At 32.6% G+C, this 140678-nt stretch overlaps 14 protein-coding genes and 3 pseudogenes across 31 annotated transcripts; 9 read left to right on the top strand and 8 right to left on the bottom strand.

The window, feature by feature from the left end:
- Window positions 1-7387: 7387 nt before the first annotated feature.
- Window positions 7388-12331, bottom strand: LOC111314560 (uncharacterized). The gene is made up of 2 exons (XM_022916033.2): window positions 9149-12331; window positions 7388-7940 (listed from the first exon to the last, which is right to left on the bottom strand). The coding sequence occupies exons 1-2, from the start codon at window positions 11811-11813 to the stop codon at window positions 7516-7518; spliced, it is 3090 nt and encodes a 1029-aa protein (XP_022771768.2). The 5' UTR covers window positions 11814-12331; the 3' UTR covers window positions 7388-7515.
- A 14461-nt stretch (window positions 12332-26792) lies between these two features.
- On the bottom strand, window positions 26793-33953 carry LOC111314540 (uncharacterized). 2 transcript variants are annotated; one of them, XM_022915996.2, is made up of 14 exons: window positions 33576-33953; window positions 33388-33467; window positions 33194-33288; window positions 32778-32938; window positions 32112-32263; window positions 31524-31642; window positions 30977-31140; window positions 30716-30790; window positions 29654-29725; window positions 29087-29224; window positions 28588-28743; window positions 27963-28015; window positions 27442-27620; window positions 26793-27282 (listed from the first exon to the last, which is right to left on the bottom strand). In XM_022915996.2, the coding sequence occupies exons 1-14, from the start codon at window positions 33649-33651 to the stop codon at window positions 27222-27224; spliced, it is 1581 nt and encodes a 526-aa protein (XP_022771731.2). In that variant the 5' UTR covers window positions 33652-33953; the 3' UTR covers window positions 26793-27221. The 2 variants fall into 2 exon arrangements, with proteins under 2 accessions (XP_022771731.2, XP_022771747.2); XM_022916012.2 differs by lacking the exon at window positions 28588-28743 and having other exon boundaries at window positions 33576-33928.
- Window positions 33954-34248: 295 nt separating this feature from the next.
- LOC111303922 (large ribosomal subunit protein eL15-like) lies at window positions 34249-36386 on the bottom strand (annotated as a pseudogene). Its single transcript, XR_016345357.1, has 4 exons — window positions 36248-36386; window positions 35773-35952; window positions 34924-35121; window positions 34249-34694 (listed from the first exon to the last, which is right to left on the bottom strand). The product of XR_016345357.1 is annotated as a large ribosomal subunit protein eL15-like (transcript).
- Window positions 36387-39930: 3544 nt separating this feature from the next.
- Window positions 39931-43896, top strand: LOC111318142 (uncharacterized). Its single transcript, XM_022920815.2, has 4 exons — window positions 39931-40572; window positions 42049-42292; window positions 42627-42720; window positions 43377-43896. The coding sequence occupies exons 1-4, from the start codon at window positions 40181-40183 to the stop codon at window positions 43664-43666; spliced, it is 1020 nt and encodes a 339-aa protein (XP_022776550.2). The 5' UTR covers window positions 39931-40180; the 3' UTR covers window positions 43667-43896.
- Window positions 43897-45226: 1330 nt separating this feature from the next.
- On the bottom strand, window positions 45227-51117 carry LOC111314513 (splicing factor-like protein 1 pseudogene; annotated as a pseudogene). Of its 8 annotated transcripts, XR_016345354.1 has the most exons (4): window positions 48575-51117; window positions 45930-47682; window positions 45659-45816; window positions 45227-45570 (listed from the first exon to the last, which is right to left on the bottom strand). The product of XR_016345354.1 is annotated as a splicing factor-like protein 1 pseudogene, transcript variant X6 (transcript). The 8 variants fall into 8 exon arrangements; XR_002693197.2 differs by having other exon boundaries at window positions 45659-47682; XR_002693198.2 differs by having other exon boundaries at window positions 45227-45816.
- Window positions 51118-51867: 750 nt separating this feature from the next.
- Window positions 51868-52882, bottom strand: LOC111318135 (PLAT domain-containing protein 3-like). The gene is made up of 2 exons (XM_022920805.2): window positions 52602-52882; window positions 51868-52498 (listed from the first exon to the last, which is right to left on the bottom strand). The coding sequence occupies exons 1-2, from the start codon at window positions 52668-52670 to the stop codon at window positions 52025-52027; spliced, it is 543 nt and encodes a 180-aa protein (XP_022776540.2). The 5' UTR covers window positions 52671-52882; the 3' UTR covers window positions 51868-52024.
- Window positions 52883-59121: 6239 nt separating this feature from the next.
- BIOF (biotin F) lies at window positions 59122-64347 on the top strand. The gene is made up of 11 exons (XM_022915931.2): window positions 59122-59551; window positions 59769-59911; window positions 60007-60114; window positions 60460-60698; window positions 60799-60840; window positions 61214-61301; window positions 61649-61782; window positions 62616-62704; window positions 63107-63257; window positions 63356-63424; window positions 63995-64347. The coding sequence occupies exons 1-11, from the start codon at window positions 59302-59304 to the stop codon at window positions 64119-64121; spliced, it is 1440 nt and encodes a 479-aa protein (XP_022771666.2). The 5' UTR covers window positions 59122-59301; the 3' UTR covers window positions 64122-64347.
- Window positions 64348-64863: 516 nt separating this feature from the next.
- On the bottom strand, window positions 64864-68571 carry LOC111303907 (protein DYAD-like). Its single transcript, XM_089765243.1, has 8 exons — window positions 68515-68571; window positions 67922-68030; window positions 67708-67808; window positions 66885-67570; window positions 66398-66781; window positions 66167-66281; window positions 66004-66087; window positions 64864-65895 (listed from the first exon to the last, which is right to left on the bottom strand). Exons 1-8 carry the CDS (start codon window positions 68569-68571, stop codon window positions 65131-65133), a joined length of 2301 nt encoding a protein of 766 aa, XP_089621369.1. The 3' UTR covers window positions 64864-65130.
- Window positions 68572-72040: 3469 nt separating this feature from the next.
- On the top strand, window positions 72041-75425 carry LOC111314493 (hexose carrier protein HEX6-like). Its single transcript, XM_022915921.2, has 3 exons — window positions 72041-72282; window positions 73632-73954; window positions 74051-75425. The coding sequence occupies exons 1-3, from the start codon at window positions 72153-72155 to the stop codon at window positions 75122-75124; spliced, it is 1527 nt and encodes a 508-aa protein (XP_022771656.1). The 5' UTR covers window positions 72041-72152; the 3' UTR covers window positions 75125-75425.
- A 606-nt stretch (window positions 75426-76031) lies between these two features.
- Window positions 76032-78048, top strand: LOC111314488 (hexose carrier protein HEX6-like). Its single transcript, XM_022915910.2, has 3 exons — window positions 76032-76216; window positions 76466-76788; window positions 76897-78048. Exons 1-3 carry the CDS (start codon window positions 76087-76089, stop codon window positions 77971-77973), a joined length of 1530 nt encoding a protein of 509 aa, XP_022771645.2. The 5' UTR covers window positions 76032-76086; the 3' UTR covers window positions 77974-78048.
- A 2155-nt stretch (window positions 78049-80203) lies between these two features.
- LOC111314466 (putative Rho GTPase-activating protein At5g61530) lies at window positions 80204-88951 on the top strand. The gene is made up of 10 exons (XM_089766149.1): window positions 80204-80357; window positions 80466-80571; window positions 80681-80943; window positions 81719-81781; window positions 81893-81911; window positions 82518-82616; window positions 82723-82800; window positions 82888-83132; window positions 87918-88080; window positions 88506-88951. Exons 2-10 carry the CDS (start codon window positions 80511-80513, stop codon window positions 88649-88651), a joined length of 1137 nt encoding a protein of 378 aa, XP_089622275.1. The 5' UTR covers window positions 80204-80357; window positions 80466-80510; the 3' UTR covers window positions 88652-88951.
- A 212-nt stretch (window positions 88952-89163) lies between these two features.
- LOC111314473 (N-terminal nucleophile aminohydrolases (Ntn hydrolases) superfamily protein) lies at window positions 89164-92325 on the top strand. Of its 4 annotated transcripts, none has more exons than XM_022915896.2 (7): window positions 89164-89310; window positions 89492-89666; window positions 90117-90181; window positions 90291-90683; window positions 90776-90834; window positions 91390-91494; window positions 91899-92325. In XM_022915896.2, the coding sequence occupies exons 3-7, from the start codon at window positions 90173-90175 to the stop codon at window positions 92116-92118; spliced, it is 786 nt and encodes a 261-aa protein (XP_022771631.2). In that variant the 5' UTR covers window positions 89164-89310; window positions 89492-89666; window positions 90117-90172; the 3' UTR covers window positions 92119-92325. The 4 variants fall into 4 exon arrangements, with proteins under 4 accessions (XP_022771631.2, XP_022771622.2, XP_022771614.2 ...); XM_022915887.2 differs by having other exon boundaries at window positions 90280-90683; XM_022915879.2 differs by having other exon boundaries at window positions 89218-89356.
- Window positions 92326-101451: 9126 nt separating this feature from the next.
- On the top strand, window positions 101452-103760 carry LOC111318121 (derlin-1.1-like). Of its 2 annotated transcripts, none has more exons than XM_022920787.2 (7): window positions 101452-101606; window positions 101753-101888; window positions 101966-102039; window positions 102257-102350; window positions 102522-102650; window positions 102960-103120; window positions 103310-103760. In XM_022920787.2, exons 1-7 carry the CDS (start codon window positions 101590-101592, stop codon window positions 103545-103547), a joined length of 849 nt encoding a protein of 282 aa, XP_022776522.2. In that variant the 5' UTR covers window positions 101452-101589; the 3' UTR covers window positions 103548-103760. The 2 variants fall into 2 exon arrangements, with proteins under 2 accessions (XP_022776522.2, XP_089622274.1); XM_089766148.1 differs by having other exon boundaries at window positions 101495-101606; window positions 101737-101888.
- A 3983-nt stretch (window positions 103761-107743) lies between these two features.
- On the top strand, window positions 107744-114285 carry LOC111314435 (U-box domain-containing protein 35). Of its 3 annotated transcripts, none has more exons than XM_022915816.2 (10): window positions 107744-107870; window positions 108580-108821; window positions 109102-109181; window positions 109262-109383; window positions 109806-110005; window positions 110707-111077; window positions 111606-111707; window positions 112249-112677; window positions 112959-113711; window positions 113921-114285. In XM_022915816.2, the coding sequence occupies exons 2-10, from the start codon at window positions 108617-108619 to the stop codon at window positions 114101-114103; spliced, it is 2445 nt and encodes an 814-aa protein (XP_022771551.1). In that variant the 5' UTR covers window positions 107744-107870; window positions 108580-108616; the 3' UTR covers window positions 114104-114285. The 3 variants fall into 3 exon arrangements, with proteins under 3 accessions (XP_022771551.1, XP_022771544.1, XP_022771559.1); XM_022915809.2 differs by having other exon boundaries at window positions 109060-109181; XM_022915824.2 differs by lacking the exon at window positions 111606-111707 and having other exon boundaries at window positions 109060-109181.
- A 1897-nt stretch (window positions 114286-116182) lies between these two features.
- On the top strand, window positions 116183-119799 carry LOC111314457 (lipid droplet phospholipase 1). 2 transcript variants are annotated; one of them, XM_022915846.2, is made up of 10 exons: window positions 116183-116539; window positions 116925-116992; window positions 117327-117397; window positions 117504-117746; window positions 118097-118260; window positions 118376-118431; window positions 118534-118586; window positions 118680-118803; window positions 119157-119254; window positions 119413-119799. In XM_022915846.2, exons 1-10 carry the CDS (start codon window positions 116403-116405, stop codon window positions 119482-119484), a joined length of 1086 nt encoding a protein of 361 aa, XP_022771581.2. In that variant the 5' UTR covers window positions 116183-116402; the 3' UTR covers window positions 119485-119799. The 2 variants fall into 2 exon arrangements, with proteins under 2 accessions (XP_022771581.2, XP_022771590.2); XM_022915855.2 differs by lacking the exon at window positions 116925-116992 and having other exon boundaries at window positions 116313-116539.
- Window positions 119800-123553: 3754 nt separating this feature from the next.
- LOC111318112 (ethylene-responsive transcription factor ERF107 pseudogene) lies at window positions 123554-125233 on the bottom strand (annotated as a pseudogene).
- A 217-nt stretch (window positions 125234-125450) lies between these two features.
- Window positions 125451-127135, bottom strand: LOC111318106 (ethylene-responsive transcription factor ERF105-like). Its single transcript, XM_022920761.2, has one exon. It carries the CDS (start codon window positions 126560-126562, stop codon window positions 125741-125743), a length of 822 nt encoding a protein of 273 aa, XP_022776496.1. The 5' UTR covers window positions 126563-127135; the 3' UTR covers window positions 125451-125740.
- Window positions 127136-140678: the final 13543 nt, after the last annotated feature.

Raw genomic sequence — 140678 nt, 5'->3', positions numbered from 1 at the left:
TCTTAACCATCATATCATCACAATGAAATAAATGTATAACAAAAATATTTCATTTTTCTTTCATTATTATTAGCCACTAAGCATTTCATTTATTTATGTTTTGATTTCTTTTCTTTGATGCAAAAAACAAAAAATTAAGGGGATGCTTGCATTGGCAATTTGGCACTCTCAGAATTTAATTTAAAAGCTGTGAAGTAGGTGAGAAATAGATTGAAGATATATAAAGTCGTACTCCTTTTAAGAAAATTTATGGAAGTCATTGTATAGTCTGCAATGTCCTTTAATTTTGATTCATTTCAAGCTCAGACTCATGCATGTTTCTTACATAATTTAATTTCTTTAAAAAAAAATTATAGATATCCTTTGTCTTTAATTTTACTCATTTTAACCAAACATCTCATGAATTTCACATGTAAAATATTGGGTTAATTAGTTGGTGCATGTTTGATGTTTAAAAAGCTGGATCATTTGAATTCTTTATCTCCGAATATCAAGAAAATTTTTTTTTGTCTAATTGAGATTTTATGTATGTAAAATGTAATTATTTAGATTCGAAAATTGAAACATGTCTAATAAACTACTATTATATGTCTTTTTTCAAATGTTTAATATCTTTCTTTAGTAATTAAGAATAAAAGCTTCAATGTGATAATTATTACCTACTTAAATTAGTTTCTTAGTATAAGTGTTGCAGTTGCGATAGTACAAAATTGAGAAGAAAAATTAATGTGTTGTGGCAACACATTCATCAAAACTTTTATGTTTGATTAGTTTTTTGGAGTCAGAGTTGAGTTGAACCATATATGTCATTCTTTTGTTTTGTTTTTCTTCATGTTTAAATCCATAAGCCAAAGGGGACCAGTTAAATCTTCAAATTGAGATGTCATGTTCTAGTGTCTAAAGAATAAATAAATATGCAATTTTCGATCTCTTATACTCTATTTGATCAATTTGTTTTGATTAATTGGAATGGTGTTCTATTTGATTATTTTTCTGAATATTACTAATTTCAAGTCCAATATGTGGTAGAAGTTATGGAATGTCTGTAGCCTAGAAAAAAACCTTACCTTATTGATCCCTAGATTGTGGTTCCCGACAAGAGCAAGCGGCCAACGTTTGGGCATTTTTTTCCTTTGCTAATATTGATATATCAAGTTGGATTTTAGTATTGAAAAGTAAGTGATTTAGAAACCCTTCAATCTAATAAATTTCATTTAAATCGAAGAAATGACGTCGAGCATAGCAACACTTTCTTTCAATTTCAAAAATTTTCATAATCCTTGAATAAGAGAAAAAAAACCTCATAATTTCTCTATAATTAATTCAATATTAACTTACTTATTAATTAATTTTTTATTTTTTTTTGTTTTTAAATAGAAGTATGGCTCATTTAGTAGGTGTTACTTTCAATCTAACAATCAAGTTGAAATATTGATAAAGCCATCCTTTTTTTTTTTTGTAGAAATACTTTATTAAGGCAGATGACGAAAATGATGATGAAATAAACGAGGAGAATTTAAGTGAAGATGATCCTACTATTGAGAAAAGGTTAGTTAATTTTAGTATCATGTCCATTGTCTTGATCGAATTATTTATGAATTTGTTAATATATATATATTTTTTTTTGCTTTTAGAGGAAAATATTGGGTTTTGAAGGTTATGTGGGAAGCTAGTATATTTGAATATACTATGCATAAACAAATTAATTTTGAATTCATAGATTTAAGCATCAGTAATGGCAATAATGGCGTAACAAAGCAACAATGGTTTGTTAGGGTTGGTGCTGCAAGATCTTAGAGGGCTAAGGAATTTGTAGATAAATAGTCTTTAAGAACGATGATCTCAATAATCCTTACTTAACAATTTATTTCCTGCTTCAAGTTAGTTATAAGTTGCATTTTCATGATTAAAATAAGTTCGCAGGCCCACAACATAATGCGGGCCTGCGGGCTAACTTTTCTAAAGATCAAGTATTAAAAGATAATTAACTCAAGAAATAACCCAAAAATTCCACGGTTTCATTTGATGTTCCAAAAGGCTAAGAGCAAGTTACCTTCACACAAATAAAGCAAATTCTTTAGATTCAAAATGATACACGCGTATCAACTATCAAATTTTAAACACTTATCAATTGTGATCTAGATATATAAAAAATGAACATTTTTATTTCATTTTAGCGTTGAAAGCTTAAAAAGAAAAAGATAAAAACCCACAAATATTAACCACTTTATTTTTTATAAGTAATATTCTTTTAGGAAAATTTATAAAGAACAAATGTTTTGTTAATTGGTTGAATCCAATTATAAAAAAGATTTTTCTAGGTGTTTCTTAAATTTAGGAATTAGTAGTATAACCTTTTGTTTTAATTTTAGTGAGATAAGTGAATAGCAGACTAGTAATATCCATTTTTCCTTTTTTTTTTTTTTCATGTTCAAACTTTTACGCATCTCATTCTCATTATAAAATTAGTATTTAAAAAATATTTATAAATTGGATAAATTGGAAATATATATATATATATATACACACATATTTAGAGATAATTTTTTTTATAAATTTGGCAAGATCGCTATGTTTCTGGACCTGCCGCTTTTGTTCCCATCTGCAAACGAATGCTTGTTTACCTACTATATTTTAAGTTCCCTCACTTACTCACTCTCTTCCCCAAATATAATATATATAAATATATATCAGCCTCTCTTCGGCCCTGTGCTTGTTAGAGTTTCTTTCATTCTCGTCCTTCTTTCGGTGACCAGGGCTGCTGCTGCCATGGAGGAAAAACACAGAATATGTAAGATCTGCAACAGAAGGTTCGCCAATGGCAAAGCTATGGGTGGGCACATGAGATCTCACTTTGCTAAACTTCCGATTCCTCCTAAACTCACCCGCCCGTCCTCTTCTTCAACCCCACCACCAACCAACAATATTATTAAATCCTCACCTTCTTCTTCTGTACTTTTCAGTGAGATTAATCACATGCAGCAACCTTATGGATCTGTCAATGAACTTTCTAGCGAGACTCAGTTTTCCATTAGAAGATCCAAACGACTTTGTAACAGCTCACCATCTGACTCGGTAAGTTCGGTTATCCTCCCAATCCATGATGAAATTATATGTAGTGAAGATGCTGCCAAATGTCTTTTAGTGCTTTCCCGGGATAAATGGCCTCTAAAAGAAGTGCAAAAGGCTGAATTCTTAGATGATGGTGGTTGGGATATGGATTTGGATGATGACGAAGATAATCCTCGTACAAAGTATAAGTGCAAGACATGTGATAAAAGTTTTAAATCTCCTCAAGCTTTGGGTGGGCATAAAGCTAGTCATAAAAACAATAGAGCTTTTACCGTTGAAGAAAGGAAGGAAGATAAAGGAAAAGAGAGTGGTGGTGATTATCAGATTCATCAACAAAGAATATTTGAATGCCCATTTTGTGACAAGGTGTTTCAGTCGGGTCAAGCACTTGGTGGGCACAAAAAGGTTCATTTTTCTTACTTATCTGTCGCTCATAGTAAGATGTCCAAGACATCGTCGTCTACTGTTCAGTTGTTCGATCTTAATTTACCAGCTTCTGAAGATGATGATGATGATGATCATGATGTAGTTATTCTGGTTGAGAATTCGATGGCGTCCGCCGATGGAGAAATGTGAACTCTTCCAATGAAGTTCTGAAGCATACATGGTAAAAAAAAAGGTGAAGGTATGAAATACTACTATTGTTCGTGAACAGTTGAGAAAGTGAACTTTCTCATGATTTTTTAATATACTAATGATGTTTGGGTACTTCTTTTAGATCAGTTTGGGAAACTGACACAATGGTTTTTTTTTAATCTTTTTTAGACACAGTGGTTAATTTATTTGAAGAATTAAGTCTCTCTTAGGTAACTTTTTATTTATCTCTTATTTTTTCTGTTCGTATATGGTTGCATAACATTCCTGAATTTGTTATGTTATTATTAGGTTAAACTACTTCATTCTAGTAAGAAAAATAAAAAGTTTATTTGAAATGAATTGTATTACTTTCAAATTAACTGTAATTTGATGTGACCGTTGTTTTTGTTGAAGATCTGAGTTGTCTTTGTTTCTATGGGAGCTTTTATAGTACAATCATGAATTTTCTTGCTGCACTTGTTTTGTTCCGTGAACAGCACTGCAGCTGTTTTAGCTAACAGCTTTCTCTAGTTTTTCTCCTTAAAAAATTAGAAAGAGAGAGAGAATTCCTTTTGGATACTCAAGATTAGCTTATATCAGTCATAGCTGCCTCTGCAAATAGGTGTTTGTTACAGTTGAAGTCAATATATTTCCTTACTTTCTTGGGTCAGTTTATCTTTATGCAGGATTTGGTTCCGTGTAAAGTGAAAGCACAGTTTAGTAAATAAAATTTACCACCATCAAATTAGGTAATGCCATGTCATAAATAATTGGCAGAAACAAATTACGTAGTGAACAATGGGTGAGATAGGGAGCTAGTTTGAGGGGTTAGATCCTAGGTTTTGAACCCTCATCGGTCATATTATCTTGTTGTGTATCAGAATGAAACGACGAGATGGCTCCAAAGTCCAAACCCAAATATCCATCTGAATTGCCAATTCCTAGCTAGCTAGGTACGTTTGGCAATGACTGCCTAGTCCGATTTTGTCTTCAGAACTCACAAAAACCTGCCAATATTGGTCGAGGCTGGTTCGAGATTTTAAGTCTAGTTAGTAGTTGAAAATTGTCAATTTCTTCGGACAAAAAATTTTAAGATCTCGAATTTTGAGTGGATGTATATATATTTTTATGTGAATTAAAAATTGGATTCAAGCCTTTTTGGTTTTAGCTTAATTCATCTTCTGCTATGGATAATTCTTGTTGCTTAATGACAAGGTTCGAGTCTTATTTTGGGAATCAATATTCCAATTGTATTTGTTGATTTTACAATAAAAGAGAGCATGAAATAGCAAGATTATAAAATTTAGTGCTATTAAATTATGTATGTGCATAAATCTTTTTGCTTAAATGTAAAGTGACTTTGAAAATGGAATGAATTCTCATTGGCTACCTTAATTTTGAAGGTCAAACCAAAATTTTTTACATTATCATGAAAAAAGAAACATCTAACCATTTTCATATGGTTAGGTTGGTTTGAATATTCCCAAATCCCAATAGTTCAAGTAATACGCACCATGCATGCATCGTCCACCGCTTCACCAAAACGTTGGTTTCAAATTTGTTAGAATCTGAAAAGTCAAAAGCCTTTAGCATTAAAAGAGTATTGGATATTAAGGTTGATAAAATCAAACTTTTCATAATATTGTTGATTTTAAGAGTTAATGACAATCTTGTCTCTAAATTAAAAAAAAAAAAAACGAAAATATGTTATTTTTCTTTTTTACCTTCAAATCTCACATTAAATGACTGTAGGATTTCTTACCAAACTTTTCTAGAAATGCAGGTTTCTTCTTTCATTCCCTCTTTAATCAGACCTTAATGGTTGAATATAAGCGTATGTAGAAAAGTTTAACTCCTTTTTAATCCCCTAGAGAATTTTATTAAAGACATGCTCATCAAAATTTATGAATATTCCTGGGGATGCCATTGAAGATAAATCCAAAATTTTTAAGTAAAAAACCCATGATGTTCACTAGATATTAAATTTTTATTTTGCAATGAAAGGCCAAAATGGTGTCAATATTCTTATGAAATTGCTCAATGAATAAAGAGCATTAAACACCAACTAGAGAATGCATATGGCCAGATTTGGGTTCTTCATAATTACTATTCTTCATCATGCGTTTAACTTTAATTTATTGGCAACCCTTATTCATTCCTCATCTAAATCAAAGAAATTGATTAATTTCATTAATTTCATTAATTTCATAGAAGACTAGACAAAAGACAACAAGCACGTTTGATAAAACATTGTTTCTGTATCTTTTCTCAAAATGACAACAAGGGTATATTATCATTTTTTTAGCCAGAATTATGTCGTTAGGATATTAATTAAACCCTTTTTTTGGTCGGTTACAGTCCTCAAAAATCTTAATGAATTGGTGTTCATTTTTTTAGATGCTGAAAACAATTCCTCAGTCTTCAATAAAATTTGAATTGTATAATGCTAATAATTTTACCACTTGGCACAGGCAGATGTGGAGTCTATATATCTACGAAGCCATATCAGCAACCATTACAATCATGGAAGTCATAGAAGCGACAATTACTGAGGGTTTGGTGTTGCAGGAACTGAATAATGGCATCACGTTGGGTCCTACATTAGTGCTGAGCTAAATTAGACTCTATGGACCAATTTGATAGTAAGAAATTGGACTATATGGATGTTTTTTCTAGTCTAATGTTAAGAAAATAAATTAAAGCCCAATTTCAGATTTCAGACTTGCTTAATGTTTACATTCAAAATGGGCCTACGGACATTTGCAAACTTTCCCAATCAGGTGTCTGAGCATAGTCTACGTGAAATCTCGTCCAAGCAAAACTTATTAAGCACCTATCCTATAATTAATCGGTTGTAAATATTTAATTTAAAATTAATTGATTGTAAGTAGATATGTTCAAGTTAAATATAAGATTAATAAATCTTTATTATGTATAAGTAAAAATGAAAGAAATTTTTTACGTGATAAATTTAAAATAGTAAAAAAAAATTTAATTCTGATATCATATTAAATATTTAATTTAAAATTAATTAACAATAAATAAAAAAATTTAATTTGAATATAAAATTATAAAAAATTAATATTTATTAGATATAAAATAATGCCACACTAACAAAAATGACAAGTTTTAGTAGAAGAAAATCGAAAAGCAAAGAGATATAGAGGCATAGTTGTTTCAAAATGCAGCGCAGGACATTTTCTGTTTTGCATTCTTAGCTGATATCTACGAAACTTAAGCATGTGGGACATGAAGAGATTTTCCCCTCCTTTTTCTGCATGACGGGTTATTTAGATTCTAAAATTTTGATTTGGATTGTTAAGTGTAGCCAAATTTGATTGGGGAAATATATCCAAAGTTTTTGAAAAGCAAGCAACTTCTATTACGGGCCTTGACATAGGAAGCCCGCGCCACAAAACATGGTCTTTCAGTCTTTCTCAAAAGGAAAAGTTCAAAGCCGATGCAATTTGTTTGGTACCATGGAAAACAACAAATAATCATAAAAATTTATGTTTTTTCTGTTATGTTAGCAATGGGATGAACAGGAGACATCAACCTTGCTTTATCAATTTTACCTTGGTTTTTTCACTTCAGGTGATGTCATTTCACACTCTGGTCCAAAAACTTGTCTTTTGAATCCATTTTATGGGTCCTTTGGTTTGTGGTAAACATCATTAAACTCTTCAAATACAAGTTGCAATATCAATGTGATAATAATTCAAATGTAACATCAGAGAAATTAGAGCAAGAACACTTGATAATTCCATTGAAAGAAAAAAAGGAAAATCACTTCTCCTATACCAATCCCCCCACAATTTAAAAAATAACAAAAGAAAATAAAAAGAAACCCTTAAAATTAGTCATATATTAACATTCCACTGTAGCCTTTTGTGCTATAGCATTGTCAGTACCATCACCACCGACACGAACGACGTTGCCACCATTAACTGCACTCTCCGGTAGTTTCCTCTTGGGCTTGGCTTCTTGCAGCATCAGCACAACATCCCTCATCGACGGCCGATCCGCCGGGTTGCGGCTGGTGCATAACAAAGCAATTCTAAGCATTTGCATCATTTCTTCCCTCACTGATGCACATGATGCCCCGGCATTTTTATCCAAAATGTCAACAATTCCGTATTTACTCTTAATTTTAGACCTTACCCAATCCACAATGCTGTTCCCATCACCAAATTCCGAATCTACTGATCTTTTTCCGCTTAAAATCTCCATTAACACCACCCCAAAGCTATAGATATCACTCTTTTCATCAACTTGTAAAGTATAAGCATATTCTGCAAAAACCAAACATACAGCGTTAATGTGCGTACTGCTAAGCCAGAAAAATCCAAACCAACTCTAAAGTCAAACATGTAATGCCATGGATCAAAGACTTTGACAAAGTTCTCTCTGGGACCTATTATTACATTATATATCTTACAAGGATTTAAAGGCAGAGAAAAACGGTTTGAAAAAAAAAAGGAAAAAGGGAAACTGAAGAAAAAGCAAAGAGTATTCACGCGCAATAGTGCAGCATCAGCCATGCAACAGTTACAAAAACCGCGCGGTGCCAAAAGATGCAAAACCGAAAAAAACTTTGGTTTGGGTTGGTTGCGGTGCGAATAGAAATGTCCATTAATTTAAGCATGTCTTAAATTGAAAACAAGCAATCATTGTCGTTTCCAGGACAAGTCTAAAGCTTTTTTTTTTTCTTGCTCTTGAATTGCACAAGGAAGCGGTCTCAAGTGTTACATGATAAAGAAAGCAAATCAGAGATAGAAAAGTGAGATTAATACTATACTTTTGGACGGAAAAAATAATAGTAGTACCAAGTACTAAGCCACCATCCAATATGACAAGTGTGTCAATGTCAACTTTAATTCTAGTCTTATAACTAATGAAATCACTAAACAATAGGTTGTCAAATCATCAAGAGGTCAATGATAAAATCATAATCTTTTACACTCTTTTTTGATTAATTTTTTAAATAATAATAATAATATATATATTATTTTGTAATTCAATCATTATATTAAAATATTTATTATCAAACAAATTAAACATATTTGATTTTAATTATCTATATGCAAAATATTAAATTTTGATTATAAGATTGATGATCAAAATAATACATGACTGTTTAAATTAAATTAAGTTTATTGTCAATTAGCTAAAATTAAAGTTGACTATTTAATGACATTGATTGGATGGATTCATTTTATGATAAATTATAAGATTATAATAAATAAAATTGTAGATGAAATAAAAAAAAAAAAGGAGAAAACTAATAGATTCACCAGCCTAACTGAAAAGTGGTCATTGTCCTAAATGAATCTACCTTATCATATGTTTTTAATGCACACAAAAACAAAAGTTTATCAAACTAACAAACAAAAATTATATATCCCAATAAGGGATTAATAATCTTGCTATCGTGTACCAAGCATTACGCGCATGATAGCAAGATTCCAGAGTCCCAAACTAAAAAGAACCAAAAACGCACCTGGAGCAATGTAGCCATAGGACCCAGCAATTACCGACATGGACTCGTCACTCTGGATCAACTTCGCCACCCCAAAATCTGCCACTCTGGCCTCCATCTCACCGTCCAATAAAATATTACTGGGCTTGAGATCACGGTGGACGATCACTGGATCACAGTCATGGTGAAGGTAACAAATGCCTTGAGCCACTCCGAGAGCAATTTTGTACCTCGTCACCCAATCAGCCACCAAATTCTCCTCCTTGGTCTTGCCATGCAACAAGTCATCTAAGTTCCCGTTCGGCATGTACTCGTAGAGCAGCATCGTGCACTCCCTGTTGCTGCAACACCCTAACAATCTCACTATGTTACGGTGCCTGACGTTTCCCAACACGTCCACCTCCGCCAACACCCCTCTCCTCCGTCTGATGTTCTCTTTATGCTTACCCCACAGCTTCTTCACCGCTATGACCTCACCACCTGGCATCTCAGCTTTGTACACTGTCCCCGTGGACCCCATCCCTATGATCTTATCCGTCATCGACAGGCACTCTAGCACATCATCAGCCGTGAAATTCAACCGCTGGAAGGCGGTCAATTTCCACGGTCCTATCTCGCGATCATCATTAAACCTACGGCTGTAATTCGCGTGGAAGCAACGGGTCCCAGCCACGAGAACAAACAAACCAATACCAAAAGCAGCTGCCATAATCCAAATGATAGCTCCAGCCGTTTTCTTAGGCTGCTGCTGCTTGTTACTATCTTCCACGCCACCTGTAGCCAACGCCTCGGCCGGGCACGGTTTAGCTAAAATTCTGCCGCAAAGTCCGTCGTTGCCATAAAATGAGGAAGGATGTAAATTAGGAAATATGGGACCCGACGATGGGATTGGCCCGGTTAGCAAATTGTAGGAAACATTGAAATTCTCCAAAGTGCTACAATATTGGAAGTTTGAAGGGATAGTTCCAGTGAGCAAATTATGAGAAAGATCAACGGCAGTTATTGAAGGAAGCTTTGATATTTCCGTTGGAATTATTCCAGTAAGCAAATTGCGGCTTAAATTCAAAGACAAGAGCTTTTCACAATTATCAATGTCCCATGGAATGCTTCCGTTTAGAAAATTACCTTGGAGTTCGATTTTGTACAGGTTCTTACAGCTGACAAAATCTGGGATTTTGCCTGTGAGTTTGGATGAACTGGCTGAGAAAATTTGCAAGCTTGGTGCACTCCATATGTTGCTTGGCAATGCGACATTGAAGGAGTTCTCGGAGATGTTAAGGAACTGTAACGTTTGTGCGTAGCCAAGATCCTGAGGAATCTCGCCTGTGAAGTTGTTCCTACTCAGGTCAACAAATGTTAAGTTTGTTAGATGTCCGAAGCCGAATGGGATGGTACCATTGAGAAGATTGTTTTGGATTCGGAATCTTGAAAGGGATTTGCAGTTCACAAGGCTTCCTGGAAGCTCATGAGTGAACATGTTGTTAAAAAGGATGAGTTTGAAAAGCCTGTTTCCATAGCAAAGATTTGGAGGGATTGGACCAGTAAGAGAGTTTGATGAGACATCAAGAGACAGTAACTTCCCATTTGAACCTAGTTTCTGTGGGAGAATGCCGCTAAGGTTGTTGTCCCAGAGAAGTAAAGTGTTGAGATTTGGTAACTCACCGATGCCTTCCGGGATTGTACCAGAAAGGTTGTTGCCAATTAAGCTTAACCAGGTTAGCTCTGTTGAAGAAGCTAAACCTTCTGGGATTGTGCCGCTGAGTTGGTTATCGGATAAATCAAGAACCTTGAGAGCTTCCAACTTTGTGTAACTTACGGGGATTTCACCTGTAAAGCTGTTCTTGAAAAAGTACAAAGCTTCTAGCTTGGTCAAATTTCCGAGTTCTTCCGGAAGTGGACCTGAAAGAGTACAATTTGAGATGTCCAAGTACTTGAGATTGGATAATAGTGCAAATTCTACTGGTACTGTGCCTGAGAAAGCGTTGTAGCCAATTTCTATGCGCTCAAGCTGGGTCAAGAATCCGAGTTGAGGTGGTAAAGTGCCTTCCAGTGCATTTCCAGCCAAGTCAAGCAACTTTAATCTGGTAAAGCTTCCATAACCAACTGGTATTTCACCTTCAAAGTAGCTGCCCCCAAGATTGAGCTGCTCCAAGAACCGTAAGTGTATAAACTCTGGCGGTAATGGGCCCCTGAAATCGTTGCTGTATGCATTGAAGATCTTCAAAAACTTAAGCTTTGAAACCCCAGGTGGGAATGTTGAATTGAAGGAGTTGTGGCTTATATCAAGAGTTCTAAGCTGATTCAGTTCAAAAATGGCTGGTTGGAGAGGCCCATCGAAGTAATTTGCGCTCAAATTCAAGTTGACTAAGCTTGTTAAATATCTAATTTCCGGTGGAATAATCCCAAAGAGATTGCGACCAGAGAGATCAAGAGATGTGACTTGAGCTGTTTTAGGATTGCACTTGATACCTGACCATGCACACCAAACCGGGTCTTCAAAATTAGGCTTGGAAGACGTTGGAGTAGGGTCCCAATCTTTGAAAGTGGAGAGAGGGTCTTTGAGGGAGGATTTAATGGAGAGAAGAGAGATCAGAGGGAGAGGAGGTGAAGAAGCAGAGAAGACAAAGAGAGATGATTTTAGTAGATAGAAGGAGAACGTGAGAAAGAGAAGAAAAGGAGGTTTCATGGTTATTGGGAAAGTGGGGAATTTGGTTGAGAGAGACTTGGTCTTTACAGAGGTAAATTTAAGGGAAGGGAGGTTTTGACGGAGAGAAATGCTTTTCGAGAGTGCTGGATGCAGGTGTTTTCATCATTATCATTATTTTTCTTCAGTGGATTGTTGTTTTCTTGGTGGGTAAGGAGAAAGAAATGAGAAAGAAGCTATTACAAACTTCTAATAATACTCTTGTGCCCTTCGACTGCTACTGCTCTTTATGTGCAACAACTTCAATCTCTTCCTTTTTTCCTTTTTTTTTTTTTTTTCTCACCTCTCAGTACTTTTGGTTTTCTTGGGATTTCATTTTACTTTTCTTTAATTTGTTACCACTTTCATCATTCCTTGTTTTATTTATCTTTGGCTAACAATTTCATACTAATTTACCTTAACAGTAACAATGTATATCACAGGATCCGAGAAAGTCCTTTTTGGGACCAAAATCTGGAAGCCTGCTGAGTTTGCAGTAGAATTTTCACAATTTTTGGAATGATAATTTTCTAAATAATGATAAACAAATCTGAAACTATATAAATATTAAAATATATCAGTGAATTTAAGGGCGGTGCTTTTCCGTGTTTGCAAAAGTGAATATACTCGATACATATGATTAAACGTGTTGCCAACGGCATAACTCTTCTTTTACTATACTATCATATGATTACCTATGATTTTGTTTGTATTTTGAATCATATACTTTAACAACCATAAGCCTAATTATTTCTTCTTAGCTTCCAAGTAAAAGAACAAACGAATTCCAAGCAATCATCAACATTTCTCCAAAAAAATAAATTTCATTATAACATTTTCATCTAACTATATATTCACTCCTGAAATTAAACGTATAATACATGATTTATCCTACTAGAATGATAGAGGAGTAATTCATTAATCAGAGTGAATTAATAATTTTTTTACACGTGATATTAGGTTTCAAAATGACAGATATCATGGTAACCTACTTTTTCTACAAAATTTGTCCCAAAATTAGTGATATTATGAGAAAAAAAAAAACATGATCCATTCTTAAAAAAGGACAAAAAAGATTGATCCAACAATCAAATTCTGTGAAAACATAAATTGGCACAGATCTGAAACATGGAAGGAACACTATCAATGGATTGTCATGATTCGTCCCTGTCTGTCATACTATGCTGCCTTTTTCCATGGAATATCAAGCTACTCTGAAATTGGGTGTTTGGCGCGGGGCTGTTTGAAAACCGATGTTTGCACAAAGTCTAAATTGTCATCGTCCTTCAATTTATTCTATTCTTTTCAAGTACTTGGCATGGGACAGGCAGGGCATGCAGGGCTGCTATTCAAATCATTGATTAAAATAAATTCTCCAATCGAAATTCTGCTCATTAATGTTAATGTGCATAGGATGGGATATATTGCTTTGCTTTTTATTTTTATTATTTTTTTTAATATTCTGAGTTTGACTTGGTTAAGCTTTTCCATGATGGCCATCTACTTTGTATCATTAATGTTGGTAAAGCATTCCTTCAGATAAGGAACACGATCATGGATCATTCCCTCTATATTTTATTATTCAGTTTAATTAGGATTTTTGCAAGACTCTATCAAACATCTTTTTCTTCAATATCGATGCAAAATATTTACTATTAGTACATTGTAAAAAGGGAACCAGTCCATCAACATATCTAGGCTAGCTTAATTAGTATTGTACTTTAATTATACATGATGATTAGGTGAGCATTGTGGGAAAATAAAGATATTATGTATGATATGATTTGGGATTAACTTTCAAAAAAAAAAAATACTCATTGTTTAGTTTTCTTTTTGGCTAATGAACAAAAGTAAATTTCAAATTTCAAAAATAATTAATGTTTTGTTTTATGGTTAACAAATTTTTTTTTTATCACATCATCGTATTGGTTTGAGACTAAACTCGAATATCTTTTTATTAATATAGTAGTAAGGTGTTTTAATTAAAATAATGAAGGCAAGCTCATTTGTTTGAATTAAAAGTTACTGCTAAATTTGTGTTAGCAAAATTGAAAATTTGGCCAGTATTTGGTCAACTGAAACGATATATAATGCAAAACAAAGCAAACATAAACAGAGAGAAAAAAGTTTAAGGAAACATGATATAGATGTTGCAACTCAGCAAAAACGAGAGCCACAGTTCCACAGTTTCGAGAACTACAAGCAAAAGCATAAAGCTTTCGTCATCCAACAACAAAACCAGCATCGATCTTCTAATTTCCCAACAGAATGTTGAGTACAAAATTTAATAATATATATGAAATTAAAATGCCAAATTTTAAATGAGAAAAAGAAACCCCAGACAACAAAACAAAGAGAAGAAATATTATAAAAGGAATTAAAAAAAGATAGAGAAGCAAAAGACAAAGTTAAAGTGTGGATTTATATTCGTGAGTGCATAAATTTTATATATTGTAAGTGAATAGAATGATATTATCTATTTAATGAAGTAAATAAGATGATATTATTTTATTTATGAGTATATTTTTTAAAAAATATTAATTTTTATATATTTATTTTAAAAATTAATATTTATTTATTAATAAAATAATATTATTTAATTTTATAATAGTATATAAAATTTATACATAATCAATATATCGTACATAAACTCTTAAAATATATAGAGTAGTGGAAGAAATGTACGTAGGAGTAGTGGCCTTTTTCAAAGGACTTTTTGGGAATTAAGAATTTATGGTTTTCTCTTCTTTCCATTGCGTATGCCTTCTCCCCCAGTTGCTTTGCCTTTTTTCTTTTTTTTTTTAGTATTTGAGGATAGATGTGTAAATAATATATTAATATTCGTAAATTATTTAGATTCGATTTAAATAAAATTAAAATTCAGTTCGATTATTATCGAATCGAGTATTAGCTCGAATAGCTTGACTCATCGATCAAATCTAGTTCGAGTATTTTTATACCTTACTTGAGTAGCTGCAAGCCTAATCGAACTTTTATATTTAAATATATTTTTATTATTTTAATTAATAAAATATCTCGAATTCGAGTTCGAGCTCAAACACAAATAATTGAACTTTATCGAGTATACGAATCGAACTTATTTTTATATATTAATCGAGTTTAATCGAGCGAGCTAGAGTAATTAGATTTTGATCACGAATCGAGCTCAAGCTAGAAAAATAAAACTCGACCGAGTTCGAGCCGTGAGTTGGGAGTCGAACTCGAACTCGAGCTTCTCACTATATCAACTCGATTCGGCTCGATTACACCCCTACTTAAGGCAAAAAAAAAAGTAGTCAAATGGCAAGTCAAAAGTACAAAAATACCCATTAGAAGACTGTGCAACAACACAAGCACACAAATACATTATTTAAACATTTGAAGAAAAAAAAAAAGGAAAACATTAGGGAACAAATTAAAGGTATACAAAAAAAAAAGCTACATTAGGCTGATGATTGCTGATGGGCACAACACTGCACCAAAGGGGTCTCTTCTCAGTTCTCAGCTTCTCTCTTTTGATTTTGTTTTAACAAACTGCAGAGCTGAGGCCTGAGACAGACCGATAGAGCAGCCAATGCAGTGGCCAGGCCAGGGAATGGTGGGTGGGGTCCGAAATTCTTTTCCACTTTGTCTCCCTCAAACCATTCACTTTCAAAAGGAAGGCTATGGATGGATGACATTGTTATTATCTGGTGAGGGGGTGCCACGTGCCTGTTATGTGCGGAGGTGGGAGGGGAAGGGTTGGCGTGAGGGGCATGAGCATGACCCTACCGGCAAAGGGTGCAATATTTTTGTGGCATGCATGATGAATGATGGTTGATGATTGATGATGAGGATTGTCATGCCTTGCCTTGCCTGCCTTCACGCAAACGCGTGATGTTTGTCGTCTCAATTTCCGCCCTAGCTAACGGTTTCTCAAAATCCCATCTACTCTTCAGGCCTTAACAGTCTCTACCTCTGCCTTTTTCTCGACGGTTTTCTCCCTTTTTTCTTTTGTACTAAAGAAAATCATACTCTCTGCTTCCTTTTTTTTTTTGAACATTCATTTATAGGCCTTGGGACTCACATGAAGACTATTAGTGGAATGCTGCAACCTTTCCCAAGCAGCACTGGTGCTGTGTTAACATGCAGATTGGATTCTAGCCACTTATCTAACATTCATACCATTGTTGGTTGTTCTTTTCAATTTTCAGATTTCCATATCTAATTTGTTACATCATAATAGGTCCTTCACTCATAACCCAACTTTGTTGGATATTAAAATACTATATATATTATATAGCTCATCAAACGATCAACTATGGGTTTGTGTTGCATAAATATTTATATTTAAAATTGATTATTTGATGGTGTTATAGCTAATTTAAGTAGTAATAGTTCCACCTTTTAAGTTTTAACTAAGATGAGGAAGCTGCCATGGAATAGAACAAGTTGAACATCAGCTAGCTAGCTAGCTCCTAATGTTTGAACAAGTTGGACATCTCTAATTTCGGCAGAAGGATGTGATGGTGCTCCTATCTGACAAAGCTCCCGATCTTTGCTCAAGGTTGGGACAATTTTGGATAATTCGTTGTCCTTTCCCGTTTTCTATTTTATTTACAACTTTGTGCATAGAGTTGGGATAACCTACATTTGCAGCTGATTGGCACATGTGAAACTTTGAAAGCTCTCCAATAAAATTTAAAGAAAAAAAATCTAAAAAAGAATTCCATACACAACGGAGAACTGTTGAAGTAGAACAACACATTCAGCACTCGCAACTTCTTATTAACTAGACACCTTATGGCTTTTGCCAACTATATTTGTCTGCCCAATAATGTGCTAAATTGTTCCTCATTTGGATGATAAAACTTGGTGCCTATGTCCCATTTTCATCAAAAGTTTTGACAATGAAATGCGCTTCCGATCCTCAAAATCAAGCAAATTTCATATTTTCTGTGATTCTGTGAACCGTTTGTGAGTGTGGAAATGCAAATGGGGTCACATTAACTCGAATAATGCATTGGATGAACTTGTTTTGTTATCTTCATTCTTTTTTAGCTATACACCGAAAATGATTTGTAATAGTTCAATTATTCGAGCTTTTGACAGCCTTATCTTTCCTTTCGTCCCTTTCAACAATATTGGCTGGCATTACAGCAAAGTTGTGTTGATTCCTTATAATCGAACATTTATGTTTTGGCAAAGAAAAAAAGAGGTAACATTAAGTTTAGAGCCAATTGAGGAGAGGAGGTCAATCTATATATTATCGAATATCCATCGGTTGCTTATTAGGTAAGAACACAGCAATGTCAAATCTGCAAAGTTTGATTTTTTTTCGTTCATATATATCTAGAAGTTAAGAGGTTTTCTTTAAAAAGAATCGGTTTTGATTTTGACATGTAAGTCATTTTTATTTTTAAGACAAGTTCATGCAACAAAACCTTATATATGTATAATTCATGTCAAAAGTAATATGTGGTCTAATCTAGATGAAATAAATGGTGATGCACGTCGCATAAAATGCATACGTATATAAAATCTTAACTGAAGTGTTTCACTATACATGTAAATATAATTAAAACATGCGTGAATCAAAACAAGGAGACAGACTTTGATTTTATAAAAACGTGAAACTAATTGAAATATTAATTGTAGTTTTACGTCAGAAAAAAAAAATTGAATCTCTATGTACAAGTAAATAAATTACTCTATTGAATCTATGTCTTAATTTAATTGATTTATATAACAATTTAAAAACATAATATCTAATAAATTTAGGATTCAAATTGCAGCATCTTCAATCATTTCTTTTATACTTGAATTATGATTTTTTGTACAAAAAAAACCTACTCTATCTCCTTAAATTTAATTTTTATTTGTTGGGGCTGAAGCAATAAACACAACAATACAGAAATAATATATCGCAATAAACTTATAGTAATAAACAACAATCAATAATTAAAAACGTAAAAAAAATAAAGCACACTAAGATTTACGTTAAAAACTCTCCAGTGTAGAAGAAAAAAATCACGGACCACCAGAAAAATCTTCACTATCAAATATTGGATATACAAAGTTCTTCTCTAGCTAAAACTAGAGCTAATCAACAACTAAAGAGATAATTGGAGAAATCTTACTAAATAGGTGACTCAACAAATACACATTGGATTTGTTCATAAAAAGTTTTAAATTCGATTTTCACCATTTAGAATATAAAACTCTGAATCATAAACCTATTGAAAAAGTTTCAGTTTAATCAAACTATGAATCAATTTTTGTTTAACCAACTCTTGCTTCTCTTTTTTCTCTCTACTTTTCTTGGCTTTTCTTTTTTCTCTTTTTGGTTTTACGACACCACCTTAGAACAACCCCACCTTTTTTTATTAAGTAGTTAGAGCTCCATGTAAAAAGAAATACTAAGGCCCATGGCCTTTGATTGGTCTAAAATCAATTACATAAGGCTTGACTCCATTTTCTTAACAATCTCCCCCTTCAGCCCCATTAAGAGGAGATTCATCACCATAGCAATTTCATTTGAAACTTACCTTGGTCAAGGAACTCATTCCGGTCAAGTTACTGCAGAACTCAAGTGTCTCCCTGGAAAGTATGTTAGTCAACATATAAGTTACATTCTCATTAGTATGAACTTTCTTCAATAGCATCTGTTGTTTCTCAATCATTGAACGTAACCAGTAATATCTAACATCAATGCGCTTTGTCTACATAGCAATATTGCTCAAATCTAAAGTGTTTCCCTGGGAAGTATGTTAGTCAACATATAAGTTACATTCTCATTAGTATGAACTTTCTTCAATAGCATCTGTTGTTTCTCAATCATTGAACGTAACCAGTGATATCTAACATCAATGCGCTTTGTCTACATAGCAATCTTGCTCAAATCTAAAGTACTCTAGCTATCAAAAAATACCACATAGTCTTTCTGATTCAACCTCAATTTAAGAAGAAAACATTTCATGCAAAGCATTTCTTTACCTGCTTCGATTGCTATAATATATTCAGCCTCTGTAGTTGACAAAGTAATACACTTTTGTAACTTAGACTACCAAGACACAACTCACTCTATAAAAGTGAACAAATACCCTGAAGTAAATTTTCTACCATTAAGATCATCTGTCATCTCAACATTAGTAAACTATTTTAGAACTGGTTGTGAAACTCCATAACTCAAGCATATTTTTGAGGTGCTCTTCAAATATCTAAAAATTTATTTCACTGCTTTTCAGTGAACCTTTTCTGGATTAAAAAAAAATTTGCTCACTACATCAACTATATGAGCATGTCAGGCCATGTATAAACTATAAGATATATTAAAAAACTGACTACTATTTTTTCTTAGACACAGAACAAGATTTCTTACTAAGATAAAAATAGTTAACAAGTGGACTGCTAACTGATTTAGCATGTTGAATATTGAATCTACTAAGTACCTATTCAACATACTTTTCCTATGACAATTATAGCTTTCTAGCTCTCTTATCCTGGATAATGTCCATACCGAGAATCTACTTTGTTGGACCTAAATCTTTCATGTCAAATGACTTAAATAATTGTTCTTTTAACTTACAAACCATACCAGCATCTTGTCCTACAATCAATATATCATCAACATATAATAAGAGAATAATGAAGTTACCATTAGAAAAATTTTTTATGTATACACAAGGATCTACTGTCGTCTTTTATAGCTGTGACTCACCATAAAAGAATTAAACTTCTTATACCATTGTCAAAGAGCTTGTTTCAAGCCATACAAGCTTTTCTTCAATTTGCAAACTAAGTGCTCTTTCTTTTCACTTCAAAACCCTCATGCTGATTCATATAAATATCTTCCTACAAGTCATCATGCAAGAATGTAGTTTTAACATCAAGTTGTTTAAGCTCAAAATTTAAACTAACTGTTAATCTCAGTACTACTCGAATGGAACTCATCTTCATAACTGGAGTAAAGATTTCATCAAAATCGATGCCTGATTTCTGAAAAAAATCTTTTACCACCAATTGAGCTTTATACCTCACTAGTTTGTCACCATCTTTTTTTAACTTGAACACCAATTTATTTTTTAATGGCCTCTTTTCTTTCGAAAGTTTAACAAGATCATAAGTACTATTTTTTCACAATGACTCTATCTCTTCTTTCATTACTTTTAATTAGTGCTCTCTATCTGGAGTAACCTGCATATCTTGAAAGCTTTTTGGCTCCCCCTCACTAGTAACTAAAATAAAATATGAACTTAGATACTTGGTAGATGGTCTACGCTCTCTAGTAGATCTCTTAGGCTGAGACTCTACACCACCTAATGCCGAAGATAGCTTCCCCTGCTCAACATTCTCTGGTGAAGAAGATTGCTCATCCTGCTCAAAACTGATTACATATGGCTCATCACTAACTATAGCTGACTCATTCATATCCTCAAGTTCTGCTTCTTGCTCATTTTCACCATCTGTGGCTATTTTTTATGAAATCTCTATTGGTGTTAAAATATCACATTCAATAGTAACTTATGTAGTCTTCTCATTTTTTTCAAGGTTTACTATAATTTTTTTTCATGAAAAATTACATCTCTGTTTCTGACTATCTTTCTTTTCACTAGATCCAATACCCTATAACCAAATTTCTCATCATCATATCCTACAAATATACACTATATGATTTTACTATCAAGCTTTGACCTCTGTTCTTTCGGTACATACATGAATGCTTTACACCCGAAAATTTTTAAGTGAGAGTATGAGGCATCTTTTCCTGTCCACACTTTTTCTGAAATGTTAAAGCCCAAAGGAACTGATGGTGATTTGTTAAGCAAATAACAAGCTGTGTTAACTGATTTACTTTAGAATGACTTTGGTAATTTTGCCATCCTCAACATACATCTGACTTTTTTCATAATGGTGTGGTTTACCCTTTCAGTTACACCATTATGCTATAGTGTTCTAGGTTCTGTCATCTCATACTTGATCCTATACTTTGAACAATATTTTTAAAAATATTTGAATGTGTATTCTCCATCATTATCAATCTGAATACACTTCAATGACAATCCTGTCATCTTTTCCACTATGGTATAAAATTTTTGAAAATATTACAATACCTGACTTTTATTTTTCAACATATAAATCCAAATCTTATGTGAAATATCATCAATAAAAGTAACAAAATATCTGCTACCACCTAATGCCTCAACCTCAATGGGACTACATACGTTAAAATAAATCAATTCCAATATATTTTCTTTTTTTTGAGAACTCTTACGAAAAAAACCCTTACGATGTTTATCAAACAAACAATAATCACATGAATCGAGAGATATACCTTTAGTCAAGGGAATGAGAGACCGCCTTATCAAAACCTATAATCTTTTCTCACTCATGTGTGCCAGCCTCTTATGCCATAAGTTTGCTGAAACATCATCCTCGATGGCATTTACTTGATTGCCATTCAATTGTATCAATGTCTTATATATTGTGTAGCATAGTTTTCTCATTGTAACTATCATAGATCTTTTGAGAAGCTTTCATTGTCTATTCTTTTGTCAACTCTCATATCCCTCCTTATTAAGGATATTAATAACAAGCAAGTTCATTCTCATATCTGGAATGTGTCTGACATCCCTCAAAGTCAATATGCAGCTTGTACTAATTTGTATAGTGATATCACTAATCTCAACAATCTACGACACACTCTTATTTTTCATCTTGGTGTAACCAAAGTCTCTTACTTTATAAGTTATAAATAACTTTCTCTTATAAACACAATGATATGCCGCTCCTGTGTTAACTATCCGTTCAATGCTGGGATTAGCAACATAATTATAATTATCATGTGTATAAATCAAAGTAACCGAATCACTATCTAAATTCACTACTGCAATATTGTCATCATCTAAACTTTTATCTTTCTTATCTTTTTGCTCTTTCTTCAAGATTTTACAAAGTCATTTTATATGACCTACCTTATCACAATGGAAACACTTCACTTTATCTCTGGACTTGGATCTATGTTTAGACTTACTATAGCCTTTTGAGTTCTGACTTATGTCGATATTTTTATCCTTGTTCTCTGTGACTAGAGCTTGATTCTCAGAGTCTACATCTTTTTACCTTGCTTCTTCATCAAGCATACTATTCTTTACTATCTTCAATGTCACCTTGTAATCAGAAACTGGATTAAAAACAGTCACAACTAGAGTATTTCAACTGTTTGACAATGAGCTCAAAAGAAATAACGCCTTCATTTCATCATTTATCTTAATATCTATAGTAATCATCCAATTAAATATATTTTAAAAATCACTCAAGTGTTCTGTAATCGATCGTCCATCCTTGTACTGTAAAATTACAAGTTTTTTAACAAACATAACTTTATTCATACCTATTTTTCTCTCATACAATGCTGTCAATTTTTTCAAATAATGTGAGCATTTGCCTTCTGCACTACATGATAAAAATGCTGATATCAACTTATTTTTTAATTGTAGCCAGTGTCTTTCTGTCTAACTTCTTTCAGCTTTCATATTTGTTGGTTTGTCGAATCACCCAATACTAGCTTATACAAATCTTTACTGTATAAATGATCTTTCATCATAGGCTTCTAAATTGAATAATTTGATGCTGTTAATTTTATCATGAAACCTGTAGCATCCTCTATGATCTCAAACAGAATTTACTTCTGTCTTGGGTACTTCTGTATCGTTGTTTCAAAATAACACTTGCTCTGATACCATTTGTTGGGCCTGAAACAATAAACACAATAATACAAAAGTAATATATCGCAATAAACCTATAGCAATACACAATAATCAATAATAAAAAAATAAAAAAATAAAGCACACCAAGATTTACGTGAAAAATCCTCCAGTGTAGAGAAAAAAAACTACGGACCACCAAAAAAATTGTTACTATCAAATAATGGATATACAAAGTTCTTCTCTAATTAAAACTAGAGCTAATCAACAACTAGAGAGACAATTGGAGAAATCTCATCAAATAGATGACTCAACAAATACACTTTAGATTTGTTCCTAGAGAGCTTCAAACCTAATTTTCACTGTCTAAAATGTAGAACTCTGAATAATAAATCTGCTGATAAAGTTTTAGTTCAAACAAATCACAAATTAACTTCCGTTTAACCAACTCTTCTTTTTATTTTTTCTCTCTACTTTTTCTAGCTTTTATTCATTCTTTTTTTGGTTTTGCGACACCACATTTAAATAACCCCACATTTTTTTATTAAGTAACTAGGGTTCCGTGTAAAAAAAAATGACCAAAGCCCATGGCCTTTGATTGATTCAAAATCAATTATACGGGGCTGTACCCATTTTTCTAACACTATTTTCGTTGCATGCATGGAAATAGTGTAACACTTTCCTCAATATAATTAACGATAGTAAGTGATTAGTTTTGGGTTATAGATAGTAGTAGTGAGCGTCGTTTCGCATAGCAGTGAGTTGAAAGGCAAGCTAGAGTAGTGACCCACAGCCACAAGCAAGTAAAGGGTCTTGATCAACACATACAATAACAAGTAAGAAGGGACTTTTTTTGTGTTCGATGGGTTGAAGATAAATAGACAGATAGATACATTACATAAAAAATCTGGGTACCTATTAAAGTACTAATTAATCCATCAATCTTCCAACCAAAAAACTCTTGCAATCACCGTCGCCTGGTCACTTGAAGCTTGCCCTATTGCCTCCTTAATTTGTTTTATCAACTATGTTAAGATTTTCTTTTTTTTTTTTTTTTCTTTTTTTTTTTTTACCATGGCTATATAGTGGTTGCAGCTGTTTGCTTTGAAGTCACGCAAGAGGGCAATAATATATTCAAGATTTCACTTGGTTGAAAGGTATTTATCTCCTTGCACATAGAAAGATATAGAAACAGTCTAAACGCTTAAGGAAAAATTAATGAAGCACTGATGATGGCCAATTTGGTAGATAGATAAACTAATCAAGGCCTTAAGGCAAAGGACAAAGACTGAGCAGAGAGATCCAAAGTGCTGTAATGAAAAGGAAAAAAGGGGGTAAGAGCCAAGAGGGTTCCACAAGAGAATGATGAAAAATTGAACATACTCGAGAATAAAACTTTGGGTGAGCGAAAAAGGTGAAAAAGGCCCACTAATTCTTCTTTTTTTTTTTTTGCAAAAAACGCAGTGGCTTTGACAATCTTGCTTGGATTGGATGATAGGTCCTTTATTTTCCATATCCAACATTATAACAATATTTCTCATATCCCTAAGTGGAGAACAAAATTATGAGGGTTTGAAGGTTTGTGAAACTTGGCATGTGAGACCTCTCTAAGTCAAGACTTTACTTAATTAGACTTAGCTGAAACGTTTTTCCTCACTCTCCATTAAGAGAGACTGTTACACCTGCTTCTCATATGCTATTTCGGATTTGGTCAAGTATTAGTGGTAGTGTCACGGATTATGCCAACTAGTAAAGTATTATCCACTTTAATTTCATTGGATTTTATAGTTTTATTTTTTAAAAAATGTCTCATAAATTAAAAATAATGTAAATACTTATATCTTAAAATCAACTCTAATATATAATTGATAAAAAATTTAAGATTCCTCTTTAAAACTATGACAAGTAGCCTCCAAAACTATTGGAATTAATGTCAATAACCGTGCAATTCTCACTTGCTTTGTAGGCGTTTAGGGAAAGGCATTCGGCTATCTACAGTCTGTATCAGATAGATTGACCAAATTCAACGTCTCTGATTTCTTAGTGCAATGAAAATGAATTAATTGTTCCACTTGGGAAGGGATCTTATGGTTTCAATTGCATTAGCAAATGGTGCTGCCAGTGCCTCCATATATACACCATAAATTCTGCCGATCATCAGTAGGTCAATTGGTCACTGAACCCTCAAATTTCTCAGGAGGGTCAATATTTTTTCTAATGCACTTTAGTTTCTTTTTATTCATCATCTTTTGACAATTTATGAAAGAAATGAATAAGCCCTCGAAAATTCCTTCATTGTGTCCTTGATATCTTTATATAGATTGAAGAAAACAAAATTTTACACTGGCAAAAGGGCCAAAATTTTGTTGTGTACCGTGAAAACACACAAAATTAACCAAACTTTTAATTAGAAAGCTAATTAAAGAAGATAATTGAAAGCCATGTGATCCCAAAAATATTTCAATAATCACGCGTTTGAAAGCTTTTTTAATAGTGGGTGGGATATCTTTGAGACCAAAGAGATTTAGCAAAGAGGATATTAAAAGGGGGAGAGGTCCCATATATTATCATTACATGTCATGTTCTCTCATTTAATTGGTTTCTGTTTAAAAAAAAAACAATGATGCTTAATATGAAGATAAGTGTGAGATAAAGAGGGCACTGCCACTTATTTTGAAAGGAATAATAATAATAAAAAAATTGTTTAAGGTTAACTAAAGGGATATTGAATTTTTGGGAAACTTGACTCCAATTACTACATATTTTTGTAAGAAAAAAAAATTAAAACGCCCTCTTCAAAGATTTAATTTTCAAATTCTTCTCCCTTATCTATCCCAAAAACCGATCTCCCTCTTCAAAGATATGATCTACCTGAGATGTATATATAGAAATATTATATAAACATATGATCTATACTAATATATTTGAGTTTTGTTTCTATATACCCTGCCAATTTTAGCACCTATGATCAAGACAAAGGCCATCTACTATTTGTCACATCCAAGATACCACATGGGTATGGCATAATGTTGCATTTTTTTTTTCTTTATCCACCCAGATTCACTCCTGAATTTTAATTTTGGTTAATGTCTTACTAAATGTTTTTGCTAATAAAGTGAAGGAGATGTAAACATCAATCTCCTTGATTTATAACAAAGAAAATTCATCTAAATTTTGACAAAATCGAATTTCGTGTCAAGTTACTTGCACTCACTCACTTACTCAGAAGCTCTTTTAGGTCTATATTAATATCCTCTTTGTTTTCAAAATAATGAATTTATTTTGTTTTAAAAATTGGACTTTAGCACTTTGTTTTGTGGTTGAGGCAGTGCTGAAGCAAAGGGACTTTTAGCATGAAATCCACTAGGAATCCAACCTCCTAAGCAAAACTCAAAGCCTTCATCATTTTGTTTTAGAAAATGGAATTATTAGAAAGGAAAGGCCAGCTACTTGGGTTGAATTTGTTAGTTGGATACTTGTCTATACTCTAAAATCCTAGTCTACTTCTTAATCATCAGTTTGCATTTGCTCTCACTTTTTCTTACATTCTTTTGTTTGTTTTGGCTCAAGCTTTCAAAGCTTATAATTGCAATTTACAAGGTGCTGCTATAGTTGGTCTCTAAAGAGTGAGATTGGAGGACAGCCGATGAAATGCACCCGTGGGTGTCCTATGAATCACCACTTTCTTCTTTGTGGCCCTATTCCTTACCAGTCACTCAACAGCTTCTTGATTTGTTTTTCATTTGTCTTAATTTCCTAGAGTTTGAATATCATGACAAGTAAAGAGAATTCGTCTTTTAAAAACAAAAAAATTATGTAAAATATGACATATGCATTGTAGAAGCCTTTGAATCAAGACATCAGAACAAACTAGTGAATTATCATATCAAAGTTAATTTTGCTTAGGGCACTGGGGCATTGGCTCGTGCCATGATAATGGTTATTATGGTTGTTCAAACGTTTATCACCTTTTCCCATTAGTATCATAATCATATATTTTAGCTGTATATTTTGTATCATTTGATGTATAAGGGTAGAAAAATGGTTATTGATGTGTAAGCCATAACAATTAATAGACTTATTAACAGAAATGAATCTTATTTTTTATAAAAGCTTCGGTGATTCCCTAGAAGAGGGTAGAGAAAACTGCAGTAAAAGAGAGTGACCACCCTTGAATCTGCAGAAATTTCTAACCAATCATTTTTTTCTTTTCTTCACATGTATTTTACAGTCTTCGTCCTTGCAGCTTTATCGATGTCCATGGATGTTCGGGACATGCAATGACATGAACAGGAAATGTCAGGAAAAATAATGGCTTAAAAGCTTTGGCCATTTCAGGAGTAAGAGACCAATCGACCAAAACGACAACGTGTCAAAAGCCTAGTCTACAATATCCGGGCCCCAAAGAAACTGTAACTGCTACAGATATATATATCATCAACTTTCCCAAAAGGACACAGCTATCCTTAGAGGACATTCAGAACCACAAAATTCTCTTGAAGATCTCATCTATCAGTATATGGTACGATTTCTCTTCAAATAAATCTATTCCATAATGCTACAGAGGAATTCCCTTGCATTCTTCAATTGAATGAATTTAAAACGTCTACCTTATCCCCATCACAACTCATTTAGTAAATGATAAATTAGGGGAATATGATAAGTAAGCTTAAGAGAAACAATCCCACCTTTCAATTTCAAAAGGCATTTATGGCAGTGCTCAATTTCAGTCCAAGTGGTCGCGGAAACGGATAACTTTGTTGATAAAAGGCCTCTCGCGCCGATAACTATTCATGAAGATAGGAATCAAGCATTAATGAATATATTTTCCAACTCAGAATATTATAAATGACAAGAATGTAGGCGTGGATATTGTATAAATCAGTATTATGTTAGTAACAGTTTTAATTAAGTTCAGAAAACTTTGAGCTTAGGAAGATACTTACATGACAAAGGCTGAGATGCAGAACAAAGTGAACCCGATGGAAAAATGAATAAAAAAGGATGGCCAAAACTTTTCACGGTCCAGAAATAATTTTTCAGAAACAAGAGTAGCTACACCGGATAACAACAGAATTGTCCAACCTGAAGGCAAACAGCTGTAAAAGGAAAATGAAGGAGACTCCTGTGGGAAAAGAAGTAAAAGAGATCCAGTAAAAGGTTGAAATTAGTACCAAAAGAAGATAAATGGCTAAAAAAATAATTAAAAAAAAAAAAAACCTTGAATTTTATCAGTTCATTTAGAGAAGCCCTATAATTTTATTACACTCAAATAAACCCTTAACCTTTAATTTGTACCTCAATCAACTTTTTGTTTGAAATAAGGGCTTATTTAGATATAAATAAAAAAATAAAGGTTTATTTTGGTTACATAAAAGTGTAAGGGTTTATTTTAAGAAAAGTGGAATAGTTGAGGGGCCTTTTAGTATTTTAGCCAAAGATAAATTTACACAAAGCAAAGCCATACCTGGAAAAAATGTTTGATGAAAATTGCAGAGTAAATAATCCTCAAAATCATATCTGTTTAATTGTCAAGTAAACAAAAGGTAATGCTTTTAATCCAACACAATTCTTTAGTAGATATGGACATATTTAAAAATCGAGGAGGTTAGCAAGGATGTCTAATAAAAGGCCAGCCAGCAACACATCTAACACAAAAGGCAGGAAATTGAGCATGGAAAAGCTTATATCGGTGATAGCTGAAAAGATAACTACTCAAGATAACCATTTTTTCCCTTGACAGTTATGTCACTGAACTATAACTTTCAAGTAATAATCTCACCCATATGTGTGCCACATGGATATGGAGCTTTCCAAATCTTGAAATGCCACCATGCAGACATTTTTTTGGCAATCTAGAACGGATAGCATGATTGATGGAAGAGCTAAAGGCATACTGAACTCTATATCTTACAGGAAAAGTTAATAAAAATGTGCAACTTCAGCATAAATGCAATCATTCATCTTTTGTGTTGAGCTCAACAGTGGTACTTCCCCAAATTTTGAAATGCTCCTGTGACACCTAATTAATTAATTCACTGAAAGCAAAAGCTCATGACAAGAAATAAATAGCCTCAATATGATAAGGATACTCAAAGAATTTGCAAAAATCAAACCAACAGCACCAGCAGACCGTATCAACAGGACATTCAATGCTACATATATCAATGAAAATACAAGCAATGAATCATTTGAGCGTTTGAGTTGGTTCTCAGTTGCAACCGCATGAAGAAATGCTTCAGAAGTCCCTGATGCAAAATTAAATATAAGAGTAATATCCCACATTAACAACTCAAGCAGCAGCAAGATATATATATATATATATATATCCATAATATAACTGCCAAGCATATAATCTCCATCCAGTAAATCCAGATATGTTGTATAATACAATGTTGATAACAAGAGCAATCCAGATTTCTACCACTTCACCATGATATCACAGCCCCTTTTGCAAATATACCAGGTTTTGAGAAAACGAAAAAAACAAAAGAGAGAGAGAGAATAGTCCAAGTTCAATATGACATTTGAAGATAATGTTTAGGCAGCCAAATCCATAATTAACAAGCATAATAACCCAAATTTACTAACCATTCAAAGCCAAAACAATGATATAGAGACAATAATAACGAAGGGCAGTTGAAGCTTCTCCATCACTCCATTTCTGACCATACAAGAGTCTGATGAGAGAATAGGAGTAACTTGGACCAAATGCCAAAAATATGAGACCTACAAAATAATTAGTAACTTGAGGAAAACATATAAAAAGAGCATTTAAAAGAAAGATCTTCAAGCATGTGATGGTTGCTGAGGGCATCTGAAACTTAAAGGAATGAAGCAGGTTGTGTTTCGACATGAAGTCATATTACTATAAGATAAACAAAATAAAAAATGGCATTGAATAAATTTGTTCACTGTGGTTACTATTTACCAATGTATCTCCTGAAAAGCTAAGCGAGCTTTGACAATCAGCTAACAGAAATAATAATTTCCATTTGCAATGCTATGGTTAAGTCCCAAAATTAATTCCAGAACCAAGAATTTCATTATAATACATATTGTTGACAATGCCAATAAAATCCATCCAAGGCATATCGAAAATTACAAAAAAAAAAAAAGAAAACAAAATGAATTATAAAAGATCAACTAAGAACATACCAATCAGTAAAACAAACTTCAGGGCCTCGGTAAGACATCTTCCTAAGTTCTTGCTTTTATGTGGAGACTGTCCTGTCAAGAGATATTTATCAATATGATACAACTTACGAAGCATCATCTTAATTAAAAAGAATGAATGTTATAAAATCTAGCATTTAGAAGTCTTCATGGATTCTATTAAAAAAAAAAAAAAGGAAGTCTTCATGGAAGCACGAAGTAGCTTGTTTTTTAAAAAAGAGGGTGCAGAGTTGAAATGTGTATAAAACTTTTTCAACATAAAAATTAAACCAATCTAAGATCATCAATTAGTTTAGGCCTTAAAGTGCAAGATGTAGAAATCCATGAAACATGGACAGGAAGGTAGATTAATAGGCCAGGGAAAATTCACACCATAAAATGCTAGATTCATGCCAACACCCATGAAACAACTTCCATCAAATAGTTGGACCAGTAACATAAAAAGTGATTCAAATTTCTAACATGGTATTCATGCACATTATAGAGACCACCAAACCACAGCAAAGAATCTAAGTCATCAACATGCTACATCTGTCATATAAGGTGCCAGCAGAAATTAAATTAATCCAAGCTCCCAAAGACATGCAATCATAGTCATTGTACAAATGATAAACAAATAGAATTTCTCATATTTTACGGACACTATAAGTGATTCTTTCTTTTACTCCTCCTAACATCCACCAGTTCTCTCTTTCTCTCTCTCTTTCCCACCAAAGGAAGCGCTTATTTAATTGAAGTACATCCTAGAGCAATCTGACTTCATTCCCCCCACACGAGTGCAATTGCTTGATGTAAAAAAAAATATGAGCATAATTTTGAGAGTTGGGACAGCATCAACAAAACAACTAGTCAAAAATTAAAGTTAGACAAATATTTGATCTTAAAAAACAAGTTGGAAAAGCTAATTCACTTACTGATGATGAAATAGTAGTTATCCAACAGAATGAAGTATATATTGAAAAGGCAATAATAGACTCTAAAAACAAAAATAATGTGAGACATACACCTCACAGAATGAACTAAGGAAAAAGGAGAGTAATAGACCTGTTTCAGACCTCGCAAAAGTAGCATATGAACTTTCTTCAAAAGGAAGAAACACCAGCCTGACCACCAAGCTCCCTAAATTCAACAAAAGGGATGGTTTAGATTTGCTCTTTAAAGGAAAAACATTTGGAACTAATAACATTTTCTCAATTGTACTAGCTAAAGATAAGATTGATTGCTTGATATCAACTAAAAAGTCTAATGTCGCAAACCTACTGCTAAAACTTTGAAAAGCATACAGAAATTGGACTGACTACTTACCTAGTTTGTCTACGAGTCCATATACAGCTTGGTTATATGGTGTATCCAACCACACAAGTACCATCTTTTCTCCTTCTTGAAGAATCAACTTTTGAAAGGATTGAAGGGTAAACAACATACACATGTTTGAGAGCTGCTTATCAAAATTCATCATATGTCCTAGTCTGCAAAAATTGGACTTTATTTATGGACAATCTGGACAAAAGTATTTAAAAGACAGAGCAAGTAGCTACTAAATAATTAAGAAAATAAATGTGCACTTTAGACGTAAACTGAAAGCAAATTAAAAGAAGCATATCTAGGAGAATCCAATTATTAATTATCTGTAAAGAATCACAGAGACAGGGTTAAGGCTCAACATATGCCATATGAAGAAAACTAAAAGTCAAACATGTCAATGTAGAAAATCGACAAAAATGGATGTGTATACTTATCTACCAATAATTGAAGTCTTCTTTTAGCCACAAACTAAGGGTAAGTAGGACTAAAAAGTCAAGCATGCATATTGCCACAGAGAGAATGAGGTCAAGCATAGAAGCATCCGTACCTGAAAGGGAAAAGATCGGTGAATCTAAATGCACGAAAAAGAAGAAAATAACTCCAATAGCCCAGAAACAAGCAGGCTCCATATGCTGCTTGAGACAATGCAAAGACAATTCCCTTCTCCTGTAAGAATCAGGTTCAAATTTGTTCATGAAAATCTTAGGGGACAAGATCTCACAGCAAAGCCACATAAATCAAAAGAAAACTGACAAAGTTCTATCGGAACCATAAATAAGTTTTAGACGTCTATAAGACAGGCAGAGAAAGATAAAAGTTCTTCTAGATCAACAGCCCAAGGTTCATGCTCAAAGGCCAAATGATCCACCATAAACCTCATAAACACTACACCTCACGCATCACAAGCAGAACCAGCTATACTAGCTGCTAACCATCATTCCCTAAAACACTAACGCTTGGTAAAAATTAGAACATGAGAACACAATAATATATTTCCTCTAAGAAAATTAACTCAACAATCATTGATAAATGTATATGCAACCAGTAAAACAGACACAAAACACACATTGCCAATAGGCAGATTCACAACATGTATATATTCAAACTCAAAACATAATCCATTTAAAAGCTTTACCATGTTAGTGAGGTTCACAATTAGAATGTAAATTGTTAAGCAGCGTGAGAACGTAGCTGCAGTTTCAACCATTAACCGCAGTTTGAGTAGAAACAATGTCTGAGAAAGAATATACAGAGGTTCCGCCCAGAGCTCTAATATACAAGCACAACCTGCCAGGAAAAAAAATAATCTAGTCAATCGGATTATTCTGAAAGGAATATCTCCAACAGTGAAGTACTTGTAAAATGATCACAATTAAGTTGGTCTCAGTCACAGACTCCAGATAAAATTCCTTGGTTAATTTTAAGCATATAATACCCTGACTTTCAGATGGTTTGGTCAATAATATCCAGAAGGCTGCTTATATAGAACAGAAATCTTTTAAATTTTCGAACAAAATCCATGCAATGGGTCTATGTTTAAAGTCACTAGAAGTGGCACCATGAAGTACATTGCAAGAGCCGACATTAACAAGCAGAGGGCTAGTTTTACAGTGTCTATATCTAGACACGCCAAAACCCAAAACTGAAGGCCATCAACCGAATAAACTTGGCAATAAACAAAAACTTCACAAGTAATTAAAACTGAAAATCAAGTAAAAAGGACTGACAAGTTTTTCTCAATAAATAGCAATTTGAAAGACACAAGAATAGTAGAAAGCTTGAAAGCAGTTATAACCAATACCATTAATTAAAATAGCTTGAGCATATGGGTCAGAAAGATGTAATCCTTGCCACCAGAAGACAAAGACACAAGCCACAGTTGTGATAACCACTCCAAGTGGGAAAGTCATCCAGGCTACTTTCAACAATGTTGTAGCATTGTCTTTTGTTGAAGCACCCTCACTGTAGCAAAAGACATGAAACCTGGGTGTAAACAAACGGCTAGAAACATAGAGCTAAAATGTCCTCAACAGAAGTTCACAATGTATCAGAAGGATGGGACCCAAGAGCTTATCTCTTCTCAACCTAATATATTGATGACATATAAAAAATCCAGGTTAAGTTGAACATGATGGAAACGAGCACAAATTACTACAATGAAGCAAATAAACATAGAAAAGAATATGATGCAATCCATGAAAAGGAGATAGAAATCACAATTTAATATCTGCTCGCATGCAGGCTCGCCGGAACCCCTCGCGACTAAGAAACAATACACATGTCACAAACAGATGGAACTGAACTGCATAAACCTAAAGAAGAAGAAAAAGAAGAAGAAGACATCAATCTATAATGAATTGAAAGTGAACTTTAAGAATTAAGAAATGTAGGCAAAGGATAGTTGCGTTTACCGCATAGTCCTCCGCAGTAAGGTGCCTCACTATCCAGGAATTGAATATGAAAGGGATTCCTCTCGACAAGAACTGTGTAGCTATATCTCCCACACGAAATTCAACAAAAATTAAAATAAAAATCGACAGAAGAGACGATTGACAATTACAACTAAAATAGGAGAGAATTAAAGGGAGAACTAACTAACCCAATAAGTATTTGAAAGTGCGAGATAGATTTGTACGGTCACTGTCAGATGAAATTGTAGATGAAGCTTTAGACATTTTGAAAACGATCTTAGGTTTGTCCTCTTTGGGTTTATGGAAAATTCAAGGGAAAAGAAATTGGAATCCTTGAATTTTAATTTTCTTGAGAAAGGAATGGAGGGAAATATTTGGAAAATTTAAGAATAATTATTATCTATAACTTTCTATTGAAAAAGGTAAGGTAAATTCAGGAAGACAACAAGTAACGAGAGAGATGAGATGAGGAGGAGAAGAGAAAGAGATGAACCAGAAAAAAAATACGGTGACCAAGTCGTTTGGGACTTTAAGTTTGGCTAAAAAAAATTTTAAAAAATTACAGTAATTGGAGAAAGAAGAGAAAATGCGTTGCCTAGTGACTGCTGGTTTCACGGCCCGCGGGGGCGCAACCGAGGCCCAGGCACAGTGACCAGGTCCCAGGCCCGTGACAGTAGCCCAAACCCAAATGGTAAAGGCCCAACTAAGCCCATGATACAAAAAAACTAAACAAGAAAATTGCTTGAGAATGATTTTTCTTTCTATTTTGTTTCTCTTTCGAATATGATGAGTTTCATTTTTTTTCTATTTTTTTTTTTAATTTACCTTTTAATTGGCAGCCAAAAGAGGTAAGGCAGAGCATTAGACAAAGTTTAAGGCATTCTTTTCGAGCGATGAAATATCCCTCACATACAGTTTAGCGAGCATATAACTCAACAGCCTCAGCATAGACGATTTAGTGATGTCCAAACGCAATAAAACTGTCAAAATTCTCAAACTTACAACAGAAACCAAGGTAAGATGCTAAGAAAAAACAAAAACACCGAATATGGTCCAGAGGATCAACGGTAGCGGCGAAGAGATGGTGTGTTGTTTCTCTTCCAGTTTGCCCTTCTTGAAGGTCTGGCCTTGTGGTGCAAGTGTCCCTTGCCACGAAGACCCCTGTATTTCTTGCCAGCAGAGGTAAGTCCGCGGAGTTCCCTGTGCTTGTGAACTGGATTGCAGATCCAGTTGATTCTTGGGTCATTGCGGATGGCATTGTGGGCAGTATCAACCAAGATGACCTCAAAATATTTGTATGTTGAATCCTGTAAAGACAACAACTCTGAACGTTAAACATCATGCTAAACTAAGGAGTCCCTCGAACAACATGGGCATCAATTTCCACATGAAAATGGATATAATCTACAATAATGATTGGTGTTCATTCTTACACTATGAGCATAAAATGTTCAGTCACAATAACTCAATCAAATCTTTCTTCAAAAGAATAACAAGAAGTTTAAAAAAAAAAAAGTGCCTGACAGTAGAACTCACCTCATTGATCCAATACGAATTCACAACCCTAAGACCACCAAGCTTCCGACCAGCTCTTTCCTCAGCAACTGATTGCTTGCTGCGCTGGAATTTCAGCTGCGTGACACCCTGGTTTGTGGGTTTCCCATACACAATACCTTTAGGAACTGGTCTCTTTCTTCCACCACGTCTTACACGGACACGATAGACAACATAACCCTATTAAAAAGCCGACTTAGTCACCAGAAATAACATTGAAAGAGAATATATTAACAGGGAGAAGATATCCTTAATGCAGAAACGAAGCAATGTTACAACAGTAAATTATATGAACTATGAAAGTAACCATGCCAACTTACAAATGTAGGGGAAAAGATATTAGAGGACTAATGGCGCATCAGATAATAACATGATTTCCGTAGTTTTATCCATAAGCAGAAAATGCTTAGACAAAGTAAGTGAATAAAAATAAATCAATCAAAATATTGTTCTCACATGCATCAACACTGAATTAGACATTTGATTAAAGTAAAAATATTTAATACTAAGCCAAGAAAAGGCATAATCTAGAACTCTAGTCACTATGCAGTTCTGGTTTTCAAATTGAGATACCAGAAACACAGTGTAAGGCTAATAGCAGGATGAGAGAAATGCTGAAGCAAGGAGTGGATTGAAGTAGCACCATAGTAAACGCTGAAAGTTTATATCAACATTACTGCTATGCAGTTTTCAGAACAAAGGATAATCATAAAACTAAAATATGTTTCATTACAACAAATATAATAAACCAAAACTTACAAGATCAAAAACCTAACCTTATAAAAAAGCAGAGGCAGAAAGCAATATCAAAGAAACAATGGATCAGTTTACCTGCTTGGCTTTGTAACCCAAGCGACGAGCCTTAGCGACGAGCCTTGTCAGGGCGAGTTGGGTGGTTAACTCGAACAATGGAAGGGTGCTGACGGTACTCCCAGCACCTGACCCTCTGCAAGAACCTCATCACATCAGATTGCTTCTTCCTCCATAGCTCTGACACGTACTTGTAAGCCCCTAGTTTCACAAAATCCAAACAAAGACAAAATCATCACAAATCAAAACCCAAAAAAGCCAAAGTTCTATCTATATACGTAAAAGGGCAATCAAATTTAACCCTTTTCATTTTAAAGGGCCTCTTAGATTCAATTAATAAACGACAAGAAATCAAGCCGCGTCAATCTACATAAAGAAATAAATAAACCCCAGATTTAAATCATCTTATCGACTTTAAAAGAGAAAGCAAATGAAGTGCTGATTGGTAGTTAAATCATGATTATCAGACACAAAATGCTAAAGACAAATGGCGTACCCATGGCTGCTGAGCTCTGGCGGTCTCAAGTTTCGCCTAAGGAGCCAAACTTGAGAGCGACACTTTGAACTGGGAGTCTCGTTAGGGTTTTAGAACAACGGACAAGTGGTCTGACCCAAAAAAGTATAGTGAGCCTAAAAATCCCACTTAGGCTTGAAAAATTTTGGCCCCAACCCGTTTTTGCCTTCATATGAAACACACCTTAAAAGAATTATAACGATGACATTTAACCTTATCCCTAACTTGGTTCTAATTAAATTTGATAATTTTGTGTATTTGAATTATATTTATTTTGTATTAAATATAAAAATTTTTATATAATAATTTATGTTAATAAATCAAATAATATATTTTTTTTTATTTTTGTTAAATATAAGTATTTTTTATTAAAAAATTTTAAATCGTATTTTTTTTTGTATGTTATCATTTATCACATTTAAAATTACCAAATTTAGTTCCAGCTTTATGTTAAACTTTCTTAATATATAATATTTAAGACAATTTTAAATTATCTCGAAACTAAGTACTTTTAAGTAATTTTAAAAATCTCATTGAATGTATGATTGTATCAATCAAATTTTAATCTTTGGGATTAAAAATAAACCAATACATTGGAATGAGGACAAACAAAATTATTTAATTAATCAAGGGAACAATGAAGGAAATTAATTAGGTAGGACAAAATCCCCCCCCAAAAAAAAGGCCCGTTTGGGTTTGGCTGGCAGAGATGGAACGTTTTTGTAGATGTAAACAAAAATAAATTAATCACAAATCTACTCCTAATCCCCTACTTATTTTCCCAGTCAATTCATAATTTCATAATGTACAAAGCCTTTTGTCTTCTTTTTAGTATTAGACAAAATTTTACTTCAAAAACTCAAATTTGTGCAAGGAAATGAATAGATGAAGACATAAGAGCAGTTTAGATTAACCTGATTTATTATAATTAATTTTCCTTCTGACGAAGACTATTATTTTATTTAGCAGTAATTGTATTAACTTTTAATGAAATCATTGAAGAAGTAGTCATAATTGATTAAAAAAGTTTTCTAAAGTCCTAATTCATTCACATTATCTTCTTAATTGAGATTTAATAATAGAAAGATGGAGTAAGAATTAAGAGATCGAGATAGGAGTGAAAATGAAAGATTAATTAAGAATATGAGTCTCTTGTCAATTGAGTGGCATATGTGTTCACTATGGATGTTGCGGGTTTAAGATGAGTTAAGCCTTATTAATTGAATATTAGTTCAAATGATATAAATGTTGGTTAGACTCTTAGAGCTTCGAGAGGACTTAGATCTTACTAACTGAGTATTAGTTTATATGATATATATATGTTAATAAAACTCTTTATAATCATAGGTTTAACCTTATATTTGGATTTAGGAAAAGGGAAAGAAAGGGGAAAAAAGAAGAAGAAAGTAATGAAAACAGAAAAACTTTTTATTTATTTGGATAAATTTTTAATTTAAAATAAAGAGATAAAAAATCAATAACCTTTGGTTTTTTTTGTAATATTTTATTTTTTTAATATCCCAATTTGAAGGAAAAACTAAGGAAAAGAAAGTTGAAAAAATTTTATTTTTATAAAAAGATTATTATATCTATATTTTTATTATGACATTAGATTTAATTATATAATTAACTAATATTTCCTATAAAAATAATTTATTTATGAGTATTTTATATAACATCACAGTTTATAAATATTTTATAAATTTTCAAGTCTTAATAACAAAATAAGCCAAATTATTGTTAGAATAAATTAAAAGGATAAATTAAATATAAAATTAAGAATAAATCAATAACTAGCTAACACATATTATCGTATTAAACATACTTAATTTTATTTAAAAAGATTTGTTTATATAAGTTAGGTAATATAAAAATATATTTGTATATTATATATTATTTTATAAAAAAAAGTTATAATTGAAAAAATATTATAATGAATTATTTTATTTTTTTTCATTATTTATCCAAATAATAGTTGTTAGAATTTTTTTTATTTCCTTTCATTTATTAGTTTTAATTATTCAAAAAATATGTACATGTATCCTTTTATTTCTTTTAAAAAACTTTCCTCTCATTTATTTTTTTTATTTATATATATCCATAGAGAATTTAAACTTTGCATATTGAGTATTAACTCAAATAACATGTATACTGATTAAATTAAATTATAAATTCAAAAGAATTTACATGTTTAATATCCTTAATTAAATTAAGTAAATATAGATTGAAAATTAGGAATTGATTAAAAATAAAAAAAATATATGTCTCTTGCAATGAGACCTACGACATCAAAGACAAACGTGAGAGATGAATAAATTATGTGGGTCCTAGAGCAAATAAATAAAACTATGGAGGGGTCACGTGCATCAACTTTTTTAGTTTTTTTTTTTACCTTTGATTATGGCCTAAATTTAGTCCATTTCTTCAACGAGGCCCCCATTGATTCCTTTTGCCAATTGCTCTATTTTGCTTTAACGCAAGAGGAAACACAACACAAGTAACATAAACACTGCAAGGATTACTGAAATTAGCATTATTGAATTATCAATTATTTTTTGAAACAATAACGAAGATCCAATGATTCTCAAAAGTCAATGATATCATAGACAATAAAACTCAAACTAATTTCTCCAATAAAGGAACCATAATAAAATAAAATAAATAAAAAGAAACTACAAGTTTTATATGTATTTTAATTTAAAATTCAATATCTATTTATATTATTTATATTGGGTTTGATTGAATTTTGTGTCACATATTAAATTATACTAATTCAATCGATAAAATTATTAATTAATAAAATAATTTTATTAAAAAAAATTATCAATTTTCATAAATTAAAAAAAAAAAACTCATATTTGCTTCGATTTTTTTTTTCTTATCACATAGTGAGCGTCAAAAGATTTAGTAAATTATTATGTAATTACCTAAACTTAAATGTTAGAAGCTTAGACTGTCATAATTGTCATATGAAACAAAAATAAAATAAAATATTATATTTTATATGCGATTTTTAATATATAAATTTTATACATTATTAATAAATTAAATAGTGTTATTTTATTAATGAATAAATTAAAATATTTAAAAATCTTTAAAATAATGACACAACCTTTTAAAAATAATTTTTTATATTTATCTTTTTTATATTTATTTTTACTTTTTTTCATTATTGAGATGATGATTTTTAATTTATTGATAATATATAAATATTATACATTATGCATAACGTATAAATTCATAAAACAATAACATCTATATGAATGTCAAAAAAATCATCTAATAAAAATTCGAAAATCATTAAACTTATGATATTTTATTATAATTAATTAAAATTTAAATTTACTCTTAAATATTTATTTTTATTCTAATTATGCTCTTAATTTTACGATTAATAATTTTTATCTAACAAAAACTCAATTAGTGAAATTTCATGTTTGAAAGCTTAACTGATGATAATAAAATAATAAAAATTTAGATAATCATTGAATTTTATTCGAAAATTTTTTATCATTTTATCAAAAGGAAAACAATGAGTGAATAAAAATATGGCAGTCACGGGACATTGCCTTGAAGAAAAACAAAGGGGAAAAGTTGAGGGGTCATCCAAAGAAAAAATATGAAAGAAATTGTACGTTCCAATCCAGTATCCACATTTCAAAACTCAAAACCAAAAGAAACTCGCCTCGTAAGCATCAGCCGACGGGCCGTCAAAATTCTAAATCGAAACCAACAGCTACGTACGAAGAAAGAGAAAGAACCAATACGTACGAAGAAAGAGAAAGAAACCAACAAAATTACATCACTAGATTTGATGTTTTAGTACTACTAAATTAAACATAGAAAAGGATAACAACTGACAAACCAATCTCAAAAACTATAACACATTTTATGATGTTTGGTCCCGGCTAAGGCATGGGAGGAGGAGGAGCCAACATGTGGAGAACAGTTAGGAGAGTAGCAGTTGCCAGGGCTGGTGTTACCACTGATAACCCTACAGCTCTCCAGGACCCACTTCCTTCTACTCCTTCTTCGCCAACTTCTACTTCCCACAGGCAAAATAATAGTGATAATTCTCTTTCTATTTCTTCTGGGAGTTCTGCTTTTGGTTCGTGTAACAGTGGCGTTCCAATCAGTGAAAATTCTGGGTTGCCAAGTAACTGGCCTGCCGTTGCTGCTGATGAGTTTGAGTGGGTGTCTTTGGATGGGAGTGCAGAGGATAAGCCACATGGGGTTTTTGATGATTTTGTTTTAGGACCTGTTCCTTCTGTTGGTGAAGTCCAAAATGTTGTCTCTGCTCTTCAAAGGTTAGTTTTTTTTTTTTTTTTCTTTTCTCTTGGTTTATTTTTTAGTAGTTTTTTTTTTTATTTATGGTTTTAATTTATGAATTGAGGGATATGAAGGGAAGATATGTTTTCTTTTTGTTCTTTTGTACTCATGAATTTACTTTACTTCTGTTCCGTTACTGTTGTATATTGGAATGATGAAATCAATTGATCTTCTCTTGTATTGCTCGCTGCTGCCATTTTTGTTTTGATTTGTTCTCTTAGCAGTTAGCAATTAGCATTGCTGCTTGTACCGCATGGTGGTTTTTCCTTAATCTAAAATTTAGAATTTTTAGCATATCTTCTCTGTTTTCACTGTGAGGTTGGTTGTGGTGGCCGTAGTGCCGTCAGGGCATGGTAAATTGGTGTGACCTGGCCTCAGTTTGCCCTAACAAATGAAGTATTTCTTTTTAAAAGATGTCATGACCAAACAAGTTTCAATAGTTTAATAATCAACATGATAGATAGGGACGGTGATGGAGATGGGGAGTCAATAGCATACAAAATCAATTAAGAGAAAAATTGAAGTCTGCGAGCACAAGAATGATTTGAAACCTAAATGTTTTATTTACAGCATGAAAAGAATGTTTGGAAAGCGAAATAAACAAAATAATTTAATTGAACTAAGAAAAGAATGAACTGAATATATGTTGGTTTTTTTTTTTTTTTTTAAATTTAGTTTTGGCTGAGTGAAGCATCTAAAATATGGATGATGATGATGACTATGGCTTTAGCTGAAACAACAATGAGTTCCATAGCAGTTTTGTCGCTATTCTAATGTCCTTACCACTCAGTAGTAATTATTAGTAACTGCAAAATTGATTTCTAAGAAGATGAGATGAAAATTGTGAAATGAACTTAAGATTATTTGACAATTCCAGCTGTTAATTGCTTAAGTGGTAGAATGTGAGAAAAGATGGCTAAAAACTGTAAAATTAGAAAACTTCAAAACAGGAGTGTATGTAATTTATGCTTTTCTCTTCGAGTGGCCTCCTTGAAAAGGAAAATGAAAAAAGAAAAAGGCAAATCTGAGAAGAAATGCTAAATAACAGGGAAAAACGAAGAAAGAAGTCTACTAGATGTGGCAGTGGTCATAGTTGAATGAATATTTAAATCTTAACTGTAGTTCAGAACAAGAACAACCTGCTGCCAATAGGATAATTGTAACTGACAACTACTGTTTGATCATTGCCTTCAGTCACAATTCATGGGGTCTCAATCTAGAAGGATTTCTAAAAGAATTTAAAAGCTCCAATCGGTTATTCAACTGTTTAATTAAGACTTGTTTGGGTAAATTTTTACTTGATAACTTGGGAACTTTATATTGAAGCTTGGTCAGGACATTCCTTTTTTGCTAAAAAGCAGTCAACTTTGTAGATTTTACAATTGTTGAACAAGTTAACTCCTACAAACTCTACTTTGGCAGTCATTGTTGTTAAATGGCTTTTGTAATTTTAGGGTTTTCAATGCAAGCTCGTGTCCTCAGCTTATCAGGGATAAATTCTCTTATAATGCTGGCAAGGATATAGCTTATCAACTTCCAAGCCCAACTGGCTCAATGCACCAGATAAATTCTGCTGGGTCTGAGTTAGATTGGATGGAGCCTTCTCTGCATCTCTGTAACACAGGAGCATTGCAACCTTATGGATCAAACAGAGTTTATGATGCTTTCCATTTATTGCAGACAGAGCCAATGGTTCAGGTCTGTTCTTTACCAACTCTTTAATTGCTGCACATGACCAGTGCGTTGCCTTCTGTATATTAGAGGCTACTGCAGTACTGCTATATTATGCATGTGCAAATCAGTAGATATGGTGCAATATGGGTATTATATCAATAGTATCATCATAAATGGTCAGTAAGTTGGTCCTTGTGTTTTCAAGCTGCAAGGCATAAGATAGCTAAGCAGTTAGAATACTGGTTGTATGTTATTGTTGTCTAAAAGGAAGGTAGCCAAAGATTTGATTATATTGAACTTGGATTTATGTACTTTAAATTATTTCATATATAACAATGAAGTCTTTACTTTTTGGCAGAAAATGGTCATTTCATTGTCTTCTGATGAAGCTGTTTGGAATGCTGTTTTGAACAATGAGGTGGTGAGGGAGCTGAGGGAGTCATACTATGCAGGTAAGTTGGAGTTCTATGAATGTATTTAATTAAACTCATCTGATCACTGGTCAGTGCATGTTAATCTCATATTGATATATCTAGAGTGATTAATTTTGGGAAAACATTAGTGCATGTTTCATTGATCATTTAACAAACTCTTAGTGTTGTATCTTGACGACCGTATCTAGTGAAGTTTTTTGAATCTAGTCTTTGAACTTCCCTTGAGACTGCAGATACTTTGGCTTTTCCCTCTTTATATGTTTGATTATTTACTGTATCTGTATCTGTTATGGGGTATCTCTCAACCTATTGCATCGGCATTTGTCGTATTTGGCCTTTCATCTTGCTTTACGTGCATGCATGTGGGTAAGTGTGTGTGAGTGTGCCAGAGAGATAGTTTTCTATTAGAAGGTAAAAATTTTCCTCATTTGGAAATTGTGCATATATGGATCCACCAATTTGGTGGCCGGTAAAGATTCTTCTGTCTCTAAAGATATGGGGTCAAAGCTGCAGGCAAGCTGCAAAATAAGAAATTTTAGATCCTTTTTGCGGTATGGCTCTTTACCCCTATGTTGATCAATGATTACAAGCTTCCAGAAAATTAAAAAAAAACTCGCTAAAAAATTTATTACCATCTAGTGACATATTTACATGAAATTTCCATGATTATGCAGCTGAGGACAATAATCCACTGAGTTCTGATGAGAGTTCAGGAGAGAATTCTGATGAATCAAGCAAGGCAACGAATATCGTGAAGTGGATTTTTGACAACAGCAAAGCAAAGTTCATGGATATATTTGAGAAAATGACAAAGCTTGTGAATGATTTATTTAAGCTGCCTCTTGATAATGAGACAACAACAGCAGGAACCCCAGATCCATTCGAAGAAAGGCTGAGAACCTCGTTCTTGCTATCTGTTGTAGTCCTGTTGGTTGTGGTTGTGACTCGAGCGCACGCTGCTTGAATATAATTTGACGACATGACAGGTTGTATCTACCAATTTGGTTCTGTTAGCTTAACATGTTGTAAGATAATGGATATTGGAACATCTTTAAGTTTTATGTCGTGCTTGTATAGAAACCAGGGCATTTTATTTTAGGTTATGATTGTTAAGATGTTTGTGTTCAATTCTTCTGAACATGGAAATTTTATAGTCATTACATTGGAGAGGTGAAAACTCTCAATTGCCTGCAATGATTTTTTTTTTCTATAAATATTTCTGTGGACATGAATATTGTGTAAAAAGAAACTCCCTTTTCTTATTTTTGGTCAACAAAAAAACTATCTTTTTATTGTGAGTTCGACAGGGTACCCTGTTGGCATCACCATACAATTCTAGCTGCTTATTTACAAAACATGCTTCAGATATTTCCCTTTTAGGTACAACTCCAACATGCTATAAGGTTTGTTTACATCCTGATCACAGAATTCAGGACAGAACTAACATCAGGAGTGACAACTACCCGTTTACCAAGCTCTCCAACAACACAACACCGTTTCTCTGTTGTTTTTAGGGCTGCAAAATTGGCGGTACCTACCATATAATATTCGTAACTTATAACTTGAATAACCAAACACGACAAAAATGCCTCGGACAAAATCAAATTTAAGCATGCATAACTTGTGGCACAGTGGTACTAACAGAATGTTTTTGTTCAAGAAGAACAAAGGAGAAAACAATAGCCAGTCACTAAAGCTTCGATAAAAATGCTATCATTACCGAATAACTTACAATATCTATTCATGGTTTAAAAAAAAAGGTTTTTTAGTGCACCCCATTTTTTTTTTTTTTTCTGAATGCACCGTAATTTTCAGTTTCAGAGCTAAGTAATGGATATAATAGCTAATTTCTAATATATAAATAGCCAGATAACAACCTTTGGGGAAGTTAGGGAAGTCTCTGAAGAAAAAATTAGTTTCTTGATGCAAACACAAGCATTGCCTTCTACTTATGATGATGGTCTGTGTAGACCACAGAGAAAATAGATTGTTAAGAAGGTTCCAGTCAAGCTAATTTAGCTGTTAAGTCCTTCATTTCTTGTACCAGGACTTGGAACCAAGGATTGAGTGGAGGGATATGGAAAGTTAGGGGTAGGAGGGTCGGACAGAGTGCCCCAACTTATTGATTGTGAAAAAAAAAAGGAGAGACAGAAAAGAGAAAAGGATGGATCAATTAAATTCCATAGCAATTACGTAGTGAACTTAGAAGCCATAGCCACAGATCAAAACTGGACCTCTAGTACAATCCATTGAGATAATGCCCCCGGCAAAATAAAAAAAAATTCTTTTTATCGTCCATTGACTTTTTTCTTTCATCTTTTTAAAGGTGATTGGCTTAACTTTTTCTTTTTGGGTCAATCAGTCCTTTCTTTCACCGTTAGCCGACGTCTAACAGGTTATACCACATTAGTTTATTAGTTTTACATCCGCATTTAGGCACACTGCAAAAGTGGAGTTCAAACACTGGAATAACCAAGGACGAGTGTTCTGATACTCTGTCCACAAAACAAATGAAAAAGATCCATCGTCGAAAGGATGAAATTTCACTGACCTAATAAAAGCAGTGAATCAAATATCACATACAATATGTAACTTAAAACTGTGTAAAAAAAACTATGACCCAATAACAACCACCTAAGCAGTAAAAGATTGTTATGCTTTCTTTGAGCTAAAAAATTCTTTCACACCCCCCACCAAAAGCCCACTACCAAACACGAACCCTCTCCCATTGGTTAAAAGGCTTTCTGTCTCATTCCTCACACACAAAATGGGAGCAAAGCCATTCTATCTAGGACTAGGAGGCTAGTGGCCGATGCACCAAAATGCTTTGATTGGAGTCCACAAAAGCTTGTGACAGCAACACATAACCTTGCAAAACATCTCATTATCTCAGAACATGAGAACCCTGACCAATTGGTACAACATAAGCTCTGATAAGGTTGAAAAAGAAATTTACGATAACAGAAAGGATGAGTCTGCCTCAGCATTTAACCAACCAGGATTACACAATGGGAAATCCATGACAAGGGAAAGCCGCCATGGTTTGGTGGTTTCACCATTAGATAAAAGACTTAGCAATATGCAGATTAATCTTTCTTTAAAAGTATCTCCAGCCTTACAAATGCCAAAAGCAAAACAAACAAGCAAAAAAAGGAAATCAGAGTAAGTGACCAATCGGTTCAGGCACAGAATATAAACACACCAACAGGTGATGTTTCAAAATTCACCTGGAAATGTCTGCTACGGCTTCAATAATTTTTATCATCGACTAGTTCTTCAGAAAAGCAACTAGATCAGACAATAGTTTTAACCTTTTCATAAACATCACATGCCAAAATTCATCCTTAAAAACCAGGCTCCATTCTAAAGTTTTTAGAACAATAATAGAAAGAGAATACGATCAATAAAGCATCACCAATGAAATTTAAATTATTAAAAGCTAGGGAAGGAGATTAGCAATACTCTGCTCCAGTAGTAACAAACTGCAGCAAGAACATATAACTGTTTCATTTTTTTAGGCAATGCATGATTTTAAAAGCAACACTGGCCCTTGGGTTAGGTTGCACCAAACACAGTTTAAACCAAATCCATGCAGCACAATAATTGACAAGATTTGTTATATGAACAATAGTTGCAATGGAGACTATATAAAGTTTGAAAAGAGTTAAAAGTAAAACTCCAAACAAAGAAAAAAAAAAGAAAATGAATTGAATTGAATTCTGCCATCCAATAGTCTAAATAAATGATCTATGATATACTGTTTTTAGTTCTATTGACTCCAAACATGAAACAACCCTGACAAACAAGTGGCTATAAATCAAGAAGAAAGGTTTCTAGTCAAAGTCTAAGTAAACATATTAAGGTTACCTATATAGTGGATCATATAGGGTAACCAACTCTTTAGTTTAATAAAGCTTTATAATCATCATGTCAGTTTTTTAGGAAGGACCAGACTTAGTTATACAGATTCCAAACATCAACTGCTACAACAAAGGTCCTAATAGCTATTGAGAGTGCACAATTTCTAACCTAAGCAGGCAAGTAGAACAATCAAAACCTATTAAGGATGTATTACTAGCTCAAATGATTGCTCTTTTTCTAACCAGCTCTGTTATTCATAATTGAATGAATGCTAGCCATACTTAAATGGCCTAAACCAAAATCCTCTTTAAATTTACAACTATCTAATCCACTTTAGTTGAACCACATATAACCTCGATTGATGAATCAAACACCTCCCATTCATTTCCCATAATAACAGCAACCATGGTAACTATTTTCTCAGTTCAAGACCCAGAAAAACAATATTGAGAACCCAGTGGCTACGGAGACATGTATGGTTTCTTTCACCTGCCAAATCTGAACTTAGAAGATACATCAGTGCAACAAAAAGAAAAGGGGAATCACAAAAAACATTCAAACATACATACGTATATTTATATATAATTGAGAGAACATACCCCAGTGAACTTCGTATTAAGGTAATTAACTTGAACACACGGAAACAAGAAACGGATGCCAGGGAAGCTTCTAGGCAGGGCAACGTGGCAAATTTAATATCCTTACAAATGAAAGGGCATTATAACCAGGAAATAGCATAGTATTCTAGGCTAATTAACAAAACCATTAAAAAATCCCCCAGAGAAGTAAAATGTAGTAACAAAAATTGCCGGGAACCAGTTGTTGAAAAAAGCTTGACAAAAAGGAACCATAGTAAACATTAGCAATCAGACATAAAACCGAAGCCACTATGAATTCATAGAAAATAAAATGAACTCCTGCAGGTGCACTGAAAATTTTAATATTAATAAAATTTGAACAGCTTTTTCGGAATGCAACTTCATGAGCTGAACTTTTATCCAAGTCTCTGCAAATTTCATAACAGTACAGGAACATAAAAGATGTGAGTCCCAAACTTCCAACAAAGTCATGGCAAGAGGTAAGAAATCAGGTTCACAAGAGCTCCAAGAAACATCAGTCCTGTAAAATTATAGAATAATAACAAGGGAAAGAATTAAGAAATGTAAAATTAAAATAACAGCAAACTTGGAAGATAGAGTTGGTAGCATTCATATCAGAAACCCAAAAACATAAGGCATTTTCTCATAGGAAAGCATGTGGATAGCGTGAGGTCCAAGCATCATCAAATCCATCACTGCACTATAAAGTTAAATCATAATCTTAAACATGAAATATATGGTCACATATTTGTAAGATTATATCACATTTTTTAATGGAAAAATGAAGCATTAAAAAAGTAAACACTTGAAACCCTTTCATACTAAGTTAGAAGTTCAACAATTGTAAGTCATTAGAAAAGGACTGGCTAGAACACTTCTTTCCTTCTCAAATATATAAAATGTCATGTGAGATTACCAAGATAAAAAGGTAAAGATGGTAAAAAGCAAAGTTAAATGGTGAAAGATTTAAAGAATCAATCCAGTTGAAACTCCTATCACTAACCCTGATCATGTACTGCCAGAATTCCTTCTTTTAGATCAGTTCCTCTTTAATACAAACAATATAAAACAAAGAAAAGTACTCTCGACCATAACTTCAACTTCTACCCTCTTCAAGTTCTTGAACCTTCATAAGATATATGTGCATTTGTATTCCTTTCACATAAAGAACTAGATTAGAAAAGGCAGTAGGCCTCTAAATTTTTTAATAGTAACCAAAATCTCACAACAGGCAGCAACCAAAAAGATATTGCTGCATGTAAAAATAAGCAGCTGGGGTGTATGGTCATGACCAGAACCATATTGCACTACTAAGGATCTTCAGATGGTTAGGTGGTGGGTTATCAAAAATGAAACCAAAATCAGAAAACAACACATGGCTATAGAAGAAGCAAACAGATTTAACACATTACCTCTCAGCACATAACTATCAATGGAGTATATTTGCATCACTTCATCTCTGCCATGAACTTCTCGTACTCAGCATCTGAACCATAGGTTGTTTTCTCTCCAGAGGAGACTGTGGGAGGCAGAGGAGGATTTGGTGCCCAAGGCACATTACTCGTGCTCTGGGAATGCTCCGTAGAAGTCGTAGGTGCTGAAGGAGGGGGAGGGGGAGGGGGAGGAACTGCATTGTAATAAGAAGAATAACCTAATGAAGATGTTGGATATACAGATTGTGAATTTGGAGGCATTGCAGTCAATGAATTCCCATAAATCTTTGTAGGAATAGATGTGGCAGAAGTGCTGTTTTCAGATTGCACTCCTGGTGGGAAACTTGGTGCCGTTTCACTAGAAGTCACAGGAGGAGGTGGAATACCAGGGGGAACTGTCCGCATTTGTGGGGGATATTGCAAGCCATAAGGAGGCAGAGGCTGACCTGGAACAGGAGGATACATGGTTGATCCAGGAGGAGGAGGAGGAGGAGGAAGGGCATAAGGGGCATAAGGAGGAGGAGGAACTGGAGGTCCCCATGGAACTGGATTCCCTGCATAACTAGCAGTAGCTGCATTGGGAAGAGGACCTCCAGTTGTAAATTGCTGTGATGGATAGGCACCAACCAGTTGGCTAGAGACAGGGTAAGAGGGTGCTGACGCGGGAGGACCAGGAGGCACGGTAGGTTGTGGTGGCTTGCCAGCAACTCTCACAGCAATGGTTCTTCCCTCCAGGCGATAACCATTCATTCCCTTAATAGCATTGTTTGCCATGTCAACATTGGCATACTTCACAAAACCATACCCTTTACTCAGTCCTGAAGTCCGGTCCTTAATTACCTTTGCCATCACAATATCACCGTAAGAAGAAAACAAACTGATCAAACCATCATCATCAAGATTAGGAGGCAAGTATCCAATGTACAAATTAGTATCATCATAGTCCTTGGGGGGCTTAACAGCATTGAAACCTAAGCCAGGGTGTACACTTCCAGCACTTCCACTGTTGCTAGCCCAAGGAGGATTGCTTCCAGAACTGACGGATGAAGAGTTTTGCTTGCTTGCTGATTCAGGGACGGTACCTCCTAACTCAGCCAAGAAATTCTGATATTCATCATCCATTTTCTTCCCTGTTGTTCCCTTCATTGGACAATCTATTGTTGGATGCCCACCATCACCACATATCTTACATAAAACATCACTCTTAAAAGTTGAAGTGCGTGAAGGACACGCATATTGACGGTGCCCTGGCTCACCACACAACCTACAATACTCTTCATCTCTTATCGTTCCATTCAAGGCAGCAAGTTCCCTCAACTGTTGCCTCTTATGCTCATTCAATACTTCATCAACAGGCTGCAAGAGCTTTTCCACCATTGCTGCAGCAGCATCAAGTGATTCTTGTGTTTCAGCCTCAACCAAAACATGCAAGTCCTCATTCTCTGAAGGATCAGGCTTCAAATCCCTCTTCTGCTGCAACCTACCTTCCTTCACTGAACCTTTGCCCCTAATTACAATCTTTGCACCCGTATCCTTCTCCATCCTCTTTTGGGTATTCCCTCTAGGCCCAATAATCAACCCGATAAAATTGTAACCCGGGTACTCTTTCATCGGTATGTAAAGCTTCTTCTGAAGCTTTGGTGGCCTATAGTCTGCTGGCGGCTTAAATGCTGGATTCTTCTTAAGAATCTGAGATATAATTTCTTGACGCTCTTTAGTCAATCTCTCTCTTGCTCGATATTCCCTGGTATTAATCCTAATCCCCATATTATCATATACAGGTTCAGGTGAAGGAGACCTAGCTCCCTCAGGTCTATCATCCAAAGGCAATCCAGATTGCAACATTCTACTAATCTCTAGCAGCCTACTATTCAAAGCTTGAATCTCAGGGTCAAATTGGATTCCTCCAGTGAAATCTTTCATGAAATCAGGGAGCTGAATCACCTGCTTCGGCTCATCATCTGCCCACCGGGACTTCCTCTTCTTGTTCCCACTGCCAGTCTCACCATTCCCGCTCTGGTTGTTGCTCGAATCGGAAGGCGGGTCCCACCGGCTCCTCCTTCGCCTTCGGCTAGTGGTTTCCTCTTCTCCGCCAGAATAATCCTTGTCAGTGGTGCCACTATAAGTGTTAATTAACCCACTTTCCGACAGCAGAGGCTTCTGAATTTCGGGTTTCAATGAAAAATCATTAATAGCATTGGAATCAGTATCGTGATAAACCTGGTTACCGCCGTTGTTGTTGCAGCCATTGTCAGGGTCGCATCCTAGGGTTTTGGAAGGATCGGACTCGAAAGCTTGTGACAGAGGTGGTGGAGGCGGGTAATCGGAGGCTAGGGTTTCCGAAGGAGGAAGAGGGTTTTGGTTGTATAAATTTAGTGTTTGTGCAGAAAATGATTGGGGATCATTAAGGTTTGTTTGGACAGAATCCATTGGGATCCAAACAGAAAGCTTAGGGTTTGAGTTCCAGATAAAGAGAGAGCGGGAGACAAATAAGAGTTCTCGAGACGCTTTCGCGAGAAGGTAAATGCATGGCGGAGTTGGTTGGTATTTATGGTGCGGAAATTAGGCGGTGGCTCGACGTTTCTTATGTTGGATCCATATCTGCATTCTGGATTTCGACCTATCGGAGTCTGAGTGGTTGGTATTTTTGGTGTCGGGTTCAAGCCATGTTCGTCCAATTTTGATTGGTTCCGCTCAAGCCTGATCGTGATTATACCATTGCTTTGGGCCCAATAAATTGTATAAGTTGGGCTGTTTTCTTCATACTTTGCTTTTTACACATAAAGCCCAATGTTTTAGCCTATAACAATATATTTTTTTTTAACTCAATTGGATGGGATCAACGAAACGGAGTGCTAATTCTCATTTTTTATTGAATTAATCGATTAATTTGCTTTCGAAAGTATTTTTATTAGAAAACTTTTTGGAAAAAAATTGACATATTTCACTTTATTTTATTCTAAAAATTTAAATGAAAAGTACTAAAACTTTTATGAGTTATAATAAAATTTTTAAAATATGTGTATCATGGAGTGGTTGCAAAATTTTTGTATAGAATAATAATCCATTGTTTAGTAGTTTCGTATAAAGTAGAAGACCATGGAAGAAAACTATGGTAAAATGAATTAAAAAAAATCAAAATTTACAATAATTGTGTAATTTATTAATTGAATGTTAAATTTTTAATTTTAATTAATGTGATCAAGGTTCAATAAAAAATTTTAATCACCCTAAGTAGAATATATATATATATATATATATATAGGTGTATGTTTACGTTCAAAACTCATTTATCATTTTTTATTTTATTACAAAGCTAATTACACGTCCGTAACAGATGCAAAAACATCAAAATCCCCAAAGATTAAGAAGTTAACCTCTCACTGCCATATTATTAGCAAAGTCTTTGAACCCAAAGATAATCTCAAGTCAAGCAGATCTTTCGGGATTTCCAACAACAAAAGGCCCATTAGTCCCATGCTTGCCAGGCTCATCCAGCATAATGCATCCATCAAGAACAGCCGTCAACTGGAAAGGCGGAGCATCACTGGCCAGCCACCGATCAACATAGAACACGGTCTGGGAACAAGCCTTTTGAGGCCCCGTGGACGTGACCTCAATATAGTCACAGTACCACCCATGGTGCGACCCTGAGCCGTCGGAGGTCAAGTTGAGGCGGCAGATGGGCGAGGCAATGCAGCGGCCCCGCCCGCTGAAGATGTCAAGGTTGCCACGCTCGTAGTAGTCGTGGGAGGGTGACATTAAGCCCCATGACTGGAGATCTGAGACCCAAACTGAGCGGCCCAATGAATCACCCACAGTTACGCTGATCTTTGAGTCTGTCCCTGCTTTGATGATCGAACCCGTCTTCACGTAGAGAGTGTAAACGCAATATTCATCATTCTGCATTGAAAATCAAAGTCCTCATTGCAATAAAAAAAAATGAACATGGAAAGAAACAAATCTATATATGAAAGGGTTATGGAGAATTTTCAAGTATACTTACGCTGGAGTCTCCTGCGGCTACTGAGAAAAGTAGAACAATCAAGGTTACTGAGAGCCGATGGTCTTTCATTTCTTTCCCTGTTGGAGTGGCTGCAAATCTAAGGATGCTGTGATTAAGCACAGGAGCTTGGCTGATATTTATAGATCGGAGTTGAAGAAAATTGATACTAAATTAAAGCATATTTGACGTGGATTTTGCTTTGGTGGGTTTTGAATTTTCATCATAATGTCTAATGGAGGTGAGGACAAAATGATTAAAGAAAATTTCCACTAAGTCATTATGATCAGACATGTGCAAACCTTATCTTCATTGTATATAAAAAGCGGATATGGGGCAATGCCCACCTGTAAAAATGCTATATATGAATGTAAAAGTAAGTTGAATACTTTCAATAGTTTTATTTGGGCCAAATGAAAACGACCCAGAATCATTTTTGATGCATTAATGACAATTCGTCGGCCCAACGGTATCTTCAAACTTGTATTAATTGTTATGTAAATTCAAGAATAATGCATGAATGATTGAACTATGTTCATTCGGGCTTTGGCTTAATCTCTTACAACGGCATAAATAATAAAATAATTCTTAATACTAATATAAACTAATCCTGTTTTTCTTCTATTCAGTTCCAATATATTCAAATGTTGCATCGAACAGCCAATCTCTAGTTAATTATTAAATATACAAAACGAATAAAGAAAAGGAAAACTGACTGTTGACATTAAGTTTGTAAAGCATGGACATAATCTGATTTTTATTATTGCATGTCTAAGATCTCCAAAATTACATCCTTTCTACGGATCGTAGCAAGGAGTAAGAATTCACCTGGAGTGATTGGCTTCACTAACTGCATATTACACTGACAACTGGATGTTGTCTGCATCCATATATACCTGCAGTTAATGGTTTAGGATATTGCAAGTAATTTCTAATATTATAGCTATATATATCTAAGATCTCAGCACCCAAAAACTCGAGGAGTACATTGCTGTAACGCTCTTAATCTCACGGTAGAAAAATGTGTGAATAAAAAATGATATATATGTAAAGAATTAAATCTAAATTTGTGAGACGTTTTTTGTAGGATAAAATCATAAAATTTTCAGATCAAAGCAGCCAATATTTTGCAGATTGTGTGCGGGTCTCTACAAATGATATTAGAGCGGTCATCAATCAAAGGTCGTGAGAGTGACAAAGTACTAACGGTAGGGCTGTAGGAGTCACTAAGTACTACATGATAATCTGATGTGATCTTGATCCTGTGATTGAATTCGACTTGACAGGAACATCAAGCTTTAAAGGTGGAGAGATTGTAACGTCCTCAATCCTACATTCTCAATCGTTGTATGGATAAGGAATGATATATATATTTAAATCCAAACTTGTAAAGTACTTTTTGTGAGATAAAATTGTGAAACCTTCGAGTTAAAACGGATAATACCTCGCAGGTTGAGTGCGAATCTCTATAATTACTGTTTTTTTAAGATTGATCATTAAGATTTCTGTCGGTATATATCATGTCCTTGTCTTACCTTTGGTAATTCTTTCAGTAGCTTTGCTTTTTCTTACTGAATTGTTTTTAATTATGTCAAAAGGCCTGAGTTAGCTGGCAGGAATATGAATCCTGTCTTTTGCAGCTTGTTTAGTGTGGATGGAGACTTTGCACCAATGCTAGAGCTGGCTAAGCTTCGCAAGAAAAATGGATTTTTGCTAGTCATTGATGATGTAAGTCCTATTTTTTTCAGAGATGATAAAAGGCGCTGCCTTTTCATGTCTGCCTTTGAAGACAAAAATTGATTACATACAGATCGGATCGCCAAAATATCAACATTTACCCTAGAAAAATGGAGAAAACGGTGGAGGAGTGGTTAAGAAATTCAACTGTGAAAGAGATGTTGACTTATGCACTGGTGCTCTGAGTAAGGCAGCAGCTAATCTTGGTCGGTTCATAGCATACAGGTAACTTCAGGATATCTTCAAACAAGCCTCCAAAAAAAAAAAGGATTAATCAAAGAATCTGTTCATACTATCCCTGTTAGAATTAGGACTTAGGAGCATATAACACTCTGTTACATCAGTTTGTGATTTTGAATGCCACATGAACAGCAAAAAGTGGAAGCAATTTATTCAATCAAGGGGTCGCGCTTTTATATTTTCAACTACTACGCCGGTACCCTTCACTTTGTTGGGCTAAAAGCCTCCAATCCAATCACACCAGCGGAAGCGAAATCAAACACATAAGAGACAACAATTTAACGTGGTCCGGTCCAACTGACCTACATCCACGGATGAGAAACAATATCTACTAGTTGTAGAGAATTACAAACATACATCAAATCATCAACCTCACTCAACAATCAATACTCATAAGATACTCTCAATCTCCTCTAGTCCTATAGAGTATTCTCAATCCAAACAAACACAAACTCAAACTCTTGTGCACTCTTTCAACATAACCAAACACATACCCATATGTTCCTATACATCATACCTATGTGGATCTTCTCAGTCTCCTCTAATCCACTCACAAACAAACATACACACCCATAAGACGTAGAGCCCCAATATTCCTATGGGATGTCTATCCCACAAAATCTTACAACTCTCTTACATCTTTTTTCTCATACCTAACCCTGTAGAGACTTCACCTATTTATAACCATACAAACTTACCCATTAAGAATCCCTCTCCCTTAGAATTCTTCTCCTGTAAGTCAAACTTGTCTATTAAGAATCCATTTCCCTTTAGAATTCTTCTCTTGCAAGTCAAATTTACCTATTAAGAATCCTCTTTCTCTTAGAATTCTTCTTTTGCAAGTCTTCTTGTCCATCAAGTAATATCTGACAAATCTCAAACAAATCTCTTATGGGATTTGAGTCAATATTCCCAACAATCTCCACCTTGACTCAAATTCCATCAATCATCTGTCTTCATGCTAGACATGCTTGGCTCCACCTGCAATGAAAGTCTTACAATCATCTTCTCTTCTCTTGTGTCTTCACGCTTCATACAAACCAATCCTCAATCTTTAAAACTCGAACTCGAACTCTTCTCTTGAATTGAGCTCCTCTAAGCTTATTTCTTCCCATGTCTTAAACCAAGCTTTTCTCATATCTTAAACTGTCAACTATTCCTATGTCTCGAACTATCGGCTCTTCCCACATCTTGAATCTTCAACTCTTCTCACGTTTCGAACCTTCAGCTCTGATACCACTTGTTGGGGAATACCACAACTCTGATACCATTTGTTGGGTAACACCACAGCTCGATACCATTTGTTGGGGAATACCACAACTCGATACCATTTGTTGGGCTAAAAGCCTCCAATTCAATCACACCAGCGGAAGCGAAATCAAACAATAAATCAAACACATAAGAGACAACAATTTAACGTGATTCGGTCCAACTGACCTACATCCACGGATGAGAAATAAGATCCACTAGTTGTAGAGAATTACAAACATACATCAAATCATCAACCTCACTCAACAATCAATACTCATAAGACACTCTCAATCTCCTCTAGTCCTATAGAGTATTCTCAACCCAAACAAACACAAACCCAAACCCTTGTGCACTCTTTCAACATAACCAAACACATACCCATATGTTCCTATACATCATACCTATGTGGACCTTCTCAGTCTCCTCTAGTCCAATCACAAACAAACATACACACCCATAAGACGTAGAGCCCCAATACTTCTATGGGATGTCTATCCCACAAAACCTTACAACTCTCTTACATCTTTTTTCTCATACCTAACCCTGTAGAGACTTCACCTATTTATAACCATACAAACTTACCCATTAAGAATCCCTCTCCCTTAGAATTCTTCTCCTGTAAGTCAAACTTGTCTATTAAGAATCCATTTCCCTTTAGAATTCTTCTCTTGCAAGTCAAACTTACCTATTAAGAATCCTCTTTATCTTAGAATTCTTCTTTTGCAAGTCTTCTTGTCCATCAAGTAATATCTGACAAATCTCAAACAAATCTCAAACAAATCTCTTATGGAATTTGAGTCAATATTCCCAACACATTTCTGCCTACAAGGTAAAGGGCAGTTTCTTCTTGTTGGCCACTGTTGATCACTGACCTAAATAAGTACTATATATTTTCGATGAATAATGTTGATAGACGGAGCATAATTTGATGTAGGGGTCTTGCATTCATGTTATCAATTGCTTTGCAGCTTCTGTTCTTGTAGCAAGAAAAGAAACATGGCGCAGAAGGGCAACTCAGGATAGGATGCGAGAGTTCCATGCTCTTACTGGAATCCCCATTACAAGTCACATAATATCAATTATTGATGGAACTGAAGAGAAGGCCGTCCAAGCTAGCCGGTTTGTGCTGTCTCTCCCTCTCTGTCTCTGGTTATGTTCCATCACCACACAGCTTCTGACAGTTTCAATTGCCATGGAATAGGTACATATATGGTAAAATGTGGTTTCTACGTGACGCCATTCAGACCTCCAGGAGTCGCTTCTGCTTCATGCGGGTTGTGATTCGCCCTTTCCTTCCTACCCTTACAATGAAATACTTATGCCATGGCATGTTTCATCAGATTTTATTACATCTAGTTGTTTGTCCTATACAAGGCATATATGTTCGAAAAAAAGAGTGCCAATTAAATTTTTTTTTAAGAACAGGAAGCAAATAGGTTGGTTTTGGTTTAATACCAAATTATATATATATATATATATATGTAATTGCATGGTCAATAAGAGTTGACGCAAATGATTAAGATTTAAAATTTAGATGTAAAGTACTTAAATTTAAATTTTTAAATCTTAAGTGATATTTTAAGTTTTAAAATTCTTAAAAGATTCATAAATTTTTTTTTAAGAACAGAAAGCAAATAGGTTGGTTTTGGTTTAATACCAAATTATATATATATATATATATATGTAATTGCATGGTCAATAAGAGTTGACGCAAATGATTAAGATTTAAAATTTAGATGTAAAGTACTTAAATTTAAATTTTTAAATCTTAAGTGATATTTTAAGTTTTAAAATTCTTAAAAGATTCATAAATTTTTTTTTAAGAACAGAAAGCAAATAGGTTGGTTTTGGTTTAATACCAAATTATATATATATATATATATGTAATTGCATGGTCAATAAGAGTTGACGCAAATGATTAAGATTTAAAATTTAGATGTAAAGTACTTAAATTTAAATTTTTAAATCTTAAGTGATATTTTAAGTTTTAAAATTCTTAAAAGATTCATAAATTCTTTTTTAAGTTAAAGTTTTGATTTGATCATCTAAATTTTTTGTCGACCAAAAGAAATATATATGCAGTTTCATCACTAATCTTGTAGGGATTTAACTTCTAACTTGTGTGAACAAGAAATCATTGGTGTTTGAACTAAAATCTCATTTGATATAAGACAAACAAATTAATCAACAATCTCATTGGAAATTAGATATAGCTTATTTAAATATTAAAAATGGTAATGTAAGAGTAATGTGGATGCTTTTCAGAGTTTAATGGACAGTCATGGTGGATAGCTCTTGCTCGTGACTCCAATAGGGGAAATAACAATGATTTTCACATGAATCTTGGCCATGGCAACAACAAGTGTTTTTTGTTTTTTGTTTTTTTCTCTTCCTTTTCTGTTTCTTATGAGCGTAATTTTGGTAATATATAGAATTCTGCTTTCAGTTTTTCTTGTTGACTAATTATTTATATATAGATAACAAATAACAACTTGATGATTGACAACTTGAAGAAAAAGAAAGAAAGAAAAAAAAAAAGATTTTGGTACCATTTTTTTAATAAGAAGGTTTCTCTCCAACAAGTGATAAAACTTTTTTTTTTTTTTGGTTATTCAATCAATAAACAAATTATTTTAGCCAATGAAAATTAATTGAGTTAGTAAGAATTTTCATTTATAATATTTAGATTCAAATTTCATTATCAATATTTTTTTAATAATCAATTTATAAATTTAATATAAATTTTTTTTAAATCTTTGACCTTGAATTAAAGAAGTCTCCCAACCCTAACATTTTTTTTGAAAAGAAAACTATTTTAAAACATTATAATAATTTTATTGAAATATAAAATAAACATTTTTTTTTAAGTTTAAGCCAATTAGAAATTGGCAGTGATGTGGACAATGGTAAGAGAGAAAGACTTTAGAAAATATTATTTAAATGAAATTTGTGAAATTTTTTATTAAAAATAATTAAATAAAATTAAAATTGATAAATTAAAATATCTTTTTATATAGATTAAATATACAAAATATAAAAAATTTTAAATAAATTTTAATATATATTTTTGATAGACATTTATAATAAAAATATTAATAAAATTTTTATTATTGAATGAATATCATAAAATTTAAATTATAAAAAATATTTTTAATAATTTTATTCATATTATTAATTTTTATATTAAATTTTATTAATATATTGATTTAAATTTTTTACTAGAATTTTTATTAAATCAAAAAAAATTTTAGAAAATTTTCTTTATAAATTTGATCTAAGTTCTATTCGTTTTATGATATATTGGGTAGGTGGAGTATTGAAAACGTGATTTCAAATCCAGTAGGTGTTGAAAAAATTTGTCAGTGTTCGTAAGGCTGCTTTTTGCAGTTGCATTTTGCAGTTCCCTACGGCACTACCTCCTTGCACACCAATTTCTACCTCCTCAAAAGCGCATACTGTTTAGTTGGTGTGGAAAATGGAGGCGAGCAGCTTATGGGACAAATGGGTCGAAAAAGCAATTTCAAAGCTCCAATCTTTGAAACTTCTTCGATCTTTAAGACCCCTTTATCTGTCCAACGAACAACAGGAAGTGGCCAGTGTTGGAATTTCCAATGAAAAAGAATACCAGTTGTTCGACGAAATACAACCATGGGATCGTTCCTCTGTCCAAGTCTCTATTCCTGAATCCACTTACCATAGGTGGCTTCTTGAGATTCCCAGTTCTGGTAATTCTTTTTTCTTTTGATTTTTGGTTTCAAAAGAAAACTTGGGTTCTTTTTTTTTTGCTTATATAATTGTGAAAATGGTGAATAATTACTGAATGAATGCAGATGCCAATAACCCCTTTTTTCTTCTTCTTTGATTGGAAAATGACTGGACTTTGCTCCAAAATAGATAAACTTTTGAGGTTTGTTTATTGAATTTTGCTCATTGGGCTGGTAGGAGAGGAGATTGTCCCTAGAGAAGGATTAGCTGATGATAATTTTGGCACCTGCCAACAGCAATTCAAGCGGTTAATTTTGTTCTCTGGAAATGATTATTTGGGCTTGAGTTCACATCCAGCAGTTCGGAAAGCATCTGCTAAGGTTTGCTTCATGATTGACTTATCATATTCCCACATAATTTTCTGCCATATTTGTAGATTAAATATTTTTCTTTCGCTACATTAATTTCATAACAGGCAGCCCAAGATTATGGAATGGGCCCGAGGGGCTCTGCTTTAATCTGCGGATATACTTACCACCATAGATTACTGGAGTCAAGCTTGGCAAGCTTAAAGAAGAAGGAGGTATAGACCTAGGATTAGACTTTTCACCCATAGTTGTTTATATTTAGTTCTTTTTTGCTTTTGTTTAAGTCATTTGTTGGTATGTTCAATTTGTTAAGTGCTTAAACATGTTTGGAGAATAATAATGAATGAAATTGATATTTTTGTCCAATCTGGATTATAAATTCTAAACTAGGTTTTTGAAATCCAAGATCTGTTTTGTGGATTATAGTCAGTGTGATATTCTTGTTCTTTCAATAATTGTTCTTTTGAGCATCAATATTCTATTCTAAACTTTTCAGCAGAAAACTGATGCTTTCCTTTTTTTTTTGTTTTCTTTTTCCTTTTTCACAATTTATGCTTTAGGACTGTCTTCTTTGTCCTACAGGGTTTTCAGCCAATATGGCATTGATGGTAGCACTTGGAAACATTGCATCTCTCCTTGCGGCAGGCAACAAGCCTTTGAAGAACGAAAAAATTGCCATTTTTTCTGATGAACTAAACCATGCATCAATAATTGATGGTATTCATCTTGCTGAAAGACAAAGAACTGTAGAATTCTTTGTATATAAACACTGTGACATGTCCCATCTCAGCACACTGTTGTAGGTTTTTACTTTTCACTTAGATTCTCTGATGATCATTCTCTTTCTGAGACTTTCTCTAGCCATGCTACATAATGGCAACATTTTCAAATTTTGACAGATTGAGTTGCAGAATGAAGAAAAAGGTTGTTGTGACTGATAGGTTAGTCATGTTATTACATTTGCTTGTTACAATGCCATTTCTTTATCCTATAAAAATATAAATAAATAAACAAACTTTCTTCCATGTTTTCATGCTTATTTGGATGTCCAAGAAGATGGACTTTCATGATTGGCACTCTGTATATGCATATAACTGTACCTTGTATGTTTTGCATCTTATCAACCAAGTATGTATTGTTATAGTACGTATTGTTGAATATAATAGTTTTTGGCAAATGTGTTTAGTTATGAAGGAGGTATTATCTACCATATATTGCAACTTACCATTCATGTCTTATGACTGAGTGGCCGAAAACCGATTTCTTTATCTGTTTGTTTAATAGGTATTATTTATTCTTTTTTCTCTTCTACAGCTTGTTTAGCATGGATGGAGACTTTGCACCTATGGTGGAGCTTGTTAAGCTACGCAAGAAGCATAACTTCTTGTTAGTTGTCGATGATGTAAGTTTACGTTGGCAGTTTTAGAACTGCAAGAAGATATTAGATGTCTATTTTATAGATAACCTTGTGTAGGATTTAGTTTAGCCTTCAATCTATTAAAATTTTATACTTTTAAGCTGCTCAATCCACATAATTTGTTCTAGGTAAAAGAAAGATCTAATTTAAGACAACGAACTTAATTTTATTGATGTATTCTGCAGTTATTCTCAGTCATTAGCTAAACAGCCTAGCCTAGACTTTCACTGAGCTTGTTCATGGTATAGAGAAGATAGCTTCTTTCTCTTCACATGATTTATCTCTAGCATATGCCATCAATAACTAAAAAGTGCTGCTCCTATTCTTTTCAGGCACATGGAACATTTGTTTGTGGCAAGAGTGGCGGAGGAGTGGCAGAGGAATTTGATTGTGAAAGAGATGTTGATATTTGCATTGGAACTTTGAGCAAGGCAGCAGGTTGTCAAGGTGGATTCATTGCCTGCAGGTAATTTATTGTTTTATGTAGTTTTCTAACGTGTAGAAAAATAGGAAAAAGGCAATAGAACAGCATCTGAAAAAAGATAATAGACAACAAAACTATTATTGTCACATTTACGCCCCTCCCTTTTTTTTCTGCGCATATGAACTTTAGCCTTTCATTGTTGTATGTAGTTGTAGCACTTATTAACAAAATGTTGTTAAATGAGTTTGTCTTTTTAACTGAGCGTAGCACAGTTATTCCTTATTTTAAAAGCAATAAGAGAACAAAAATATAGATGTTGGATCATTACCTGTGAAGTAGTTACAACTGTGATTTGTTCCAATGGTATGCACTATTTTCAAGTTCTAGCATTTGAAATCCCATGTTAAGGCCCTTGTTGAGTTAAAATAATCTAGACATGCGATGCATCTATAAATTTATCCTGTATGGGTCTGTCCTGTTTATAATCATTTAATATCCCATCTATATGTGTGCAGAACTATAATATGATAAATAGAAGAACATGCTCCTTTAAAAGGAGAATCTTTGTCCATTGAGATTCCTCAATTCTAATGTAAAATTTATATTTTGTTCTTTTTTCTGGGGAAAAATACTTTCAAGTTACACCCTCACGCAATTCAAATTTATATAAAAATGTTCTTCATGTTTCCCCTTAAGATATGTGAGTTCACAATGTGTTTTGACGTCTGTGTTCAGGCTCCTTCACATCTCTCTAATAAATAATAACTCACCAAAAGACCTGTGTAGTGTAGGGAGTATCCTGAATTGAATATTTTGTGTCCTTTTGTGTGAATATATCATATTTAATCATACCAGTCTGACTACCATGTGATCAGCAAAAGGTGGAAGCAACTTATCCAATCAAGGGGTCGTTCTTTCATATTTTCTACTGCGACACCAGTTCCTTTAGCTGCTGCTGCACATGGTAAAGTTCAGCATCATTTCAATGAGACATATGTTCTTTTTTGTTATTGTTTTTTCCTTGGTGCTTGAAAATTCTGAAAAAAACAGACGCATTCTTCTTTGTTCTGTTAATTATTATTACTAATAGGATTTATCTCTGTTGAAGTAATGATCCCTATAGGATGTAGTATAACTACTAGGAATAAAAGGGAGGGAGGATGGGGTGGGGAAGCATGGTTTGCTTATTTGTATGATTGTTGACTGTTGGAGTGATGCTCCTAGAATGTAAGATTAAGTGATAATATAATGTACAGATTAAGTGATCATATAATGTACAATGTCAAAGTGATTCTCTTTTTGTATTATGGGCAGATGTAATTGTAGCTTTTTCCTTTTTGCTAACAACATGAATGCAACTTATCAGCTGCTGTTATTGTGGCAAAAAGAGAGATGTGGCGCAGAAGAGCACTTTGGAACCGGGTGCAGGATTTTCAAGCTCTGACTGGAATCCCTATCTCCAGTCCAATTATATCTCTTATTGTAGGAAGCGAAGACAAAGCCCTGAAAGCTAGCAGGTTTCATCTCTCTTGCCCCCCTCCTTCTCCCTGTGTGGCTGTGAGTGACTAATCATTTCTACAAAAGCTTCTAACTTTTCCATCTTTCATGGGAACAGGCAATTGCTGAAATCTGGTTTCCACGTGACTGCAATCAGACCACCAACAGTGCCCCCTAACTCTTGCAGGTTTGTTGAAATCATTTATTATCGTACATCTTGTTGGTTTTAGTTGTATGGAAACTTTCTTGGTAAAATTGCTGCTAGTCTTGTATTAGTTAGTAGTCTACTTTGGACACTTCTGGTTTAACCTTTTGTGAAGTGGGGGCATCTAGTATAAAATGTCAAACCTTTGGTGGAAATCATTGTGGATGTTCTGAATCAAACCTGGATCATGGAATAGGTTGCTAGTGATTTGATTTGCAATTACTTTCAAATATACTTCACTCCGAAGATAGAAAGCATGGCCTATACACCGTGCCTTTTGTTTTTCTTGTTTCCAATTTGGATGCGCATTCCTATTGTTTTAAATTAATTCTTACATTCTTTAACCTAAATAACCCTTTTGTACATATATCGTTGAACTAAGTGTTAGCAGTAAGGTAGTCTGAAGTTGTTCCTGGAGAAGTGAATATTATTAATCCGCCAATCAATTCTGTCTGACTAATCATGTGCCTACAACATGGAGAATAATAAAATTAATTACCATGTTCATTTCAATGTGGACTCACATGTCTTTTCATTTCTACCTTTGTTTAGGTTGCGAATCGCTCTGAGTGCTGCACACACAACTGATGATTTGAAGAAGCTCACAGCTGCACTCTCCAGTTGCATTAACTTTCAAGATATTAAGAATAATGGCCTCAACATGTATTCCAAGCTGTAGGATCTGATTATTTTGAAGGATGGCAAATGTTTAACATGTGTCTCTATTTAAGAGAACAAATGTGTTATAACGCTTATCGATAAGGCCATTCATCTTCTAGCTAGGTGCACAATCACATTCATGAAGACAAATTGATTGCAAATTACAATTGAATTTGACGGGGAAAGTTTGTTTATATCTTGGCACTGCCATATCTATGTTATGTTCATTATTGAGGTAGTGTCAAGAGATCTATTCTGTAGACTGTGAAGCTTATTACTAAATTACTCCGATTTACTGATTTTTCCCATAATATAATGTTGCCATTATCCCTAAAAGAAAGGAAGAGTAATCCCTAAAAGAAAGGAAGAGTAAGGGTAAATGTCCTTGTCCTTCAAACTCATTCTTACTCTGTCCCTGGCAGCATCGAATTATGGACTGGTGACTTGAAATAACGTATTGTATATATGTCAACAAAGGCAAGAGTAAGGATAAATGTCCTCGTCCTTTAAACTCGCTCTTACTCTCTCCCTGGCAGCATCAAATTATGGACTGGAGACTTGAAATAACGTAGTATATATATTTATATGTATATCAACAAAGGCTGCACATTAATCGCCTGTTATCTCGTACTTGTATCTTTATGCTACATAGATATAAGAGGGGACTAAAATACATGGTACCAAAAAAGATTCACCAACTCTTGGGTACAAGTTGAAACCATAGTTCCCCAAATTCCAGAATATTTTTTTAGGATGAAAAATGAAATTTTATAAAATTTATTTTATATGATAAATTGATATTAGTACTATTCTTCTAGACTCTCCTAGGATTATTGCCCATGGAAGAGTTAGGGGTGCACAGAGCCAACCACGTTCCTGCTCCCACCTTCACGCGATGAGAAGAGAGTGACGAGTGTACCCTTATATGCTGGCGATTGCCCCTGTCCCATTGGCTCATTTCATTCTCTTTCCTTGCGGTTATCATCTGTACAATTCACGAAAGTCAGGGTTGAGATAAACCAAATAAACTAATGAAACGGATGTTTGTTGCGGGAACATACTCGTGGCATGGAAGTAGAGGTTGTCATATGATTTCTTCTCTGGTAGTTGAGTGAACAGGGTGAGGTGTGACTTTGACTTTGAAGGCTACAAAATCCATGGTCGTGGGGGTTTCCAGGAACCTCATTGAGGTTGATGAGAGGAGTTCTGGTGGTGGTAGTAGATGTGTTGGAGGTGATGCTATTGTTTGCATATTGGGCGATGGTGGCCTCCAGAGGCAGAGGAGGAAGGTGTCTGCTAACAGAAGTGGCTGTGAAATTGACAGCAACAGTACTTCGCTTCTCCGCCAGTGGTTTGACTGTGGAAATTGGCTGGGGCCTGTGTTCTTGAGGGCTGGGGACGAGGCGGGGCGCTGTGGTAGTGGAAGAGCAGACACAGGGAGGAGTGGGGATCGCAAATAGGTTATCAATCGGGACAACATCCTGACGGAACAAGCCCATGTTTGGCCAGAGGAAGGTCCCTTGTGGCTTGCATATCCTGAACCCACTCTTCATGCTTTCAATTTTTGCCGCCTTGTCCTCTGTTATCGCCAATGCGTTTCTTCTTTTTCTTGGAAGTGCTGGATTCTTTCCTTCTGCACTACTATCTTTTTCTTCTTTATCTGATATTACCGCTGCAGTTTTGTTACTTTTCTCCGTTTCTTTTGCCTCTCTATCAGCGCCTAATGGCGGTGTTGTTGATCCCATTATTAGTAGTGGAACTTCCACTATAGATTTTAGCTTCCCCATCTCTTCCTGCATGATTCATTCATGTCATGTCATCATCAGATACTGCAAAAAGCTTTTTCAAGTTGCAGCTTATAGACTTCAATTAGGGGGAACTGAGTGACTCCTGATGAATACCTCCAGTCCACATAAAGATTGTGCAATTTCCGCAAGCTTTCCCTCAAGTTTAGCTTTCATATTCATCAAGTTCACGTACTGTTCCTGTGCAACAATCCAAGAAATTTTCTAAGAAAAGAGCATATGTGGTGGCAAACAAAATAAGTCAAGTTTTAACATCTACCTTCAATGAATTTAACATAGTAGTATCAAGAGCCAAGTTTTGGCTTGCAACAGAAAATTTTGGGGTGCTGACAAGAGCTAGATCTTCTTCAGTCTTCCTGGTCTCCGGCATGCCCCTTTTTAGACATTAAAAAATGAAAACAATTCGTATTTCGAATCATATACCACATATAAAGACCAATACCAGCAGAGAATAAGTCACTTCCAAGGGAAAAGAATAAAAGGTCAATACTCTTTCAGTTTGGCTATTTCTTCCCTAAGCTCTTTGAGCTCTCTAGCACAAACAGGATTCTGGATGGGGTTATCACCAAGCTTCCAACCTGGAGGTGGAGTCCAATAAGGATCCTGCACCCCAGCCTCCTTCCTGATGTCCATTAAATCAGCACTCTCCAACCAATACTCCATTGCCCCATCGGCATTATGCCGCCTCATGAATCTTTCTTCTCCTCCAGGAGCCACTTTCCCAGCCATGTGCTTCAGCAAATGATCCAACAAACCAGTGTCCCCAATCAGCTTCCTAGCCTCTACTCTCAATGCTGGCCTGAGCATTGGTTTCCGAAACACTGCTCCCTTCTCCTTCATAATCTTCAACATGTTTTCCGCAGCTAAATTATACCTTTATAACATTCATTAATCAATCTCGGAAACCAGCTTTATAAAAAATTAATACAACAAGCTATACGAAATAAATGAACACTAAATAAATAGCTATAGCTCACCTCTGAAAAGACCATCTTTCAATGGAATTCTTGACTTCTCTTCTCTTACTTGGCTTGTAACGAGTAATTTGTTGGTTCTGCGTTTCATGTTTTAGTTTCTTTGGCATTTGGGTTTTGTAGCTTGCTCCATGGACCTTCCTCTTACAGCTCTTCCTATCTGTCTCCTTGTTCTCTTCATCACTCACCATTATTTCTTTCTCGTCCCCTTCATCATCTTCTTCATCGTCTTCATTTCCTTTCTCTTCCTCTTCCCCGTTTACAGTTCTTGGCAAACTCCGTTCCCGCCTCTCCTCCACCTGGGGACCCAAGAACCGAACTTGCTTACGCCGACCCCACTGGACCATCCCTGTAGACTTCAACTCGGACAAGCACAAGCCTTTCGTAGAGACCGCGTTGACGTATCTGGTAACGGTAGCTGGGCTTAGGCTCGGGTTCTTCCCTCTTTCCTGTTCCTTCGAAGAAACTACTATCCAAAAGTTCCATTGATTCCTTTGCACTGCAATTTCATGTGGTAGGATCCTACGATATAAAACATCTCCAGCAAGCTCCGATCCCATTGCGCAATGTTCATCGAGTGAAGGTAACATCTTTGCCAGTTTCCTATAATTCCTCTCGCTGAAGTGAGCATGGAGAGAATACACGCTTGGATACCTTAATGACACGCTGGACTTAGACTTTTTGTTCACCTGGCAAACAACAACAATACAACCAATCGTTAGAACACCAGTTACTAGTTTACAGGATTGAAAAAGTAAACTGAAAACAAATGCATTTCTTTCTTTTTTATTTTTATTTCATTGGGGGAGGACTTGGTAGTTGGTACCATGATAACTCGAACTAACTTGAGTTGGTCTGGGGCGTTAGTGGGAAGCTTGGAGTGATCAATTTCGTAATAAGAGCCAACTCTAATATGAGCTGTAGCATCTGTACCAAAAAAACAAAACCAAGATCAGGCATGCGAGAGACACTGAAGAAGGGACTATCAAATGTGAATTTGAAGTAAAAAGGAGGGCATAAATGCATATGATTGTGTTTACCAAGGGTAGAATCGGGTGAAGAAGGCAGCAGTAGTTGTCTGCCCAAACAAAGCCTCATTGCGGCGCCCTCGGAGAGCTGTCCTTCTTGCCTTTTCAAGTACATGGTCTCCTGCCATTCAAAACAAGACCCATGTCACAACTTTTTCTCTGAACATCGTAGTGAAAATACGATCTGGGTATTAGTTTTTGTACGTGAGCTTTTTTTTTTTTCATTTTCTGTTCTTTATTTTTTTTTTTTTTGGATAATTCATTTTCTGTTCTTTAGCTACGACATGATAATCTGAATTAAAACCAGAAAAAAAATGGAAAAACAATAGAGGTAAGCTAGTGTAAAAGCGCGCTTTTTGTGCGCGCGTGGGAGACAAAGGATTTGCATGTTCGGGCAAAGTGGAAACGTCCCTTTTGGTACATGACGCGTGCAGTTGGCGGTATGAAGGAGGGTGCGTGAGCATGGGTGGAGCGAAGAGAGAATCAACAAAATCAGAGAATAACAGAAATCGGAGGAGAAAGCGTGCAATGAAATGAGAGAGAGAGAGAGAGAGAGAGAGAGAGAGAGAGAGAGAGAGAGAGAAAGAGAGAGAGAGAGAGCTTACAGTGAGATTTGAAGCAGCTACGGCTCCACCATCAAGTTTATGCCAACTTTTCTCCATTGATTTGCAATGCGTTCAGGTCTACAAATTACAAAAACAAAATAACGTTAACTTGCTTTAACTGCATATATATAAAACATGAACAAAAAAATTGTAAAAAAATTGTTGGATCAAATCAAAATGCTTTGAGAGACATTGAATAATAAAGATGCTTGCATGGGGGAGTGAGTTAGGGTTTCCGAGAAAGACTGAAAATGTAAGAATGTAGTTATATTCTAAATATTGCAAAGAAATTAATATTAGCAAAATTTAGAGATTTAAAACAAAACAAAACAAAAAAAAGCTTGAGAAATACTTAAATGAGACAATTAAGCTTCGACCAATGGACACCGATCAAAGCTCAAAACAAGGAAAGCAAAAAGAAAAAAAAATTGTACTACAAGAGTTAAAATTTGGGATGCATTTTTTTTCTTTCAAGTTCATGATCTGAAGAAAAAAAATGAAAAGATCTATAAATATATATATATATATATATATATATATCAAACAAGAGAGAACGGTGTACAAAAATCTCTAGTTACTAAATTTTCTTTATCATATATTTGTTTTCGCAGGGTTTTCTTGTGAACCAAGCAGCAAAACAAACTAACAAATCAAATTGGAAAAACATATATGAAGATGATGTACCTTGGATATTAGATTATAAAGTCAGGCGAGATGGTTTTTTGGGGTGCTAGTTATTCTGAGCTTGAAAGCTAGTATATGAGATTTGGAAACAATAAAAAAGAGAAACAATTGAAACGATCGAGAGAGGAGAGAAATGAAGAAATGATGAAAGCAGAGAATATATGTAGGAGAGAGTGAGTGAAGGGAATTTTTTCTGTTAGTAGTGGAAGGAAGCGAAGTAGCAAACAATGCGTTAACTCAGCAGCGTTTGAGAATTGAGAGAAAAAAAACTGGTAATTTGACTTTTCTGTTAGTAGTGGCGAAGGAAGCCAAGGTGCAAGCAGTGCATTAATGCAGCGTTTGAGAATTGAGAGAGAAAATGCTTATTTATATTTATATTTATTTATCTTATTGAAATGAAATCTAAAGACAAAGGCTTATATAGATATATTGATAATTAAAAATTATTTTTTTGAGTAAATTAATTATAAATTTGATAATTTTAATATTGGTCTAAATTTGAATTGTTTGAGATTTAAATTCTTTCTAATCAATTTTTGGCCTTGAGTTTATTTTGTCAACCTTACAAATCACTAATTTTAAATATATCAATTTTATTTGTAATTGACGGATAACTTAATTTTTTATTTGAATGAAAATAAAAAAATATATATATATTAAAATTTTATTTGTAATTGACCTTGGCTGGCCCTATTGATGGAGTTTGAGAGCAGAGGATAGGAAGGAGACAAAAAAAAAATGAAACTCTAACCTAATAAATAATAAATTTATATTTTTTAAAATATAAATATATATATATATATAAAGTATGTACAAGGCAACTATTATATTATTCATCTCTAAATTTATATTGGATAGATATTTCAAAATTATATTTATTTTTGTTTCCATTATCAAAATTTGATATTCATATTTGGATAAAAAAAATTAAATTTTTTTGTGAAATGTGAATAAAATTAACATCTTTATCTTAGACAGAGGCTAGAGCTAGAGTAAGATTTAGAAACCAAATATTGCAGTGAATAAGTTCCTACATCTTAATGTAACATGTAAGTTCAAAGTACTCAGGAATGGAGATACTTCTAATTGCACTTTATTGTCGACGAAAAGCCTAGTACTTTACAAGGCTTATAAAGTGGACCAATGGTGATCTTGGGCCCACTGCCTTAGGTTTATCATCCGGAATCTACTAATTTCCATAATGAAAATTGGAGATTTTCTATTCAAAACTCAAAACCATTCGGTGTCACCATTTCAATGTGCTGGATTGTTCACGTTCTCACTCAGGTACTTGGCTCTTTTGATCTTCCTTATTGAAATCAAAAGCCGGAGCACATGTTTATATTTACATTAATTCGCCGTTGAAAAACTCCACCAATCTGATTATTTGCAGTAAGAAACTCAGAGGAAAAGTCAGAAAATGGAAAACGTTTTAATTGTAACGTACTGTTCCAATCAATTGTCCAGTAGGAGAAATGATGTTGATTGATCTTTCACTGCAGAGAAGGCAACCTTTTCAGTAGAAATAAACAAAAGCCCTACAATAGGACCAGCTGTCGTTGACAGATAGCATTGGGAAGCCTTTAGCAGCTCCTCCGGTCCTCTCCTTCCATAACAAATATTTGTTTGAAAACATTGTCCCTTTCGCCTTCTTGAATTATTTTTGCCCCCAAACTCAACTTTCCTTTCACTGTTTCAAACAACTTCGGCCCCATATTCACTGTATCAATCTCAAACATCAGCCCAATCTCAATTATACTTATAGCAGAAAAGCTATTCACTCATATAAAGAAGAGGGTTGGTTACCAACTCACCATGGTCACTGATCCTGGATGCAAAGTTGCTGCTTTTCTTTCTCAACTTTTCGGTATAGCCCGTCTTGTGATCATCTTCTCCAGCTTATCACATGTAGTTCAACCTTTTAGGTTAAGCAGGAAGGAAAGCATTTACAAAAGATCAGTTTTTAGTGCTTACGGGATTTGAAGGAGGAAGAGGCATCTGAAGAGGAGGGACTTTGGGTTAAGCTGAGAGGGTTTAGACAGAAAAAAATGGATCCCACCTGTAAATTTGGGTTGGTTTGATTTAGTTTTGTATTGTTCTTTTTTATACTCATGACCCATTTATTATCATTCCTTTGAGGAGGGTTCAGCCCATTCACCCTAACTCGGAAAGAACAATTGGGCTAGATTTTTTAATCCTCGCTCGAGTTTGAACGTACAAGCCCTCATTTTCATCTTGCAAATGTCGGATTTGGAGGTTTGAAACTTTGAACGATCGTTAAATGAAAAAGAAAAAAAAAACATAAATTGCAGAAAGTATTCACATTTCAATGAAATGAGACAATTTTCAAATCTGGTTTTTTAGTTTTCACTTTTCACTTGATATTCCAAGATTTTAAAAGCAATAAATCCAGGTAAAAAAATTTAGCACCAAGAGCATCATTGGCTTGATCAATGATCATTTCAAAAGGTACAACTGCTTCTGGTTAACACCAAGAACATATATATTCTCTCATATTTACATTTCTTTGATGTAATTGTAACCGTGACTTTTGCAAAGGAGAGTTATAAAAATGAGTGTCATCCAATAATTCAGGGATTCTGCCTGGACAGGACCGAAAGGTTCTCTTTGTCTTGTCCGTTTACCAAGCAAGTTAAGTTTGTCAGTTTGGGCCCGATTTCGTAATATATAGTAGTATTTTTCGTGCAATGACAGTGAAGCACCCATATGACTCCAAAGTTTCAACTGCTAGTTGAATGTTCAAACCCACGTGCTCTTAAGAAAAATACAAATAACAAGTGATTGATGGTACAGTTTTTTCTTTTTCTTTTTCTTCTGTTGAAAGCAACAAATCATTGAGATCTTGAAGTCAAGGAAATACTGCTGTAATCAAATCCTTACATTCCATGCTTGAAACTCTACTCTTCTCTTTCCGAGCATAGCTGTGTTAGGAAATGGCGGTTGCTTTGGCAATAACAGGTGCAGATGGGCAATACAACGGTAGGATGACCTTGTTCGTTGTTCTGTCATGTATGATGGCAGCCATGGGAGGAGTCATCTTTGGCTATGATATTGGAATTTCAGGTTTGTCTCCCAAAAGTTATTTGTATAATATATCTTTCTCCTTTGCGTTGACAATTTATGGCTAAATTATTAATCTAGTTTTGAGCAGAAATCTTTTATATTTCTACCTTTTTCCAATTAATATGGCATCTTACATGCCTATGAAATATGATAATCAGCATGAACATTAAAGTCAGTGTGAAAGCTCTCTATCTACTGTCTGTTGGATGCTTAATTGCAATATTTATTTATCTAAACATTAAATCCCTGTCAGACCATCCTTGGCGAAGCAGCAACATTTTGCAGGAACCAAGCTTGAACTTTAATAGTGTCAACCAATTATTTTGCTATAGAAGTAAAGGCTAAGGGGCTTTGCCAAACTTCCAATTATGAATTTTTTCCTCTATATTGCTTGGATGTAGACTAACCAAGCTGACTTCAAGATGAGAACTGCAAAAGACTTTTCCTTATTTTTGAAAGTCTGAACACTCTAAACCATGGAATCCCAATCACAACCTGTATTCTGCAATTCAGATGCTGAAGAATTCTTTCCCAAATTTCTTTGGATTATGGTCAAGAAAAGAAAAGATGATCACTAGTTTATAACCACTATAATAATGGAACGTAGAAAGGACAGACGTGCTAGTAATCGGAACACCACAACTTTTTAATCTGTTGGAAATCACCATCCAAGCAATAAAAGAATGTCCTGTATAATGATGCTGAAACCATGTTAGTCTTTGCCCTTCCAGCTTCTCTTGCCATTAAGTGAAATGGGTTTTAGCAGTTAACAAACATTCAATGTCCTAATTATGCCAACATATCTGCTTAGTCAGTTCCACAAGATCACAAAGCCCATATGCGTATCTCTCTGTTATCACATGGTGAGCAGATGGTTCTAATCCTACAAGTTAAATCATGTTTATTGTCTATTGACAACAATCAGCAGTTTAAAAATGGGCTTATTTTAAAGGCATCTGAATAATGAAAGAACTAAAAGTGGTGGTCCAATCCTAAAATTTTAAAAGTAGAAGGAAAATAACCAGAAGAGAAAAAGGTTCCTGTAAAAATTTCTATGTCATGAGCATTTCTTTTTGGATAATCAATTTCCAAGATATCTTCAGCCATCCAAATCTAGATTGAAGCCAACAGGAGGAGCCAACTAATATAGCAGACAATTATTTTTTCATGCAGGAGTATAAAAATAAATCCAATTATATTCTGTCTGAACACATGAGAAGTGAACTGATTGTATTAATTTATTGGCTCAATTTGTCCAAACAAGAAGTCAACTACATGCCATAGAACCTTGATGTTTTCTTGTTAGTAGTTCTTCAGAAAGTTCCAATGATCTCATTAACTATGTGAAGGTGGAGTGACATCTATGGAGCCATTCCTCAAGAAGTTCTTCCCGGACGTATACAGAAAGATGAAGGAAGACAGCAAAATCAGCAACTACTGCAAATTTGATAGCCAACTGTTAACCTCATTTACATCTTCGCTATATGTAGCCGGGCTTGTTGCTACTTTCTTCGCCTCATCAGTTACAAAAGCTTTTGGTCGCAAGCCATCAATCCTGGTAGGAGGTGCCGCATTCCTTGCTGGTTCAGCCCTTGGTGGTGCAGCTTTCAATGTCTACATGCTGATATTTGGTCGTATCTTGCTTGGAATAGGGGTTGGATTTGCAAATCAGGTATATGCTTTAACAATTCCGTTAGAAAATTGATCCAATTCTTCTGCACAATACGATTCATTAATATGATTCTCCAATTTTTAATTTATCCTGCAGTCAGTCCCTCTGTATCTCTCAGAAATGGCACCACCTAAATACAGGGGAGCAATCAACAATGGCTTCCAGTTCAGTATTGGCATAGGAGCATTGGTAGCTAACCTTATTAATTTTGGCACGGAAAAGATAGAAGGTGGTTGGGGCTGGCGTATTTCCCTAGCCATGGCAGCAGTTCCAGCCTCAATCCTGACAGTAGGTGCACTTTTCCTCCCGGAGACACCCAGCAGCCTAATCCAGAATAGCAGTGATCACGGCAAGGCCAAAGTTTTGCTGCAACGAATACGAGGCACCGGGGATGTCCAAGCTGAACTCGATGATCTCATCAAAGCAAGCATAGTCTCTAAAACCATCAACCATCCATTGAAGAAAATCATACAAAGAAATTATAGGCCTCAAATAACAATGGCAATAGCCATACCATTTTTCCAACAAGTGACAGGCATCAATGTCATTGCATTTTATGCTCCAATTCTATTCAGGACAATTGGAATAGGTGAAAGCGCTTCCCTCTTGTCCTCTGTGGTAACCGGAGTTATAGGAGCCGGATCTACATTCATATCAATGCTTGTTGTAGATAAATTCGGGCGAAGAACTTTATTCATGGTTGGGGGAATCCAAATGTTTGTCTCACAGATGCTTGTCGGAGGACTCATGGCAACTCAGCTAGGGGATCATGGTACAGTGAGCAAAGGGTGTGCTTATTCAGTTATAGTCTTGATATGTATATATGTAGCTGGGTTTGGATGGTCTTGGGGTCCATTGGGATGGTTGGTTCCAAGTGAGATATATCAGCTAGAGATTCGATCAGCCGGGCAAAGTATTACAGTGGCAGTAAGCTTTGTGTTCACTTTCATTGTTGCGCAAACTTTTCTAAGCATGCTTTGCCACTTCAAGGCAGGGATTTTCTTCTTTTTTGGAGGATGGGTGCTCGTGATGACAGCATTTGTGTACTTCTTGTTGCCAGAGACTAAGAATGTGCCGATTGAACAGATGGAAAAAGTGTGGAAGGAGCATTGGTTTTGGAAAAGAATTGTTGGGGAACAGAATGAGAATATCAAAATTCAAGGTGTATGAGATTTGATTTTAACTGAGATTTTCAATCTAATTTTTCTTGCAAGAAGAAGAACATAGAAAACAAGTTTGATTACCAATTCAAGAACTGGAGACAACTTTCTAATTCAAATCTTAAAAACAATCAATGTTTAAATTCTCAGGTTTTAAGATCCCAGAACTTTGGATTTGGTTTGACAATTGAATTATAGGTCAGACCACAGAGCATCTTAACGAAAAGAAAATTTTATTGTTAATTTATTGTAAACCAAAAAAAAAAATGGTTGGTCCCCTTCCGGACTATAACCTGTTCTTATTATGGTCATTTAGGTTTTTCTTTTTTTTATACTTGCAAGTTAAGTTCATCAACATAGTCCTTTTAATTAATGGATCAGGCAATGTTTTCTTTTTCTTTTTTAATAGTTGAAGTTGTCGGAGTTTGAATCATGATCACGAGTTTCAGTATTCTACCAACAATTCAAGTGGCTATTGGCAGATTTAGGCATTGTTTTGTAGGCAACAAACTTGTTGGTTTGTATAAAACGCGGAACTCAATGCGTTATAAAGAGGGAAACTAAATCCATGAATTTCTATATATATATGTTTACCTGACAAAAGATAAGTAATATTCGGTAATAGCTTGAATGTAATGGTTAAACGTTCATGGTGGTTCTCGTCAAAACGAAAAAAGGTTCATGGTTGTTAAAATTTTTGGATAACTCTTGAAAGATAAATCTTGTATTTGTGCGTGCAAAGCAAAGGCCAAAGACTCCAAGTGCGACCTTTCAACCTAAACATACAAAATTCAAAGTAAACGATTTAGTTCAAGAGATACTGTGTCTGTCTCTTTCTAATTAGCTATCTCGCTGCACTCTACTTATACTAGTCAAGGAAGGCTGCTCATTTTAAGCCTTCCATTGTCTACAATCTTAAATATAAACAATCTCTATCAGATCTGTTCGTGAGTGAGCTTGCTGGATTGAGCTATGGCAGTTGGGTTAGCTTTAACAACTGAAGGTGGGCAATACAATGGCAGGATGACTTTGCTTGTTGTCCTGTCATGTATGATGGCTGCCACAGGAGGAATTATCTTTGGTTATGATCTTGGAATTTCAGGTTATATACTTTCTTTTCTCTATCTAATTATCAATATAAAATATGTTTTCTTTCTTGTAGTATCAATCTTACCAATCATAAACTTGTAATCAATTTTGATTCAAGCATGGAAAAATGATTATCTTTAGCAAAAATAAAGGCAATATATGAATTTTAAGGCCAATAAAACTTAAGAGTTTGAAAAATAAATTGATACTTCAGCTACAGAAAATTCAAGTTATCTCATCAAGTAATTATGTAATTGTAAAGGTGGAGTGACCTCTATGGAGTCATTTCTCAAGAAGTTCTTTCCAAAAGTTTACACAAAGATGAAGGAAGACACCAAGATTAGCAATTACTGCAAATTTGACAGCCAACTGTTGACTTCATTTACATCTTCACTCTACATAGCTGGCCTTATTTCTTCTTTCTTTGCATCACCTGTGACCCGTGCATTTGGACGCAAGCCATCGATCCTTATAGGAGGGGCGGCCTTCCTTGCTGGTTCAGCCCTTGGTGGTGTCGCTTTTAACGTGTACATGTTGATATTCGGTCGTGTCTTGCTTGGTGTTGGGGTAGGATTTGCTAATCAGGTATGCACAATAAATTCTCTTCAGATTCATCTCCCTCATTTCTTGTGAGAAATCTTATGCTTAATTTTGGGACCTAATTGTTTATGCCCTAATGCACTTGCTTTACAGTCGGTCCCATTATATATTTCTGAGATGGCACTTCCCAGACACAGAGGAGCAATGAACATAGGCTTCCAATGTGGTGTTGGCATTGGAGTACTTTCAGCTAACATGATAAATTTTGGCACTCAAAAGATCGAAGGTGGATGGGGTTGGCGTATCTCCCTGGCATTGGCAGCATTACCTGCATCAATCCTGACAATAGGAGCACTTCTTCTCCCTGAAACACCCAACAGCTTAATCCAGAACAGCAATAATCACCAAAAGGCCAAAAGCGTGCTGCAACGTATACGAGGTACCACTGATGTCCAAGCAGAACTGGATGATCTCATCAAAGCAAGCTCAATTTCGAAAACAATCAACCACCCATTTCAGAAAATTATACAAAGAAAATATAGGCCTCAATTGGTAATGGCAATAGCTATACCATTTTTCCAACAAGTGACAGGCATAAATGTTATTACATTTTATGCTCCAATATTATTCAGGACAATTGGCCAAAGTGAAAGTGCTTCACTCTTGTCTTCGGTCGTGAGTTCTGGCCTTGTTGGCACTACTGCTTCTTTCATATCAATGCTTGTAGTCGATAAGCTTGGCCGAAAGGCCTTGTTTATGATTGGGGGAATTCAAATGTTTGTGACACAAATAACTATTGGAGGAATTATGGCTGCTTTGCTAGGGGAACATGGTGGAGTAAGCGAAGGGTGTGCTTACTTAGTTTTAGCTTTAATTTGTGTATATGTTGCTGGTTTTGCATGGTCATGGGGTCCATTGGGATGGTTAGTTCCCAGTGAGATTTTTCCACTGGAGATCAGATCAGCAGGGCAAAGTATTACAGTGGCGGTGGGCTTTCTCTTCACTTTTCTTTTTGCACAAACTTTTCTAGCTATGCTCTGCCGTTTCAAGTCAGGGATTTTCTTCTTTTTCGGAGGATGGGTGGTGTTGATGACTGCATTTGTATACTTTTTCTTGCCAGAGACTAAGAATGTGCCAATTGAGCAAATGGAAAAACTGTGGAGGGAGCACTGGTTCTGGAAAAGAATTGTTGGAGAGGTAGATGAGAAGGCTTATACACAAGGGGCATGAAATGTTAAATTAGGTTGAAATTTTATCCTTATTATATATCTTTGTAATGAAGAAATAAGAATTAATTTCGTGAAATTCTTATGAAAAATGAAACTTTCTTGCTTTTCTAAAATAAATTTCTAGGACTCCTCTATAAAATCAATCCTGACACTAGGTGCAATTATTCTCCCAGACACACCAAACCGCTTAATTCAGAAAACCAATAGCCACAAAAAGACCAAACGTGTGCTTCAGCGTATAAGAGGCACCGGTGATCTCATCAAAGCAAGCTCAATCTCAAAAACAATCAACTACCCACTTAAGAAAATCATACAAAGAAAGTACAGGCCTCAACCGGTAATGGCATCAGCTGTACCATTTTCCCAACAAATGACAGGGATCAATGTCATAACACTCTACGCCTCCAATACTATTCAGGAAAATTGGCCTACATGAAATTTCTTCACTCTTGTCTGCAGTTGTGATTAGCGTTGTCAGTACTTCTTGTATATTCATATCTATATTTGCAGTGGGTCGACGAGTACCGTCTATGATTGGGGTAATGGCATCAGCCATACCATTTTCCCAACAAATAACCATCGGAGGGTTTATGACAGCTTTGTCAGGGGGTCATGGTGGATTAAGCAAGGCGAGCGCTTGGTTTTAGTTTTGATACGTTCGATCAGCAGGGCAAAGTATAACAGTAGCAGTCAGCTTTTTCTTCGGTTTCCTAGTTGGACAAACTTTTTCCGGCTATGCTTTGCCACACGAAATCAGGGATTTTCTTCTTTTTTGGGGATGGGTGGCGGTGATGACTCCACATTTGTGTAGTAGTTGTTGGAAAAGAATTGTTGGAGATCAAGTGGATGACAGAGCTTACAAGTTAGCCATATCCAATATTGCTGGTACCAAGATCCAAGCTTAGGGTTAAAATTATGAAATAATAAGAAGGAATAGAGCGATTAAATGCAAAGGGTACGAGTTTTTCTAATGTTTACACTCCGACTACGAGCAAGTCAGCAATCGATGTTAGAAGATATAGAAAGAAAAAAAATATTGACAAGTCAGATATTGACATTAGAAGAAATAGGAAGGAGAAAACACTGAAAAAGCTAAAAAATATGAAATGTTTAGATAATAATTAAATAATTCTATTTATAGTTAAAGATGAGGATTTAGGAGCAGTATAAATTGCTCACGATCAATTTTATTGTCAGAATGATTCGATAGACTAAATTAATTTGAATGCTGATATTTATTCAAAAAATAATAAATTACTATAAAAATTTTTTTTAGATAAGCTGATATAATGATCGAATTGACATAATAATTGTATATGTTAAATAAAGTTGACATATTACATTGATTTAAAATTCATAAATGTTTTTAATTATTTTATAGCAGTCTTTAATATAATAAAAAGATCATTTTAACTTTGAAAAAATGCCCCTAGCACGTATGAAATGAAACAAGTTTAATCCTGTTTTGCAAGAAAGTACATAGAATTAGTTTCTGTTTCATTATTTCATATGGCCAACCCCTTTTGCTCTTCGGGTTCAGATGATTAGGCCAACAATACGTCATTAACAAGGTTTGAGGAAATAAGAATAGTGGACCATTGACTCTCATGGTGCGATAAGACTAGGATAATGTTATCTTCCATCCAATATGTCATCAGATAACTTGGAATCCAACATCCTCGTATTAAAAAAATTAATAATCAATTCTTGACTTTTATTCATAGTTCCACTACTTACAGTATTCCCTTATAATTCAAGATTTTGAAGTGTATTTAATATTGGAACATTTGATTTTTTTTTCTTGTAATCCTAATTTGCCAGGTGTCTTTGCTAGTTAATATAAAAAATTTTCATTATTAATGTATTTTAATAGGTTTTATTAAAAATTAATTTTATAATTTAATTAAAAATTTAATTTTATCTTAATTATCTAAATTTAAATTAATTGAAAGAAGGAAAGATAATTTTCATTAATTTACTAAAAAAATTGGTGAGACTTGTCAAGGAAAATTAAAAAATATATAACAAAAAAATTTTAATATTGAAGCCAATATTTGGTCATGGTGGTGTTCACGCGTGTGGGTTTCAATTTCGAATCAAAAGAACAAGCGGCAGCAGATGAGGCCTGTTATAATCATTGCGACCATCCGAAACATTCTCCGAGAAACTTCCCACGTGGCATTTTCTTATTAGTCGAAACAGTAAACTAAAACTCACTGACCAGTTGTATAACTTTTTAAAAATTGGCTGAAATCTTTAATTTAATTTTGAACTCTTACCTTTCACAACGGCGACATCTCTCGACTTTCGCCATCATCTCCCGCTTCAACTCGCAAAAACAAAAGCTTTTCTTTGATCATCGCTTCATTGAATCTACGCCAAAAGGTAATCCTTTTTCTTTTTGCTTTTTCCCTAATTAGGGCATTGCGCGGATCACTGAAAAAGATTATGTATCAATTCAGCTTTGATCATTTTCTCTTGTTTTTTTGGCAGTTATTTCGTTATTAAATAATTTCCCGTTTACGTTAATCGGAAGCGATGCCTTCAGCCATGTCGCAGCGGTGGCAAGAGAAGGCGAGTGGTTTCATTTCTTCGTCAGGTGCATTTTAATCTATCATTTCTTCATTATTTTCTTTTTTTTTTTTTAATTTTTTCTGTTGTTGCCACAGCAGCAAGTTGTTTTTTTTTTTTTTATGTTTTTATTGCAGGGGTGAAGCTAAAGGAAGCTAGCCAAACGGCTGGAACTTTTGTCGGAGAAGTTGCCAAGGATGCGAAAGGCAACGTGGCTGACATGGCGGAACGAGTTGGTTCCATGGTCAAAAGCCGTTGGGCGGTTCTCCTGCAGCCGGCGACAAGACATGTTGTTCAGGAGAGTTTTGTTTCGGCTGCTGCTACTACTGGAACATTTCTAAGGAAAGGCATCGGCGGGACAAAAGACAAGGTTGCTGTTGGTAAAACAAAAGTTGAAGAGGTAATTTTAGCTCTAAAAATTATTTAAATTAATTTTTTTTATAAATTTTCTTACTTGGTATATTATTTATCTTGTTCACTGTATTAAACTACGTTGTGAGAGAGGGGAGGATTCAAAACTTCGACGATTCCTCTTTTTGGTCTTTCATATAGTCGATCCCAGGGTTATGGGATATAAGGCTTAGTTTGTTGTCGTTGATGTTGTTGATGTTATTGTAAGAGACGAGAGTAGAGGCTGTCATGTAAATTTTGAGGTTTCCTCTTTCATGTGGGATAGCTGTGATGTAAAGATCTCCTTATTATGGTGTTATGCTATTCCTCTCTTCTTCCGTGATTGATCACTTATTTTAATTGAGATTGTTTGCTTTTCGACTGTCTCTTTCTGTCTGGCCTCACTTCCCGCTTTGTGGATTGCCTTTCGCTCTCTTCTTTGCTCTGATAGTTAGGCTGGTGTTCATATCAAAATTTATGTTGTGCTACAGAGATCTCCTTTTTGTAGCCTACGAAAGGGGTATATTTTGCTTTGTTTTGCAATTGGGCATTACTTCTGTAATTGCAAAACTTCAAGTAACTGATGAATTTTGGATTTTAGTGCTTTTCCGCGTTATTATGGTATTTGGTTGATGTTGTGTAGTTAAAAATGCAATCTATTGATGCTTAATACAAGTCATTAATAATAATTGTCATTTTTAATTGTGATAAACTAGGCTAGTCTAGGCTTCTACAGAAGGTATGGTCAAGAATGACATATATATGTATTGGTGAATCTGTTACAGGTGGCAAAAAAGACGGCACAGAAAAGCAAGACAATTTTGACAGATATAGAACGATGGCAGAAGGTATAGAATTGTGCGGTTGACTTTTATTTTTGTTGTTTGCTTTTATAACTTTTGTCTACTTACATGTACTTTCAAGCTTCTGAATTCTTATTATGTGTTTTTCATTTGCAGGGTGTGGCCAGCACTGATGGTAAGTTTCTTTATCTTGGCCAGTGTATTTTCCCAAATGTTGACTCCTTTTGGGATCCTTCTTATTTCCCTCTTTCTGACACCGTTGACACAGTTTAAGGTACAAGATTTTCTATGATTGTATCAAGTGATAAAATCTTTAATTTTTTAGATTCAGGTGTAGGAAACTGCTTTAAATTGGAATTCTTGTTTCTTATTTCCCTAGCACTTGTGCAGCTCTTAATCCCTACTCATCTTGGGAAAATGCTTCTGATTTCAGCTAGTTTAAGTTTTAAAATGCTTTAGTTTTATCATTTTTACAGATGTTTTAGTGCCAACGGTTTTTTTTCTATTGCATTCCTGTGCTCTCCTATTGTCTTAATTTTCGGTTCTTCTGTATGTCCAACATTTCACTTATTAGCATTTTCTGTGAAAATAACATTTGTTTTAAATTGGTTTCTGATTGACTTAGCCAACTACAGGGCAAAGGTTTTTGCATTTTTCTTGTCATACTTGCTTATTGACTGATATACTATGACATAGTGATGATTAAATTAATTACTCAAGTATTCTATGGATATTTCCGGCAATGCATAGTGTTAACCACTTATCTTTTCTTTGTCCTCAGTATTTGGTGTTCCTATTGAGGTTACTGTGCAACGGCAGCAATCCAGCAGGCCCATTCCTCTTATATTGGTGAAATGTGCAGATTATCTAGTATTATCAGGTGAATCAGATGAAAAATTTTGGTACTTAATTAGCAAATGTTACTGCAATATACATTCTTTTCCAGAAGGTAACATTTTTTTTTATTTTTTATTTTTTACTTTTAGGCCTAAATTCTCAGTACTTGTTTAAAGCTGAAGGAGATAAAAAGGTCATTCAGCAATTGGTTTCTACATACAACCAAGGTATCTTGCATGTTATCTTCTAATATTTGATCGGTAGTTATATCTTTTTGGGTTGCTTGACAATTTGTTGTCATATGTATATCACAGATTGCAATGCCTCTATACCAGAGGGGCTGAATCCAATTGATGTAGCTGCTCTAGCCAAATATTTCATTGCTAGTCTTCCTGAGCCATTGACTACCTTTGAGCTTTATAATGAGCTCAAATGTGCCCGTTCTAGCATACATGCTATAAGAAACGTATTAAAGAAGCTTCCTAGTGTAAACTACATGACTCTTGAGTTCATAACTGCATTGCTGCTTCGTGTTAGCCAGAAATCAGTCCTTAACAAGGTAGGAGTTACCTCTCTCACTGACTCATACATACATGCATCCCCTGTAAAATTTGATTGAGTGAGGTTGAACATAATTGTAAAAGCGTTGGGACAATTAATATGCAACATTACAGCTATGAAAAATAAGCCCATGCTAACAATTAGATATTAGGAAGAATGGTAACCTGCATGTGAAGCTAAGCTTCTCATAGCCACGAGAAAATGCCTTCAAGCCATCTTCATACTTGTCAATTTCGTTTAATATTCTCTTGTATTGTGCATACCTATATTGGATAAAATATACAAGGTAATCAAATCTTACAAGGTATTCTAGATATAAAACAGTAAAGTAAAAATGAAATATAGAGAAAAATAAAAAATTGAACAAAGACAAAATAAGAACACTGTCTCAATAAAAGATGAAAAACAAATAATACAAGATTTATTATTTTTTATAGATTGATTCTACACTACACTCAAATTAATTTTCATCTATCCTTATTTTTTTATAGTACTTAAGATATTTTTATGAAACAAAAGTCAATATTGTTAAGAAACATTAATCGTAAAGAAGAGAAATTATTTGATATACTGTTGAGTTTTTTTTATCTCCACAAGTGGGTTAAGAAATTAACACATAGTTTTTTTTAATGTACTTTAAAGCCTAAATGATATATATCACGTTGCTAACTTCATTTGTGAAATTTAAAAACTATATTATCAATATATTTGATAATTTTTTCTTGTAAAAAATATAAGTTTATTTTTTTAATTAAGAATGCTCTAACATATTTTTGTGTTTGATAGTGAAAAATATTGATTAATTGTGTGCATCTTGTTGAATGATCAAATACAAGTCCTATTAAAAATACAAGTTTGGGAACAATGAACAACAGCGTGAAAGGAAGAGGTGCTAAGGTAAGTTTCCATGATAATATGAAAGAAACAATGAGGCAGAAAAAGAAAGTTAAAACAAATGCATGTCGGTCGGGTATCTACAAGAAGGAAAATAAAAATTATTAAAATAGCATATGGATGAAAAATAATGTTATAGTTAACTATGATAATAGTTCCTAATTCAAAGTATCATGTAGTAGACAATAGGCTTAGATATTTACAAAAATAATCTATCTATAGGGGTGTAAGCGAAGATAATCTATCTATAGGAAAAGGAAAATTATTTGAACAGCATATGAATAAAAAATAATGTTATAGTTAACTCTGATAATAGACCTTAATTTAAAGTATCATGTAGTAGACAATAGACTTAGATGTTTACAAAATAATCTATCTATAGGGGTGTAAGCGAAGAGAGCTTTCAACGAACTGTTCGTGAACATGTTTGGTTTTTGTTCATTTATGTTCGTTTACTAATCATAACAAATGATCTTGAACACCAATTGTATGTTCATTTATTAAACGAACTGATCACAAATAATTGTCTATTCGTTTATTTATGTTCACGAACAAGTTCGTTTACGATTCATTTAAAGATCATTCGTTTATTGTCCGTTTGTTTGATAATAATAATAAGTTAATAACAATATTATAAAAAATTTAATGAAAGTTATTGAATGTGTTTTTGATCAAAAATACCTTCAATAATTCTTTCTACAATTTTTTAAGAGGATTATTGAAACGTTTTCGTTAAAAATGCCTTCAATAATCCTTTTAAAAAATTTTTATGAAAGATTATTGAAAGAGTTTTTGGCCAAAAACGCTTTCAATAATCCTTTCTAAAAATTTTTTTTATGGACTATTGAAAGTATTTTTGATCAAAAACATTTTTAATAATCTATTTCAAAATTTTTTGTATGGATTATTGAAGTTGTTTTTGTCCATACAAAAAAATTTATTGAGGGAATTATTGAAGGTATTTTTAGATAAAAATGCCTTTAATAATCCTTTCCAAATTTTTTTTTATGGATTATTAAAGGTGTTTTTGGATATAAATGCTTTCAGTAATCCCTCTTCAAATTTTTTGTATGGATTATTGAAAGCGTTTTTAGACAAAAATGAATCGAACACATATGAACGTGAACATCCTATTATTTAAACGAACTGAGCTCGAACACAATTAACAAATTTCTATCAAACATGAATTGAGCTTGAACAACTTAAAAAATAAACGAACAAATCACGAACATATGTTCATTCGTTCATGTTCGATTTATTTATAACCCTATCTATCGATTGAATTTTTTAGGATTATTGAGATAAATAAACTAAATTATTACTCTTTTTAAAAAAAAATGCAATGTTCACCTGAGGTTTCAGCATTCTATTAGTTTTGTGTGCAAAAGATAAAATAAAAAAATGATAGTTGATTTAGACCTTTTCAGACATTACAACTTGAATTGCATTGGCATTGGCAGATATGGTTGACATGAGTTGGAAGGTTGTAGACGATTCGACAGATATGGTTGACACGACTTGGAAGGTTGTGGATGATTTAGCTTCCTAAGTGTCAAAGAAACTAACTTCCTATATGAGGACATATTTTAGGTATTCTATCCTTATTCTAGAAGTCTGTCTCTCAACAGTCCTTATCCAATTAATTTGTTTTGTAAATATATATGGCACCATAAGGAAGAAAAGTAGATATTAATATCCAATATTTATCAGTCTAATAGAAAACGATTCTCAAAAAAGCTCATCCTCAGTTCATAGCTGAATTTCACCAACAAAAGCAGAAAATTCAACTCCGATTACAATATAAAACAACTTGAGTGTAAATTGCAGAATAGATTTTTTATAGTTGTAAATTCTATTATGTAGTTTGCACTGAGGTTGCTTGAACATCTTATTATTTAAATGAACTGAGCTCGAACACAATTAATAAATTTCTTACTGAACACGAACTGAGCTCGAACAGCTCTAAAAATAAACGAACAAATCATGAACATATGTTTGTTCGTTTATGTTTGATTCATTTACAATCATATCTATCTATTGAATTTTCTAGGATTATTGGGATAGATAAACAGTTTGCACTCAGGCTGCTTTATGTTGTAATCGAAGTTGGACTTTCTGCTTTTGTTGGTGAATTGCAACTATGAACTGAAGATGAGTTTTTTCAAGAATCATTTTCTATTAGACTAATAAATATTAGATATTAATATCTGCTTTCTTTCCTTAGGGTATCATATATTTACAAAAGAAATTTGTTGGATAAGGACTATTGAAAGACGAACTTCTAGAATAAGGACAAAATACCTGAAATATGTCATCAGACAGAAAGTTGGTTTTTGTAACACTTAGGAAGCTGGATCGTCCACAACCTTCCAAGTCGTGTCAATCATATCTACCAATACCAATGCAATTTAAGTTGCAATGTCTGAGAAGGTCTGGATCAATTATCATTATTCGATTTTATGTTTTGCACTGAAACTTCAAGGGAACATTGCACTTTCTCCTGAAAAGAGTAATAATTTAGTTTATCTATCCCAATAATCATAGAAAATGCAATAGATGGATCATTTTTGTAAACATCTAAGTCTGTTATCTACTACATGATACTTTGAATTAAGGTCTATTATCAGAGTTAACTATAACATTATTTTTCATCTATATGCTGTTTTAATAATTTTTCTTTTCCTTCTTGTAGATACCTGATTGGCTTGCATTTGTTTCAACTTTCTTTTTTTGCCTCGTTGTTTCCTTCATATTATCATGGAAACTTACCTTAGCACCTCTTCTTTTCACGTTGTTGTTCATTATTCTCGAACTTGTATTTGATCATTCAGTAAAATGCGCACAATTAATCAATATTTTTTACTATCAAATAAAAAAATATGTTAAAACATTCTTAATTAAAAAAAATAAACTTATATTTTATTTACAAGAAAAAATCATCAAATATATTGATAATATAGTTTTTAAATTTCACAAATAAAGTTAGCAGGTGATTTATATCCTTTAGGCTTTAGAGTATATTAAAAAAATTTAGCTGAAAAAAAGTAAGTGTGTTAATTTTTTAACCCACTTAAGGAGATAAAAAAACTCAACAAACAATATATTAAATAATTTTTCTTCTTTGAAATTAATGTTTCTAACAATATTGACTTTAGTTTCATAAAAATATCTTAAGTACTAAATATTTGAAATTAAATATAAAAAAATAAGGATAGACCAAAATTAATTTGGGTATAGTATAGAAGCAATCTATAGAAAATAATATATCTTGTATTATTTGTTTTTCATCTTTTATTGAGGTAATGTTCTTATTTTGTCCTTGTTCAATTTTTTATTTTTCTTAATATTTCATTTTTATTTTACTATTTTATATCTGAAATATCTTGTAAAATTTGATTACTTTGTATATTTTATCTAGTTATAGGTATGCATAATATAAGAGAATATTAAAGCAAATTGATAAATATAAAGGTGGTTTGGAGGCATTTTCTCGCAGCTACAAAAAGCTTGGCTTCACAAGCAGGTTACCATTCTTCCCAATATCTAATTGTCCACATATGCGAAAGTTATCATTGAGATCTTGCAAACCTTAATATTTTACCTTGTACTACATGAGCAATAATTTGGTTCCTCCTACGCATCACAGATAGGCAAAACCAACTTGATAGTCAAAATGATCTCCACTGAAGTTTTCATGGACAATTTATTTCTTTGAGGTCGTTGTTAGCTTGCTCGTTCATGGTCATTGTGAACAAAATGCCCGTATAAAACAGTTTCTTGGTTCCTTCATAATGCAAACAAATTATCTGCAGTCATGGGCATAAAGTTGTTATCCAATAGATAAGTTGTGCCTATTAACAATTTTTAATGGTTGTTTATCTTCCAACAGATGGATGCCCGAAGACTTGCCATGGAAATGGCGCCCGTTATCATGTGGCAGAAGGGTCAGCAACCAGAATCTTGTAGGAAATACTGGAGTCATCCACCTAAAAGTCCTTCAAAGGGTAGCATGGATTTGACCCCTGCTTATAGTCCTAGGGACATGCTTGCAGGTACGACAGTCTTTGCATATATCACTGTATTTCGCATGACATGCCAATAGGACTCTGACTCGATATCATTCAGGGATAGCTAATACCTAATAATTTATTTGCTATTTTTTAATCACAGGATTGGAAAGCTAAGTGAAAAATGTTACTGTGTTGTTTTAGATAGTTAAAAAGAGCGCTTTTCCCCCTTTCTTTCTTGCTTTCTTTTACTTGCATTTCTAGGGCCCCAAAACCTCCTTTGGATTCCAAAATTTCCCCAATACATGTTTGTGTTTTCGGTTACTAATGGTTCCCTCTGTTGCTTTGGCCCTTCTATTTAATTGGATAACGCTGCATCAACTTATGCTGGTTCTGAAGAAATGGTGACTAAAAATGTTTTCATACAACTGGAAGTTTCTCATTTTCCTTCATCTTGTATGTGACTGCAGATGATGGAGAAAATATGGATGCTTCATCCCACATTCCTTTGGATGATGGCATGCCAGTTGATTTTGGTGCCATTGAGGTTATTCAATGCCTCATAGAACAACACAATCCAATATTCACAGATGCTAATGAGACAGTCTGGAGATGATCGAGATGAACCCCTTTCCTCATGCCACATAAAAGGTTCCCGGAAAAATCAATCATCTCTATGGATGAAATTCAAAGTTTGGTGAAGATGATTGTTGTGCAGTAGTGGATATTTTATCGGCAGCCAAATCTGGTGAAGCACTTGCATGTACATTTTAGTAACACAACTGTATTTGGAAAAGTATTCATTGTGCAAGTCTATTATGGAATGGTGATGAAAATGAAATGATTTATCCAAAAAAAAAATGAAATGTGCGTAAAAGCGACTGCTTTGAATGCAAGGTTTGTTTTTCAGTAAAAACAGAGTAAAAGTTAGTTCTTTGAAGGATGGATGATATAAATAACTATATTCCGAGCGTTCTCTTTTAAGTTTTAACAGTATCAGCGGCAAACTGGCGATAGTGAAAGAGCAAAATAATAATAATAATAAAAAAAAACCGTACTTTATCCTCAAAGGTCGAAAAAACACAATTGACGAAACCCAAACGGGCAACACTCATAAGATTTTTTATTGGTCTGTCACCCGCACGTCGTTAAGGTACCAAGTGACGCTAGCCTTTGCAACCTTCACCTGCAAGTCCACTTATGCTCTTTGGAACATGTGATTAAAACTCATGATCTGAAACAGGATCATCAACTCCTGTCTCAAATGGCACCCGGGTACCTGTACATCTCACTTGTCTTCTTTTTTACCTTGTTTTCCTTGGTAATTATTGGAAAAAAGATGTTCTTTTCTTGATTTTTTTTTTATGGGTTTGGGACCTTTTGGTTCCTCTTTCTTCAATTAATGATCTTTTTTGTGTTATTTCTCTGGAATCATACATATTATACTGGTTATTAGGTTACAGGACATGAAGGGGGTGGGGATTCAGGGAAGTACCCAATAGTGGTGAGCACATGGCCTTTCCTGGAGGCTGTGAGAGCTGCGTGGGAAGCAGTTGATAAGGGGTTCAATGCTGTTGATGCTGTGGTAGAGGGTTGTTCTGCTTGCGAGGAATTGAGGTGTGATGGTACAGGTTGGTACCATTAACTCTGGATTTTTTCTTTTAATTGTTAGGATATTCCTTCAGGGTAGGGTGAGTTGAGTTTTAGTCTTTCTTCTTCAATATTTAAGACTTTTGAACTCATTGTTTGGTAGAATACCTAGGTTAAGCATGACTTGCACTATTAGTTAACCAAACAAAGACAATTGCTACTTGAAATCAGACTATGAATCCCATTGAGCAGTATCTGATTGTCCCAAAAGTATGATATCTATGCTTCTTTCATGTATTCCTTGAGAAGATTCTTGAAGCTATAGATTGCACCAAAAAGATTAAAACAAAATTGCTCAACATATACTGTGTCCTCTTTAATGGAAGTTTACTAAATGCATGTCAATCTCGAAAAAGAAATAGAATAACTGCATTTTTGTGATTTTGTTTAGCATGTTAATGCCCTGAATGACGTGAATTTGACTGTAACAGTGGGCCCTGGTGGAAGTCCGGATGAGAATGGAGAAACTACAATTGATGCCTTACTTATGAATGGGGTAGACAACATTGTGCCAACTTTGTCTTAACTGTTATTTTGATCCTTGTTTCTTTGCTCATATTAAGAGAAACAACTAAATCTCTTGTGTTTGGTAAGGATATGCATAGGCCACAATGGAGGTTGGAGCTGTTGCTGCTATGAGGTATGTGAAAGACGGCATCAAAGCTGCAAGATTAGTCATGCAACATACCAAACACACAATGCTTGTTGGTGATAGAGCTTCTGCCTTTGCCATTTCAATGGGTCTTCCTGGACCCACAAACCTAAGTTCATCAGAGTCTATGGAGAAATGGACAGGATGGAAAGAAAATCACTGTCAACCTAATTTTTGGAAAAATGTTGCACCTGTTGATAGTTGTGGCCCTTATCAGCCAAAGGATAACATGGGGCTTAACAAGGGGATTTGTTCTGAAGCCAATTCAATGGGGATTATTGAATCCCGGACATCTCTTGTTGGTCCTCATAACCATGACACCATATCAATGGTTGTTATAGATAAAGTACGTTGATGTAACTGCTGGTTCATTGCGATCCAGGCGCATATATGCAGAGATTCACATTTGTTTTAAATGAATTTCTTTTTCTTGCATAGATGGGACATGTGGCTGTTGGTACATCAACAAATGGTGCAACCTTTAAGATCCCCGGCAGGTAAAATCTCCCTTGCTACAAGTAATAATGGCAGCTCTTTTTGTAGATTCCATGACCTGATCCCTTCTCTCTAGGTTCAAATGTTGTTGTATTCAGTAGAACTTTATTCAGCATCTGGTAAATTACTCTCATAAACCTTTAGAGGAGATTGAATGATTCCAAACAAACTTCTATTTCTATGTGAACTCACAAATCGCAATATTCAAAATTAGTTTAGGTAGCAAGATGACTTGGCTCCATATATTTGTTGCTGGTGAACAAAGACACTATCTAAAGTAGGTATAATGAATTATTCCTGGACTAAAAACATTAAGCAGCAGCAATCATGTCTTTCATTTTTTAGCATCAAAGAGTTCTGGATACCTCTTTGAAAAGAATAAGTCACATAAATTTGTCTATAACACAACATGGATAAGCTTTTCTTCTTAAAATTTTTTTCAATCTACTTTGTTTTTGCTTTTTTATAATTGTTTTTGCCTTTTTATTGGGGGGAGGGGGGGAGTACATTGAGTATGTTTTACACATCACCTAACATATTATCTTCCCTGATTGCAGGGTGGGTGATGGACCTATTGCTGGATCTTCTGCGTATGCTGACGATGAAGTTGGTGCTTGTGGTGCAACTGGAGATGGTGACGTCATGATGCGCTTCCTTCCATGGTATGTAACAAACTTGAAATTTTGAACTTCCCACATTTGGATCACGATAATATTTAATCAAATATAGGAAAAAAATGAAGTGGTATTTTCTTCTTTTTCAGATCAGGCTCATTAATTGAAATATTTAAGAACAATGTTCTTAGAGTTAGCAAATCTTTACAAGGACTGCAAATAACTAAGGTGTACTCTTTGATTGGCATTGTTTTGTTGTTATGCTTAGTTAGCATGTTGTTCGTGATGGCAAAACTTTTGCTCACAAAAATCCAGCCGCTCAATCTTGTTTACTCTGTTGTTTCCTTTCTCTATTCACCCTTTGCAACTGTTCTACTTCGACTAGTCTGATGTGCTATGTGCAAACCTTATCTGATGCACAGATATGATATAGTGCTTTTATCTGTTTTCAGTTATCAAGTTGTGGAGAGCATGAGACAAGGAATGGAACCCAAGCTTGCGGCGAAGGATGCAATAGCACGAATTGCAAGAAAATATCCAGATTTTATGGGAGCTGTTTTTGCTATCAGTAAGAATGGTGTGCATGCTGGTGCTTGTCATGGTTGGACATTTCAATACTCGGTCAGAAGCCCAGATACGGACGATGTAAAAGTTTTCATGGTGCTGCCCTGAAATTGCTTCTGCCTCTGAACTAGGAAAAGTGGCATAACATGCGTCTTTTCTCCGATATCACTATAAATGCTCAACAATCTATTGTTTTATATTACCAATGAACATCGTGGAGAGTATATATCTCCTTACGGTTTGGTGGCTGATGTACACCTCTCAGGTGGTTTCATGCATCTTTTATTAATTAAAGACTGTTCTTCATTCATTATATCTTTGGTAATACGAAGCATTCTCTCTCTCTCTCTCTCTCTCTCTCTCTCACAGGTGGTTTCTATGGACATTATGTCAAATGAAGCACGGTTCTTCAACAAGCCAAAGATAACGTCATCTAAAGATGTAATCGGGTCGGTATAATAAGTTCAAACTCGATTTGAAATTTAATTTGAACTTAATCGAGTTTTAATTTTTATGTTCAAATTCAACTTAAAAAAATTGAGCTACTTGAGCTCATTCTATTAGAATCGTTTAATAAAAATAAGTATGATTTTCATATTCAATTTTAAATTTGATTGTATTTAAACTCATTCGAATTTGAATTTATATATATATATGTATGTATATATATATACATATATATAATGATAAAATAATAATTTTTTAATTGAAATAATAAAAATATATTAAAATTTAAAAGTTTGATTAAACTCATGAGTTATTAGAGTTGATATTAAGATGTTTGAACTCAACTAACTTAATAAGTTGAGCTGTTTGAGCTCGAGTTTAACTCGATAATAATCAAATTGAATTTAAATTTTATTCAATTCGAATTCGAAGCGCTTGCAAGTATTAACATATCATTTTTAACCTTACGGGGTATTTGGTTTGCAGAATTGTAGATTCTAGAGAAAAGTGTAATTCCTGAAAAAATGCGATACTTAGGATTTTCTTCTATTTTTAAGGTATTTCATGTTCAAATTTACTCGTTTGATTGAAAAAAATCTATATATATATATATATATAATTCCTGAATAATTACTATAATCTTTTTGGCATATATGATGGTAACTTAAATAATTTAATTTTTAATTGAAAATGATTATTTAAGGTGTTTTTTACCAGAAAATACATTGAATAATCCTTACAAAAATTTGAATGAGGTTATTTAAGGTATTTATGGTCAAAAAACATCTTGAATAATCCCCTTGAAAGAGTTTTTGTCCAAAAATATCTTTAATATTTTTTTTATATTTTTTGAAGATTATTCAAGACGTTTTTTGTCAAAAAACATTTTGAATAATCCATTACAAAAAATTAAATTGGGTTATTCAAGGTATTTTTGGCAAAAACGCCTTGAATAATCCCCTTTAATTAAAAATTAGAATGAATTATTAAAAGTGTTTTAGACAAAAAAAACGTCTTCAATAATCTTCTCAAATTTTTTTTTGGATTATTCAAGGTGTTTTTGCTTAGAAAACGCCTTGAATAATCCCTTCCCATTTTATTTTGGAAAATGCCTTAAATGGGGTTAATCAAAGGCATTTTTGGCTAAAAACGACTTGAATAATCTTCAAAAAATTTTATGAAGGGATTATTCAAGGTGTTCTAGCCAAAAAATTCATTCAATAATCCCTTTCAATTTTTATGAAATGATTATTCAATGTGTTTTTGCATAGAAAATGCCATGAATAATCATTTTTAATTTTTATTAGTGGATTATTCAATGTGTTTTTAAGAAGGCATTTTTTTATGAAAAACGCCTTGAATAAATGCCTTTCAATTTTTTAGGAGATTATTTAAGTCATTTTTTACTAAAAAACACCTTGAATATTCCTTTACCAAAAATTGAATGGGGTTATTCAAAGTGGTTCTAACAAAAAATACTTTCAATAATCTCTTTTAATATTAATGCCTTGAATAATCTTCTCCAATTTTTTTTGATATTATTCAAGGTATTTTTTTTTTAGAAAATACATTGAATTATCCCATCTTTTTTAAAAAAATTATTCAAGGTATTTTTCTCCAAAAAATATCTTAAATGATCCCTAATAAAAAATTTAATAGGATTACTAAATACATTTTTGGCTATAAAATGCCTTAAAATAATATTTTTTATAATATCAAGAATCATTGAAGGCTTTTTTAAAGTAAAACGCATTTAGTGATCATTTTTAAAATTCATTTTCCTTTTTGAACTTTGGCAACCCAAACAGCTAATATAGTAAATGAAAAAAAGCTGCATTGCAACCAACTCTTAAATCATCAACCCATTTAGTTTGGTTTTTGGTTTCTTTATCTCTCTCGTCACCGCTAACCATCAATATTTCAATGCCATTGCACCTTTTTTTTTATCAGTATGTGCGTATTTGATCTATTTGTGGTATTATTTATATTCTTCGATATATGGTTTTTTTTTTTCATTCTTTGCTATATATATAACATTTTTTTATTCATTTCATCGTCACCTTAGTTGCCCAACCGTCCTTCATTGCATGTATGGTGTTTCGTTGTAGTTTGGTTTAAATATTGTGGTTTGCTGATAGGTATTGTGAAAATTATATGTATTTTGTTACTCATCATTTGTTTTGCATGGAACTTAAGGTAAAAATCTTAGTATGACTTGTGCCCATAAAATATTATTGGTTTGAGGATGTTTTATGTATATTGGTTTAGTAACTGTAGTATGATTAGAGAAACAGTTTGATATATTTTGTATAATTATGATCAAAATTATATGTATTATGGATTTTGAAAAACATATGTTTTCTACTACTAAACATGAACAAGACACACCTATAATAAAAAAAAAAATAAAGGGATAAAATAAATAAATTTAAGCAATTGACATGAAAATTCACGTCAACTTTAATCAAAGTGGGTAACCTGTTTCTGATGGAGTTATTAAGTTGGCTAGTCACATTAGAGTGGTCATTGAAGTGATCGACTATAGCAGCATTTCTATTATGTACCACAATTGACGATGAGTTTTTGATTATCTAAAGGATTGTATATAGGAGTCGGTTATGGTGTGTTTATTCAACTATTTCATAAAATTTGTTAAATGATCATTTAATTAAAATTTATGTGTTCATACTAATTGTTTTAATACGCAAACCCACTCATCAAATACTTTTTTCTCAATTGTGATACATTTTTTTTAATCATTCCACCCAAATCTATTAAAATTTTTCATATAACAAATTGTATAATATTATCTCTTAAGTAGCTTAACCCTGAATTTGATGTGGGGGGTGGCTTTAAGTTGTGAAGTAGAATGACTTGCTCCAGCATTCATTCAATATAACCTAGATATCCGATGCGAATTGTCCTATTATGGCTATCCATTTAAGACCATCAACCAAAGAATGTAAGTGTTGGACTAAATGTGAATCCTCTTTTCTAGTCAATGAATGGTTACCAAAGCCAAAACTATCCAATCATCTTTTGGATGCACGTCAAACGGATTGCGATGGATTGTTATTCAATGAAGACATTTCAATTCCTAATCACATGGTTAGATATTTTGAAACAATATCAATATAGTAAATAAAAAATAATCAAAGGAATAAAATAAACGAATACACATGAAAAGAAAGCAACGTGTTCTCCAAATTGTAATATTCATTGGTCAATATCAACCATATGGTACATAAAATAAAACCATTTAGGCAAACTTATAATAAAATATAAAAACATATCTATAATTTTATGATCCCTCAGATTGTAACCAATGGGTGAACATATCATAAGCCAGATTATCTCTAAATTGAGTCTAATAATCAGATAGCTTAACATGCGTAATCAAATATTGATGATCAAATTCATCTGGTTGAAAAATACTTTTTTTGGCAACATCTCCTTCTCCTTCAATAAGATCAAAAACTATCTCAGACCTAATAAAATTATAGAGGCAACAAGCAGAAATGATTCTACACTATGTTTTAATTGAATAAAATGACTTTTTCCTTAAAATTACCCATCTAACTTTTAATATACCAAAACATCTCTTGATACAATTTCTTGCTTGAGAGTGTTTCATGTTGAAGTATTCATGTGGAGTCATCGGTTGGAGTCTTGCCTTCTAATCATGAAGATGGTATCATTGACCTCTATAAGGTGTCAATAATCATTCCTAATTTGTATATCTGATATCACATAAATAATAATTACCTATTATAACGATCAACAACATTACTAATATGAAAATAAGCAATATTGTTATTAACATTACATGCACATAATACAAATAATGCCTTGTAAGGTCTTCATCCCATTCCTGTGTGTAATGGCATCCTTTATCACTCTGCCATCTACTGCAGAACCTTTCTATCTCCGTAAAACATATATTAATTGTATATATGAGGTATAAACACTAAGGACATTGGAAACAATTTCAATTTTTCTTATCTTATATCTAAGTAAGTCAACTGCGTCAACATAGGCTTTAATGTATATCCCATTTAAAGCACACAAATAACTCCTGAATCATTTTTATCTATTATTTGTTGAATTTTTTAGTATGAATTCAGGTTGTTTAAATAACAGCGTATGTAATTTTAATACAAAATTCAACACAAAATGGAATTATCTATTAATTGTCTCTTCAAATCTGGTCACTTGACGCTTCATAATCTTATTTTTTATATGATGGATAATAATGTGGAGAAAGCTAATTACTAGTTCTTCTATTGACATATGTCTAAATGATTGTAACCCTCTTTCTATTTTAAACAAATGACATAATTTTACAAAAGCTCTCATGTTTATTATAATATGATCTACACACTACATATCATTCTTAAATATTATTGCATTTAAATTTAACTTTCTAATATGTAGGTTATCATAAGATGTTCTACCATAATATAGTCTATTTTATTTTTTTACATTAATATTTAATAAAGTTATAGCAATAAAATATAACAAATGCAACAAAGTCTCTATTCGGTTCAATTGCATCAAAAGCAATGTAACCAATTGTATCTTTCTTAATGAAAAACCAGCCATAATTGTTTAAATGAAATAATTTCGTTAAAGTTAAAAACATAATGGTGAGTGAATTTTGGTATATGGTGGATGGAATCTGCCCATATAATCAAATAAAAAATAAATCACAAACAAAACATTGGAAGATTGGAAGGAGCTAAAATAATTCAACCATAAAACATATAATATATATCATAAATGCTTTTAATTCAGAGCCAAATGACATCTAAAAAATTAAAAATAAGTTTATTGGAAAGCAACATGGATTACATACTATCAATCATAAAGTATACACACCGTTTTGTGTAAAAATCGATGATAAACTTAATAGAACGAAGATAAAATGACAGATAAGGAAGCTAAAATTTTTTCAAAGAGAAAAGTAAATGCTATGAGCTAAGATCTATTGAAATATAAATTTCAATTGTATTTGTAATTGAAACATGAAGAAGAAATATTTGATAGTTATATTCTTTTTTTGATTTATGATTAGACATTAGAACGTTCATATTGTCAGAACACGTTTATCGAGAGAGAAAATAAATTTTTAATATAGGAATATTGAAGGCGGTTGTAGGAAGAAACCTCTTAATTGATAACCAATGAAGGCGTTTTTCCATACAAATGCCTAAATAATTTATTTATAGACATATTTGAAGAAAGATCATGTCATAACATTTTGATTTATGAACATAAAAAAGAATAGTTTTTAAATAATGATCATTTAAGGTGTTTCTGATCAGAAACGTCTTGAACAACCTCATTTAATTTTTTATAAGGGATTATTCAAGGTATTTTTTGAGAAAAAAATTGAATAAACCCCAATACAAAATTGAAAGAGATTATTGAATGCATTTTTGACAAAAAAAATACCTTAAATAATCATCTCATAAAAATTGAAAGGGATTATTGAAAGTGTTTTTGGCTAGAAACGTCTTCAATAACCTTAATAAATTTTTTGTAAATGATTATTCAAGGCATTTTAAGGGTAAAACTGCCTTTAATAATCATCTCATAAAAATTGAAATGGATTATTGAAAACGTTTTTAGCAAAAAACTCTTTGAATAATCCTATACAAAAAAAATTAATGGAGGTTATTCAAGGTATTTTTGGTAAAAAATGCTTTTAATAATCTATTTATAAAAATTTTTGAAAATTATTCAAGGCATTTTGAGCCAGAAACTTCTTGAATAACTTTATTTAATTTTTTTGTAAAAGATTATTAAAGGTATTTTTCATGCCAAACACTATATATAAACTAAATTTTTTTATCAGCAAAACCTACAATTGACTTTGTCATAACATTTAGATCGGTAGACCATCGCTAGACATTAACTTGAGGAATCACCATCAATCTTTTTATTTAGGTATGATTGACCACCTAACTGAATCGATCCATTTTTAAAGAGAAATCTTAAGCTTGACTTAAGTATCTTTAAAAAGTAAATTCAATATCTGTGAAAATCAGAACCAAGTCCGAGAGTACGGTTACATGTGAGGAAGATTATAGCACCCCTACAACGCTTATCGAAAGATGGTATCAGCTCAATTTCGTGTTATTCATTAAGCCTTAGAGACTTTACCAAGTAATTAATTATTGAAAATTATTCTTAATTGGCTCCAATACTTTTGACAAAAAATTAAGAAAATCTTTTCACCTCAAAAGTATGCAAGAAAATTATTGTTTCCCTTGCAGAGGCTCCATTGTTGAATTATTTAACAATAAAAAAAATTTTCAAGGAAAGAAAAGAGGAAAAAACACAAAAAAGAATAATGCTTCAATATTTTATAGGGATCTTTTTCATTATTTTATTTTATTTTATTTAAAATTTACGCCTTTATACAAGAAAAATTGACACTTTCAACTTTTCCTCAAAAATATATTTTTCTTAAATTTTTTATTTTCAAGAAAAATTGATACTTTTAATTTTTCCTAAAAAGAATGCTTTTTTCAAAATTTTATTTTCAAATAAAATTGATACTTTCAACATTTCCTCAACAATACTTTTTTTGAAAATTTTATTTTGAAGAAAAATTGTTACTCCAAACTTTTCCTAAAAAATATTTTTTTGACAATTTTATTTTCAAGAAAAATTAATACTTACAACTTTTCTTAAAAAATATTTTTTTGATAAATTTATTTTTAAAGAAAATTAATACTTTCAACTTTTTTTCAAAAATACTTTTTTAAAAATTTTATTTTTAAGAAAAATTGATACTTTTAAGTTTTCCTAAAAAATGTTTTTTGATAATTTTATCTTCGAAAAAAATTGATACTTTCAACCATTCTTCAAAAATATTTTTAAAAATTTTTATTTTTTAAAAAATTGATACTTTTAACTTTTTCTCAAAAATATATTTTTAAAATTTTTTATTTTTTAAAAAAATTGATACTTTCAACTTTTTTCTAAAATATATTTTTTAAAAGTTTATTTTTTAAGATTATTATTCTTTTTAAAAAAAATTCATAACAAAACATTTAAATAAAAAAGCAAAATAACATTAAAAAAAAATACCGAAAATCCTGGCTTAGTTTAGCAGGGAACGGCCCGGTTTCTTTGTATTGAAACAATCTGGTGGCCTGGCTTGAAGTCTAGAGCAGATCGTAACTAGGTCAGATCACCTGTGAAGCAGCAAACGAATCCTTTTAAAAGGACTCGGTTTCTTCATTCCCCAAAGTGTTGTGTTTTAGTTTAACCATAAAAGCCAAAATTTGCATTTCTCTTACTCTTTTTTAGACTTTCACTCTCTCTCTAGCTCCGTGCTCTCTTCCTTCTCCCCACAAAGAACATCCCTTTTTCTAGATTTTGGTTAATCCCATTTGTACAGCCATCGTCTGACTTTTGTCGGTTGTCACCCGCCGGCACTGATTGTTCCAAAAAGGTCTCTACGAGTTTGTCTCGATTTCCTTAACTCAGACACAAACCCTAAATTCTCGAAACCATTTTCAAATGCCCTGAACCTGGAGCTACAAGCTGCGACTTTCACTGTTTCAGCCAATTTCACTGTCCGATCAGAACGATTTTAGGATATGCTATTCATCATCATTTGCTCTCCTTTTTCACTTTTTCGATTTCCAAACAACACCTTCTGTTGCGGACCGTCGCTGGCGATGCCACCACTGTAGACTTTTGTAACTTTGTTTTTTATTCTTTGAGTGGTGGATTATTTTTTGAATGCGGTTTTGTGGTTGTGTTTGGGTTTACTAGCTTCCGGTCTGAAGGTTAGATGAAGCTTGCTGAAATTCTCTGTTTTTGCCTGAATGCTACTTGATTATTAAGTGTGTCTTGTCAAGCATTCCTATCGTGTCTGGATTCTCTTGACGTTGGCTAGATTATTGCCCTCTAGAAACTACCTACCTTAAGTTTTTTGGGTTTGCTGGTGATCTCATGTGGACAAAATTAAGTGTTTGGAACTTGTACCTGAGGCTAAAATTAGACTAGTTTTAGGTGCTGCCTGGTATTGGCGCTGATGGGAAGTTGATGATGATGGAGCTGTGGTGGTAGAAGAGAGGTTCAAATTTGGAGAACCTGGCAGTCTTGCTTGATGGTTGAGCTTGCTTGATTTTTCGGTGTCAGTGCGCCCTTTTTGCAGTGTAATTATCCTTGCTTAAATAAGGACTCAGCTCCCATAAGATATGAGATCAAAATATTATCCGATTTAATCTTGAATGAGATTTTCATCCTCTATCCTTTTAATTTCAATTTTAAACTCAACCCGTTTATCTTTCAATTTCAATTCAAATTTAATGATCTATTTCATAAATTACAAAATAATAGACGGGCTTATTTTAAAAAATCCAAAGTCAATCCAAAACTCAAATCTAAAATCAAATAGACTAAACTTAATACCTAACTTGAGATTCGACAATAAATCGAGATGAAAATAGGATGTTTACAGATTTATATTTATTTTTAGATATATTTTTAAAATGATAATAATAATTTTATAATTTTATAATTTTTTTAATAAATTAAATTTAAAAATAATATTATTTTTTTCTTGAAATCTTAAAGTATTACAAAAAAATATTTTATTTCAAAACTTTAAATGCTGTTTAAAATATATCAAATTTCTTCCTAATTAAATTATTTTAAATTAAATATTAAAATCAAATATCTAATAATAAAACTTTGAAAATAAAACTTTGAAAATAAAACGTAGATTCTCTTAACCGCACGCCCATTATCCTCAACTTAACTTTTTTTTTCTTTTGTTTGTTTGAGAAGGAATGTCGTTGTCAAGTCATATCGGGGAAAGAAGAAATTTTCAAACACTGAACCAACCAAAGAGTTTCCAATAACTGGTCACATCACGCTCAACCGCATTAGCAATGGCTGGTCCAATGACCCGAGACTATAGGAAAAGAAGACTTGGAATGGTATGGTTTCCTCTTGAATTATAATTAGACATGGTCTCAAAACCAAAAGTCAAGTCTTTGGTATTTCCGCTGCCACCATTCAAGGCAAGAAATGCAACTCCATTCACCATCTTATCTATTAAACGTGTAATCTTTCCCTCTTACACAACCAAAGGCTCTAGTTCTTGCAATGTCTACACCAGCACAGTAACCTTTCTTCCTCTGTCTAGATTACTTTTTTTTCCCTTCATGTTTAGCTATTTTTTTGGTTGAATGTTATATTAAGCATTCTTGAATTTTGATCAGTTTTTTTAATCTGGGTCTAATTGTTTATTAGCTTCAAATTTGATCAGATATTACCAATCCTTGCCGCCTGTGAGCAAGTTCTATGGAGTGGCCTGCTTGATGGCCACATCCGCCTTGTATCTTGGTCTTTATGATCCCTGGAACATAGCACTCTCTTACCAAGATGTATTTAAACGTTTCCAGGTGAACTTGTTATCTTTTTTTTCTTTAATGCAACTTACAACTAGGAGAGCATGATCATTGATGTTCTTCTGCTGCAGGTTTGGAGGCTCATTACCAACTTCTTCTTCCTTGGGCCATTTTCACCCATTTTCGCCTTCCGTCTTATAATGATGTAAGAAGCTGACTCTTTCGAATCTTTGGTTTCAAGAATTCAAGTTTTTTACTAATTCTTTTCCTTTCATTTTTGTCATTTGGGAAGCATGGGAGAGATATATTTGCAATCATCTTGATGTAAACCATACGCTATCGTGTTTAGTTAGAGAAACAAAATAGTATACTTTTGAAAGATAAGGTTAAGTTTTCTTAACATTTCTAGTTTAATTTCACAGAGCAAGATATGGTGTCTTACTAGAGAGAGGGCCCTTTGACAAAAGAACAGCAGACTATGTCTGGATGTTGATCTTTGGAGCACTGTCACTTTTGGTGAGTACTAAAAAGAAATAGTTAAATGGATCATCATACCAGTGTATAATCATAGCCAGTTTGTGCTATATATTTTTTTCTATTCTGTTTACAAAAGCTTATTTTGCTAATATTGTCATCAATAAACCCACATAAAATGAAAATAATGCCATACTACTGATTGATTGTCAGGTAATGGCTGCTATTCCATTTCTATGGGCACCTTTCATGGCAGGTTCGTTGGTTTTTATGATTGTCTATGTATGGAGCCGTGAGTTCCCAAATGCTCAAATCAGCATCTATGGTGTAGTGACATTGAAGGTATGTTGATTTTTTTTCCCTATAGTTTTAGTTACACTAGGAGTTTTGATTATGCCAATGCTGGTGTTTAGAAAATCTCATATCATCAGGGTCTATTGTCTCCGTATTATTGCTGTCCTGGACTTTCCACCTATTGTCAGGTTTTTTTTGGAGGCCTCTTCTCTCAGCTTAGCGTGAAAGATGCATGCTTTTGTTTATGCTGCAACGTCTGCATCTAGTTCTGGTGTTATGTCAAGCATGTATCTTGTAGAAACGCTCATTACCAAGTAAATGAATCAGATTGTGATTGTTGGATCTTTGTTAATGCAGGGATTTTATCTACCTTGGGCATTGCTAGCTTTGGATTTGATATTCGGAGCTTCATTAATGGAAGATATTATTGGGATGGTTGCAGGGCATCTCTATTATTTTTTAACAGTACTTCATCCTCTTGCTGGTGGGAAGTACCTTTTCAAGACTCCTCTTTGGGTGTATCCTTTTCTGTTATTTGTTTTTCAGCTTTATTATACATGCATCATCATCATTCTAAATCAAGAAACTCACACTTATTGGAACTTAAATCTGAGACAAGGTCTGATTCGCGATTGGCTAATTGTTTAAAACATATTCGAATATGTCACTTGAAACATGAATTATAGTCCTTAATTAGCATTTTCCAGTCACAAACTAGTGGCATTTTGGGGGAAGGGAATCCAAGTAGATTCTCCAGTGCAACGTGATCCATCTGCTGGAGTTGCATTCCGAGGTCAAAGCTATCGACTAAACGGTAATCGAGCGCAAGCAAGCAGGCCATCAGAGCAGGAGCAGAAGAAACAAGCAAACAGTTCAGGAAGCCAGCCTAATTCAGCCGATGGTGTAGCCTTTCGGGGAAAAAGTCACCGTCTTAATGGTCATTAACGAGTCCCTCTTGTACTTTGATCTGTGGACTATATCTTATACAAGGTTTTGTGATATGAATTACCATGCATTTGCAGCCTTAACTATCATAAATGTAAAAGAACTATATCTTATACAAGGTTTTGTGATATGAATTATCATGCATTTGCAGCCTTAACTATCATAAATGTAAAAGAATGCAATCCTATAATTTTTTACCTTTATAATTCTGCATTTCTTCATCTCTATCCTTTGGTTTCTTCTTCCTTGTGGTCATCTGGAAACTCGCAGATATTACACTCTTCAGAATTATTGTTGAATATGGCTGAACTCTGACCTTTCAGAATAACTAGTGAGAAATCAAATGAGTAATTCGACCCTAAATTTTGCTTTTTCTACTATAAACAGGGTGTAAACTTTTCTCACCTTCACCAGGGTTTATATATTACAAATTAATCTAAATAACGCGGCAAATTGCATCTTTGGTGGGTCAAAGGTAACTTATCTTTCCAGAACAATCAACGCACCTCATGGGTTGGGCTGTATTCTCCAGGACAGAAACGTATTTCTCTTGAAACCATCACGAAATAAATCATATCCACAAGACATACTATTTTTATGTGATTTAATCTAAATTACTTGCATCTAGGAATAAGATAAAAGAATTTATTATACATGTAAAGATTATAAAGAATATAAAACATTAAAAACAAACATTAATTTCGAATCTCTTAAAACAATTTTAATTTTCTTGTTTCTTAATATTAAACATACGAAATATTTAATTCGATGTTTTTCTTAATTTTATTTTCACGTCCTTACAAATCTATTTCCTCTCTCACATAAAGCTCATATAATAATTATAACTTTTTTTTATAATTCTTAAGATTAAAACTCACTTTATATTTATAGAATTCCATTACTTTATTATTAAAAATTTTTATTTACAAAAAATTACTAATTAAAAATATTTATCTTTATATAAATTTAATTATTAAATAATTTTTTAATTAATAAAATTTCACTAGAATTTAAGCTGATTTTCCTTAAAATTTCAGTCAATTATCTAAAAAAAAAAAAATGCAATTGACTTGTAGCTGACGACCTGTTGCCTTCTCTCACCTTCCACCAAAGTTCCTCACTATTTGGTACGAATGCACAGAATTGAAAGTACGATAATAAAAGGAAGGGACAGAGAGCACATTTTTAATAACAAAAAATATGCAATGGCGCTAATGATAGTCAGGGTTCTTAGCCTGGAAAAAGTAATTACAATGCTACAGAAAATAATAGTTTCCCTGGAGCCACGGCAATTTTTTAAAGAAAGTCTACAATATTAACAAGGTTTTGTTTTCCGGGATAACCTGTTCATAAATCTTGTGTCTGATCACATGTTTGATATTTCATAATATCCTCCTCAAGCATCAACATCTTTGAGTCGGAGACCATTCTCCATGCCCATGTGTCTCACATTTTGGTCAATACTTATGTACCATAAACAGAGGTCACCTTCTAAGTCAAGCATCCATACCTAACGTTACTGTATTTAGTCCAGATTACTTCTCTAGGCTAATCAACTGGTAAGTGTCAATGGATAGTAGCAATCAACTAGTCAAATGTTACTTTTTTTTGGATTTTATTTACCTTTTCATCTCGTAAAAGTTAAGAAGAATCTCTCTTTGATTAAAAGTAGATCAAATAATTTTAAATACGATATAATAATATGATATAAAATAATATGAATAAAAAATATAAAAAAATAAAATTTAAAATATTAGTATAAATTATAAATAAATTTAATAAAATTAATAAAATTATTTTTTATATTTTCATGTCGATATAAATTATAATATATAATTTTCATGTATAATATAATATGAATATATAAAATTTTAATATGTGAATTGTTAGGTCTAATTAAAAGATTAGAATCACAAATTTTTTTTTAAAATGTTGGTTAATTTGTACTAATTAGAATTTTTTTTGGGTCCTTGTACTAATTGAATATTTTTATAATAGTAGGTTTGACTAGCAAATAGGATAACAAACAAATGCAATTTGTAGATTCATTTGGCATCTCACACCTTAATTTGCCCGATTATTTAAAAAAATTCAATGTTATTTGTTTGAATTTAAAAATAAAAAAAAATCATGGCCATTTTTTAATTAATTTCTTTCAATTTTTTGCACAATGGAGATCGTACATTTATTTTAATTTTCATTTTATTTTATCTTAATTTCACCTAAACCTATTCCTTATAAGATTTATATTCCTCGAAGAGAAAATTTCAAACTCAGATAATCTTTAAATGTAATTAAAATAACAAATTAAGAGATTAAAAAAAGATTATAAATGTTGAATCAAATCTAATCTTATTAAAATTTATCTCTTAAAAAAATAAATAAATCAATAAAATTAAATCTCGGTTCTTTAAATCTTTTTGAAAGTCAATGTAAACGAAATTTAATCCTTAATGCTTAACATAATCCCCAATTTTGTTTCAAGAAAACAATTGGCAGTGCATCAAGACAGATGGTGGACCAAAGCTTCCTTTTCTTTTTCTATAAATAAAAAAGTTTAAATTTGGGTAAGTTTGTGAGTACCCAAAAATTAAATGCAATTAAAACAATGTCACCATCACAAAAGCCTTCTTCGCTTGTTCTTCCTTTGAAAATGATTTTGTACTGAATTTTTTATCTTTTAAAAAACGCGTTTGATGGGATTTATTGCCTTTTGTCCTTCGTTTGGAATCATTAGATTCGCATATCTTCTCCTGCATGACGAAGCTTTAACTCACTGTTTAAGGAAACGGCTAGTGAAAATTTCATGTGAACTTATATCGACCATTTCACACTTGAAAATGACTTCGAAAAGTGGAGTTCCAAGAAAGTTCCGTTTCTTTTTACTCCTTTGTTTCCATCTAAAGAGTACAAGGGGCATTTAATTCGGGAATATAAGATTTTTGGTTGAAATTTTATTTTTAGTTTAGTTTATGATATATGATATTTTAAAAATTTTTTAAAAGATTTTTAATAATATAAAAAACAAAAGAAAAGTGAGGGATAAAACTTCTCGTCCAACACTATATTTTTAAGATAAAAATATAATGAATCTTAAAATTATATTTTTAAAATTTTAATAAAAATTATATTTTAAAAATACAAACGAGTATGACATGTTAAAATTTTATTCTCAAAATTTAAAATTTTAATAAAAATTATATTTTTTAAAATAAAAAACATAATATTTATTGTTATTCATAATAAAATTAAAATAAAATATAAAATATCTTTAATTAATATTATTTTATATAAAATATAAAATATATTTATTTAATATTATAAAATTATTTTTATTGAAAATATAAAATAATATTTTTAAAATATTTTTAATTTTAATAAAAATAACATATTATTCACTTATTAATATTAAAAATGTCCAACATTATTCACTTGTAATAATATAATAAAAAATTTTATTAAAAAATTTTATATATTTTTAAATTAAATACAAAAATTATATTTCTTAAATCAACAAAATTTTAAAATCATATATTTTTTTAATATTATTTTTTAAAAAATTACGTAACCTCTTAAAATCTAAAACTTTGTGAAACAAACATCCGGAGAAATTTCCTTCCATCAACCCTTTTATCGTAGTTGGAAAATTTAATTACCAAAAAACACGTGAGCTTCAGTTGCAATAGTAGGAAATTTCCACCATGGTTAGTTGGAAAATTTAATGATTAATGCCCAAAAAACATGTCAGCTTCAGTTACAACTCCAAACTCTTTGACTCTACATGTGTCCTAAAACAAGTGGATCCTTTCCTTTTAGAGGATTTTCTAGGAGGAAAAAAACTGATATATTTGCAATTTATTTAGTCAGAAACAACATATAATTGGCGCCGCTGTAACAACAAACAAGAACAAGAAACAGTCTCTTTGAATAGTGTACAGAAGATCCCCCAGACAAACCGATGCTTTTAACAATAGATAATCAAAACCCAACCCAAGTTGCAGTATGGAAAGCAAATTAAAAATTACAGAAATTGTTGTTATCATAGAATGGTAAACGCTGCACGGGATAATTGCCTTTGATTTTTGAAATCTTAACGTAGTAATAGCAAACAAAAAAACGTGTTTCGTGGGGACACTCTTCTTTGCGTCATCTTCATCTATTACGGTTAAATTAAGACCAATCACCAAAGTTACGTTGATGTAATATAGTTTGGTATAGAGATGGGAACCTAAGTTGTTTCATTGCCTTGGTTTGACTCCCAACCGAGAAGAAAAAATGGTGGGTTTCGAACTAGAAGGAGCTTGAAAGTTTCAGAGGAAACCGGTACTTTTTTGTTACTCTCTTTTCTTTTCGAGGTTTTCTTTGGATTCCTTTTACGGGGTTTTACCAGATATATGTTTTCTTAACTTTGGCTTGAGTTTGTCATGTATGTTTGATTTTGTATCATTCTTTTGACTGTTTCATACTTGGGTTCTTTTAAGCTTAAGCACCTTTGGTTTCAAAGTTTATGTTTCAGGTTGGGAATTGTTTGTCCTGGAATCCCGAAATTGGTTTCCAATGGAAAACAGAGTGTTGGTCATAACTCATAATGTTCTACATTTATTTCTATCATATCTTTTTGATTGCCTCAATGATTTTTCTTTTTTTTGGTCTTCTACATTTATTTCCATAGAATTGTTTCTTTAAACTGCCTTTGATTCATTGTATATTTAATCTCTACCGATTGCTGGCTAGCCATGTATCACAAAATCTGATGTATCATAAAATCATGTAAAACGTTTACATGATTTTCTTTTTTTTTTTTCTAAGACATGGCATTAAATTTTAAGCAGAAGGGAGGGTGGGTTGGGGGGAGCTCCATGAATACCAAATAGGATGCATTTTTTTTATGAGGCTTTTGAGTATCAGCGTTAGTATCAATAATTTATTCCACAAAAGAATCCTAAATTTGCAGGTCCTTTCCTTATATTCCAGTGAGGTGCCATCCATTCATAAAGACTCTAATATGTTTTTTTTTTTTTTGGCTGTAAAGCTGTAGAGAATAGGTGTTACAAGAAAGTGGGAGAATAATGGAGAAGAAAGAAATAGAAGAAGTAGGAGGTGAACTGGTATTGCTACCTCCTCCTCCAACTTTAACTATTGGAATAGCTATCAATGGAAATAGAAAAAGCAAGTATGTGGTCAAATGGGCGTTGGATAAATTCATTCCAGAGGAAAACGTCGTCTTTAAGTTGTTACATGTGCGTGCAAAGATCACTGCTGTTCCTACACCAAGTAAGTCAATTTTCTTAGAGATTATTATTTCTGTTCAGGGATGATAGTTTACTTGATTTTGAGTTTCTGGTTGGCTACCTGATGTTTTCGATTTGCCAATATGTTGGCAAACATATGGAAAAATGTCTTTTACAAAGTAGACTAAGATACAAGGGTTTATTTCGGGGTAAGCAATTTTCGAATTGCCAACAAAATACCAAGAATTTATGTTAATTGACTAAAATCATGTCAATTCTAGTGGGAAACTCTATTCCGATTTCAAAAGTACGAGATGATGTAGGTGCTGCTTATAAGAAGGAAGTGGAGTGGCAGACAAATGAAATGCTTCTTCCTTATAAGAAGATGTGTGCTCAAAGAAAGGTACTTTCTTTTTCTTACTGAATCTTATGGTGCATGTATCCTGAAAAAGTGAACTAAATTTGCTAAAATTCTGAATTTAGGTGGAAGTTGATGTTATAGTGATTGAATCAGATGAAGTGGCAAATGCAATAGCAGAGGAGGTTGCCAAGAGCTCTATTACTAAGCTTGTTATAGGAGCTTCATCTCATGGGATGTTTACAAGGTATTTACACAACATAGTGGAAAAAAGCAATTGTAATGCTGACCATGACTGATCTAGTAGCCTGACAGATGGTTCTTGTATAAAATCATGGTTGTTGTCAACTAAACGGGTAACGAGAGACTAAACCTTGTAGGATACAAGGGAGTATTTGAAAATCCTATGAATCAGTTTTACATGATCTACTAGTTCATAACAAAAACTGGTTAGATACATTGATTTTCATATTTTTAGAAACAATGTTATTTCAACTTTTTCATTTCTTCATTATTGAGCAAGCAAATCAGATATTTCCTGTTTGTCTTAGGGAAAGGAGAATGAAAATCGAAGAGCTGGTCTTGCATATCTGTTTAATTATGTGCTCTCTATTTGCAGTTTTGCACAAGCTCCATCAATTAATCTTGTTAACGTGATGTTATTTGTAGGAAGCTTAAGAAAAATAATTTGTCCTCAAGAATCTCAGTTTGTACTCCAAGCTTTTGTACGGTCTATGCTGTTTCAAAAGGAAAGTTGGCATCTATTCGACCATCTGATTTGGAGACAAATGGAAGCACTAAAGATGACAGTAGCGAAACAAGTGTTTCTTCCAAGAGCGCATCAAGTTATACTTTCAGTTCACAGACAGGTACTTTACTTCACTCAAAGATTGACTCACAAATGCTCATTGGCAAATGATGGAACAATAAGCATGCTAATCCTTCTTTATGCAAAACAAGGACTGTTTTCTTTGTTGGGTTGTTGTAGAAGATGAAAAATTGATGACTAAGAATCCGAACCATCATTTCCCTGGTAATTTGAAGCATAATGTCACGCTACTATGCAGGGTTAAACCCCTGTAAACCAATAAAAACAGTTCTGCAGTCCATTTATACTTTGTGTAAGATAACCTCATATATTATTCCTGTCCTGTTCTTTCCACTATGGTTTGCCTTTTGCAAATGTTGCTTATGATTCTATTATAAAATTTAAAATACAGTCCTGTATTAGCATAAATTTAAAATCTGCATAATAAAGAACTTTGATATAAAATGTTGAATACCTTTTTTTAGAACTCTCTCATTTATCCCTTGCCCCACCCTCTGGCAGCCTTCTCTCTTTGTGTAACAGAAAGCTTCAGCAACTGATATTGACCCTCTATAGGACTTTTTGTGAAAAATAATACAGACGAAAGTTTGAAAAAACAAAATATTTAGCTCCTTTTTATCTTAATAAAATGCTAATTCCTAGTTTCCAGGCAGATATAATTATCCACTACTTTGTGAGTTGGTTCAGTCATAAAAACTCCTAACCAACCTCCATTTCTTTTTTTATTTTGTGTAATTGTAGAATTTGGTTCAGTGGCATCCTATGCTACTTTCTGTTCTCCTTCCCTACCAATGCAGCGATTTCAAGCACTTTCAACTATAAATCAGACATTTTTACATTCAAGAACAAGTTCCGTTGAGATTAACCAGTCTAGATCGCTTGAGTCCAGCCGGTCTTGGTCTCCTGATGTCAACCATTCTAGAAGCCATTCTCTTGACATTGTGGCAGGAAAGGATGATGTGAGCTCTCTTCCTAGCTGTTCAGAAACTAGGCAAGCAGTCAGTCCGAATTCTAGTTGCAGAAGCTTGCAAACAGATCAACAATCATGGTTATCAGATCAAATTTCTACCTCAGATGTGCTGACAGACTATTATTCTTCGTCTGAATGTCAGGTAGGTTTTTCCTATATTGTTCAGAAATCAATGCAGTGATACATACGAGTGATACATCCAATGAGATCAATATTGGCATAGCTTAGATTGATATCTTGATTGTGCATTTTCTTCCTTCTGGTAATTGATTTTGTATTAAAAATAGTTTCAACATTTGTGAAATTATGCAACCTGATAGCCTTAAGGATAAGGTATTTCATTATTTTGTGTGATTATTTGCTCAGTTAATAAATATGCATAGCTGAACTCACAAATTTGCACAGTGCTTAAATGATTTCTGCTTAAGGTTGTCTTAATCTTTTAGAATAGGATATAGTAACTCATTCGTTCAGCAACTTGTCATGACCAATATCAGATTTGTAGAAATGCATTTATAATTGATCTTTAAGCAGCAACTTAGCTTCAAGCAGGCTTCAGCAAGGGCAAATGTGATTTTACTAAAAAAAGCCTAGTGCCTTTTGCTTTATTTTTGGAGGACACTTTCACTATTAATGGAGTTTAAGTTTGGGTTTTCAATCATGTTTACAGGTAAATATTAACTTTGAGCTAGAAAAACTCAGAACCGAACTCAGACACATTCAAGGAATGTATGCAATAGCTCAAAGTGAGACAATTGATGCATCTCGGAAGGTTAGTTGCTAATGTCAACTTTGCCTTCTTCCTGAAACTGTTTATGGAGTAAATTAATCTTTTATTCCAATTATATTCTTTCCTTCTTCTTTCATGGTTGAAGTTTCAATTCATCCAAGACTTCAAACAACATCATATCTTTGCTGCTGTTTAGCATCATGGTCCTTCTCACCAAAGTTTTCATATTTCCTGATGTTTTATTTCCAAGAATTTTTCTGAATATTTTTCAAATCTGGTGGTTGCTAAGCTTCTTTACTTTATAAGTTGTTCTGACCATCTTCTTTTATAATCTGAATTCCTAAACTTTATGGCAGTAAAAATATTACCAAGTTATAATGAATTAATTAACTGATAGATGGTCAGTATATTCTATCTAGTTTGGATTTAATTAACTGATAGATGGTCAGTATATTCTATCTAGGTTGGATGAATTTCACATTATGGTTCAATACTATTGTTAAGAACCAAGTCAAATAAGGGTATTCGGGTTTCAATCCTTTCTCTGTCAACGCTAATGGGCTCCATCACTGTGTTTTCTCAGTTGAATATTCTAAGCAAACGTCGGCTGGAGGAAGCAATGAAGCTTAAGGAGATAAGTTTGAAGGAGGAGAAAGCCAAAGAATTAGCTAGAGAAGAGAGGCAGAAGTATAAAGCTGCAAGAAGAGAAGTTGGGCAAGTGAAGGAATGTGCTGACAGAGAAGCTTCGCAGAGGCGAGAAGCAGAGATGAAAGCCTTTCACGATGCTAAAGAAAAAGAAAAGCTTGAGAATGCTCTCACAGGTTATGTCCAACGATACCAAAAGTTCACATGGGAAGAGATTGTTTCAGCTACATCCTCATTCTCAGAAGATCTTAGAATTGGAATGGGAGCATATGGAACTGTCTATAAATGTATGTTTCATCATACAGCTGCAGCAGTGAAAGTTCTCCACACAAAAGAGAATGGTAGAAGTAAGCAATTCCAGCAGGAGGTATGAAATTTCTTGGATAAAACCAAACCATAATAGCTCATAGATAATTAAAGAAAATCGATGTGGAATTTCATATTCCTTATGTGGATTGGCTCTTTCAAATATAATAATCAAGTGAAAAGTGTGTTTGCAACTTATTATGATTTTCTGTGAATATTGCATGCAACCTTAAATACGCCTCTGGTGTAATGATATTGTTTTAGGACAATATGTGATCCTGAGTCAGATCTCACCCCAAAAAAAAATTGCAACTGAACACTTGTCTTTATTTTCTGTTTCAGCTTGAAATCTTGAGCAAAATTCGTCATCCACATTTGCTTCTCCTTCTTGGTGCATGTCCTGAACATGGTTGCCTAGTTTATGAGTACATGGAGAATGGTAGCTTGGAGGATAGATTGCTCCGGAAGAACAATACCCCACCCATCCCATGGTTTGAGAGATACAGAATTGCTTGGGAAGTAGCCTCAGCTCTTGTTTTCCTCCACAATTCAAAACCGGAACCAATCATTCATCGTGACCTGAAGCCAGCAAACATATTGCTTGATCATAACTTTGTGAGCAAAATTGGTGATGTTGGACTTTCCATGATGCTTAGCGCAGCTCCTTCCTCTACATCCACCATGTACAAGGATACAGGACCTGTTGGAACACTCTGCTATATAGATCCTGAGTATCAAAGAACTGGGCTAATATCTCCAAAATCCGACGTTTATGCTTTTGGGATGGTAATATTGCAGTTGCTAACTGCAAAGCCAGCAATGGCACTAACTCATGTGGTGGAAACAGCAATTGATGATGATAACTTAGCAGGGATTTTAGATGCAGAGGCCGGGAATTGGCCAGTTGAAGAAACAAAGGAATTAGCTATATTGGGACTGAGTTGTGCAGAGCTTCGGCGCAAAGACAGGCCTGGTTTAAAAGATCAAGTACTTCCTGTACTAGAGAAAATGAAGGAGGTTGCAAAGAGGGCTCTTATTTCGATTTCCACTGTGCGGTCTGGACCACCTAACCACTTCATTTGCCCAATATTGAAGGTATACCTGTATAATCATTCTCTACCACTCTAGAAGGAATCAGAGGATAATAATTTGGCAAATGACAACATAGATGGAGGAAACAATTCATAGTTTCTTTCTTCTTAGTTGTCCATAACAAGGATTTATATTGTAAAATTGCTAATCTAGCAGGATATCAGCTTGAGCAAATGCACTAATCTAACAGGATATCTTGGTGTATTTTACAGGATGTAATGAATGAACCATGTGTTGCTGCAGATGGCTACACTTATGACCGCAAAGCAATTGAGAAATGGCTTGAAAGGAGTGATACATCACCGATGACAAATCTGCCTTTGTCAAATAAGAATCTGCTACCAAATTATACTCTTCTTTCTGCAATTGTGGAATGGAAGTCCCGAAAACACTGATATTTTAACTCTTCATTCTCCATTCATCCCTTTCTAGAACTTGAATTGTATAGTTAAGTTTTTGATAGTATTGATTGTACAATCTACTATGTTTACCAAGTCTTTCAACTTTTTTGTGTGCTTTAGATGTAAGTAGATATGCATTTGTATATATGCTAGCTAGAATAGTTTCATCTTTCTCATCTTGTTTGGCTTCGATGGTTCTTCCAAGAATGGTTTTAGCTACATCCTATATGGAATCGGCTGATACGAACAATTAGCTTGTCTCTTTGGCCTCTTTGGTCTCTTTGGATTGAACTGAATAAAGAATCTATAGTTTCCAAGAATATGCACGAAGGATTTTTTTTTTGCACCAGTATGCTGTATTCGTGAGTTTTTGACTTCGTTGACCCAAAGGAAATATGTACATTGTCGAAGAGATACTGTTTGTTTTGATTAAGAAGCCTCATAATTTTGTTTCATAAAAAACATTTTTTTACACGTATTGAATTTAAATTTTTATTTATATATTATAAAAAATTTTTAGAATATTATGATATGAAATTAAAATGTCATATTTTTGCTTCCGAAAATCGCAATTCTCCACAAACGTCAGTGGAGCACCAGTTTAGGACCAGCTTTGGGGACAACAAAAGTATCATTTTCCTCGCAAATAGAAGTCAGAAACATTGAGGTTTCTTTTTTTTTTTTTTTTAATCAGCATCAGTGACAGTGCCAAATGATTTTTCAACATTCCTATCCAAATCTATTACAAAAGAATCAATGCATGTGACCCACGTCAAATTTGTTTGATATGTTTCGATCTAATTTCATGTTACTTCCAATAATGTTGTCTTTACCAAAGTTTTGAGGGAACAACAACATGGATTGATGATTCTTACAAGATATGTACTGAGAATGTTTGTTTGTTAAATTCCAAGATTTATTCAGTACAATTGATGTTTTAGATTTAAAGTTGTCTTTCTAGATCTCAATGACTTCTAAGTAACTAGTTACCATAGTATTTAAGAAAAAAATTATAATTAACATAGTGTCTTCTTTTAAATATATTGAAAATAAATATTATTTTTTAAATAATATTTAAAAATCCTTCAAAATAATCATTGAATAATTATTACTTATTTTTAGTAGTTTTTATTACTATAGCAAGATGTTGGTAATAAGCTGCAATGGAATATTTAATTATTATAAACTAAATATGGTAGAAAGATGATTTTTTTTGGACCTACTTTTTATACAAAGCATGAAGCAAAAGTATGCTTATGGTTGTCTTAGTGAAGCAAAATTTATAAGTTGGCCTTATTTAATCAAAATTTAATGACATTAAAAAAAATGAAAAGAAAGAGGTAAAAAAATATTTATTCATAAATTTTAAAAAATATATTTAATTAATTTTTTACATTTTAATAAAGTAATAAAAAAAATTATTCTTGTACTCATAATGCAAAAGCTATATGTTGGTCAAATTATGCATTAACTTTTTTCCACGTCACCTGTCTATCCATTTCAATTTGAAAAAGCCGGAGCGACTAAAACCAACGCGCTTAATGTTTTAAATGCCCCGTTTGGCCTGCCCTTCATCGTCGGTTACCAATGAAAGCAAATTTCGTTTTCTTTTCCTTTCCGGTTCAAAGGTCCAAATTTCCATTTAATCCCCAAAGGTCCAAATTTCCATTTTCATTATTTTTTAACAGTAAAAAATATTTTTTTATTTATATATAGTTAAAATTTATTATTTAAATATTTATATATTATAAAATATTAAAATATATATTTATATTATATTTTATATAAAAATTATATTTTATAATTTATGTCAATATTAAAATATTAAATATATATTTTTATTTTTATTAAATTATATAATTATTATTAAAATTTAAAGTAATATCATTTATATATATATATATATATTTTATCATGTTATATTGTATGTTTTAAAATTTTGACTTATGTGTCGTAAAAACTTAAATTTGATTTCTTAATTTCAAAAATTTCCAATTGGTAGGGCCCTCCTCTTAGTTTCCTTCGCTCTCAGGTTTCGCTTTATATTTTTCTTTTCGTTCTTTTCCCAGCTCCAACCAACTTTCACACCTCATGATTTTTTTTTTCTCGCGCTTTCTCTCCCTAATTTTTTTCTCGAGAATCTTCGATCATCTGCAAAACATTTTTTTGTCATTTTCTTTCTATTCAAATTCAAATTCAAATGCATGTTTGTTGCTGTTAGTATTACTAATTATTAGGCGACGTTGAACGGCACAGAGAATACATAAAATTTAAAGTAATTAACTAATTAACGATGCAAAACGACGTCGCGACGAACGGAGTTTGCTCGTCGGAGTCGGTGAATGGGAGTTGCGATGTTTGGAGTTGTAAAGATTCTGATTCATTATCAGCTGATCATCTTGTTATCATGGTCCACGGAATTCTCGGCAGGTCCTTTTTTTTTTTTGCTTTGGAATCTTTTTATTGAAGAAATTTTTAGATATTCAATTTAGTTATGTTGGTTCTCTGAATTGGATTTTGGATTCTTGGTTTAGTTTAATGGTTGTGATTTCATTACTTACTTATGCTTGGTTTAATTGTAATCGGTTTAATTTGAAGTGACTGAATTAAAGTTTCGTGATTTTGGGATTAATTTCACAAATGCTTTATTTGAACAGAAAATTTGTCGGGTTTTGACTTTTTTTCATATAGAACCAATATCTTTGTTTCCAATGCTGTGATGTTAACTGGGGCTAAATTCTATTTGGGATTTTTATCGGATTTAATATCATTAAAAATTCTCTGAAAATGGTTTTGGCCCTCATTGCTTGTGCAGTTCTTCAGATTGGAAGTTTGGAGCTGGGCAATTTGTTAAAAGGCTCCCCGATAAAGTATTTGTCCATTGTAAGTAGCATTTCTTTAGGCACCATTTTTTTTAGAGAAAAAGGCTTTCCCATTTTGCTGGCTTGCGCTTGGTGCTGCTTTTGTATGTTTGTTACTTGCTCATATCTTCTTTAGCTTGTAGATGATGATGAATCATCAATGCATTCATAGTGGTAACCATTAATTTGACTTTCTGCATTGCTCAAAAACTAGTATTTTTGACGAGTTTTTTTATTTTTTAGTAAGCTATTAAGTATTGAAGTTTTCGAGATCAACAATGTTGAAAGTTGATGGTTAAGTTTCTGGCTGGAGTATTTCTGCTTGATTTTACTTGGTTGATTAATGTGTTCTGCAGGCAGTGAACGGAATATGTCTAAGCTGACTTTGGATGGTGTGGATGTAATGGGTGAACGATTGGAAAAGGAGGTTAGTGCATGTTTGATTATGACCTTTTATTTAATTCATAAAAGTAATGAAATTTATTACTTTTAATATTAGAGTATCAATATCAACAAAAATATTTGAATGCTAGGTCCTTGACATTATTCAAGAAAAGCCAAATTTGCGCAAGATCTCCTTCGTTGCACATTCTGTGGGAGGACTGGTGGCTAGATATGCAATTGGGAGACTCTATAGGCCACCTAAGAGAGAAGTTAAAGAGGATACATCAGGTAATGAATGCAAGGAGAAACCAAGGGGTACAATTGGTGGCCTGGAGGCTGTGAACTTCATCACTGTTGCATCTCCACATCTTGGTTCAAGGGGTAATAAACAGGTAGCTTTTTTGTATTAACAAATGTTAAACGCATTATTCTCTCTCTCTTTCTCTCTCTCTGTCTCGCACACACACACACACACACACATATATATATATATATGGTGATACAAAATGTATTCTCTAACTTGGTTGCTTCTGAAGGTGGTTGTTTTAGTAGATGAGTTTCTGTTTGCAGTAGTTTGTTGATTATGACATATGTTCCATTGATTGTAACACAACATATTTTTGTAATGACTTACCTTGTTTTTTATGCGATGTACTATATCTCATCAGTGTTGGCATGTCAAGGATATTAGCCATAGTTGAATTATCTTTACTTATTGTCATAGTAAAATATTTGTTTCCAGGTACCATTTCTTTTTGGGGTAACCGCTTTTGAGAAAGCTGCAAGTTGTGTTATTCATTGGATATTTAGAAGAACAGGTCGGCACCTTTTTCTTACTGATGATGATGAAGGAAAGCCTCCGCTGCTTAAGCGGATGTTGAAAGATTATGATGAGTTCTATTTCATGTATGCAACTTTAACTTTTGTGTAAATTGCTTTCTATGTTAAGTTACTTGGGATGTCTTATTTTGAGATCTGGTTTTTTAAAATGACTGACATTGTAGTAAATTCATGTATGCAGATCTGCATTGTGTTTATTCAAACGCCGGGTGTTGTATTCCAATGTGGGATATGACCGTATCCTTTTTCCCTGATCTGATTAAATTTTTTTAATTTCAACTTTTATAGATTTGTGTTAAATTTGATTGTATCTGTTTTTTTTTAATGAATATTGTAAAGATATTGTCGGCTGGAGAACATCATCAATAAGACGGGATAGTGAACTGCCAAAGGTATTATCATCTTTGTGAACTTTTTATCATTTGATTTCATGTTTGCAATTCTTTTGATTAGAACTTGATGAGCAGAACATGTCTTGTTATTAGTGGGAGGAGTCTCTAAATGAAACCTATCCACATATTGTGTATGAAGAACACTGCAAGGCCTGTGATGCTGATCAGTATGAAACTATTTCAACAGAAGATGATGGCTCATCTGACACGCTAGAAGGTATACAAGCTTAATTTCTGATAAAAGAAACTGTACTTTGGCTAAGTTTAGTTTATTTTTGTTGGTTGCGTTCTGCATTCCAATTACACTAGTTTGCTTGCCCAAGATACTTTTTACATCTTTTATTCTGTATTGTTTTGTATATCGCTTTCTTCTGCCTGACTATTTTCAAATTCCTTGCTCTATTCTTATGAATTTAATTGCCATGGCATCTAAATGATTTTTATTCTGTGTTAATGAATTTCACACGAGTAATTGTTCTTATTTCCCTGTTTTTCTCCCTGTTACCTTATATTACTTTCTTTTAGTGGTTTCGAAATTTTACAACTGCTTAATTGGATGATGTTATGCAGAGGAACTGGTGAAAGGCCTATCCCGAGTTTCATGGGAAAAAATAGATGTTAGTTTTCACAGCAGTAGACTGAGATTTGCTGCTCATAGTATCATACAGGTCTCTCTCTCTCTCTCTCTCTCTCTCTCTCTCTCTCTATTTATCTATCTGTCTATCTGGAAAGTTTATATATATTGTGCATGAGATCATTTATGTAGTAGAAAACAATATTTTTATTTGTTTTGAAGAAGCAAGCTCTCACTATGCACATTTTGTAGGTTAAAGATGAAGCTATGCATATAGAAGGTGCAGATGTGATCCAACATATGATTGACCATTTTCTTACTTGAAAACTATTGGTCTTAGAAATACACATCATATACGCTGGGATATTCTTAGGTAAGGAAAAATATTAATTTTCTACTGAGATCCCATCCGTTGCGGTTGAATGGATAAATACTCCGGTTGCTTATGGGCAAAGGATGGGCATGAGAACTGTGATCAATCCAGCAGTCATGAAGAAAATTTGTTCATTCATTAATCATTTTAATAATTTATGTTGAATACGTGTGCAAGTTCAGCAATATATACCAACATTATATATTTGCATTATATTTTTTATGTGATGTAAAGAAATTATTCAATAATTTACAATTTACATAGAACTTGTAAGGCTATGGTTAGTTATGATAAGCCTTGATAATTTGTATTTTGGTCGTTCAAAAGGGAAGCTTTGTAAAATTTGAGGAAGTTTTACTGAAGAGAAAAACATACTACTAGTAATTTATTTATTTAACTTTTCTCCTGTAAAATAAAAGATTGTGAAAGTAAAAGAAAAAAGAAATATAAAAAAAATCCTATGGCATTTAAAATAATTTCATAAGTATGAAAGGAAAAGGAAAATAAGACAGGTTCAAAGTCCACTAATATTTTTCTAAAAAAAAAGAAAAAAGAGACCAAAAAGTGAAAAGAGGCCGTTCATTTACCCTCCAAAACTTTGCTATAAGAGCTCAGGTTTGGGATCAGACGGTGGATAACAGCTTTGTCCTCCATGATTTGCCGGTAATTATTCCATTTTTTTTTTTTACTTCCGTGACTTTTAATTAATTAATTTTATATTAATGTTTTGCAGTTTGGAATTGTTTCAGTTGGAACAGTTTAGAGAAAAAATGATTAGGATGTAGTTTTGTAGAGTAAGAAGTGCAATGCAAGAGACATTGTGACCTAAAATTTTACAAGAGTTAAGAAGTTCGTGGACAATTTTTAATTGTCTTCTATATCGTATCTTTTTGTTCTTTTTAGAAGTATTCATAAATTCGGTTTTAGTTAAATTAATAAATTAAATCGATTTAATTTGATTAATTAATCAATTAATAAAAATAATTTTAAAAAAATTTTGATTTTTAATTAATTCGATTCAAAAATTATATTAACTGAAGTTTTAATTGAAATATAATATAATTCAAATATCAAATAAAAAATATATGAAATAGATTATTTAATTTCATAAGTTGTTATAATTTTAAATATAATAATTTGGTATTTCAATATTTTGTTAGATAATTTTATTTAGTTTGTTTAAAATATAAAAAATTAAAGGTTTAAAATATAATTTAATTTAAATATATTTATTATTTGATTAATTAAAAAATTAATCGAACCGATTGAATTAATTAAATTCAATCAATTAATTTTTAAAATTTATAAATTTAATTTAATTGATGAAAATAAAAGAAAATAATTTAATTAATTTAATTTTGAATAATTCAATTTGAAATTCGAATTTAGTTTTTTTGTTGGAGAGTGTACAGGTTTCACAGTTGGCCCTGTGAATATTCCAATTTCTGTAAGCTTCAGAGCTGTTAATGCTTTTAGCTTTACTTGAAACCTAATGATTTGTACTTGATTGCTAATTGCATTCATCTTTTGAAGTTAAAAAGTTTTCCATGAACTATAATTTACATGAAGTTCGACTAGTTCTTTCCTTACCTTACAAGACCTAAAAATATAGAGATAAATGCTATTGTGGGTGCGGCCTGGGAGCAAGTTAACCATGGTTTCTACTATATTTGAGTTGATGTCTAACTTTGTTTGGCCTGGTCTTCCCGTTTCAGCATGTTACCGAGTCTCAAAACACAGTGAAGTTAACAGATAGGATGTGGGCTAGACTTCTTACTTCCAAGAATCAACCTGGTTTCCTGAACCGCAATGAATCAACCAGGGGAAAAGTGTTTAAAGAAACTACTTACATGATCAAAAACAGGAGGATTACTTCTATTCAGATTTGATGGATATATGCTAAGATGCAAACAAGTCATTGTGGCTTCATCATTTGCTTCAAATAATTTCACCAAAATCTCTTTAACCTCGATACTAAAGTCAGCATGGCAAATTAATTTTAGAAAGCCTCTAATCTGATAGATTTACCATCTGTCGTTTAGCTCATATCTTGGTCGCTACATATTTGTTCACAATTTGGATTGTGTCTCAAGAATTTGCTATCATCATGACAAATTGCCAATATATTTGAAAATTATACCAACAAAAATTTTTAATTTCAAAGTGTATCGGAGTATATATTTCAAACCCTTGATTCATTTCTTGGATCCTTACCTTTCTTTCACTGCTCCCCCCTTTTTTTTCTTTGAAAGGAAATCAAGATCCTTACTGAAGTGTATATCATATGGATAAATGTAAGTTGGAAGAGCAAATTAAAAATGATCCTTACACTGATATGCCTGCCTAAAGAACATGGTATATTCTCCTCAACATGGTATGTTCTCCAAAATATCGTGGTTGTGCCTTGCAATGCTATGTGGTTGTTGCTTGGATGCTTTCCCTGTTCGAATCAATCGATAAAAGGTTTGGTTCCTTGATATGTTTTTAGTGTGTACTTGCTGGATGTTTGAGAGATGAAAACCATTGTAAAGTTGAATTATGGGGATAGCCCAGTCCAATAGACTAAACATAGCAAGTTGGCAACCTTTGAATTTGCAAAAATGAGACCAATCATGTACAAATTTATGAGATCATCTGAATAAAGGCCGGATGACAATGATGATAGTGACATCTCTTGCCTCTTTGCTATAAAGTTTTCTTGCAAGTTGCTTTGTGTATTTGTCTATGTATCTCTATCATTTACAACTGGTTAAAGCACCATCGTCTATATATATCTTCATGGAAGGAAACGTAGGATACAAGGGGACAAAACTCTGGCAAATGTATTCATTGAGGGTCCCCTTTGGTGCAACTTGTTGGCTGAGGTGTATCCGTTCTGATTGAGAATTGGTTGATGCGAGACTTTCCTGTAGGTGCGGCAGCTAGAGCCCCAAATTATATGCAATGTACCAACATAACGAAGACAACGACATCGAGGTGGCTTTTTATTTCTGCTAAATGGCTTGGTTGTCTACACTCTACACCATGATTTGTCAAAGAAGCGCAGTTTTGGGGTCTGAGGAAATCTTTTGGATTCAGTCATTGAAAAGATAAATAAGGTAATGATTTTTTATTTTCTGCCATCAATCCATCATTGTGCACTTTAGTCAAATTTTTTGATAGAAAACTCAAGTGAAAACTGTCATAAATTGAACTCTCGGTAAATTTAATCTTTAACCTTGGTAAATTTTAGTTTAATTATAAATTATTTTTAAGATATGATATTTAATAAATTTTTAATTTAAATTTTAATATCGTAGTTTTTTCAGGTTTTAAGTTACTGTTTGCTGTGTAAAAATAAATTAATACCATCAATCATTAGAGAAAGCTTGAACTGATATCAATCATTGGAACTTTGCTCGTACATGAATATTAAATCTTCAAAAATCATCAAGTAATTTTTTTTTGGTCTTTAAATATGAAAAACCCATTTGTTGAAAAATGTTCATGCAGATACTTGATTGGGAAGAAAATTGAAACTTTGGTTTAAGTCAAAAGTTATTTATGAGTTTGCTGAGATTTTGATTTAATGATAAAGAAAAAAATTTAAATTTAAATTTATTGTATATGAAGTTAATTATTTAATTAAATTATAATTTATTAATTTTAATTATTTAATATTATAATTTGACTAATTATTCAATTGATTAATATTTGATTATTAATATAATTTTTTAAAAAAATCTTTATATAAGCAAAATAAATAGCCTATAAAATATCCAGACTTCAATCATTCTTTTCTACCGTTGAATGGAAATTTAGAAATGAATTTGCATAGAAATTGCTGCATATACTGACGTCATTTTGTAGCACTAGCATCCATTGATGGCACTTTCAGGCATTGACAACAATATTCCTACAAAAGAAAATAAATTTCTTCAACCCCACCTTCCCCTAAAAACAATGAAAGAAAAAACAAAACAAAAAAAAACGTACGGCAAGACAAGTTGAGACTCTGAGAACAACATTGTGCCACATTCCTCTCCACAAAATTTCAACTGCAATTTTTTATATACAATTTATGTACAACAGGGTCTTTGGTCTTAATTGCAGCATTATTCCATCCTGAAAACATAAAAAAGAAACCTATACAACTCTAATTTAAGATATGTCACTCGAATTTACAATCTTGATGATTATAAATCAAACTCTAAATAACTTGCAAGGAACAAAAACTTAGATACTAACTAGTACTTATTTTCATAGTGCATTTATAGTTGATGTGATTTGGACATTAATCATAGGCCTTACTTTACAACTTATCCTTATTCACGTTATCTAACATGTCACTATAACATGTTTTCTAGTTAATGGTGACAGTTGATTCAGATCATCAAGCTCACCGTCTTCTTCCTTTACCTCCCAAGCCAGCTAAGGACTTTCCGGTAACTGAATTCTCTTATCTTCTCCTTTTCCTGCTCGTAGTGACTGGTGGGCTAGCCTTTCCAGCTTCTAGTGGAAAATTTAATATTGCTTTGTGACCCCTCATTCTAAATGCTGCACAATCATAAGCCTTGGCAGCGTCGACATCACTGTCAAAAGTACCTAACCAGATCCGGCTCCCCTTCCTGCTTGGATCTCGGATCTCTGCAGCAAACTTGCCCCATGGCCTTCTCCGGACCCCTCTGTAATGCCTTCTCTGTTCACAAAGTGACACCTTTGGCTCCATTTTTGACCCTGAAATAATGATGGAACTTGGAGATTCCATGTCAAGAACTTCAGGTTTTACCTCATAGCTAAAGATTTCAGGGATTTGGTAATTTGGGTCGGACATGGGAGGGTCATGTTCTAGTTGGGGAATTTGGTTTTCGGGTTTGATGATGGGTTGTAGCTGAGACAGACCAAAATCAAGGCCAGTTATGAAAGCATCTGTGGAGGCAAAGTCTCCGAGAAGGTGCTCTCGAATGAACTCAAGTTTTGTTGATTCTTCCAGCGTGGCCATTTTTGTTAGAGTCCTCAGGAATTTATGAAAGAAGATGAAGTTAGAAGTGGGAGTATTTGAGGATATTTATACAGGCAAGAAAATATTCAAGTTCCCCCCTCCCCCCTTCCTCTTGCGATGGCCCTGGAAATTGACATGCACCCTTCACTTTCTATTGTGGGACTGACCTGAAATTTGTTGTTGTTTTGATTTGTCCACTGTGCTTGGAGAGAGGATCTTTGATATTTCTGCACACGGTTTTCATCCCAAAGTTATGCGCTGGAAATTGGATGATCATATCCTTGATCATTAATAAGGCAAAAATGGGGACCTTTAAGGGGAGTTTCAAGTTGGTACTACGCAAAGTGAAAAAGATTGTCCATGTTTTATCTTGTGTCCTGGTTGGGACCTTCCAACTTGTTCAAGACATCTATAGCTAGCAAGCTGGAGTGTAAAGGAGGCGCGTATGGGTGTTGACATGCAAGAAATTTTGGAGGTAAAACTCTTTGCAACTTGATTACTTGAGGGCTCCGCAGGCAACGAGCTCTTTCAAGGTTTTTGTCATTTTATTTGGCGGCTTCATCATGAATTTAAGTGTAAAATGACCAGTTGCAAAGCAATGTGATAAAATGATTTTTTTTAATTTTTAATTTACATAAAAAATCTAAATATCATATACTTTTTCAATCTCAAGTTGTTCAGATGGCATTAACTTTCATGGAATTTAAAAAAAAAAAAAGACTTTAATATATTTAATATTAAAATTAAATTTTTTTATAAAATTAAAGTTTCAAAACTTTTAATGTCAAAAAGTTTTAAAAAGCATTAAAATGTAATTTTAAAATATAAAAAAAATTTAGATATTAAAAAAAAATAATTTTAAGATATTTCAAAACAAATAAACAAAAAAAAATGGAACAGATAAAATAATATTTTTTTAACTCAAAGAGTCTTCAATGATAGCAAAAGACAAATTCATTAAATAAATAAAAGAACAAATACAATTTTAATTTTAATTCAACAACAAATTTAGGCTTAGGCAGTCCTTTTGAATGCTTGACTCTACTTTATGTACACTAACAGTTGAACACGCTTCTTTATTATATTACTTTTTTTCTTTTCCATGGTTTTCTATTTGATAACAGTTAACTTTCCCTTTTCGTTCTCGATCTTGGATAATTCAACAAGCCACCTCAGCAAACTTTTCCTGATTTAGTAAACGGCAGCCGTAAAACCCGTCAAAAGCCTTACATAACCGCAAGCCTAGAATACCCAAATGAAGGATGGGGAGATAACGGAGATAACGGAGGGATACTGAATATTCCCTTCATGTCTTCGCTGTCCCAAAACCCCGTCCAATTTGACGGCGTTAAACAAACGCCCGGCGTTACACTTTCCGTCACCGTCAACATCTCTTTGGCCTCCGCTGTCACCACCACCTTTTCCTCCGTTACCTTCTCTCTTTTCACTACTTTACTCTCCAGGCTCTCTTCTTCTTCTTTTTCCTCTTCCTCTCTTCTCCTTTTCCTTGAAAATGAATCCTCAGTTAATTCAGACTCTGCGGAATTTGATTTGCCAGCTTCAAGAGGGAAATTCAATATGGCTTTGCTTCCACGTAGCTTAAAGGCAGCTCTATCATAAGCTTTTGCAGCTTCTATGGCGGTGTCAAAGGTTCCAAGCCAAATCCTTGCGCCTTTCCTGTTAGGGTCTCTGATTTCAGCTGCGAACTTCCCCCATGGTCGTCTCCTGACACCCCTGTAGTGTCTTTTCTCGTTAGAATCTGGTGGTTCAACTGTAGCTGGCTTTGAGCTTATGTTAACTTTTGCTGGTGGGATTGTCACGTTTATAGAAGGACGGCGTTGGCTTAGAGTAGATTGTTTTAGCTGGTGTGGGCTACCGACTTGAGTTGGGTTGAGCTGAGGTAACTTGGCTACTTGGGAGGTTTGAGCGGTGGCGACCCTGGAAGTACAGTGATCGAGATCGGAAAGAAAGGTTTCCATGGAAGCAAAGTCAGTCAGGGGGTAATTCCTGATGAGCTCCAAGGCTGATGTTTCTTCAGGATATCCCATTTGGGAGAGGTGGTTAATGATTTCCAGAGAGAAATTGAAGTGAAAATTGGAAGCTTGGAGCCTTGAGGAAACTTATTTGAGTGGAAAGGAGAGAGTGTGGTGGTTATTATATAAAGGGGAAGAAAAAATAGTTCGTAAAAAGAAGAGGGGTGAGATTTCACAGGACCTTCCAGGATAGACACCGGAAGTGTCCTGGGTCCAAAATGGAGCTTTAGAGAATTCAGAATTGTATTCTATGTGGAATTTAATATTCATGGAGGGTCCACATGATATTCACGGACTCCTTTTCCAGGGTGCTTCTGCGGGAACCCCGTAATTATAGAAGCAATAAAGATTTCATACGTTAGATTCTGGGCTATGATTGCAATATTTAACAAATCATTAAGAATCCACACCATAATCCATAGTAATCATGTCTTGCTGGGGATGTTTTAGCTTGAGAGCTTAGCTTGACTAGAAACGTGCAACTGCAAAAGACTGTGGTTAGTGTTTTGTGTGACGGGTAGAGACTCAAATTTTAAGCTCTCATGATTTTAAGATTTAAGAATAGACTCTTTCACATCTGATACAAAAAAGTAAGTACGAACACTCAAGATTACGGAATTTGATCATTCAAAACACTACAGAATTAAAGGGCATAACAAGTGTTTAAAGAAAAGCTTATCGCGAGTCTAGAGTCAAATTCCAAGATACGAGAATAGACTTTTTTATGTTCTAGATTAGCCTAATACAAAAAACAGTACACGTACACGGACATCAACGTTCTGGATGACTAAGCTCCACAATCTTAAATGTTCATGCACTATTTTTTTTGTTAAGTTAATATGGGACGTGAAAAAATCTGTTCTGGTATTCTAAAACCGTGCGAGTCTAAAGCATGAATCTCCACCTGTGACATTTGCACGTGGCGGGGACTTTCAGGATTTACATTTTGAAACTGTTGGACAGCGTATTTTACTGAGAAAATGCCCTGGACAACTTTTTGACTGTGATCACCATTCAACAAATTAAAGATAAGATATCACAGTTTTGAATGTCTGTAGAGTTTTAATTACCACATTTTTCAAATGTAATTAATTAATAAACCAGTCAACTAGCAACTCATAGAGGATTGAAAGAGGGTTGATTTTAGCTTTGCTAATTTGTTTGCTTAGCTGATATAATTGTTCATAGCCTTTCCTTGTTAATTAAAAACCATAGCAATGCTAATTAAGCTAAACAAAATTTAATTTTGACTTTGTCGATACTAATTTTAGACTTCGACCTAGGTTGTTAATTGTTCTACAAGATTAGTAGATTAGAAAATAGATGCCGACCACTGGTTTCGACTTACCCAACCTCATCAAGTTACTGTCTGTCCTAAAACCCAAACCAAGTTTCACTGAATTCAACGTGGAGTAGTGAAGGTCTTGACTTGTTTCACTAAAACTTTTAATCTTGTATTTGACTCTGAAGACTGAATTCAAAATCCATGTGGTTTGAATTGTTGACTACGGAATTGGAACCTTTGAGAGAAAAGCAAAACTTTTTCAATCTTCAAACAATTTTAATCTACAAGGGAAAGGAGCCTGTAGCTCTGCGTAGCCAAAGGTCACTTTTATCGGCTTAATTGTCTTAAAAATCCTGATAAGATGATGTATAATTTCCATTTTTTTAATTTGTACACTTCTCAATCTTTTCTACAGAGTTGAAGATATTTGGAAAATAGAGAGAAATCTCAATCCCATGTTGAAATGAAATATTCTATAAAAGGGTTTTTGCCATATATACGAGTCCCTTCAAGTTGCACAAAATGATTGAAAAAGTTGAGTTTGAGAGAAATTTTGGAGGGAATCGAAACTATAATACATAAATTATGTTGGATGTCAATAACTAGCACTTGCATTAATAGTAACTAGTTTGTTGCCTGTGCTATGCATTTATAATTGTACATAAAAATATAAAATTTATATATGCATATATCCAAATAATATCTAAGAAAATAATACTTTTAAAATATTCAAACATTCAATAAATAATATTGTTTAAACTTAATTAAACACTTAATAAAATTTATTATGCATATATCTAAATGATATCTAAGAGTAACTCGTTATCATATGGATACATGTAATTAAAAAGTTATATGAAAAAAAATCAAATTAAACATTTTTCTATGTGTGATCGAATTTGTCTTAATTAATTTAAAATTTCGAAGTAATTTTTCTTACTTTTTAAATCAATTAGACAAAATGCATGATTTCTTTTAATAATTATTTATCTTTTTATTAATTTGAATATACACATATTAGTCATAAAATTATATTGTTAAAAAATTATATTGCTATTGAAACTCAAAATTTTAATAATTTAGGACATTGTAAGATACGTTTTTCAAAAAAAAATTATATATTGAAGTATAAATTGAACTAGAGATTTATTATATATGTTCGAGAAACAAAGAACCAAAGGTTTACTATATATGTGTAAAAAAAAAATCAAAGATTTATTATATATGTATAAACTTTAAGTTGAAAACCCAATATAAGTTCAAATAATATCAAATTGGTTAAATTTGTTGAATCACATATAACAAATGAAAAATAAAATTGTAAACAAAAATAAGTGAATAAAAGTCTTTTTCCTTACTTATTACAAACTAAATACTTAATAAACAAATATAAAAAAGAGAAAACTAGACTTTTAATAATTTTTTTGACAAATTGAATAATGAATTTATCAAAGAGATAGAAACACATAAGTACTAAATATTAATAATAAATCAAAAAATCATTTAAAAAGGTCTATAAAAAAAAAACTTTTGATAAAAAAAATTTATCATCATTTACATTTTTTTTAACATTATAACTTTTTGTTTTAATATGAAAACCTTGCAATTATAAAATTGAAAAGAAAAGATTAAATGTCAATTAATTTTCGTAGTAAAATATCTAAGAACACTAAACCAAAACTGAAATAAAAAAATCAAATAATCATAATGAAGATTAATCTAATAATTTTAACTTGAATAATCAAGGAAAATATATTTACAAAAATATAATACTAAAAAAAGAAATAACAAAACATGTCACAAAAAATAATAATACTCATAGAGTTGTAATCTTACAACACCATCTTAAAGTTTATTATAAAATGTAAAAAATTAGTGTAAGATATCAAAAAATAATACTATTATTTAAACAATGTATCAAATAGAAGAATACAAATGAAAATTTTTTGACAATAATTGTTGTATGTGTCAACTTCATCATATCACTATTATATATATATATATATATATATAAACAACATACATGCATACTCATAAATGTGAATCTCAATAATTAAGCTATCAATTAATTACATGTTATTATGAAAAAATTTGTCTCCTTAAATACATAATATTATAGAGTTTAAATTTTAAATATATAATTTGACCTATCAGTTCTTTCTATTTTTATAATCAAACATCCAAAATTAAGGTAATGTAAATATAGAAAATTTTAGAGAATTCAAAACAAAATTAAAGCTATCGAATGCATGGTCAATAAGACTTTTATTGTAAAAAAAAAAAAAGAAAGAAATATTCATATTTAAAGTAAAAAAAATTAAATTAAAACCATTGAATAAGTAACAATATTTTTTGGACGATAATTGAAAAAAAATTAAAGAATAAGTTAGTTTGTAATTTTAATCTTGAAATTTAAATTGTTGATTATAATCAAAACACATGACATCATCGATACTATTCATGTATAAAATTACCTTACATACATAGACTTATTTCGTTTTTTTAAAATTAATATATTAAAGTTATCTTTTGTGTGTATGTGTATATATATACATATATATTAGCTTTATAGGTGAGATGGTGATCCAAGAAGAGGGTAAATTGGATTTTTTTTAAATTCTTTCCAAACAAATAATTTTAATATAATTGGATGAAAATTAAAACCAATATCAAAATATGATGCAAACAATAATGAATTCATGAACTATAAGCAAATTTGAACTATAATCAAACTAAAGAGATAGGGATAGAGAAATCAAACGTAAGAATTCATAAAGGTTCGATTCTTCTCCATAAGGCACCTACATCCTCTCTCTTAGTTGTCTATACTAAAGATTCAATCCACTATACTTGAATTGAAATTACAATCCTATCTTTTTCTCACAAAGGCTTAAGATAAAAATCTTATGCTCTTTACTTTTTAAGCTAAGTAGTAACCTTTAAATTTCACAAATTCAAGAGGGTACCTCACCTCTTTATTACAAAATCACTTAATAACAATGCAAACTTAAAATAGCTTTCAAAAGCTAAGTGTTTGCCTAATAAAGTACAAGGAAATATGATGAATGAAGAACAACAATATTTTGGATACAAGAAATACATAGGATATTGAACTTAAGCTCTAAAAACTCTTGATTTTAAAAGAAAATGAAAATATAACTTGTTAGCACTTGTTCTCTTGCTTTATCAACCTTCTTGGTGTGTTAGAATGACCAATATATAGAGAAAATGAAAGGCTAGCCGTTAGAGATGCTTGAGAGAAGAAAATAGTCGTTGAATGCTTGAGAAACTAGTCATTGGACACATTCTAGGCATGACTCGAACGATCTCTTGCATGAAGGGATCGATTGGTTCAAGTTTTGTGTCATTTTTCACTTGAAAAACATGACCCAATTGATTAGGTAAGGTACCCGATCGATTGGTTCAGCTAGAGGATTGATCCTGTAACCTAAGGGATCAATCCAATAATGTTATTTTGTTGTATCCTATTTTGCACTTTACTCACTAATTTGATCATAACTTAAGTTATACAAATCCAAATCACAAACCGTTTGAAGATTTAAAAACAAAACTTAAAGGGATTTCTATCCATATAGAGTTCATCACCTAATTTATTGTGTACGAATTATAGTAAATTTTTAAATCTACCCATTGAGTAGTTTTTAGACAACTGCCAAGTGTCTAGTAAAAATTCAAAATCTTTTCTTAAAAAATTTGGATTTTGATTTTGTTTGATCCATTAGAAAGTAGACTCAAAGAGTTTCCAACCATATAAAATTCAACTATTAAAACTTTGTGAATTAATATAGAAAAATAAAATAAGTTCAATGTTGGAAAACTTTGTTCTTATCAAACAACTTTCTTAAGTTAATCTATTTCTCAAAACCAATATTATCAAAATTGTATTAAGTCCAAAATGAATGAGCTCACTTTAAAAACAACAATTGGACTTTTATTTAAGCTCAAATAAATAATCTTTAAAAGATAGATTTGGTTTGAGAAATATGAAAACAAAGAAAAGTTTGTTTACACTTTAAAAAACATATTATTCATTTAGTACCAAAATATAAAACTTAAGAATATGTACTAAATAAATCTTTTTCAAAATCTTGATCAAGCTTATTTAGCTTAATATTTTGTCATTTCAAAATAAGAATCAATTTAAGGCTAACAATATATATATATATATATATATATATTAGATTACACTAGCAAATTAATATGTTTACATATTCATAAATAAGGATTAGTAAATATGTAAAATTATTCATGATTAATTAGCTTTCTATTTAAATTTTGATTTTTTGAATTAATAATCAAATTCATTATAGCTAATTTATAGGAAGCAAGAATATTAGTATTTAAACATAATTAATTTAGCCATAATAAGTTATTTTAAAATTAATTATATTATCAAATTCATTAATTATATAATACATGGTATTTACTTATGACATTCCACACATAAAAAATGTAACTTATCTACATAGGATTATTTCCTTTTATGTTAAAGATTTTGGCTTTTATTTATTTATATAAGATTTAAGATGACTAATTATAAACGATAAATTAATTATTAATTTTTTTTAGAGTTTAATCTAAATTTTTTACAATTCTTTTTTTTTTAAAAATGAATCTTAACAAAACTTGAATTTGATCCCCACCATTAGTAAATTTTTTTCCCCAATTTTTTCTTGAGTCTTAACCTCTTTTATATAAAAGAATTTTCGTAACATCTATCTAGCATTTTTAATCATCTGTTTATGTATCAATATTAATTTCAAGATTAATTTTATAAATGGTCTCTAAATTATAATAAAATATTTAATGTAATACTTGAATTTTAAAAATATTTAATACGATATTTAAATTATAGATTAATTAACTAATGTGGTATTCACTTATAATGTAATTAACTCCTAATGATTATACATGATGAATAAACGACTCTCCAAGTATCTTATTAGTTAATAAATTTATAATTCAAATATTATATTAAAAATTTTTAAACTTCAAGTATTACATTAAATATTTTATTATAATTTAAAAATCATTCATAACATTAACCTTTAATTATTTAGCTTATTGACATATATATGTTCATGTTAGCATCCCAATCTTTATATATATATATATATATATATATATATATATATATGGGTTAATATTACCCATAGTTTCTAAATTTTAACCTAAATTTTACTTTGATCCTTAAATTTTAAAAAGTTCTAATTGGATTCTTAATTTTTCAAAGTTGTCATATTTTGGTTTTTTCCTCTATGGAATCATTTAAATTGATGGCAAATGACAGTTGGTATCACGAGATGATGTCAGCACACATCTAACATGGCAAATAAAGGGCTAAAACAGAATTCTCTCAAAGTTTAGGGACCAAAGATGAAATTATCTCAAAATTTTATATATTTCATACATGTGTTATAAAAATATTATATTTACATTTATATTGTCATATTTCTTGTTATAATATAATTTGTTAGATAGATTTTTGTTTTAAATAGAAAATAGATATTCAAAACTTAAAATTAAGTTAAAATTTAAATTCTTTTTTTAAAATTTTAATATATTTTTAAAACAAAAAAATTACTAAAAATATTATTTTACCCATAAGTCATAATAAAATATATTGTCATAATATATAGATCTATAAATCTATAGCTAGACTTAACAAGAAAAATCACTACTAATTTTTTTATTTAGGTGTGATTGGCCACTTAGTTAGTTCATCATTTTAAGAAGCTCTTAAGCTTGACTAAGGATCTCTAAAAAATATGTTTTAGTCTACTAATCAAAACAAGATTCGGGAGTTTGGTTACATGAGAAAGGTTATAGCTCCTCCATATGCCCATCCAAAGGATGATGCCATTTTATTTTAAATTATCCTAACAATTATCTTGGTTCTAATTATTTTTATTTTAATGTTCAGATATTGGAAATGACTTCTAAGATTTCTCTATTAATCTAAAAGAATTCTTAAAAATACTTCATCACCTTAAGAGTATTCAGGAATCCATTTGTTTTCTTAAAGATGCTCCATCATCGAAAAAAGGTTTAATTATTTTTTTATTGAAAATATATCTAATCATTTCACAATTTAGGTTAAATTAGAAATGCATGCTCACTAAAAATTTATTAGATAATCATCTATTTGTGATTACCAAGAATTTCATCCTCAAAATTTATTTTTTATTTCTAAATTTTTCACTATTTAGGTCAATTTAGAATTTCTTTTTATCTTTAGAAAGAAAATAATATGATAATTATTTTCTTGAAGTTTTTTTTAAACTCTTTCACCATTTGGGATAAATTTAAAGAAATTTTTTACCTAAAGATTTCTTAGGAAATTTATTATTTGAATTTTTTAAGAATCTCATCATTGGATAATTGTCAAAAATTTTCAACTAAACAAATTTTTTTTATTTGGAAAAAATATAATTATTTTTATTAAAATTTTATCTAAATTATTCTATCATTTGGGACAAATTTAGAGAAATTTCTTACTTGGAGATTTCTTAGAGAATTTACCATTTGAAATTTCTAAGAATTTTATCCTTGGCTAATTAGTATTTAATTCCAAAAATTTTTATTAAAATTTATTTTTATTTATTTATTTTTGAATTGAAAATAAATATTAATTACCATTATTGAAATTTTATCTCAATTATTCTATCATTTGGGATAAATTTAGAAAAAATTTTCACTTAGAAATTTCTAAAAATAGAAAAAAATCATTCTTGATTTCATAGAATTTCATCATCGGTATAATTAAAAACATTTTTATTCAACTTATCTTTTACTTATTAACCAACATAACCTCAATACATACAAATAAAACAAATAAATGCTAAGATTAAATAACGAAATAAGAGAGAAAATAGAATATCGAAATTTGGGCTAAAACCCAAATCAAAATCAGCGTGGGCTGACTTTTTGAATCAGGCCTAGCATTAGTTCAAATTTGACCCGAAAAATTTCCTTCTTCTCCCATAATCTTTTTTCTTTGCCTTTGCCAAAGAAGAGACCAGCAACCTAAAGTTTTAAATACCAAAAAGCAAATTTCTAGGTTTCGATTGGCCTTAATCATTTCTACTGTCGTGGGCCACCACTGATCCTCAGAAACCGCTATCCTTAGTCTATAATGACCTTTTTTCAAATTTCTTCTTTTCACTTATTTTTTTTTCAAAATAGAAACCCTTACTGATCAATGCAAATACAGCTACTCAAGTATTAGAATTTGGTGAATTTTATCACCGTGCACCAATCACCACCTTACGCTACCATTGCAAGCCACTAATCGTTGCTATTATTCGTGGGTCACTCCCACCACTAAAATATTTTTGGGTTTATATTGCTTAATTATCTCTGTTGGTCATGCATCTGATGAATTTTTGTTCAATTACTTATATATTGGGCTTCTCTATTCTATAGCTTTGAAATTCTACTGATGATTTTTGCTATTTTGACTGTCTACAAGGTTTTTTGGTTAATTAGGTATTAGGTATTGCTTGGCTTTCTTGCTGATAGATTGGGTTTCTAGGAATGAGTTTTTTGGGAAATAGGCTAGAAATTGGATGTATTTTCTTTATGTTTCTCGTGTTTTTCAACTTGAATTGTCGTGTCTTTCTTGTGTTGTTTAAGATTATTTTATAGGGAAAAGTCCAAATCCAAGCAGTGTTCCACTAAGATTGGATTCTTAAAAAAAATCTAATGTATCATTAGATTAGAACTTTGATTATTTATACAAAAAACTTAAAAGCTTAAGTTCAATCCAACATCAATTGGCCAACCGAATCACTACCCTTTGATTTTATCTTTTTTTTTTCCTTTTTTTAATTATTTATAACATATATAAAAACAATTGGACTTATAGACCTCGAATTAAATAAGGTGTCTACAGTTGTCCTTCTTTACATATTTTTTGTGCAACAAGAATTATGCAAAGACATAGACACCTTATTACATTCGAGTGTGACCTAACAACAATTACAAAATCTTGAAACTTCAAAGATTCACAATTTGAAATATTTAAGAATTTCATAATCCGATATTTGTAATTGAAACTCAAATATTCACAATTTAAGTTTAAAGAACCACAATTTTGAAATTCAAAGGTTCGCAATTCAAAGATTCGCAACAGTTTTTCGTTTCTCAAGAATTTTCAAGTTCATAAAAATTTTTAGGTTCGCAAGAATTTTTAAGTTTGTAAGATTTTCAAATTTGCAAGAATTTCAAGCTTGCAAGAATTTGATTCTTAAGGAGTTCAGGTTCGTAAGACACAAAGATTTGTAAAAATTTGATTCTCAAAATCAAGATTAAGGATTTACAAGAATTTAATTTGCAACATTTCAGATTCGCAAGATTTTTCAGCTTTATAAGAATTCAAATTCCTTAACTTTTAAGATTTATATTTGAGAGATTCACATCCAAAGTTTAATTCATTCATATCAAAATTACAAGGTTTACATCCAACATTTAAATATTCACATTCGAATTTTGGAGATTCACTTCTAAAAGTTCAAAGCTTCTCATTCGAGTTCAAAGATTTACATTTGATAGATTTTAGAGTTTCACATCTAATTCAAAGGTTCTTATTCAAAAAAATTTGGAGTTCACATTCAAAAGTTCAAAGCTTCTCATTCAAGTTTAAAGATTTACATTCAATTGATTTTAGAGTTTCTCATCGAAATTCAAAGGTTCTCATTTAAAATTCAAAGATTCTTATCTAAAACTCAGTTTTTCATTTAAAACTCAGAGATTCTCATTTAAAACTCAAAGTTTCTCATTTAAAGATTCTTATCTAAAATTCAAAGATTCTTATCTAAAACTTCTTAAAGATTTTCATTAATCTGCTCCATTAAAAGGCTCAAGAACTTTAAAATTCTAAATGTTTTCCTCATAAAATATTTTTTCATTTAAGAATTCCCAACCTTATCTTAAAAGCTTTCCTCAAAAGTTTAAAATTTCTTGTCATGAAAATTCTCAATCTTTCATTAAAGTCAAAATTGTGTATCTAAAAAATGTCATGATCATGATGCAAATGCAACAATCTAGATTCTCACAAAAATGCAGATGCCATATTTTAAATCATAATTCAAACGTTCACTGCATGGGACAAATGCATGGTTAGCCAAGATTCAAATATTCACCAAATTATATACAAGTATTGTTTAAATAATAATGCAAACATAATGCTTGGAATGTGGATATCAATATCATGAAATTCTAACTAATTATGGTAATATGGTTCTTAAGGCTCCACCATCTCATCTTTTCCTTTTTTAGCTTTTTAGCACTAACCATTTCAAAGTAAATTTCATCCAATAATCCATATTATTTTTATCATTTGATTACAACTCATAGGCTTCATAGCATTAGCAACTTCAGAATAAATTTCATCTACTGATCCATATTATTTGTATCATTTGATCATAACTTACAGGTTATATCGACCAATCCATTACTATATTCATCACTTGGTCATCCATTATGTATTTTCTAATCATTTTCATAGGTATCTTTCATTTTAATTCATTTCATTTTTATCTCTATCATCTTGGATTTCTTTTCAAATGAATGCATGAATCTTTTCTAATATTATCATTCACTTATTATCATTTCAATTCTTGACAAATATAATTCAATCATATATTTTCTTGATTTATTTTTGGGATGCAAAAATAAAAGAGTACAAGGTGAATTGGAAGAAAAGTAATCAATACAAGAACAAGTCTAGTACAAAAATAAATGGGCAAAGGAACAAGTTCAAAGAATGTCATTAGGGATGATATTGAATGGCATAACGATGTCTAAACAATAAATATTCAAACAATTCTTAACATTAATACAGCATTTTCTTTCAAAAACTCATTCTATTGACTTTCAAAATCATTTTAAAGTTCATCAAACTTTGCCCTAACTTCAGCGGATCTTCAAAGTTTTTGATCTTTTATATATTTGACTGTCGATCCATTTCTCAACTTAGACATTTTTTTACTCAAATTACCATTTCTAGTTTTCAATTTGAGTCTTTTTTTTCTTTTTTTTAAATTTTTTTTTACTTTTTCATTTCTTTCATTTTTTTCACTTTTTCATTTTTTTCATTTTTTCATTTTTTATTTTTTTACTTCATCTATTATTCATATCTCCCACACATTAATCTCTAAAACACGAGAACATAGTATGATTCTATTACTCTATCATAAGCATGCATTAGCCCAACATATGATCATTTAATTCGAGCATTCACATTCGATCAAAATGGACTTTTAAGGGTTGTAATGTAGGCTATGGTAAGGGGTCATGCAAGAAATGGGAAACGTAAGTGCAAAACATATGTTTACCAAGTTCAAACCAAAAGATCATTTCCCATTATATGATGAAACTTGGCATTTTATCCCATTCCACATCATTTCACTGCTTTGTCTTTTTTTCATTCATCTTAGTCCTTACAAAAAGATTCTCGTTACTTTGCCCCAACTTATTTGTGACATTCATTTTTTTTCTTTTTTTTAAGGGGTTCTTTTTTTCCCACTTTTTTTTTACTCTCAATCTTTGATATCTTTTGTGATTTTTTACCTTTTTCTTTTTTCAACTATGTTTTTCTCAAAATTTACCCCTAGTATGGAGAATGATCCTTGGTTGGGGTTCTTTAAAAAAATAAAATCATAATAGGCCCAAAAGGGTTAATAATATATGGTCTTATGAATGATAAAAGAAAGATAACTAGTTTTCATCTCAAATGTGAATACTTTCTTTAAAAATCATCTATTGAACAAAAACAAACTCATGCATCATTATAAAAGACTGTATATTTTCAAGACATATATATTTCTTATCTGCTAGCAGTTTGCTTTTTTTGCTTAAAAAGTCTCAATAGATCAATGTGAATGAGTTCTTAAAATTAAATCATAGAATTATTGTTATTGTTGTTTAAACATTCATCATTTGGAAAAAAACATGGGAAAAAAAAACAAAGTATGGAATAGTGGTTGGGATGAAAGAGAAAAAGTAATGAAATGCATCAACTTGCTTTTTATTAAAATAATAAAAAAATAAAATCTTACTAGATAAAAAAATTTTAACCTTATTTTGAAAGAAATCTAAAAAATGACAAGTAATATCCAACCAGCTTTAACATCTTTTTCAAAATTATATCCCTATATGATCAGGTAAAAGACTTATTGGCATCTTGTCCCCTTGTAGATACTCAATTTAGTCCAGGCTCGGATCAATTGGGCTTGGTCCAAATGGGACAAGATGGGCCTATTTTTATTTTTATTTATTTGTTTTGGATTTTGTTTTAATTATTATTATTATTTTTTATATATGATTTTTGTTCTAGAAGAAATGTTTTTGCCCTGAATCTGGGGGCTGGTAGAGTTTGAATTAGATTCAAAGATTGAATCTCAATCACAGATGAAATTGAGATTAATCAGAAACTCTTTTGATCAATCCCTATAAATAAACGCTGGAACATAGGGGAAATACACGAAAAAAATAGAGGACAGAGAGAACGAAAGAGAGAGAATATGAAGCAAAGCTGAGGAAATTGTTTAGAAGGGCTACAGGGATCCTAGCATTTTTTAGAAAAATTTTCAGAATCTGACGAAACTTTTCGACAAAATTCAAGTTTTTCGATGACTTTTTTGATGAAAAACTCAGATTTTAGCCATATTTTCCAGAATCCAACGAGCTTGAAATGTGTTCTTAGGAAACTTAGAGAGAGAGGGAGAGAAAAAGGGAGTAGAAAGAGAGGGAGGAAGAGAATTCTGCTAAAAATGGCTGAAATTAGCTTTTTATAGTACCATAAAACGACGTCATTTTGAGAATTAATAAACCCAGGATCTGCGTGTTTTGCCAACGAGTGACCCGACCTGTGTTCGTTGACTCGCGCCTTTTGCCTTTGGTTCAACCAAGCCGAGCCACTGGGTCGAGCCGTATATCAAGCTGTCCAGCCGCTTTTGTCTCTTGAGTCGTGCTTCCATCAACCGAGCCGAGCCGTTCCAATGTCTTTTTTTTTTTTTGCTATTAATATGATTATTATTATTGTTATTATTATTACTATTATTATTATCATTTATTCATTTAATTAAATATTCTTTAATTTTTAATGATTTCTTTAAAATAAAAATTTTTTAAAAATATTTTTGAGAAAAAGTTGAAAGTATCAATTTTTCTTGAAAATAAAAATTTTCTAAAAAATATTTTTAAGGAAAAGTTAAAAGTATCATTTTTTCTTGAAAATTAAATTTTCAAAAAAAGCATTTCTTGAAAAAAAGTTGAAAGTACCAAGTTTCTTTAAAAATAAAACTTGAAGAAAAATATTTTCCTTTATGGCAAAAATTTTTTTAAAATATTTTTAGAAAAAGTTGAAAGTATCAATTTTTCTTAAAAATAAAATTTCTAAAATAAAAATTTTCAAAAGCATTTAGGGGAAAAGTTAAAAGTATCAATTTTTTTTGAAATTAAAATTTTAGAAAAAAGTATTTTGAAGAAAAATTGAAAGTATCAATTTTCCTTAAAAAATAAAAATTATCAAGAAAAACATCTTTTAGAAAAAGTTGAAAGTATCAATTTTTCTTGTATAAAAGTAATGAGTTTTTTTTTTCTTATAAAACGAAAAGAAAATTATTTATATCAAAAGTCGAATCATTATTCATCTTTTTTTTTATTTCTTTTTTTTTCTTTTCTTGAAAATTTTTTAATGTTAGATAATCCAACGATGAAGCCTCTATAAGTAGAATAATAGTTTTCTTGTATACTCTTGATGTGAGAAAACTTTCTTAATTTTTTGCCAAAAGTATTGGAGTTAATTAAGAATAATTTTTA

Source organism: Durio zibethinus, chromosome 9, assembly GCF_047325235.1.
Source record: "Durio zibethinus cultivar Kanyao isolate XHJ-2024 chromosome 9, ASM4732523v1, whole genome shotgun sequence".
Taxonomy (NCBI): domain Eukaryota; kingdom Viridiplantae; phylum Streptophyta; class Magnoliopsida; order Malvales; family Malvaceae; genus Durio; species Durio zibethinus.
Note: the sequence above shows the minus strand (reverse complement) of the source record. Positions and strands in the feature narration are given on the sequence as shown.

Bases quoted from the DNA above. Each gene is read 5' to 3' on its own strand.
- LOC111314493 (XM_022915921.2), top strand. From the start codon at position 72,153: ATGGCGGTTGCTTTGGCAATAACAGGTGCAGATGGGCAATACAACGGT. The intron at 72,283-73,631 runs GTTTGTCTCCCA...AACTATGTGAAG, and splicing joins CTATGATATTGGAATTTCAG to GTGGAGTGACATCTATGGAG. The intron at 73,955-74,050 runs GTATATGCTTTA...TTTATCCTGCAG, and splicing joins GGGTTGGATTTGCAAATCAG to TCAGTCCCTCTGTATCTCTC.
- LOC111318121 (XM_022920787.2), top strand. The intron at 102,040-102,256 runs GTAAGAAGCTGA...TTAATTTCACAG, and splicing joins GCCTTCCGTCTTATAATGAT to AGCAAGATATGGTGTCTTAC. The intron at 102,651-102,959 runs GTATGTTGATTT...TTGTTAATGCAG, and splicing joins ATGGTGTAGTGACATTGAAG to GGATTTTATCTACCTTGGGC.
- LOC111314473 (XM_022915879.2), top strand. From the start codon at position 89,300: ATGGCACCCGGGTACCTGTACATCTCACTTGTCTTCTTTTTTACCTTG. The intron at 89,357-89,491 runs GTAATTATTGGA...ACTGGTTATTAG, and splicing joins TTTTTACCTTGTTTTCCTTG to GTTACAGGACATGAAGGGGG. The intron at 90,684-90,775 runs GTACGTTGATGT...TTTCTTGCATAG, and splicing joins CAATGGTTGTTATAGATAAA to ATGGGACATGTGGCTGTTGG.
- LOC111314466 (XM_089766149.1), top strand. From the start codon at position 80,511: ATGCCTTCAGCCATGTCGCAGCGGTGGCAAGAGAAGGCGAGTGGTTTC. The intron at 80,944-81,718 runs GTAATTTTAGCT...AATCTGTTACAG, and splicing joins GTAAAACAAAAGTTGAAGAG to GTGGCAAAAAAGACGGCACA. The intron at 82,801-82,887 runs GTATCTTGCATG...TGTATATCACAG, and splicing joins GGTTTCTACATACAACCAAG to ATTGCAATGCCTCTATACCA.
- LOC111314560 (XM_022916033.2), bottom strand. From the start codon at position 11,813: ATGAAACCTCCTTTTCTTCTCTTTCTCACGTTCTCCTTCTATCTACTA. The intron at 7,941-9,148 runs GTGCGTTTTTGG...TGGTTTTTGCAG, and splicing joins CTATGGCTACATTGCTCCAG to AATATGCTTATACTTTACAA.
- BIOF (XM_022915931.2), top strand. From the start codon at position 59,302: ATGGAGGCGAGCAGCTTATGGGACAAATGGGTCGAAAAAGCAATTTCA. The intron at 59,552-59,768 runs GTAATTCTTTTT...TTGGGCTGGTAG, and splicing joins TCTTGAGATTCCCAGTTCTG to GAGAGGAGATTGTCCCTAGA. The intron at 61,302-61,648 runs GTAAGTTTACGT...TATTCTTTTCAG, and splicing joins TCTTGTTAGTTGTCGATGAT to GCACATGGAACATTTGTTTG.
- LOC111314540 (XM_022915996.2), bottom strand. From the start codon at position 33,651: ATGTCTAAAGCTTCATCTACAATTTCATCTGACAGTGACCGTACAAAT. The intron at 33,289-33,387 runs GTAAACGCAACT...CTTCTTCTTTAG, and splicing joins TTACTGCGGAGGACTATGCG to GTTTATGCAGTTCAGTTCCA. The intron at 27,283-27,441 runs GTAAGTATCTTC...CTTCATGAATAG, and splicing joins TGCATCTCAGCCTTTGTCAT to TTATCGGCGCGAGAGGCCTT.
- LOC111303907 (XM_089765243.1), bottom strand. From the start codon at position 68,571: ATGGAGAAAAGTTGGCATAAACTTGATGGTGGAGCCGTAGCTGCTTCA. The intron at 68,031-68,514 runs GTAAGCTCTCTC...TTTGAATGGCAG, and splicing joins TAGCTGCTTCAAATCTCACT to GAGACCATGTACTTGAAAAG. The intron at 66,282-66,397 runs GTATTGACCTTT...ATGTCTAAAAAG, and splicing joins GAAATAGCCAAACTGAAAGA to GGGCATGCCGGAGACCAGGA.
- LOC111314488 (XM_022915910.2), top strand. From the start codon at position 76,087: ATGGCAGTTGGGTTAGCTTTAACAACTGAAGGTGGGCAATACAATGGC. The intron at 76,217-76,465 runs GTTATATACTTT...GTAATTGTAAAG, and splicing joins TTATGATCTTGGAATTTCAG to GTGGAGTGACCTCTATGGAG. The intron at 76,789-76,896 runs GTATGCACAATA...CTTGCTTTACAG, and splicing joins GGGTAGGATTTGCTAATCAG to TCGGTCCCATTATATATTTC.
- LOC111318142 (XM_022920815.2), top strand. From the start codon at position 40,181: ATGGGAGGAGGAGGAGCCAACATGTGGAGAACAGTTAGGAGAGTAGCA. The intron at 40,573-42,048 runs GTTAGTTTTTTT...TTGTAATTTTAG, and splicing joins GTTGTCTCTGCTCTTCAAAG to GGTTTTCAATGCAAGCTCGT. The intron at 42,293-42,626 runs GTCTGTTCTTTA...ACTTTTTGGCAG, and splicing joins AGACAGAGCCAATGGTTCAG to AAAATGGTCATTTCATTGTC.
- LOC111314457 (XM_022915846.2), top strand. From the start codon at position 116,403: ATGCAAAACGACGTCGCGACGAACGGAGTTTGCTCGTCGGAGTCGGTG. The intron at 116,540-116,924 runs GTCCTTTTTTTT...TTGCTTGTGCAG, and splicing joins GTCCACGGAATTCTCGGCAG to TTCTTCAGATTGGAAGTTTG. The intron at 118,804-119,156 runs GTATACAAGCTT...GATGTTATGCAG, and splicing joins CTCATCTGACACGCTAGAAG to AGGAACTGGTGAAAGGCCTA.
- LOC111318106 (XM_022920761.2), bottom strand. From the start codon at position 126,562: ATGGGATATCCTGAAGAAACATCAGCCTTGGAGCTCATCAGGAATTAC.
- LOC111314435 (XM_022915809.2), top strand. From the start codon at position 108,617: ATGGAGAAGAAAGAAATAGAAGAAGTAGGAGGTGAACTGGTATTGCTA. The intron at 111,708-112,248 runs GTTAGTTGCTAA...GTGTTTTCTCAG, and splicing joins CAATTGATGCATCTCGGAAG to TTGAATATTCTAAGCAAACG. The intron at 112,678-112,958 runs GTATGAAATTTC...TTTCTGTTTCAG, and splicing joins GTAAGCAATTCCAGCAGGAG to CTTGAAATCTTGAGCAAAAT.
- LOC111318135 (XM_022920805.2), bottom strand. From the start codon at position 52,670: ATGAAAGACCATCGGCTCTCAGTAACCTTGATTGTTCTACTTTTCTCA. The intron at 52,499-52,601 runs GTAAGTATACTT...TTTTCAATGCAG, and splicing joins TAGCCGCAGGAGACTCCAGC to AATGATGAATATTGCGTTTA.